This window comes from Malania oleifera, chromosome 2 (genome assembly GCF_029873635.1).
Source record: "Malania oleifera isolate guangnan ecotype guangnan chromosome 2, ASM2987363v1, whole genome shotgun sequence".
NCBI lineage: Eukaryota > Viridiplantae > Streptophyta > Magnoliopsida > Santalales > Ximeniaceae > Malania > Malania oleifera.
The window spans coordinates 17,576,758-17,718,822 of record NC_080418.1 but is presented as its reverse complement, the minus strand read 5'-3'; the positions used below and the strand labels follow the sequence as shown (position 1 = coordinate 17,718,822).

The following is a 142,065-nucleotide window of genomic DNA, read 5'->3' as shown; positions in this document are numbered from 1 at the left end:
CTGCTTAAATTGATCCATGACCAATTTGCACATTAAATGAATTGAATATATTTTGAACTTTTTTTATCCACCTTTAAATGAGTCGGTTGATGAATTTAAGATTTTATCTAATGAATATCCTTTTATCCGCTAACAACTAATGTTTAAATTTATTGATAATCACATATGTTCATGTTTATTAAGCATCAAATCAATTGGCATAAGCTCTATTGGTCGATGCCTAGTCTCACACTCTCAACTCTTGCACTAGTGGATGTGTCTCCAAGTCTACACTATGCCCACATTCAAATTCAAATACTCACTTTTCTTGTAATTAAAATAAAAGTTTCTAAATTTATGCTTTGAAAAATAAATAAAAAATTATAATTTTGTGATTAGTTATTAAATGTTTAATACATTACCAAATTATAATTTTAAAAATAACTTCAATTATTATGTTACAAAATAAAATGTTCATTGGATGAAAAAAAAAATTATATTATAAATGAGAATGACAGATTATTCGTCGTCCGCCATCCATCATGGATTATCCGATCTGAACCGTCATAAATTAAAAATTTATCATTTGTGGGTATTTTTAGGTCTATAATTTTATTTTTAAATTTTTTATATATTTATTTAATTGTTTAATTATCTATTTTGATGTTAGACACTTTACAATAATTTTAGAAGGTGATAAATATTTACCTATTTTACTTTAGGATGTACCTTTTGTTTAGTATTATAATATCATTATATTATATATATAGTGCTTGCTTATTTTGTTTTTTAGTCAATAGATTTAACTTATTCAAATTAGATTTTGTGAATGTAATTTTATCTAATTTTAATTGAATTTAGTTTCTTTTATAAATATTTTGTCTTATTTTTTAAATATAATGATATTTTTCTATAAAGAGATTTATCTTATTTGTACTTTTGTTAATTTTAAGTATAAATATTATTGTTACTCTTCATTTGAGAGGATGAAATTTCAAGCTTGGTTTTGGATTTATATGGATTTGGACAAATACATGGTATAATTATTCAATGTAATTTTATCTAATTTTGATTGAAGTTACCTATTTTAAAAAATATAAAGATATTTTATCATAAAATAATTTATCTTATTTAACAAAGCACTTATTACTTCTTCCAAATCAAGTGTTTCTTTTCCCCACGTAAGAGTGGTCACAAGATTTTTGTAGGTATGAGTTGAGAGTAAAGAATTTAACAGCATCAAAGTCTTATCATTCTCATCAAATTTCACATCAACTCTCATAAGATCACTTATAATTTGATTAAACGCACTGATGTGTTGATCTAGATTAGATCCTTCTATCATCTTAAGCCAATATAAACGCTGCTTAAGAAAAAGTTTGTTATTGAGAGATTTAAACATGTACCGACTTTCTAACTTTCGCCAGATAGCCGCTAGAGAAACCTCCTCCATCACCCGATAAAGAACTTCGTCGGCCAAACACAATCGTATTGTCTACGCTGTCTTTGCTTTCACATCTAGCCATGTTGCCTCATTCATTCATTCCGATTGAGTATCAAGCAAAGCCTTAGTCATTCCTTATTTCACAAAAATGTTTTTCACTCTCCTCTGCTATAAACCGAAGTTTCTGGTTCCATCAAATTTGACAACGTCAAAGGTGAGACACCTCTTAGTAAGGGAGATAAACTAATATCAATGTGTGGCAACATGAGTATTCTTGTGTGATAAATATAAACGGTACATAAATCATATCTGGTAAAATTGTCTGTATAATTTCTGTATAAAACGCAATTTTTCTTAACATAACATATCATACTATATCTCTGTAACATGTAAATCATCTTATATAATTGTACAATACTTGAAATAATACACAGGATTGATAGTTAGCTGATGTCAAGTTTTACCTCCACATGACTAGGTTGTGCGGCCCACAGGCGGGACCTAGCAATGGCTGAACGACCACGCTAAGTCAACATAAATCTGTAAGTACAATGGGCTTACCCCACTTGGTCCAGACTGCCAATGGGACAACTGAACTACCATGAAGTCACATCAACTGTCATCTCTCACACTTTATTTGAGATGTGTGGTAGCACTAATGTAAACATAATCTTGAACATAAAACTACGATTTTGTGCTTCGCGTGACTAAACTAAGTCATCTGGGTTCTGATAACATATAATACATTTCATAATGCTGATACATAGCTATTATGTATTTCATAGTAATATTTGACATGATAACATTTTCATGAATCCTGACATAACATACATAATTACAGCATTTATGCCAACATAAATCACAGCATTTGCGTCGGCATATCATAACATGTAAATCACGACATCTCCGCCGGCATATTGTAACATATAAATCACGGCATCTGCACCAACCATATCATAATGTACTGAATCGTGAAATTTTTGTACTGTTTAACATAATCTTTCAAAACCATAGTTCTTGTATTATTTTTAAGGTTTTTCTAAAAACTACTGTAACATGCTTATTCTAAGAAATCATAATATTCGAGTATAACATAATTTTCATAAAAATTATACTCATGCCACACAGATGTGAGTAACTTCCAAACACATAATCTAATATGAAAACATATTTTATGATAAAATGTATTAAATATACTTTTATGTTCAACAATAGCATTCCCAACACTATGCTATAGCATACATACTTTTCTGAAAATAAATGCTGACTTAATTTATCCTCTTACATGACTTACTGAGAAGCCCGCAAAATTAACCAAACCTACTCCTGTGGTGTTCTTAGTTCAACACCCTGAAATTATATTTTTCCCAACAAAATTTTAGTATTATTCCATCTAAAGCATTTTCCTCAGTCCAGAAACACCAAATACCTTATAAAGTTTAAAATAATTAACTTACCTAGATTTTGGGATGGTGTCCAAGTTGGCCTAACCAACAATCTACTCCAACATACTTGAAGAGACTCTTCCCAGGAGTAACATGGCGACTTCCAATCGTCAAACCAGCGAGAATCGAAGTTGGAAATGAAGAAAAAAGGTGTGGGGGATGAAATCTAGAGAGAGAGAGAGCCTTGCATGAAAATTTCCTCGCTGAAACTCGAATTGAGCTTATTTATAAAGTGTCGCCTCGTCGACGAGCTCGTCACCTCGTCAACGAGTCCAAGAAACTTACCCCTCATCGACGAATTTCAAATCCTGAAATCAGCCATCTCGGTAATTTCTCGTCGATGAGACACGTGTCTACGTCAACGATCCCAATAAGCATGTTCGTCAACGAACGCTGCTGAGTCCCCCTTTGAAATTTCCTTTTCTCTCCTTTCTCTTATTGTTAGCTTTACTGTGATCCTAATAGGAAAGGTGAATTGGTATTTTAAAATTGAAGCCCTATGTCAATATCCTAATAATAGTATTTTCACAACCCTAAAGTCAATATAGTGCAAGTAAAATAAATCAATTGCAATATGTAGCAGAAATTAAATAACACAATTTAATCAACTAAGCATGCACCAGAAAGCAATAAAAAGTAAGTGACACCCAGAAGTGTTATCAAGGTTCGGCAAATTGCCTACGTCCCCGTATTGGCTAACAAGCACAAGGATTACCACTATAATGCTCACTTAAGCGAGCGGAGCGGAACCTAAACAACCAGGTCAATTAGCACAGGATTGACCTCAACATTTACACACAATCCTTACCGGGTTGGATTACCACCCCCTCAGGCCACGCCTGGAATACTACAGTATTTTTCTCAATAAGACTGGTACAGTAATTATGCTTTCATGTAAAGCAGATATGTACCCAATATTCACAATCACATACACAAACAATATGGATATAGTGTAAGTTCAGTGATGCAAATAGTTGTGCAAACAACACTCAATAGGATATGATCAATGGAATGCTCAAGAGTGTTCAACACAAGCAATATCTTGAAATTTAAGCAAAGCAAATTTCAATAGCAAATCAAGATTCCAAAGATATCAATCAAATATTCAAACTAGCTCAAGAAAATTTTCTTCAATGACACAAGCATACAACTAGTTTGAAATATATTTTGGTTTGTTGAAAATATTTCTGCACAATAAAAATCAAAGTTATGGAAGTCTTGCAACAACTATGTAAAGACCCCAAAGCTTGCTAGTCTATCCCAACAATTATTTATAATATGAAATCAGTGGGATAAAACTAAGCCAAACTCCCCAAAAAGAATATCAATAATCACACAAGCAAATGAGAGTTTAGCACAATCTAGCAATCACTAGCACACTATATACGCTCTCACAATCTCAGAATGTATCAAGAGAATGGAAATTTGAGAGTATTTGGACAAGGAGTATTTGCAAAAGAGAGGCTCATTGGCTAATGAATTTGCTAATTCATTACCAATCCTCACAAATGAGCCTATATTTATAGGCAAGGTAAAAATTATAACCGTTTGGGACTTGTTGGGAATTCTTAGAAAAGTTTCAAAATGTTTAAACACCATTAACCCATATTAACCTGTATTTTCCTCAGATAAAATATTTTTAACCCAGCGAGATTCAGGTGGCTGAACTGTGGTTCGGTCGCCTGAACAAACACAATTATAAAAGCCCTTTAAATCAGTTCGACAGCCCAAGTCCTAGTTCGGTGGCCCGAACAAAAGTTAGAAATATTTCTTCGGATTTTTGGGTACCCGATCATAGGTTTGGTACCCCGAACTTAGATATTCGGTCGCCCGGGATTTAATTTGAACTAACTTTCTCGGTAGCCCAAGTTGGTGAGAGGTCCTTTTCAGGTGGTTCGGGCACCCATGAAAGGTATGCACAAAATGGTTCGGTCACCTGAGAGCCTAAGTCAACTGTTGACTTCTCAATAGTTCGGGCACCCAAGGAGTTTTGAACTCCTAGGGTTCAGTCGCCTGAGCTCTCTTAAATTCCCTAATAATATTCAATTAAGTGCATTTTTAACACTCCTAAGTTTTGTATGATATATGTGCATGAGTGTTGGGACGTAGAGTCATACTAGGGTCTTACTAAGCTAATCATATATCCTAGATGCATGATATGCAGGTAATTATTACAGACCATATCTCTAGTTACTATTACAAACCCATACTACATTAATTGAATTTACAATATGAATTAAAATCTTCAGGGTGTTCATGTCTTGCTTCAAGTGTCATTCCTTGAGATGCTCATCTAAGCCTGCACATACACTTGAAAACCATCAAATACCTAAGTATTTGTCTTTATCAAAATCGGGTGTGACTTATAAGGTCAACACTTATTCTTTAGTTGCTATAATTCTCTGGGTCTTTACAACACCGGTACTCTTTGTGAAAAAGAAAGATGGGTCGATTAGGATGTGTATCGGCTATAGGGAGATAAATAAAGTGACGATTCAGAATAAGTACCCGCTACCCCGTATTGATGATTTGTTTGACCAACTCCAGGGAACACCGGTTTTCTTTAAGATTGATTGTAACGACCTTAAATTTTATACCATTTTTAATATATATATATATATATATATATATATATATATATATATATATATATACACTGTAAATTACCTTACTCTGATACCCCTGTAATGACTGCTAGAAAATACCTATGCAGCGGAAAACACAAAACTGTACAATCATATACACAATACTAGAATTTAGTATATTTCTAAAATATACATACATAATTACACATCTTCCTAGCATTTTCTACCCAAAAACTCCTAAATGTTACTCAAAAATACAATCCCTTGATAACACTTACCCTACAGACAGGGTAGTGTAGACGACTTCTGTACCTGCGAGTCTGATCTGCTCGTCTAGTTGGATCACCTGAAAAATGTTAAATCACTAGGATGAGACAACTCTCAGTAAGAAAAAATATGCTATTACTAGTGTGTGGCAACTGAGTTTACATAAATAATTTGCTGATAAATAACTGAACTGAGATATCATATAAAATATAATACTATGTAACTCACACCTATGTGGCTTAAAATACATCTGTAATGTAATGACCCGGAAAATTTTAATTATTTAAAATAATAAGAAAGATAATAAGGAAAAAGGGAAACTATAAGAAAGGGGAAAAGAAATATTAAGGGGTAATTGGCAGGCGCTTGTCGATGGGTTGGATTTTCTCATCGACAAGCAATCTTCTGAGCCTCATCGCCGAGTATGCTTGTCTTGTCGACGAGGGTTTACCAAGAGAGGGTTTTGAATACCTGAATTTTGTCGATGAGCTCCCAATCTCATCCACGAGTGGTGTTCTCGGGCTCGTCGACGAGTCTACACGGCTTGTTGACGAGGCCACGTGGCAAGTTGCTTATAAATAGGGAGAAATAAGATTTTTAGCGAGGATTTTAATTTTTCCTTTTGTTTCTCTCTCTACCCACGGCTCCTCTACTTTCTCTCTTCGATTCCAGGCCAAATTTAGTTTGGTTCAACAATCGAAAGCTACCACGAGATTTCTGGGAAGATTCTCTGCAATATAGGTAGAGCGGATTTTCGATTTGAGAAGTTTGGGAAACATCCCAAAAATAGGGTAAGTGAGATAATTTAAGATTTTATTATTATTTTGAGGTATTTGGAGCGTAGAAAGTATTATATGGGTATTTTCTAAGATTTGAGGAATTTGAAATTTTTGGAATACAGGGTCTCGTTTTGTTGATTTTAGGCTGAATTCCAAGGAGCAGGTAAGGGGAAATACTTTATAATAGTATTTTTTATTAATTTTAAACTAACTATTTTGGGTAGAATTTCTACATATGCAGGTATAATTTTCTGAACCTTATTGGCATTGAAAATACTGTTTTAAAATATATATTATATTGGGAAAAATCGTGTGGTTTGAAACCCTTTTTGTTAATTAAATGATTGTGAACATTGTGAAATGATGAATCATTGAGACTACAAATATTATTTTGGCTATGATATCTGTTTGGTTGAATATACTGGTTGATTACGGATACTGATATTGTGTATACTGTGGTAGAACTGTAGATGTGTTGAATGATTGGTTTGCTATTGACTTGTATTATGGTTCATGTAAATTGCGATATAGCATTGGCAGTGGTATGAGGAGGTCGTTATATCGTACCTGGTATAACCGTCATATAATGTTGGCAGTGGTACGAGGAGGTCGTTATATGAGCGTTTATATTGGAAGGTAAACATTGGTAGTGGTATGAGGAGGTTGTTTACCTATTTACTATGAACGGGGTGTTTATCTTGTAACCTGTGTGGTTTGATTAGTTCTATGTGGACTAGTCCTGTGTGGACATATATGCTGTGTGATTGGTTAGTCCTGCGTGGACCATGTAATTTGTGTGTAAACATTGGTAGTGGTATGAGGAGTTGTTTACCTATTTACCATGAACAGGGTGTTTGTTTTGTAACCTGTGTAGTTTGGTTAGTCCTGTGTAGACCAGTCCTGTGAGGACATGTATGTTGTAATTAATAGTCTTGTGTGGACGTGTATGTTGTGTGGGCTAGAGTCCTGTGTGGACAATTACATTTTATGTGGTTATAGACTCTGTATGGGTATGATTGAAGACTTTGTGAATTTTCCTGTGTGGAACTTTGAGGAATGTTTAGCAATGGTTGTGAGTAACTCTAATTAAGTATTTTGGGTAAAGCAGATTACTCCACCCCGAGGGTTTGCTAAGGAAGGTGAGTACTTTGGTAATTATTTGTGGATACCAGAGTAGAGGGAAGCCACTTGTATGGGCGGGTAATCTTCCCTATTCTTGGAGACTTTACCTAGATACATAACCCAAGGGCTTATTGAGAAAAGTGAGTCCTTTGGTGTTAGCACTAGAGTAGAGGAAATCTACTTATATGAGTGGGTAGACTTCCCTATTCTCGGGAATCATCAGTAAAATATTTATGTATGTGGGCATGTGATTGGATGACAGAGACGTTGACCATGGTGTGATTATGAGCGTGTTATTTTGGCTCCAGGGCGGGGTAGTTTTGTGAGTGGTACCAGAATGGCTATGTTTTTAGTTTTTATGTTTAATATATTTTATTCAGGTTTTGTAATATGAAGAATGAGGTTGTAATTATTATGGATCTGCATGTGTAAATATAGAACTTTGGTATATTTTGTTGAGGTTATTTTATTATTTCCGCTGCGTGAATGGTATCAGAGACGCATGTTGGTCTCATAACACTCCGAGCCCCACGTGGGGGGTCCGGGGCGTTACATGTAATTTTCGAGTTTTTTTTTTAATTATATTGCTAGTATAATAATATATCTGTTGTGATCCTATATATCTGTATATATATATATATATATATATATATATATATATATAAATAATTGTGAAAACTTCCCTGAAAATCTGTATGTCATGATTTAACCCCTCATGACAGGGTTGTGCGCCCATACGCAGGACTTAAATCTGGTTGGCTCACCAAGATAAGTCAACTAATACCCTATCAATCATCAGGTCGACCTCCTCAACTCAGAATACTAGGGAACCTGCAATCCCTCTAGGTATGGTAACTAATCTCTCCCTTGTCAAACCGGTCACCTCAACCCAGATTTTTGGGGAGCCTACAATCCTTCCAAAGGCACGATTGACGGAAATCCACACACTATCTGAGATATGTGGTTGCACTCTGATCTGAAATAGCAACGGTACCGCGCTCTATTGACTGAATCTGACTGAAATAATTCATCAAGGTCTGATACTATATAATACTAATATATATATATATATATATATATAATTATCTTACTGTTTCATTATGATTCTAAAATACTCATAACATTGTAAATCTGATCTGTAAATACTATAATATCTGACTGAAATAATTAATCTAACTAAAATATCTGTATATCTGATTTGTATTATTTGACTAAATAAACTATAATATCTGAGTGTTATGGTTTTTGTAATTCTGAAAATCATGATATCCTGTAAATACTATAAAATATCTGTCCGTAAAATATCTATCTGTATAGTATCTGTCTGTAATATGTTTATTTGTAAAATATTCGTCTGTATAATATCTGTCTGTAAAATATTTTTCTATAAAATATCTGTTTATATAATATATGTCTGTATATACACTGTAATTTATAATTTTGTAAAATTTGGTAAAATATATTTCTGTGCCAAAAATACTATAAATCATGGTATTCTAAAAAATTGTATAAACTCTGTACTGAACAAATATCTACTCAGGCCACACAATTAATAAAACTCATGTTTTGAAATCTGTAAAACTGTATAATTTATGTCATGTATCTTAATAAACAAATACTATAATTTACTAATAAAATTTCTAAATTTACTAGCATAGCATTTTTCCCTTTCCTGGTAAACTAAGCTTGTCTGCTAACTTGCTAACTTATGCCCTTGACGTTCACAATTCCATAATCCTGAAAATTATACACATACATATTTTCCTGTTAATTAATTGAATTCCCAGAACAATTTTCATACTCATATTTCTTAAATTATAAACTACTTATTATTTACTTGGTCCCATAAGGAAAATACCTACTGAAAACCTAACTTGCCTGTTGTGTATACACCAACCCTAAATTATACAAAATCCCAATTCCTCAATTTAACCTCATAAATACATTCACATCTAGGCCTATACCTTCAATAATTAAATAATCAACCTAAAACACTCAAATAACACCCTTACCTCAATTTTGGGATGATGCCCCAAAACCCTAAATTGAAATTCTACTCTGCCTACATTGTAGAGAATCTTTCCAAGAACCCCGTGGTGGCTCTTGATTGTTGAAACGATGCTTATTGGAGTAGAAATTGTAGAGAGATGGGAGAGGGGTTGTGGGTTTTGAAAAGAGAGAGAGAGAGAGAGAGAGAGAGAGAGAGAGAGAGAGAGAGAGAGAGAGTTTGATTTGCTTTAAAAAAAATATAAAGCTCTCGGTTCTTTATACGTTTCAGCATTGGCTAGAAAACCATCGCCGATTTTCTATTAATCAGCTTAAAGATTTACCGTTTTACCTTTACCCAGCCGCAGTAACTTCCCAAAATTGTCACCAGTTTTTCTAGCTCCCTTAGAAAACCATCGCTGGTTTTCTCCTACCTTAGCAAAAAATCCATTTTTCCATTTTCTTTTATTATTATAATTTTCAGGTCACTACATTGATCTTAGATTTGAGTACCATTAAGTGAAGGTCAAGGCAGAAGATGTTCCGAAGACAGTGTTCCGAACTTGGTATGACTGTTATGAATTCCTAATTATGCCATTTGGACTGACGAATGCTTTTGTTGTTGACTCACTTCTAAAAATGAGTAGCACTAAAACTATCTCAAGTATAAAAGTTACGTCGTGTAATAATTAGCCCAAGTAGGCTAGATCGTCTCCACGGGGAATGCAGATTAGTTTTAAACTAGCATGAAACAGGAGATGAAAATAAGAAAACAAATTTTACTAAACATGGTTCAGAATCGAAATTTTGGGTTTTTGGAGAATTTGTAATGGAATTAAAATGATGCAAAACTTAAACTATGAACCTAATACACATAAAACCAACCAAACAACTCACCAATTAAACATTCAAATAACAAAACAAAGATAACTAAAATCAAACTTCAACAATGACTTAAGGAATGAACTGACTCTACACAATAGTGACTCAGACAAAATAGATAGATCCTACGATATCTAGACATAAACTGAACCTAACAATGACTCAACTAAATGAACATAGACTAAACTAGATAATAAATAAAGTTCAACTAAATAAATTAAAGTAAACCTAACAATAGATCTCAAAGGGAAATTAATAAATCATGGAAAACAACTGACATTAACCCACAACCCAAGTTATAAAACTTAGCCTCACATGCTTGCAATCCAAAATTTATGGGTCAAATTACTTCCACAGTAAATCTTTGTAATAATAAAATAAAAGACAACAACTCAACATAACAATAAACTAGATGTATACTAAAACTAAAAGAAAACTAATTAATCTAACCTAAAATCATTCCAATCACTAGACTAAATGTATACTAAATTAAAACAACAAATTAATTGAACCTTAAAAGCATTCAAAATAACAAAAATGAAAGACAAGACATTGATTAATCTAATAAACCACTCAAATAATAAAGTAAAGAAAAATATTCAATCCAACATTAAAACTAGTCAAACAATGTATTAAAACCACCATTAAAAATAATAAACAAGATAAGAGAGAGAGAGAGAGTGATAAACCCAACAATAACTTAAAATATGAATACTCAATTAATAAATAATCCAAACAATACTTTAAAATATTCATGGAAAATGACAATAAAACATAAATAATAACTCAACAAAACAACATTAAATAAACAAGAGGAGAGAGAGAGAGATGGAAGATGGCCGTAGGAGCTCCTCCAACACAGCAGCAGCAGCTGCTATCTCTGCTTCTTGTAGCCACACAACCCAAGAGAGCCCCCCTTAAAAGAAATTAATATTTCAACCCTACCCCACCTCATTTTCTTTTCTTTTCTTTTCCTTTCCTTTCTTGCCCTCCAGCCCTTTAGCCCTTCACGTGCCAACCCAAAGAGTTCTCCCCAATGCCTCTTAAGTTGTATGGCTGGGTCACATCAATGGACCCGACCCATATCTTTTTTTTTTTCTTCAATTTCTTGTTTTGTTTGCTCCATTTTAAGTTTATGTCCCCCAGCTAACAAGTCTGGTTTCGACCATACTAAAGCCCATATCTCTCAAAGATCAAAACACAAAAATTGTATCTCTTTCTTGTATTTTTCCATAATTTTGAATCGTCTCGATCGGAGCTCGGACAAGAAAGTTATGCTCAGATTACGGAGTAATGCCGAAACAGTCCATAAAATAGCGTATGGTAACTTCACATCCGATTTCGACCTTGATGCAGTTAGTATTTCTCAAAACACAAAACATGAAAATTGTAAAGCGTTTTCTTATCTTTTTACAACATCTTGAATCATCATAATTGGAGGTCGTATGAGAGAGTTACATATAAATTACGAAGTACCATTGATTTTTAGCTTCCAATAATCGCCTTGCAATAAAAAAATACCAAAAATTCATAATTTACTCAATAAAACCCAAATGTTATAAATATGACACAATTTTAATTTATTGAGATTAATTAGGTATTTAATTAAAAATATAATTCGTAATGCATGAATTAAAAAACCTAATTGTGCAATTTAAGCGCATAATCAGTTGTATTCATGGATCTTATGAATAGGGTATTCCATCAGTATCTGGATCAGTTTGTTGTGGTTTTTATCGACAACATTCTGGTATATTCAAGGAGCCTTGAGGACCATTTGAGGGTAGTTCTTTAGGTGCTATGAGAAACGAAGTTGTATGCCAAATTTAAGAAGTATGAATTCTGGTTGGAACATGTCACATACCTCGAGCATGTAATATCTAGGAGTGGTATTTCTGTGGATCCGAGTAAGATAAAGACAGTAATGCACTAGGCAAGACCGAAAAATGCCCATAAGATCAGGAGTTTCTTGGGATTAGCAAGATGCTATAGCCAATTCATAGAGGGATTTTCTAAGTTATCAGGCCCTCTGACAAAATTGACCATGAAGAATGTAAGTTATGAATGGACAGATGAATGTGAGCAGGGCTTTCAGGAATTAAAGCAGCGACTCATCATGACACCAGTGCTGACTATTCCATCAGGAAATGGTGATTTTATGATATATAGCGATGCATATCAGAAAGGGCTCGGATGCGTGCTGATGCAATAGGTGTACACTGGCAAAACATATCCATAGCTCGGCCCGTACGCTAGCAAATTATACACATAGCTCGGCCCGTACGCCGATTTTTCATTATAAAAATCTGTATCATTAACACATTCCCAGAAAACAGTATTTCATAACAAATTCTACTCATGCCACACTAAACTAGTTTTTCGTATATTTATCATACCATCATTTTCAACAGTATTTTCTCAAATATAAATCATATATAAATATATTTATTTCCTTGAAATCAAATGCTATAATATTATACATACTTTTCATAAAATACTAGCTTAGTTTATCCCCTTACCCGAATCTTGAAAAGCCCCTAAAACAAACAGCCCCAAATCCGTAAGGTTCCCCGTTCAACACCCTGAAAATGACATTTTCCAAAACTAAAGTTTAGTATTTCTACGCATACTACGTTTTCTACATTTGTCAGAAAGCCAAATATTAAGTAGAAAGCCTTACCCTAGATTTGGGATGGTTTCCAACTCAGCCCCACCGATGATCCGCTCCGGCAGACTAGCAGAGAACTTTCCCAGGAGCGTCGTGGTGGCTTCAGATCATCGAACCGACAGAAAATCATCTCAAGATCTTAGAGAGAAGGGAGGAGGGGCGTAGAGGAGAGAGAAGGAGGAATATTTGAGCAGGTTTTCGGCCAAAAATGAATTTTACCCCTACTTATACACTGATCTTTGTCGACGAGCCACGTCATCTCGTCGACGAGGTCATGAAGAAGACTCGTCGACGCACTCTCTCCTCATTGAAAAAATTCAAAATCCCTCAAATCCTTGCTCGGTATTTTCTCGTCGACGAATCCTGTTCTCGTCGACGAGCTCCTTTTATACCCTCGTTGATGAATCCCCTGTGTTCGTCGATGAGGAGCTGAAAAATTCCTTAGGTTATTACATTCTCCTCTCCTTATAAAAATTTCGTCCTCGAAATTTACTCTTCATGTAACTCATCATCCCTTAAAGGCAAAACGATCTACTTATTTTATTACTTACCCTCACTTATGGCTGAGGAATACCATGGTTACATTCCAAGTCCTGGGAGATTATACGTACAAAAGAAAATTCTCTCAAAACTAAAATACCACTTACTAATTAAACATTTACGTGTACCTACAAAAGAAATATTACCTAACTACTTAAGTTTCTTGAAATAGTTGTGGTTACTTCTGCATCATCTGCTCCTTGGACTCCCAAGAAGCCTCTTCGATCGCATGATTCCTCCATAAAACTTTTACCTGAAGAATCTCCTTGTTACGTAACTCCTGTACTTTCCTATCCAAAATTTGTACTGGTACCTCCTCATACACCAGGGAATTACTAAACTCTAATTCACCATAACTGATGATATGAGAAGGATCTGGGACGTATTTCCTCAACATAGCAATATGGAATACGTCGTGGATCCTGAACAATGCAGGTGGCAAAGCTAACCCGTAGGCTACCAACTCCACTTTCTCTAGAATCTCAAATGGACCAATAAACCTAAGACTAAGTTTACCCTTCTTCCCAAATCGCATAACCCCTTTCAACGAAGCTATTTTCAAAAATACATGATTACCCACATCAAATTCCAGATTCCTGCGGCGATTATCAGCATAATTCTTCTGTTGGCTCTGAGCTGCACTGAGTTTATCTCAGATAAGTTGAACTTTATCACACGTTTCTATACTAGCTCTAGCCCGATAACTCGCCGCTCACCCATCTCATCCCAAAACAAAGGTGAACGACATCTCCTACCATAAAGAGCCTCAAATGGTGTCATGCTAATGCTGGTCTGATAATTTTTATTATATGCAAACTCTACCAACGACATGAACTGAGTCCAACTACCCCCAAAATCTAATACGCACGCTCAAAGCATATCCTCTAATATCTGTATCGTCCTCTCAGTTTGCCCATCTGAATAAGGATGGAATGTCGTGATAAAATGCGGGTTTCGATCTGACACAATAGATACTGGAACCCCATGAGGACGAACTATCTCCTGAATGTAGATCTCTGCCAAACGATTGAGGGAGTAGCTAATCTTGATAGGCAAGAAGTGAGCGGTCTTAGTTAAATAATTAACAATCACCCAGATGACATTCTGGCTATGTAACGTCGTCGACAGGCCTGACATGAAGTCCATAGATATATGATCCCACTTCCATTTTGGGATAAATAACGGCTGCAACTGACCTGTCGGCCTCTAGTGCTCAGCTTTTACCTGCTAGCACGTCAGACACTGGGCTACATACTTGGCGATCTCTCTCTTCATACCACTCCACCAGTATGACTCTTGCAGATCTCTGTACATCTTCGTACTACCTGGATGAACTATATACAAAGATCTGTGAGCCTCCTCAAGAATGGTCCTCCAAATATCCATATCGGCAGGAACACATAATCTGGAATGGAACCGCAAAGCACTGTCATCTGCAATACTGAATTCCTCGCCTTGACCATTCTGCACTTTATCCATCACCTTTACTAATTCTGGGTCTTCTTTCTGAACAGCTTTAATTATTTCTTGCAGAGTAGGCTGCACCACTAAACTGGCAATGTGAGCCTGAGAACCACTTTCAACTAACTCAATGCCGAGTCTGTCCAGATCCATAATGATCGAATACTGGATTTCCATAGCCGCCAACGTTGATTCCTTGGACTTCCTACTCAACACATTAGCTTCCACGTTTGCTTTCCCTAGGTGATAACTGATGGTACAATCAAAATCCTTAATTAGCTCCAACCACCTTCTCTGCCTTATATTCAGTTCCTTTTGAGTAAAAAAGTACTTTAAACTTTTATGGTCGGAGAAGACCTCACACTGCTCACCATACATGTAATGCCTCCAAATCTTCAATGCATGTATTACTACAACTAATTCAAGATCATGAGTAGGGTAATATTTTCATATTCTTTCAATTTCCTAGAAGCCTACGCCACTACCCTGCCATGCTGCATCAATACATAGTCAAGTCCTTTCAAGGACGCATCACTGTAAATGACATATCCCTTACCCCCTGACGGAATGACCAATACTGGTGTTGTGACTAATCTTTGCTTCAGTTCTTGAAAACTCTGCTCACAACTGTCGTCCCACTCAAATCTGACGTTCTTCCTCGTCAGTTGTGTCAAAGGCCTTGACAAAGCTGAGAATCCCTCAATGAAACGGCGGTAATACCCAGCTAGCCCCAAGAAACTCCTGATCTCCTGGACATTTTTCGGTTTAGCCCAATTCACTACAACCTCAACCTTACTAGAATCCAAAGAAATACCGTCTTCAAATACAACATGCCCCAAGAACACGACCTTCTCAAGCCAGCATTCACATTTACTGAACTTGGCGTACAACTTCTTTTCCCGTAGCGTCTGCAAAACCTGCCTCAAGTGCGTCTCATGCTCCTCATGGCTCCTCAAATAGACCAGTACATCATCAATAAAAATAACAACGAACTGGTCTAGGTATTTGTGGAAGACTTTGTTCATCAAATCCATAAATATAGCAGGAGCATTCATCAGACCAAACGACATAACAAGGAACTCATAATGCCCGTACCTGGTCCTAAAGGCCGTCTTCGAGACGTCTTCTGCCTTCACTTTTACTTGATGATAACCATATCTGAGGTCAATCTTCGAATGCACCCATGTACCCTGGAGCTGGTCAAACAAATCGTCGATACGGGGTAAAGGATATTTGTTCTTGATTGTCACTTTATTAATCTCCCTATAATCTATACACATCCTCATAGACCCATCCTTCTTCTTCACAAATAATACTGGAGCTCCCCACGGAGATACACTAGGTCATATGAAACCCTTATCAAGTAAATCTTGTAACTAATCTTTCAGTTCCACCAACTCTGCTAGCGTCATTCGATATGGTGCTTTAGAGATCAGCGTTGTACCTGGAAGTAGATCTATAGGAAAATCTACCTCCCTATCAGGTGGCAAGCCTGGTAACTCATATGGGAAGACATCTGTAAATTCTTTTACTATAGGCGTGCTATCAAGTTTCATTTCATTCTTTGGAATCTCCTTTACAACAGTCACAAACCCCTAGCAACCACTCATCAGTAGTCTCCTCGTCTGAATAACTGAAACTAGCTGAGGCAGGGATTGCACTCGCGACCCTATGAACTTATATTCTGCTTCCTTCGGAGGTCTGAATCACTTCTCTTGCTCGGCAACCTATACTGGCAAAATTAGTTGCTAGCCAATCCATGCCAAATAAAACATCAAACCTATGCATATCCAGCACTATTAAATCGGCAGACAAAATTTTCCCTTGAATTTCAACTAAACAACCCCGAAGCGCCCTATTACACCTCACTATTAACCCAGTGAGTGTAGATACCAAAAGTTCAATGTCTAACAATTGCATTTCTGCCTCACATAGTCTAGTGCATCCCGAAGACACAAACGAGTGTGTGGAACCTGAATCAAACAATGCAATAACTTTAAAATAAAACATAATAACCATACCTATCACCATGTCACTTGCTATCAGCCTCACCCGGCGTCAGAGTAAACACCCTGGCTGGAGCCATATTCCTCTACTGGCCCCCACATGGCACCTGATATCCGCCTCGGTATAGTCTGGGAGCAGGAGCTGCATTTGGTGGTGTAGGGCAGTCTCGCACCATGTGCCCCAGTCTACCACAGCGATAGCATACCACCCCACCTGCTCGACACTCTCCCCAGTGTCTCCTACCACTCATCTGACAGACTGGAGGACCCTGCATTGCTTGAACCTCCTATAGTCTCCTGTCTTCGCCCAATGCCATGGTTTCCTCTTCTCCACTGACTCGGTCTATGACCCTAGTGATAACCTGTAGATGCAGATCTCTTCCTCTATCCTTGCTCCTATGTATCCCGCCGCTCACCAACCTCTGCCAAAATTGCCTTGTCAACTAATTCAGCAAAGTCCTGGATCTGCAGCACCACCACCTGCTTGAATATATTCCGCCTCAAGCCTCTCTCAAACTGTCTTGCCTTCTTTACTTCATCAGGGACAATATATGGGGCAAAACGAGAGAGCTCAATGAAACGCGCCGCATACTGCTGGACGAATAGCTGTCCCTACTTCAGACTCAAGAACTCTTCTACTTTAGCCTCCCTAACAGTAGCTAGAAAATATCTATCAAAGAACAATTTTTTAAACTGGTCCCATGTCATGGCTATCGGAGTCTCCCTTTGCTGCTCCAATTGTCTCACCGCAGTCCACCACCTCTCGGCCTCTCCTGTTAGTCTGTAGGTGGCGAAGAGGACCTTCTGTTCTTCCGTACGCTATAGTACCGCCAAAACTTTCTCAGTCTCCTGCATCCAGTTCTTAGCGACTGCAGGATCAACTTCTCTCGAAAAGGCCAGAGGATTCATCTTCATAAACTTCTCGATAGTGCACCCATGGCCAACTGATGGATCACCCTGCTCCCTCGAGCTCCTAGCGATCTCAACCATAACCTGCTGAGCCACGCTAAGTAATACCGCGTCAGAGTCGGTCCTAGCTGCACCTGATGGCCCTTCTCCATCACTGCCACTTGCATGGGCATTATTTCCTCCTAGATCCATCGTGAAAACAATAAATGCAACTTATAAATTCTATCTTTATGATTTACCCGCCTAACCTCACCACTTATCTTAACGTTCCCAACTTATCTCTAATTCCCAGTTCTACCTTCTAGGAACACAACCCGACAATAGCTTACTATGATTTTCCTAAAATCATCACCCCAGGAAAAGCACAGAAACTACCATGAAAGTCCTGCCTCTAGGTTGTAGAACAACCTTAAATTATTTTCTATACTCTGGTATCGTTTCCGCTGCATTCTAAAGTCTATGGAACCTAACAACCTAGACTCTGATACCAAACTGTGACGACCTGCTTAATTTCCATATATATTTTTTATAATAAAAACCAATATCACAGAACTCAGAAGATCATAATCCACCTGGACCCGTGGGTACCAGGGATACTTTAGAACACATAACGGAAGCCTAAGCAGCAGGAAACATACAATCATATACATCTCATTATACCATACATCATAATACCAGAGTTACTACAACCACTGTATTTATATACACACAGTACACAACCCAAAAGATATCTTAGGGTCATCCCACAAAGTACATCCGACCCTATCAACACACTTACCCTTCTAGAATGGCAAATCAACAGTACTAGATTAGTGGAACTTTACCTGCTCTCCTATTAGAGGCTCATGAAATGTTTATGAAATTCGGGGTGAGACACCTCTTAGTAAAGGAAATAAACTAATACTAGTGTGTGGCAACATGAGTATTTCTGTGGTATACATATAATCATAAACATAACCAGTGAAACTGTATATATATCATTTCTAGGAAAAACATATATAATCAAAACATGGCTGAACATAATGGTTTCCACAGCATAATTCATCTCATATAAATAATAATACAAAACAAACATCCTTGGTAGGTTAGCTGGCTATTGTCATGTATTACCCCTACATGACTGGGTTGTGTGGCTCGAAGGTAGGACCTAACAATGGTTGGCCGACCATTTCCAAGTCAAAAGTACAGTCTATAAGTCTGATGGGTCTGCTAGACCTGGTCCGTACACCAGGGGCGCTCACACACTTTTTAAAACCATTTCGACCATCCAATCTCACATTATTCCGTACAGCGGCGTTAACACATATATCATGATCATAATAACCATGGACACATAGCAACAGTACCGTGCAAGTACTAGCCTAGACCAAGCCAACCAGGTTCTGATATCATATAACATATACTGAAACTGTGATACATGGATATTTCATACCATTAATTATCAAATCAATCATATCATTTTGCACATATACGTATATCATGAAAATCATCGGCCCGTACGCCGATATTTTACATTTTACCATAACTCAGCCTGTACACCAGCAATCATATCCATAGCTCAGCCCGTATGCTGGCAAATGATATCCATAGCTCAGCTTGTACGTCGGCAAATCATATACATAGCACGGCCCGTACGCTGGTAAAACATATCCATAGCTCGGCTTGTACGTTGGCAAATCATACACATAACTCGGCTTGTACGTCAACAAACATATATAAAAGTCTTGGCCCGTACACTGGTTTTTCATTATAAAAATCCTTATCATTAACACATTACTAGAAAACAGTATTTCATAACAAATTCTACTCATGCCACACGAAACAAATTTTTCATATATTTATCATACCATCATTTTCAACAGTATTTTCCCAAATATAAATCATATGTAAATATATTTATTTCCCTGAAATCAAATGCTATAATATTATGCATACTTTTCATAAAATACTAGCTTAGTTTATCCCCTTACCTGAGTCTTGAAAAGCCCCTAAAACAAATAGCCCTGCACCCGCAGGGTTCCCCGTTCAACACCCTAAAAATGACATTTTTCAGAACTAAAGTTCAGTATTTCTATGCATACTACGCTTTCTACAACTGTCAGAAAGCCAAATACTAAGTTTAAAGCATTACCTTGGATTTGGGATAGTTTCCAACTCAGCCCCTGATGATCCGCTCCGGCAGACTTGCAGAGAACTTTCCCAGGAGCGTCGTGGTGACTTCAGATCATCAAACCGACAGAAAATTAGCCCGATATCTTAGCAAGAAGGGAAGAGGGGCATAGAGGAGAGAGAAGGAGGAATATTTGCGCAGCTTTTCGGCCAAAAATGAATTTTACCCCTACTTATACACTGACCTTTGTCAACGAGCCATGTTATCTCGTCGACGAGGTCATGAAGAAGACTTATTGACGAAGTCTCTCCTCGTCGACAAAATTCAGCATCCCTCAAATCCTTGCTTGGTATTTTCTCGTCGAAGAATCTTGTCCTCGTCGACGAGATGAAAAATTCCTCAGGTTATTACATTAGTTTTACTTCACAAAACACCAATATATTCCTATACAATACAAAATCTAAACTCAGATAAGTTTGGTAATACTAAAAATACCCAAATATTCAACTTACCTTGATTTTGGGATGGTACCCAAGTTGGTCTAACCAACTATCTACTCCAGCGTGTAGACTTGAAGAGAATCTTCCCAGGAGTAGCGTGGCGGCTTCCGATTGTCGAACCAGCGAAGAACGAAGCTGGAATTGTAGAGAGAAGGGGAGGGGGACAGGTTTTAGAGAGAGAAGAGGTTTCCTGCATGAATTTCTTGCTAAAAAATCCAAATTAAGCATATTTATAAACATGGATTCGTCGACGAGACACGTCACCTCATCGATGAGTCCATGAAGGGAGTTCATCGATGAACTCGTAACCCTCATCGATGAACTTCAGGCTCTACTAAACCCCTCTTGGTAAGTTCTCTTCGACGAGACACGTGTCCACGTCGACAATCCCAAGAAGAATGCTCGTTGATGAGCGCCCTGCGTTTGTCAACGAGACCCTGTGAATCCCTTTTTGAAAATTTTCTTTTCCTCTCTTTTATTTTATTATTTAATTACTATAATTCTTTGGATCTCTACATCTCAGATAGAGTGTGGATGGGAAAGGCGATTGGTGGCCTACGTAAAGTACTCCCTGATGCAGAAATTTCGGGGCTCCATCTGATGCAATAATTTTTGGTGACTCTGCCTTCGGGCATAGGGTAGGCACCATCGTACTACTGTATGTTTGACTTAGCTATAGTCGGCCGGCTATTTGCTAGGTCCAGCCTTCAGGTCGCACAACCCATCATGGGGGGAAACATGTCGCACGTGTATGTGATGGCGTGACGATGCTAGTCCTACAGATCAGGTTGTACCTTTTAGGCATATATGGGCACATTTACTATAGAAAGGGCTATATTGAGCCAACAGTATTTATTTTTAGATTTACAGAGCAATACAAATTTTAAAATTCCAATTAAATGTATTTCAATGTTAGTAGTATATATACACACGAATTCTCATGCTAGCCACACACTGATGATAATATAATTCATCTTACTAAGAGATGTCTCACCCTAGCATACAAATGTTGTTTCAGGTCCTCCGAGGGATTGAGCCTAGCATTCTGCCAAGCTGAATTTAGATAGTAGATAGTCCTTGCCAGAGCTAGTGAGATGTTAGACAGTGTCTGTTTCTTTTGGGAATTGTAATAGCAGATTATGTTTTTAGTTATACATGTATGTATGTTGGGAAATAGTTGGATACTCTAGTAACTTTTTAGAGGATGTAAATTTTTCACTGTGTACATTTATACGGATCAGTATGGAACATCCGTTTTTCCTTTGTTTAGGGCGGGTTGTATATGTATGGTATCGGAGAGATGTATGTTATGTATGTTTAGTGGCACTCTGAGCCCACCTAGAGGGTAGGGGCGCTACATGTTTGTTAGGTTTAACTTGTGGCTGAGGTAGAAAACCAGACTAGGAGAGAGATCCTCAGGTCAAACATTGAAACCAAGTACGCTGGTGTTCAAGGAGTTTTTTTAGCAGCATGACAAGTTGTATGCAAGGCTTGCAAGGAACTTCTTGGTAAAATTAGTGAGTATGGCTGTAACGACCTCAAATTCCTTAATATAATGTAATATAATAGATAGAAAAGTCAACCCGAACCTGTGGGTAACGGGGACACTTGTCAATCACAGCAAAAACCTAAGCAGCAACAAGTAAAAAATCTCAAACGTCCAACCATAAAACATAATACCAGAGTTTACTACAACATCATATAACTGTATTTATATACATCCTCATAAACTATCAAATAACTCTAGGATAATACAATAAAATAATCCTGATCCTAGTACAAAATCTTACCCTCATAGTGGGGTAACTTAATAAGCTCAACGACGGCCACGACCCGCCGGTCTCTCAGGGCCTCCTGAAAATCATTTAATGTTCGGGGGTGAGACACTTCTCAGTAAGGGAAATAAACTAAATATAGTTGTGTGACAACATGAACATTTAATGCAATTATACATATACAGTACATTTCATATATCTGAAAACATTCATCATATCGTACTGAATAATCATATATTTTCATATTTGCTGGTAAATCATAATGTACGTAAACATCTGTTATACTGATAATATTGAAAACATACCCAGGATGAATAGCTAAATAATGTCATGTATTATCTCCCATGACAGGTTGTGCAGCCTGAAGGCGGGACCCGACATGGCTGGCCGACCACTGCCGAGTCAAATATGTCTGTAAGTATGATGGACCCGCCACACCTTGGTCCGGACTTCCAGATGGACGTCTACAACTCTACACTGAAAGCCACATCGACTATCCATCTCCCACCCCCTCGTGGGGTGGTTAGCACTAATCTGATCATAAACATCTAATCTATAAGCTACGGTACTGAGCTCCTAAAACTGAATTAAACTAACATCTGAGTACTGATAGCATATAATACATTATAATATAGCATTTTTCATAATTAAGGCCTCGTGCCGAACATTTCATAATTATAGTCTCGTGCCGAACATTTCATACATATATACGGCCTCGCGCCGAAATCATACATAAATAAATCATTCTGAAAATAATCATTTTATTATGCATTTATCAGAATCATACTGTACGGTATACTTTCATAACTTCTCAAATCATACTGCATTTACATCATTATCATATCATAATATTTCTCCACGTAAATTAATATTCATTCCACACATTTTCTGTATAAAAACTATACATTGTATTCTGAAAATCATAATTTCTGGCACCTCATACATATATATACGTTTCATCACATTAGCAGTATTTTTCTCAAACGTACATTTATTCCATGATATTCAAATATCGTAAATACTTTTAGGAAATCAAGTTACTCATAAATAACAATAATTTGCATGAAAAGTAACTGCTTTAGTTTACTCCCTTACCTGACTACTGAGAAAGCCCCCAAAATATCCTAACCTAACACCCGTAGGATTTCTTGATAAAAACTCTGAAAATGAAAACTCACAGTACTAAACTTCAGTATTTCTACGTGTACATCATTTCCTATAACTACCGTAAAGTCAAATTTGACTTAAAAAGCCTTACCTCAACTTAGGGATGATTTCCAACTTGCTTTCACCAATGATCCGCTCTGGCAGATTTGGAGAGAACTTCGCCAGGAGCGTCGTGGTGGCTTCAGATTGTCAAATCGGCGTAAATTCGGCCCAAAATCGAAGAGAGAGAGAGAGAGAACCGAAGGGAGGAGAGAGAGAAGAGAGTTTATTTAACTGTGAAGTAAAAATATGGAATTTTCATATTTATAGAACTGGATTCATCGACAAGCCACGTCATTCGTCAATGAATCCTTTAATAATTTCGTCGACGAAATTCAGTTGGCTCAAAACCTCTCTCATTATTTCTTCATCGACGAAATTCAGTCTTCGTCCACGAATTCTCTTAAACCCTCGTTGACGAATCCCCTGTATTCGTCGATGAAGTCGTCTTCCTCCTTCTGTTATTGTTTTCGTTTTCCTTCCTCTTTATTATTTAAATTCCATTTTTATTCGGGTTGTCACAATGGCGTGTTTCTTGATTGACCAATCGCCAAGGGTATCACTATATGGGAAAGTTGCAGGAGAGGTGTGAATAGGTAATGCGGTTGATTACTTTGGTTTGAGAATGTTTGAAAGTTCAGCTGTGCACATTTCTAGTGAGGTGAGATCTAAGCTTGGTGAAATGTCTAGACGATACATCTTTCTGGGTTATAAGAAAGGTAGGTTCAAGCTGTGTAATCCAATGACAAACAAGGTAGTGATAAGTGGAGACATGGTTTTTGGTGAGAAAGTCATGTTGCAGTGTACTCAGGTAGATGAAGAGAAAGAGGTGCCAGAAAATTGCAACAGCAATGAGCATGTGATCCAAGTGGAGTTACAGACTCAAGGCAGAGATGACATTGTTCATATTGTAAGGAGATATAGCTCGATAGACTAGCAGGATCATAATGGGGCCAGATGCACTATTAGGCCACCACTCAAGTATGAATTTGATGATCCGATGTCTTATGCATTCATCACTACTAGCAAGGTTCCTACTATTTTTCAAGATGCGGCGCACTGTAAAGGGAAAAATAGATGGATAAGTGTTATGGTGGAAGAGATAAAATTACTACATAAGAATCATATGTGGGAGTTGGTGGAGCTTCCAGAAGGGAAGAGGGACGATAGGATGCAAGTGGGTAATTTTTCTATTGTTTTATGTTGATTACATGTTAGTTGCTGGAAAGACTTTGACTGAGGTTAATCAGTTGGAAACTCTGTTGAGAAAATAATTTGACATGAAAGTTTTGGGTACGACCAAGAAGATTCTTAGGTTAGAGATTCGCAAGGACAGAGCTGTAGAGAGATTGAGGTTATCTTTAGGTGGCTTTATGGATAGAATTGTAGGAAGATTGTGGTTGTCTCAAGGTAGTTTTGTGCAGAAGGTATTAGAGAGGTTTAGCATGCTTAAACCGGTCACTAGTTCGCTATTGGCGAATAAATTTTATTTGTCTACTAATCAATGCCCAAGGATGGACGGAGATGTTCAGGATATGTCAAAGGTCCCTTATGCCAGTGTAGTGAGGTGTTTCAGCAGGCAGCAGAGTGAGTCATCAGTTGTGAGGTTTGTGGATGCATACTATGCAAAGGACTTGGATGACAGGTGGTCCATAATAGGGTATGTGTTTACTGTTATGGGAATACCTATTTGTTGGAATTCTAGGGTACATTCTCTAGTTGTGCTATCTACAATTGAGTCGGGATTTTTGGCAGTAGTTGAAGCTGTCACGGACAAGTTCAAGCTTAGCTTGGACTTGGTTATTGTCTCCAGGTTTTAGATGGGAGGCAGTCCCAACCTATACAGTTTTTTGTCCCAAGTGGAGTAGTGAGTTATGTTTTTGATTTTCTCCTAAGGGGTGTATATTTGACAAGGTGGAAAATTGTTGTAATATGTGGCTTATATGTTGAGTGAAACACATGTACAATGAGAAAACAACAGTTGTGATTTATAGGAGCAAACTGTCGACGATTTTGTTTGGATGTGAAGAAACAGTCGACTGTTATGTAGTGTTTTATCAACTATTTGCTCTCGATATTAAACCGTCGACAGTATGTCTAAAACCGTCGGCTGTTTGGCTTCATATCTTAGTGTTGGTTTTCAAAATTTGAATTTGGGGAGTTGTATGAGTTGAGTTTCAGGGGAAAAACCTTTGAGAGAGTTATATATACATGACACATGTTGTAACTTTGGGATGTTTATGTTTTTGGACACAAGATAGTAAAAATTCATTATCGATTGCTTCTGTGAATGTATGCATTGTCGAACTACATAATTTTTTGTATTATTATTTTATTGCTTTCATTATACTATGTGTGATCATGATTCTGTATATTTGTTGATTATTACGTTGTTGTATGATGATTTGTTTCCGCTTCGTCCAATTTTCCATATTACCTATTTCAACTAACTTTTAGAGGGGCCAATACCACATACTTGATTGACAAAAAAAGGAGTCATACTTGGTGAGTACAGATCAAAATTGAGTTTTTTCCCATTTTATTTTTTTTTTAAAAGTATATTAAATAATGTCTTTTTTAGGAAAATAATTCTTGGAATGACTCTGACGTAATCTAGTAGCAAGATTTATCACGTGTCATTTGGGAAATTATTTTATCAAAAAAGACATTATTTAATATATTTCTTTATAAAAAAATAAAAATGGGCAAAAATTCCTTTGGAGCGTATAATTAAATAAAATTTGCATGGGGATTGTGCAAGGTGCAGATGGGGCAACCTGAAATAAGTGCTCGGTTTTGCTATTTTGCTAGTGTGCTCCGGAAGGCGAGCTAGAATAAAAGTACCATCCCTGACACTTCCTGTCCTCTCACTCCTTTCCCATGCTTCCCGTCCATTTCCCAAACCAATTACACTCGCTGCTCCCCTCCTCGCCTCTGTATCCTCCTCTTTAATGCTTTGGCCTCATTCATTACCACTCTGTTTCCAATTTACTAAATTATTCCCTTTTCTATTGTATATATATATTGCTTATTTTTTATGTTTAATTATCTCAAAATTGAAAACCAAAAAAATATATATATATATATATAGTAAATTAAGAATAAAACTTACATTTTTACATTATTTTTTAAATTTTTATTAAATATTAATCATGTTTAATTAAAATGATTTCCTTTTTAAATCAAATAATTTATTTGAAAAAAATCAAATAAAAAATGAAACTTTTATTTTATTTTTCATACTGTCCCGTTCATTTTCTGATTGTGGGAAGAGTAATTTTTTCCCATGATGCTGATAGTACAGATAATGATGATGATGATATTGAACATTTTTTTTCTGAATTAATGGAATGAAAATTTTGTGCCAAGTTTGATTTCGTTTGTGTTCATGAATGTTGTTCTTTTTTTTTAATTTCTTTACATGCTTGGCTTTTTTTGTAAGAAAAAAATATAATTAATTGTGTTACTGTAATTTTCAGGTACTCAGTGCCCTTTTACTGTATCCTCCTCTTTAATGCTTTGGCCTCGTTCATTATTAAAATATTATTTTTTAATAGGATGAACCTGCCTGTCTTTCTTTCCTTCCCAAGAAAAGCCAGCATCTGGCGCACTGCTAGATGCATCCAATCCTCTATGTTCATGCTCAAGTCTCCATATATTTACACAGGACAATGCATTGATTTCAATTCCATATATTCAGTTGCCCTGTCTTTCTTTCCTTCCCAAGAAAAGCTAGCAGTGGTTGCGACGGTGTGACCATTCAAACCGCTCCAAGCCCAACCTCCTTTCCTACCCTTTAATAACTCAAGATAATAATAAATTATTTTTGTTTTGGGATGCCTGACGTATAGGGATGGCAGATAAAACCTGCTCATCGGGAAACGCCAAAGTTCATGAAAACACTTTTTAAAAGAGTTTTTTCCTATTTTATTATAAAAAATAAATAAAATATTAAATAATACTCTGAATAGGAAAAATTTTCCCAAATTAATGCTTACGTAATCTCGCAACTTAATGCTGCGAGATTTAAATTGATGAGCCCTTAGAAAATTGATGCGTGGCACGAAGGCGAGCAAATCTCGCAGCTTGGAGCTACGAGATTCAAAGAGAACAGCCAATGAAAAAGAGACACGTGACAGGGGCGGGATCAAATCTCGCAGCTACAAGCTGCGAGATTTAAAGGCAGCGGTAGCGGGGCTCTGGAGGCAGAAACAAGGGACACCCATTATTATAATAATAGAAAGGAAATTGAAGTAGAATAAAAATAATGAGAATCTTTGTGTGTTCATTGTACAACAGCAACTAATAAATAAGAGTGACCGAGTTTGGCAGCGCAGCAAATAAGACAACTCGCCTTACTATAAGATCCCATTGAATTGAATTTATTTACCAGAGAAGAGAAAACTCAGCTTTGTTTATCTTCTCCCTAGGTCTAACGAATCGTTTCAGAGATTTTTTACTGACACTCTTGCAGGCTAATAAATAGATTATGGTTCATGGCACAAGGGCCTTTTACCAATTTATTCTACTAAATGCTCTTCTTGCATATAAAGGCCAAAGATTATTGGATTGGACTCTATACTTACATTATATTTTAGACAATTAATTAAAATTTAAAATTATAAATCATCATAATTTTACAAAGAGTGACTTTGCATTATCCTAACTTTTCCAGAAAATAAAAATATTAATTCATGAAAAAAAAATATCAAATTAGATTTAATAATTTATTAAAAAATATCAAATAATAATAATAATAATAATAATTTACTCATATAAAAGTGTGTTATTCCATCAAATTATATGGGATAAAATAAAAATAAATGTTCTCGATTTATGATAAGCTCAATTAATAGTGGGTGTGAAGTGACTGATGGACCACAGAGCAAGGCATTTATCAGTCATCATTAATATTAGAAGTGAGATTTTTTTAACTTTATGAGAATTTATGATAAATAGGTTATGAGGTTATGTTTTTATGCCAAAAAAGGAAAAAACTGATTCTTAGTTCTCTAGGTCCAACTACAGATTCCATGCTTCATATATCAATTCAATGGGATCTTACAGCAAGGTTTAGGTTTCGGTGCGTCTCTTAGCGAGTCGTCTTATTTGCTGCACTGCCAGACTTGGTCACTCTTATTTATTAGTTGCTGTTGTACAATGAACACACACAGGGTGGTGACACGTGACAGTGAGTAAATCTCGCAGGTTAGTCCTTGCGAGATTTACGGCTATAATTACTCTCATTTTTTACAAATTTAAATTTCCTTTTAATAAATTTAATCATAACTTTCCCTTATAAATATAATGTAAAGTTAAATTTACTTTTTTACAAATTTTAAATATATAATTTTTAAAAAAAGATTTACATAAAAGAAATTATTGATTATAAATAAGTATTTTGACATAAAAATTTGGATAAAATCCAAAAAAAAATTTCAAAATATGATTCTAACCCCTAAAATTACAAAAAAATACTAAAAAATTTCTTATAATTTAATTTTATTGACGAAATGAATAATTTGTTAGTTAACTATTAAATGCATGTGGAATAACAAAATTTGTCCTTAATAAAATGATATTTTAAAATGACATTAATTTAGTAAATAAAAAAATATATATGATTAATATAATGATTAAAGTCAAATAAGTGGATTAGAGACCGAACAAAAATTTTGAATTGACTGTTTTGATGCTTTGGGCCAACTAATTATATAAGTATGACAAACTAATTTGTATTATTTCAAACTTTTATAAAAATATAATTGGAAAAAATAAATTTCTCAATAAGTTATAAAAATGCATAGTAATTATAATGCTACAAAATGTTTATTGGATGTAATATTTAAAATTAACAATTAAACATTTTGTAAGACAAATTTAAATTTATTATTTAAATTTAAATTTAAATTTGTAAAAAGGGAAAGTTATAATTAAATTTAAATTATAACTTTAAAAAAATTAAATTTAATTAAATTTTAAATTTATAAGGGAAAGTTATATTTTAACAATTAAACAATTGTTATATTTTAAATTTAAGTTTTATAAAATTTATAAACTTAAATTTATATTTTAAATTATAATTAAATTTAAATAAAACACATTGTTAATTTTAACTGAAAAATGATTAAAATTATACGAAAATTATCTTAGGATACTATCATATGGGTAGGTAGATTATTCTTATTTAATTTATTATTTTGAGATAAGGTATAAAATTGTTTTATTAAAAAGTTATTTATTAAAACTCGATTATAGTTAAATACAATAAATAGTCTTAAACACCTATGACACTAGTTTCCACGCACACTTAAATGTCTAATTTGTTTTCATAGTCTTGGAAAATTATACGAAAATTATCTTACAAAAAATGCAAATGCAAGCTATTTTTTTTTAATACACAAGTAATCTTACTTTGACTGCCTACGACACTAAATACACCACGAAAAGTAAAATCCATTAACCAAAAACCATACAAATTTTAGTGATACGAATTTTGTAGTAAAAGACAATTCAATTTAAGGAATTAACTTAACTAGACATGCAAATTTTAGCGATACGAATTATGTGTCATTTTTTATATTTTGCAGTATTTAATTCTTTAAAGATACAAATTATTAAATGATATATACAAAAGAATAAAAAAAATAATCAATTATATACAAATGAAATCAAAACAATCATTGATATACATACAAATAAAATGCAATTAAAATAATGCTAAACTACTCCGTGCCGCAGCGAGGTCGTCTTCGGGCTCGTGGTGGCTGCCGTCTGCGTCTACCCTCTCCCTGCTGGTCAGCATCATCAGGTGTCCTGTCCCATCGTGTTGGATGTGGATCCTCTCCCCCAAGAGGTGCTGCATAATCATCATCAGCCATGCGGAGCGCACGCAGTGAGAAATGATACGATGTCTCGGGACGAGAATGAGGCGGCATAGGGGGTGCATCGACCTCCACCCCATTGAAAAGATCGTCCAATAAAAATGACATCGATGGCGTAGTAGCAGAGTCGGATGGGGCATCAGTCGGTCTGCTCGACGGTCCGGCAATATCAGCTGCAGTGGAAAGCGCATAAGGCGCTGACGGGCCGAACAAGTACTCGGCCTGTACGACTGGTGAGGAGGACATGGGAGTCCCTGGACGACTAGAGGAGGCATGTCGTCCTCCTCGTACTGGAGCTGGTCGACCTCCTCGTGCTGGTACATCAAGTCGACCTCCTCGTTCTAGGATCCGTCGACCATCCTCGTGGATGAGGTCCAGTGTAGCACTCATCAATCGGTGGATCGCAGGATCCGACGAGATCTGCTTTGCCTCAATGACTATGTCAGCCTGCAGGATATGAACATATATATTATTAACGCATTCAAATCGGAAAGTATATATCATAAAATGAGTTGTGGCATTAGTCTTCTTACGAGGCTCAAATATACAGCTGCGGTCCTATCGACGAAGCGGCGTGTGATAGACCTATACCAAGTGAAGTATGGGTCATCTAGACGCATCGGAATGTGCTCCGCCACTCCTCGTACGATGTAGTCTCGTCAATGCTCCCACGCAGTGACGAATATCGCATGCGTACTCGACCAGTCTTTGACCCCTCGACCGCGCCCATCCATGTCGTGGAGATCGTCCCCAACAATATCTACCCCCGAAGTTATAAATGGGGCGGGAATGACCTGTCGAAACCCGCACTGTCGCATGACTCGATCGGGGAGATACCACTCAATAATATGAAAGCATATGAGTGGCACTCGAGCTACCCACAGGTCCCTCCTGTCTGCATAAGCAGGCGGCATGTCGGCTAAAATCTCTTCTGTGTAGGGCATCCATAAAAACTGCAGTTAGACAAAACAAAAAGATAAGCAGACTATACACGATTGAAAGAAAGAAAGAATATCATGTGCTATACTTTAACTGATTTATACCTCATGCTCTTGGTGCATGTCCAACTCGAACCTGTACCAGGGCAATGTGTGAAGCGCAACCATCGATGCCCTCAAGTCGTCCCTCCATCTGTATAAGATGAAATGTAAGTTCCCAAATACAAGACTACTACGTATTACGAATTAGTATTCGTAATAGTTATTGAGTGAATGAGAAGGGATAGATAAAATTTGTACTAACCGGTATGCGAGTGGGAGAGGATCAACCGGACGACCATCCTGACCCCTCTCAATCTGCAGGAAACCTCGCCGCGTAGGCGCGAATGAAGGAAATCTCTCCCAAGCCCAAACCTGGAGTAAGCGAAGGGGGCCCGCAATCTGTGTCTTTGAGTGGTGCGCTGCGCGATACATCTCCCTGTACAACCACGCCAAAGTGGCGGACCCCCAACTGTACGAGTGACACGCTCCGAAGTCCTCAAGGAGTGGAAGGAACATCAGATGTGCATAACTGCCGGAAACATCAGAGAAGATCACCCCACAAATCAAACGCAACAAGTGGGCTCGTGCGTGGCATGCTATCATCTGAAAATCTGCATGTGCCAGGAGGTCACGAAATGCATCCCCCTCGAGGAACTGCGTACAGATGCGTGCACCAACCAACTCGCTATCAGGCGGAACGACACGTAACAAACGCTCGCACATAGTACGCAGGGCGAGTCGAGTCTGACGGTCTGTAGGTCCCTCCACTGGTCCGGCAGTGCGACCAATGACGGCTCACCCATCAATCGGCAACCCGAACAAAACAGCTATGTCCTGTAATGTGATGGTGGCCTCGCCATGAGGTAGGTGGAACGTGTGCGTCTCGGGTCTCCATCGCTCCACCAATGCTGTGACAAGATGCCAATCAAGTTGGATATGAGCAATCCGATAAATGCCATAAAACCCCGCATCGGGTATCAGTTGGACAATGCGGGGGTCTGCCTCTAACCAACGCTCTGCAAACTGCGTGCCCCCTCGACAAAGCAGGGGCTCCGCATACCCATCAGCCCACGCTCGGCTGGCCCTGTGATGATCGCCCATCGTCAAGACGCTCGGATCGGACGGCCCTAGATCAATCTTGGAAAATGCATCGTTGCATCAGAATAGGTATATACATAAAAAAAAAAGGGTGTGAAAGAGTCTCAAACTGCATACGACATCAACGCGACGGTCCAGCTGCATCGACCAAGTGGGTCCTTCTCAGACACCTTGTGCGATTATGTCCCTCTTGATGAAATATACTGCACGTGCTCCTCTTCCTACCTTCCCTAGCGTCCATCTCATTGTGTATACGGGAGCTCCTTGGACGACCTTTATGTCGAGCATAAGCTGGATTTGCCTGTATAATCGGCAACAACGATGCTGGCCAGTACGCCTCGTGCATAATCGGCTGAAAATTAGCCGCATATGTCGCATAATGTTCGGCGGTGCTCCAACAAGGCTCAACGTACTGCATGGCGTTCAGTCGTGTCTTCGCACATGCAGCGAGAAGGTGGGAGCATGGAAAGTGCAAGGCTTGCCACTTCCCACACAAGCAGACGTGCAAATCCTAAATGCGCAGGGTTTGCACGTTGTGTTCCTTTATGAGGTCCCAACTGCGCAGTCGTGATGCTAAAAGTACCTCTAGACCGATTGAACGTCGTCACGCGATGTCCGGTCGCCTTCAACTTCCTTCTTTCCATCGCAAGCAATATATGAGGAGTTAATACATTTCCTCTTGATATTGCATTACGAGCAGCCTCCCGTCGGCTGTTGAAATAATGTACAACGCGATAAAATGTCAGTTGCACAAGGGCAGTGATTGGAAGGCTACGAGCGCCCTTAAGGACGGCGTTGAAACATTCGACGAGGTTTGTCGTCATGTTCCCATACCTTCTACCACCGTTGTGGCACTGATTTCACATATGAGGAGCGATTTGATCAAAGAACGTCTTCGCGGGTTCCCCACCCTCATCGAAGATCTTCTCCATCCACATGTTAAACTTTTTGACCTGATGCTCCCTTCCCGCTCGCTCAGCTATTTGCTTCAGATTGACACTGTGCACTTTCGTGCTGAAGTTGCTTATAAAGTGTCGAAGGCAGAATCGGTGGTGCGCACACGATGGCTGCCAATTGGGATTGTGAGACACTGCAGCGATGATCCCTGGATGCCTATCTGATATAAGGCAAATGTCATCCCTATCGGTAATGGAACGAAGACAACACAGAAACCAATTCCATGTGTCCAAATTTTCCTTTTGCACAATAGCGAATGCAAGGGGAAATATTTGCCTATTTGCATCCGGGCACGTCACAATAAGGAGTTTTCCATTGTACTTACCGTACAAGTGTGTTCCATCTATATATATCATAGGAGGACAGTGGGGAAAACCCTGAATAGATGCTGCGAACGCCCAAAAGACTGATACAAATGTTACGGTCTGATCGCTGCCTAGTATAGGGTTCCACCTCCACTTGACGACAGTACCAGGATTATAAGTGCACATTGCTTCCATCCACCTAGGCAAAGTCTGATAAGACTTTTCCCAATCACCGAATACTTGGGCAATTGCCTTCTATTTTCCTAACCAAATCTTTTTATATGAGATGGAATAGCCGAAACGACGATCTATGAATTCTTTCAATGTAGCGATTGAGGTCAACGGATCACCCCTTATCATATTCACAATCTCCCTAGCAATAAGGGACGACGTGATTTGGCTATGGTCTTGCGAGAGGAGTTCATTCAAGCATGCGTGCGGACCACCATATTGAGTGATTTCGAAGAATCGATGTTTTTGACGATACATCGCACGTAGTCTCCAACTGCATTCAGAGTTCTTACACCTAACAACCCATAATAGTGGGGTCGACTGTAGGATGTGGAAGTCATGGTGCGTTCGAGCGTGGTATATTCGCACAGCAGCTATCAATTGATCTTTCGACCCGAATAGCATCCCTTTACTCAGTTCTGATGATTCATCCCAACGAGTTACCCGTATAGGAAGCTCGTCACCATGGGACAAATCTGCAGCATCTACGTCAATTACATCATACATAGGAGGTTCGTCCATGAAATCTGCCGTATACATCGCATCGTTCGATTGACCGGGGGGGTGGGTCGACATCATCGGGGAATTCGTTCGTCCCTTCACCAATTTCCTCCTCGTACGTGTCATCTTGTAAATGAACATCGTTCGTGATGTTCATCCCCACGTCTAGCGCTTTGTTCGCTATTGCGAACAACGATCCTGGTTGTTCTGCTGAAACATCTTCACAAACACCATGATAATTCGTATGAATAGTAGTTCCTTCGTACGTCTACGGCTCGAATGACGATCGTGGACATTTGTTCATATCCACAACAGGCATCCCACCAACATCTGCATCTTCTTCCTCCGCTTCAACCACGTGCTCAATAGACGTTCCCGGCTGCCCATCTGTGGCGACACCCATCTGAGGAATGTTTTCGACATATAGTTGCACAGTCAAATATGTTCCCTACGCAGTGTGCATCCAACACCATGCGCAAACCGTAATTGCTAGTTACGGGAATACCTCATAGAAGATTGTATCATGATGCCCCTTAATCGGGTATCTTACGGTTATTGTATCATGATGCCCCTTAATCGGGTATCTTACGGTTACCCGCAATGCATATTGATATGGATCAATATGCAAGTACTTGTATATCTTCGTATGCAATTTAGTTAATTTACACCTATGACCAATTCTAATAGGTTGAACTGGCAGAATACTATAACTAACACCGGTTTGTCTGGTTATAATGTTACCCCCCATGTACAACAATACCGGAACCGGAATACTGCTTGAACTTCCTGCCATCTAGATTGACGCCCTGGAAATATAAAAGACCTACGCAAAACAATAATTTTATGTATAAGTGATATGCTAAGTGAATAGTAAACAAAAATTATTTTCACTACGTTCATGTGCATGCAATATTCTCTAAATGTTTCACTTGTCACTTTGAAAATATTCTTGCATGCAATTCTGACTTTTCTACGAAAAGTCATATCGAAATTTCGGCAGCATGCTGAGTGTAATTTGAACATTTACCCATTTTTACAATGACCCTTAAACGTTTGCAGACAATATAATAATATAGTTTAAGCATGCGAGAACCTATGATATTTACCAGCATGCAATTCACATCACTGCATCAGCCATGCAGGAGACATTTAAATTCGCGCTTAGAAAAAAGAAGACTTTTAGATATAACATATAATATCTTTGAAACTTTTTTGTAAGCAAGCCTTCAATTAATGCGTGTGTCACAAATATTTATTTAATATTTCATAAAAATTAATTAACATTTTATATTTATATTATATAATAAAATTAATTACATATATATATATATATATATATGTATGCATATACATATCTCAAATATAGATTGCAAAGCTCCAAAACATCATGTGCCATTGAGTGTATACTAAATAATTAACTTATAATTCCTTCAACTTATATGCATGCCACTATCATATTCACATTGCTGCCAAACATTAATAAAAAATTGTTTTTAATATATCATTTATCTCCAATGAACTCATCTTGTCACTCATTTAGAAAGTTATTTTTTATACATAAGAAGAAAATGAGATTCATTTTTCTATTTTTTCTTAAACAAAATTTGGGACACATCAGTTATGATTCAAGTTTAAGTTATGTTGAATTTTATCTAAATTTTAACAAATTTATATATAAAGTTTCAAATTTGTGTCATCAAATACAATATAATTTAAAAATTTTGATAAGTCAATATAGAGAAGTGATGCGAAAAGCTTGATGAAGATGACACTACAATGATAGATCTAAATAATTATCTCACAAAGGGAACTAGTTAACCACATACCTTTTGTCATTTATATAGTTTGTATTATCAAATTCCTCCTATCTTATTACTCACAATCTCTCTCTACTTTATTTTATTTTGTTTAGCTTCCTTCAAAAATTCGATTGTTTCAAATATGTATTTGTATTTATCATGTTTATTTACTTACTAGCTAATTAAGATATTAAGGACAAACATTTTAAAAGTAATTATTTACTCAAGATAAATAAGGGATGTTATGTACACATCCCGTGTTTCATTGATTAGTTTGGTGAAATATTTTTTTGTGTATGTAATTTTTAGTGTTTGATATTATGAGCTCGTGGTGCCGTATTGATATTTAAAATTTAAGTAACTTCATTTAAGCGAATTGTCTTATTTAATGTAACCAATCCTTTTATATTTCAACATAATGTATGATGATCTTGAAATATATAGCCCTTTTATTTGCATTTATGCATGTCAAAAAAATAAATTTCTTTTTCGATTTGAAAAATTTTGATCTCCTTGAAAATAAAAAGTAGTATCCACAAATGTTGGACATAGTTTGGTTAACTGAACAATGCCCTCGAACTGTTAACCGAACCAATATTTCGATTCTCTACAAGATGTGAATTAAAATCGATTCGCTTAAAATGGTAATTGAAATTCGGTTGATAGATTTTAAAATTATTTTCCATGGTTAATTGAACCGAACTATTAAGTATAATTTGAAAATTTAAAGACACTACAAGTAGTAGTTTTTCTTTGATATTAATGAATATGTAAATTTAAAATATTCAAGATAAAATTTGAAGCATAAATATTAGATCAATATACTTTTTTCAATTTAAAATATTCAAGATTACATTATTAAAAATTTACATGATATTATACATACTATGCATTATATATATATATATATATATTTATAGTATATCAGTTTGGTTTGGGTAATTGTGATTATTGAATGGGCCAAATAAAAACCAAACTGATAAATGAAAAAAATTAAAATTTTGTGAAATGAACCAAAGAAATGGTTAACCAATTTTTCGATTTGGTTTGATTTGATGTTGCGGTTCGAAAAATATTAAAAAGTAATACTCTGAATAGGAAAAAACGTTTCCCAAAATTAATGATTACGTAATCTCGCAAAACTTAATGCTGCGGATTCAAATTGATGAGCCCTTGAAAAATTTGTGCGTGGACGCAGGGCGAGCAAAATTCTCGCAGCTTGGAGCTACGAGATTAAAAAAGAGAACAGCCAACGAAAAAGAGGGGAAACGTGATAGGGGAGGGATCAAATTCGCAGCGCAAGCTGCGAGATTTAAAGCAGCGGTAGCGGGGGCATTGGAGGCAGAGAACGCAGAAGAAAACAAGGGGAACACGACCAATTATTATACTAATAGAAAGGAAATTGAAGTAGCATAAAATAAATGAGAATCTTTGTGTGTTCATTGTACAACAGCAAAACTAAATAAATAAGAGTGACCGAGTTTGGGCGCAGCAAATAAGACAACTCGCCCTTAGTGTAAGAGTAAGTTCCCATGAATTGAATTTATTTTACCAGAGAAGAGAAAATCAGCTTTGTTTATCTTCTCCTAGGTCTAACGGAAATCGTTTCAGAGATTTTTTTACTGACACTCTTGCAGGGGCTAATAAAAATAGATTATGGTTCATGGCACAAGGGCCTTTTACAATTTATTCTACTAAATGCTCTCTTGCTATAAAAGGCCAAGGATAGTGGATTGGACTTCTTATACTTACATTTATATTTTAGGACCAATTAATTAAAAAATTTAAAATTATAAATTATCATTAAATTTTACAAAGAGTGGACTTTGATTATCCTAAACTTTTTCCAAAAAATAAAAATGGTTAACGTCATGAAAAAAAAATATCCAAATTAGATTTAATATTTATTAAAAAATATCAAAAAAAATAATAATAATAATAATAATAATTACTCATTATAAAAAGTGTGTTATTCCATCAAATTATATGGGATTAAAAATAAAAATAAATGTTCTTCGCAAAATAATTTATGAGAAGCCATCAAATTATAGTAGGGGTGATGCTGTGAAGTTGGACTGACGGGCCACAGAGCAGGGCATTATCAAGCCCATCATTAATATTCGAAGTGAGATTTTTAAACTTTATGAGAATTTCTGATATAAAATAGGTTATGAGGTTATGTTTATGCCAAAAAAGTAAAAAAAACTGCTTCTTAGTTCTCTGGGTCCAACTACAGATTCCATGTTCCATATGTCAATCAATGGGATCTTTAACAACAAGGTTCAGGCTTCGGTGCGTCTCTTAGCGAGTCGTCTTATTGCTTTTTGAACTTGCCGACGGTCACTTTTATTTAAGTAGTTGCTTCGGGGGACAAAGGACAAACAGGGGGGGGACCGGGACAGGGGAGAGGAAAAGCGCGCAGGGGAGGTCCGGCGATGAGGGACGGACGCAGAAGGAAAGCGCGGGGGTGACAAAGGGAAAGGGGCGGGGGAAGAAGGGAAGGCAGAAGGGGCCCGGAGAAATAAGAGAACGGGGGAAGGAAAAAGGGACGGGGGGTGACAAAATTCTTAAATATATAATTTTAAAAAAAAAAGATTTACATAAAAAAAATTTATTGATTATAACTTAAGTATTTTGACATAACAAAAAAATTTGGATACAATCCAAAAACAAAAATTTAAAATATGATTCTAACCCTGACATTACAAAAAAAAATACTAAAAAAAAAAATTTCGTATAATAAATTTTATGACGAAATGAATAACGTGTAGTTAACTATTAAATGCAGTGGAATAAAACAAAAAAAGTTGTCCTAATAAAATGATATTTTAAATGACATTAATTAGTAAATAAAAAAATATACTATGAGTAATATTAATGATTAAAAAGCAAAGAAGGTGGATTAGTTAGATTAGAGACCGAACAAAATTTTGAATTGACTGTTTGAGGCTTTGGGCCAAATAATTATATAAGTATGACAAACTAATTTGTATTATTCACAACTGTTTATAAAAATATTAATTGGAAAAACTAAATTTCTCAAAAAGAGTATAAAAAAGCATAGTAATTAAAATTGCTACAAAAATGTTTATGGATGTAATATTAAAATTAACAATAAAAAACATTTTGTTAAGGCCAATTAAATTATTATTTAAAATTAAATTTAATTTGTAAAAAGGGAAAAAAAAGTTATAATTAAATTTAAAATTCTAAACTTTAAAAAAAATTTAAATTAATTAAATTTTAACTTTATAAGGGAAAGTTTAATTTAACAATTAAACACAATTGTTATAGTTTAAATTTAAGTTTTATAAATTTATAAACTTTAAAATTTATATTTTAAATTATAATTAAATTTTAAAAATAAAAAAACCACATTGTAATTTTAACTGAGAAATGATTTAAAAATTATCGAAAAATTATCTTAGGTACTATTTCATATGGGTAGGTAGGATTATTGCTATAATTTATTTTTGAGATAAGGTTATAAAAATGTTTTATTAAAAACGTTAATTATTAAAACTCGATTATAGTTAAATACACATAAATCGTTCTTAAAACTAGACACTAGTTTCACGCACACTTAAATGTTAATTTGTTTTCATATGTCTTGGAGAATTATACGAAAAAATTATCTTACAAAAAATGCAAAGTGCAAGCTATTTTTTTTTAATACACAAGGAAAAGTAATCTTACTTTGACTGCCTACGACAAACTTAAAAGACACCCACGAAAAGTAAAAATCCATTAACCAAAAAATACCATAACAAATTTTAGTGATAGAACTTGTAGTAAATAAGACAATTTCCAATTTAAGGAATAACTTAAACTAGACATGCAAATTTTATCGATACGAATTATTTTGTCATTTTTAGTTTTGCAGTTTTTAATTTTTAAAGATACAAAATTATTAAATGAATAATACAAAAGAATAAAAAAAAAATAAGACAATTATATACAAAGAAATTCAAAAAACAATCATTGATATTACATATTGATATACATAACAAAGAAAATGCAATGAATAATGCTAAAACGACTCCGTTGCGCAGCGAGGGTCGATTTCGGGCTCCGTGGTAGGCTGCCGTCTGCGTCTACCTCTCCCTGCTGGTCAGCATCACTCAGGTGTTCGTCCAATCGTGTTGGATGTGGATCCTCGCCCCCAAGCGGTGCCTGAAATTCACATCAGCCATCGAGCGGCCGCAGTGAGAAATGAACGAGTCTCGGGGACGAGGGAATTGTAAAGGCGGAATAGGGTGTGCATCGATTCACCCCATTGAAAAAGATCGTCAATAAAAATGACACGATGGCGTAGAGGCAGAGTCGGATGGGCATCAGTCGGTCTGCTCGACGGTCGGAATATAGCTGAGGGGAGGAAAAAGCGCATAAGGCGCGACGGGCCGAAACAAGTACTCGGCCTGTACGACTGGTGAGGAGGTACATGGGAGTCCCTGGACGACTAATGGAGGGCATGTCGTCCTCTCGTACGGGAAGGTGGTCGAACCTCCTCGTGCTGGACATCAAGTCGACCTCCTCGTTCTAGAATCCGTCGACAACCTCGTGGATGAGGGTCCAGTGTAGGTGTAGCATCATCAATCGGTGGGATCGCAGGATCCGAACGAAGATCTGCTTGCCTCAATTGGACTATGTCAGCCTGGAGGATATGAACATATATATTATTAACGCATTCAAATCGGAAAGTATTATCATAAAATGAGTTGTGGCATTAGGTCTCTTACGAGGCTCAAATATATAACAGCTGCGTTCCTATCGACGAAGCGGCGGTGTGATAGAACCATATACAAGGTGAAGTATGGGTCATCTAGACGATCGAAACTGTGCTCCGCCACTCTCGTACGAATGTAAGTTCTCGTCACTGCTCCCACGCAGTGACGAATATCGCATGGCAGTACTTCGAACCAGTCTTGACCCCTCGGACCGCGCCATCCAGTCGTGGGAGATCGTCCCCAAAACACGATTACCCCGAAGTTATAAATGGGGCGGAATGATCCTGTAGAAACCCGCCCTGTCGCATGACTCGATCGGGGATGGGATACCACTCCATTAATATGAAAGCATATGAGGTGCACTCGAGCCTACCCAAGGTCCCTCCTGTTGGCATAAGCAGGCGCCACTGCGGCTAAAATCGTCTGTCTGTTGTAGGCATCCATTAAAAAACTGCAGTTAGACAAAACAAACAAAAAAAAGTAAGCAGGGACTATACACGATTGAAAGAAAAAGAAAGATATCATGGCTAAACTTTAACTGGATTTATACCTCAATGGCTCTTGGTGCATGTTCAACTCGAAACCTGTACCAGGGCAATGTGTGAAAGCGCAACCATCGATTGCCCTCAAGTGTCCCTCATTGTATTAAGATGAAATGTAGTTCCCCAAATACAAGAACTACTACGTATTACGAATTAGTATTCGTAATTAGTATGAGTGAATGGAGAGGGGGGGGATAGATAAAATTTGTTACTAACCCGTATGCGGTGGGGAGAGGAGGAGGATCAACCGGGGACGACCATCCTGGACCCCTCTCAATATGCAGGAAACCTCGCCGGGTAGGCGAGAATGAAGGAAATCCTCTCACAAGCCCAAACTGGAGTAAGCGGAAGGCGGGCCCGGCAATCTGGTCTTTTGAGTGGTGGGTGCGCGATACATCTCCCTGTACAACCACGCCAAAGTGAGCGGACCCCCAATTGTAGAGTGAAACGATCCGAATCCTCAAGGAGTGGAAGGAACATCAGATGGCATAAATGCCGGAACCAATCAGAGGAAAGATCCCCCACAAATCAAACGCAACAAGTGGGGGCTCTGAGTGGCATGCATCATATGAAAAACTGCCATGTGCCAGGAGGTCACGAAATGCATTCACACCCTCGAGGAACTGCGTAAGATGCGGTGGCACCAAACAAACCGCTATCAGGCGGAACGACACGTAAAACAAACGCTCGCACATAGACGGCAGGGGCGAGGTCGAGTCTGACGGGTCTGTAGGTCCCTTCCACTGGTCCGGGCAGTGCGACCAATTGACGGCTTCACCCATCAATTGCAAAAGCCCGAACAAAACAGCTATGTCGTAAATGTGATGGTGCGCCTCGCCATGGAGGTAGGGGAAACGTGTGCGTCTCGGGTCTCCAACGCTCCACAATGCTGTGGACAAAGATGCCAAATCAAGTTGGGATATGGGGAGGAATCCGATAATAAATGCCATTAAAACCCCGCATCGGGTATCAGTGGGGACAAAGGGGGGTCTGACTCTAACCAACGCTCTTGCAAACTGCGTGCCCCCTCGACAAAGCAGGGGCTCCGCATTTACCCATCAGCCCACGCCTCGGCTGTGGCCCTGTGATGATCGCCCATCGTCAAGACGCTCGGATGGACGGGCCTAGCTCAATCTTGGAAAATTGCTCGGTTGCACAGCATAGGTATTATACATAAAAAAAAAAGGGTGTTGAAATAGAGTCTCCAACTGAATACGACCTTCAACGCGACGGTCCAGTGCATCGACCAAGTGGGTCCTCTCAGACACTTGTGCGGATTCTGTCCTTGATGAAATATACTGACGTGCTCCTCTTCATACCTTCCCTAGCGTCCATCTCAAATTGGTATAGGGGCTCCTTGGACGACCTTATGGTCGAGATAAGGATGGGATTTGCCTGTATAATCGGCAAAAACGATGCTGGCCAGTACGCCTCGTGCATAATCGGCTGAAAAAATAGCCGCATATGTCGCATAATGTTCGGCGGTGCTTCCAACAAGGCTCAACGTAATTGCATGGCGTTCAGGTTCGTTGTCTTGCACATGCGCGAGAGGGGGGAGCATGGAAAGTGCAAGGGCTTGCCACTTCCCCACAAGCAGACGTGCAAAATTCCTTAAATGGCAGGGGATTGCACGTTTGTGTTCCTTTTATGAGGCCCAACACTGCGCAGTGTGATGCTAAAAGTACCTCTAGACCGATTGAACGTCGTCACGCGATGTCCGGTCGCCTTCAACTTCCTTCTTTCCATCGCAAGCAAATATGAGGAGTTAATACATTTCCTCATGATATTGCATTACGAGCAACCTCCCTTCGGCTGTTGAAATAATGTACAACGCGATAAAATGTCAGTTGCACAAAGACAGTGATTGGGAGGCTACGAGCGCCCTTAAGGACGGCGTTGAAACATTCGACGAGGTTTGTCGTCATGTTCCCATACCTTCTACCACCGTCATGGCACTGAGTCCACATATGAGGAGCGATTTGATCAAAGAACGTCTTTGCGGGTTCCCCACCCTCATTGAAGATCTTCTCCATCCACATGTTAAACTTTCTGACCTGATGCTCCCTTCCCGCTCGCTCAGCTATTTGCTTCAGATTGACACTGTGCACTTTCGTGCTGAAGTTGCTTATAAAGTGTCGAAGGCAGAATCGGTGGTGCGCACACGATGGCTGCCAATTGGGATTGTGAGACACTGCAGCGATGATCCCTGGATGCCTATCTGATATAAGGCAAATGTCATCCCTATCGGTAATGGAACGAAGACAACACAGAAACCAATTCCATGTGTCCAAATTTTCCTTTTGCACAATAGCGAATGCAAGGGGAAATATTTGCCTATTTGCATCCGGGCACGTCACAATAAGGAGTTTTCCATTGTACTTACCGTACAAGTGTGTTCCATCTATATATATCATAGGAGGACAGTGGGGAAAACCCTGAATAGATGCCTGCGAACGCCCAAAAGACTGATACAAATGTTACGGTCTGATCGCTGCCTAGTATAGGGTTCCACCTCCACTTGACGACAGTACCAGGATTATAAGTGCACATTGCTTCCATCCACCTAGGCAAAGTCTGATAAGACTTTTCCCAATCACCGAATACTTGGGCAATTGCCTTCTATTTTCCTAACCAAATCTTTTTATATGAGATGGAATAGCCGAAACGACGATCTATGAATTCTTTCAATGTAGCGATTGAGGTCAACGGATCACCCCTTATCATATTCACAATCTCCCTAGCAATAAGGGACGACGTGATTTAACTATGGTCTTGCGAGATGAGTTCATTCAAGCATGTGTGCGGACCACCATATTGAGTGATTTCGAAGAATCGATGTTTCTGAAGATACATCGCACGCAGTCTCCAACTGCATTCAGAGTTCTTACACCTAACAACCCATAATAGTGGGGTCGACTGCAGGACGTGGAAGTCATGGTGCGTTTGAGCGTGTTATATTCACACAGCAGCTATCAATTGATCTTTCGACCCGAATAGCATCCCTTTACTCAGTTCTGATGATTCATCCCAACGAGTTACCCGTATAGGAAGCTCGTCACCATGGGACAAATCTGCAGCATCTACGTCAATTACAGCATACATAGGAGGTTCGTCCATGAAATCTGCCGTATACGTGGCATCGTTCGATTGACGGGGGGTGGGTCGACATCATCGGGGAACTCGTTCGTCCCTTCAGCAATTTCCTCCTCATACGTGTCATCTTGTAAATGAACATCGTTCGTGATGTTCATCCCCACGTCCAGCGCGTTGTTCGCTATTGCGAACAACGATCCTGGTTGTTCTGCTGAAACATCTTCACAAACACCATGATAATTCGTATGAATAGTAGTTCCTTCGTACGTCTGCGGCTCGAATGACGATTGTGGACATTCGTTCATATCCACAACAGGCATCCCACCAACATCTACATCTTCTTCCTCCGCTTCAACCACGTGCTCAATAGACGTTCCCGGCTGCCCATCTGCGGCGACACCCATCTGAGGAATGAGTTCGACATACAGTTGCACGGTCAAATATGTCGTCCCCACGCAGTGTGCATCCAACACCATGCGCAAACCGTAATTGCTAGTTACGGGAATACCTCATAGAAGATTGTATCATGATGCCCCTTAATCGGGTATCTTACGGTTATTGTATCATGATGCCCCTTAATCGGGTATCTTGCGGTTACCCGCAATGCATATTGATTTGGATCAATATGCAAGTACTTGTATATTTTCGTATGCAATTTAGTTAATTTACACCTATGATCAATTCTAATAGGTTGAACAGGCGGAATACAATAACTAACACCGATTTGTCTGGTTATAATGTTACCCTCCATGTACAACAATACCGGAACCAGAATACTGCTTGAACTTCCTGCCATTTAGATTGACACCCGGGAAATATAAAAGACCTACGCAAAACAATAATTTTATGTATAAGTGATATGCTAAGTGAATAGTAAACAAAAACTATTTTCACTATGTTCATGTGCATGCAATATTCTTTAAATGTTTCACTTGTCACTTTGAAAATATTCTTGCATGCAATTCTGACTTTTCTACGAAAAGTCGTATTGAAATTTCGGCAGCATGCTAAGTGTAATTTAAACATTTACCCATTTTTACAATAACCCTTAAACGTTTGCAGACAATATAATAATATAGTTTAAGCATGCGAGAACCTATGATATCTACCAACATGCAATTCACATCACTACATCAGCTATGCAGGAGGCATTTAAATTCGCGCTTAGAAAAAAGAAGACTTTTAGATATAACATATAATATCTTTGAAACTTTTTTGTAAGCAAGCCTTCAATTAATGTGTGTGTCACAAATATTTATTTAATATTTCATAAAAATTAATTAACATTTTATATTTATATTATATAATAAAATTAATTACATATATATATATATGTATGCATATACATATCTCAAATATAGATTGCAAAGCTCCAAAACATCATGTGCCATTGAGTGTATACTAAATAATTAACTTATAATTCCTTCAACTTATATGCATGCCACTATCATATTCACATTGCTGCCAAACATTAATAAAAAATTGTTTTTAATATATCATTTATCTCCAATGAACTCATCTTGTCACTAATTTAGAAAGTTATTTTTTATACATAAGAAAGAAAATGAGATTCATTTTTCTATTTTTTCTTAAACAAAATTTGGGACACATCAGTTATGATTCAAGTTTAGGTTATGTTGAATTTTATCTAAATTTTAACAAATTTATATATAAAGTTTCAAATTTGTGTCATCAAATACAATATAATTTAAAAATTTTGATAAGTCAATATAGAGAAGTGATGCGAAAAGCTTGATGAAGATGACACTACAATGATAGATCTAAATAATTATCTCACAAAGGGAACTAGTTAACCACATACCTTTTGTCATTTATATAGTTTGTATTATCAAATTCCTCCTATCTTATTACTCACAATCTCTCTCTACTTTATTTTATTTTGTTTAGCTTCCTTCAAAAATTCGATTGTTTCAAATATGTATTTGTATTTATCATGTTTATTTACTTACTAGCTAATTAAGATATTAAGGACAAACATTTTAAAAGTAATTATTTACTCGAGATAAATAAGGGATGTTATGTACACATCCCGTGTTTCATTGATTAGTTTGGTGAAATATTTTTTTGTGTATGTAATTTTTAGTGTTTGATATTATGAGCTCGTGGTACTGTATTGATATTTAAAATTTAAGTAACTTCATTTAAGCGAATTGTCTTATTTAATGTAACCAATCTTTTTATATTTCAACATAATGTATGATGATCTTGAAATATATAGCCCTTTTATTTGCATTTATGCATGTCAAAAAAATAAATTTCTTTTTCGATTTGAAAAATTTTGATCTCCTTGAAAATAAAAAGTAGTATCCACAAATGTTGGACATAGTTTGGTTAACTGAACAATGCCCTCGAACTGTTAACCGAACCAATATTTCGATTCTCTACAAGATGTGAATTAAAATCGATTCGCTTAAAATGGTAATTGAAATTCGGTTGATAGATTTTAAAATTATTTTCCATGGTTAATTGAACCGAACTATTAAGTATAATTTGAAAATTTAAAGACACTACAAGTAGTATTTTTTCTTTGATATTAATGAATATGTAAATTTAAAATATTCAAGATAAAATTTGAAGCATAAATATTAGATCAATATACTTTTTTCAATTTAAAATATTCAAGATTAAATTATTAAAAATTTACATGATATTATACATAATATGCATTATATATATATATATATATATTTATAGTATATCAGTTTGGTTTGGTTAATTGTGATTATTGAATGGGCCAAATAAAAACCAAACTGATAAATGAAAAAAATTAAAATTTTGTGAAATTGAACCAAAGAAATGGTTAACCAATTTTTCGATTTGGTTTGATTTGATGTTGCGGTTCGATTTTTTATTATGAAACATAGAATCTTAAGTAATATCAATTAAGCAAATAATAAATAAATTTTCTAAACTGAAATATTCAAAACTACTCAAGTGACACAATTGAAATTAAACATTTAATTTCTAAAGATAGTAATAATAAACTTGGAAATGGAAACAAAAATTATTTTCAAGAACTAAACAAGCCCTAAGTGTACAGCAATACCAAGTTCTACAAATCATTATGCACACGGAGTATATACACATACTAATAGAGACACAAACGTTAATAAAATTATTAATTAAAAAAACTAACCTTCCTCTACATGCAGCAACGAACTCAAATAGTCGGAACGCAAATATGATACGAAACCAACTCAAAACATAAAATAAATCTCAGTAAGTTAAATAATATATTCACGTTTTTTTCTAAATAAAAAATAACATACCCCATCTTCGGCCCTTAAATAGCCTTACCTCGCTTTCGCCCGAACGATCACCTGCCACCTCGAACGGTAACCTACCAACGGTCCTCTGCAAGCTCAGCTCGAACGGTCTGCAACCTTTTCTCCTCTGCGATACTGTCTTCTGAGAGAGTTCGGGAAGGATTTGAGCAGATGAAGCAAATCTCGCAGGACTATCCTGTGAGATTTACCACGTGTCACCACGCGGATGGATTTCAGGCGCAAATCTTGCAGCTTAGTCCTGCGAGATTTCCGCCATGCATCACGTTCCAGTTCGATGCCTCATTAAATCTCGCAGTCACCCGTCACGTTTCAGTTCGATGCCTCATTAAATCTCGCAACTTGGAACTGCGAGATTTCCTCAAGCGTCGCCACGTGTCACCTGCCCGCTGTTTCTCTCCTTGCCACGCGTTGAAGGCAGAGTGGCCATCAGTTTAAATCTCACAGCATGAAACTGCGAGATTACGTGAGCATTATTTTGGGAAAATTTTTTCCAATTAGAGTGTTATTTTATATTTTATTTCTTTTTTTATAATAAAACGGAAAAAAACTCCTTTTTAAAACTTCACTAAGAGTTTTTTCTCGATTTAATTTAAAAAAATATATATATTAAATAATATTATTTTTAGGAGAATAATTCCCAAAGTGACACGTGACAAATCTCACTACTCCAAGTATCGAAATTACGTCAGAGTCATTATGAGAATTATTTTTTCAAAAAATGTATTATTTAATATATTTAAAAAAAAAAAAAGATAAATCGGAAAAAAAACGCGATCAAAATTAGCTACTTTAAGCTGTCCTTGTTCACCCTTTGCTCAAGTCTTCTCCAGGCTGAGAAAGCTTCCGTCACTGTGATTGATGGGCCTGTGGCTCTAAAACTCCGTACGCTGTTGATCGTTTGGATTTTGTAATATGGATAACGGTTCAAACTTCAAACCCATCCGAAACAAGAGGTGCACTTTTCGTCTTGAAATGGCAAGTAACATGCGCATTATGGCGGCAAAAACACTGATTCTAAGAAGTAGTTTTGAGTTCAAGAAATCTTTGCAACCTCTTTCAATTCCATGGACTGCGTTATCTTCCCTCGTTTATTCGTCACCTCAAGGTAAGTTTCTCTTCTACAGTTCTACTATGCGCCCATCTTAATTACATTTATATTACGTATGAATGATATGATTCTGTTTCAGCTCTCATCGCCATTTCCCAACTCAGAGTATAGGAATTAGATTCGGATTGTACAAGCAGAGGTGCTTTGATTCTACATCTTGGGCTCTTGGGGTGTCTCGGATTGGGGCTGGCAATGTGTTCGACGAAAGTTTTCTGAAGGAAAATGGTAATGGGTCTCTGTCCGGTGCCTTCGATCATGATTCAGCTCCCCTGTTAAAGTCTCTCAATGGAAATGATAATGGGTCTTTGTTGGGTGGTTTCGATGAGTCGGTTTCAGCAAGATTTCGAGCAGTCGATGCTGAAATTACACCTGAAACCATTGATTTTTTTGTTAGCGACGCTGAGGGGGATCCTGACTGTCCTTCTGAAGGGTTCTCTTCAATCGAGCAAGCGCTTAATGCATTACTGCTAGGAAAGGTTGGAATTGCTAGAAAGTTCTCTTGGAATTCTTTGATACGGTCGTGCTCTATAATTAGTCTGATGCATGGCAGCATGTGTGTTGCTTCTGCCAGTTTTATATGTAATGAATGCAATTTGCTTTAGTGTAAATTTTTGCGAAATCTTAAGCATGACCAGTTAATGTCCATCTTTTGCAAATTCTTCTAGTTTGTGATAGTTGTAGATGATGAAAATGGAGACACAGAAGGAAACCTTGTCATGGCAGCATCCTTTGCCAGTCCTCAGGCGATGGCTTTTTTGGTCAAGCATGGTTCTGGGATTGTTTCTGTGGGAATGAAAGAGGAGGATCTTGAAAGGCTGAATCTCCCTCTAATGTCACCGGAGAATGAAGATGAAGACTCTTCTGCCCCCTCTTTCACCATCACTGTGGTATTTCTCGCTATAATCACCCGATTTATCACATATCGTATATTGCAATAAGATATAATATATCATTTCTTTAGGATGCAAAAGCTTGCACATCTACTGGTGTATCAGCTGCGGACAGGGCAAAGACTGTCCTTGCTCTGTCTTCTCCTTGGTCTAAGCCAGAAGATTTTAGAAGGCCAGGCCATGTTTTTCCTCTCAAGTATCGAAATGGTGGGGTACTAAGGAGAGCTGGTCATACCGAGGCTTCCGTAGATTTGGTCGCGCTGGCTGGCTTGCATCCAGTTTCTGTTCTTTCAGCTGTTGTTGATGCAGATGATGGTTCTATGGCTTCTTTGCCCGATTTAAGAAAGTTGTCCTTGGAGCACGGCATTCTAGTTATTTCAATCACCGACTTGATAAGGTGAGCAATATAATTTTACTCTGTTTACTATAAGGGAGCTTAAGGGTGTAATTGTGTATTGAGAAGACATTTCTTTGGAATACGCACCAGGTATCCATGCGTCCGTTTTACGGTCCACGTGACTAATCCTGCGCCCCTTGAAGTTGACTTCACAACTCCAAAGGGAGGGTAAATTCAGGAGTTCAAGGACGGAAATGAGTCCGGAAGGGTTTGAACACTTGACCTCATGAAAGGCACTTTCATTGTCCGCACTACCACCTGAACCACATGTTGGGGGTATTGAGAAGACATTTCTTGGTAGGATGGGATCAGGTGTTCCTTAGAATTGTGTTCTCTTTCCTTTCGCATTTATTACTATTATTATTATTAGTCTGAAACATTCTTCTGCCTTGGCCTTGTCTAGGTCTGTTTTTTTTTTCATATTTCTCGTAATATTCACTTCTCCCAGAATATGAATGCGAGAATGGTTTTTAGTCAAGTCATTTTCATTTGCTTATAGGAACAAATGTCATTTTCATTCTGCTCGCAGGTATAGGAGAAAGAGGGAAAAATTAGTTGAAAGAAGTGTAGTATCACGCCTGCCAACCAAATGGTGTCTTTTCCAAGCTTATTGCTACCGATCAAAGTTAGATGGAACTGAACATTTTGCCATTGTAAAGGTAAATGTGTGCTTTTTATTGAAAAAGGGCTCTACTGATTTGACTGGGGAGCACTTGATGCTTCAATCTTCTGTTAAGCTACTTCTATTTGCATCAGGGCAGCATTGGAAATGGACAAGATGTTCTAGTAAGGGTCCATTCTGAGTGTCTAACTGGGGATGTATTTGGTTCTGCTCGGTGTGACTGTGGCAACCAGTTGGATTTGGCAATGCTGTTAATTGAACAAGCTGGAAGAGGAGTTGTTGTTTACCTCAGAGGTCATGAAGGAAGAGGGATTGGCCTGGGTCACAAACTTCGGGCATATAATTTGCAGGATCAAGGTCATGACACTGTTGAAGCCAACATCGAACTTGGACTAGCTGTTGATGCACGTGAGTATGGGATTGCTGCTCAGGTGAGTTGCTAATTATTTTCTATGTTTTTTGTACGTAATGCTAATATGTGAAGTCCATTTGAGAAAAGTTACTTTCAAGTGTTAAAATTTTACACTTACCTCTTGTTTTGTTTGCGGAATGGAATGGCGAGGAAATGAAATGGAGTGAAAGTTTGAATTAAAAAAATTGAGTGATAAATTTAATTCTATTCTGCCCGAGTCCATTTGTTTAATATTTTCCAAACATGTAGTAAATATGACTATAGGTAAATATTTTACTTTGCATGCAGCCATGCAAAGATTATTGGTATCATGCCATGGTGTTTTTGTGATTTTGTCGTCATTTATTTCATTATCACAATATCTTACTTCTTCAATTGGATGCTGACAGATTCTGAGAGACATCGGAGTTCGAACTATGCACCTGATGACTAACAATCCAGCCAAGCTCACTGGTCTGAAAGGCTATGGCTTAGCTGTTGTTGGACGAGTTCCTGTATTGGCACCCATTACAGATGAAAACAAGAGATACTTGGAAACAAAACGTACCAAGATGGGTCATGTGTATGGGTCTGATATACGAGGACCGTTAGATGGATTTATCAACCCAAATACAAAAAATATACATTCACAAGAGGAAGAGCAATAGAATGAATGATGCACCTGGCTGCTGTATATTTTTTCAAGGTTTTTTTCTATTTCAGAATGTCCAAGAATCAGGCAGTGTTTTAACATTTGTGCAATGATCCTTAAGGCAACAGAAGCCATTGTGATTTGAATGACACACAATTACACATCATCTAAGTTTCCTCATTTGCATTTCTGCATTATGTTGACAGGTTTGAAGAACAAAGATGGCTCTTTTATCTTTGGTACACCTGGTGAGGTAAGGATCCGTGTTCACTTAAAATATTACCATTACAGAATATTACTGTTCCAGTGTTTGGTACACTGAGTTGTTGAGATGAAATGAATTGGAATAAAAAATCATGTCTAATATACATAATTATAAAGACTAATTTTATTTTTATCTATTTTATTATTGCATAACAAACAAATCATAAGATTTTACATGAGACAATTTGCTAGTAGTATTTAAAGATATTATTTGCATTCAGCACAAATAAGAAAAAATCCAATATCGAACTACCTCTAATCAAGCCAAGCTTGAGGAATAACTTGGTGTTTCTAGTTTTCGAGCGTTGGGGTTTGAAAAACATGAACCCTATATTTGAAGAGGTGTTCTATTTGGATTTGTATTAGATTTAGAAAAAAATGTAATAAAAAATTATATTAAAATTTATTCAAATCTATCCAAATCCAAATTTAAGGTCCAAAATCTATGCTCCCAAACGCAACATTTAAGAAATTGCGGAACTTAATTTTTATTTATTTATCAAGGAAAATAATACAAAAATCAAACATTTGATAAATTTCAAATTTTGCAAATCATTGACTTTTTACTTTTTAATATTTAATTCTAATATGATAAATTTCCATTCCAAATAATGATTGCCAAAAAATGTAAGTATAAAAAAACCAAGCACCTATTCTCATAACGTTCTTGAGGTTAAGATGCGAACATCACATGACACTTTAAAGATCTTATAGAGAGTAGGGGTGGCAAATGGATCAGAATCCGGTGGGTGATTTTAAATTGGGTTTGGGTTTAGCATAAGGTGACCTGTTTATAAATGGATCAACTCGAACCCGATCCATTTAATAAACGGGTTAGACAGGTTTGGGTTGGGTATCCGACGGGTGAGCTGTTCAATTTGATATATATTACATTAAAAAATATTAATTAAAGAGGTGTACTGTTTTCTACATTTTATGTTTTTTTGTTAAGATATTAATAAAAAAATAAAAATTGTTGGTTTTTTTTTTATAAAAAATTATGTCACTTTATATGAAATGTTTTTAAAAATATAAAATAAATAAATTATATTTTTAAATGGGTTCTTAACGAGTACCTATTTAAATAAATTATATTTTCTCATACTTCTGAATTAAAAATTTTTAAGAACAATTCAAAGCTTTCTCCCTAAATTCGCTATAACCCATTTAATTTTTTTAAGTAATCAAATGGGACTAAGCATTATACTATGTGAGTAATGTTTAAGGAAATAAATGCAATGGTTTTGACTTTTGTCAATAGTCAACTGTTGTTTAGGGGCCATGTTTTATGAAATAAGAAAAATGAATTGTTTTAATGACAAAGTAATTAAAACCCCTATTGTAGGACTATTCAATTGATGCAATTATCTAAATTAAAGTGATTAAAAGATTGTTTCATATTAAAAATAAATATATTATTAATTTAAAATGAAAGACACTATTAACACTCAAAAAATGCCACTCACACTCTTTCTTATTTTCCTCTCATAAACGAGATGACGAAATTGACCCCTCCCATTTGTTGCCTTTTACAAAGTGAAAATTAAGGGGTAAATGCCATTTAATAATTTAAATGTGGAGTGCGTATAATTCATTTCTTAGTTTTCTACACTAAAAATTAAGGACATTAAGGACACGGGTGCATACAAACAACAATAACAACCATAATAATAATAATAATAATAACTCTCTAAGAAAATGATCCAAAAATGTACAAACTTGATTGAATTGAAGCAATATATTTAAAATTTCAAAAAAGTAAAATTGATAATTTAGAATATTTTAATTTAAGTTAATAGTTATTAATTAATAATCAACACAAATTCAAAAATATAACTAATTGTCAAAACTTTAAAATTATTTAAAAAATTTTAAAAATGTTTAGCTGTCTAAAATATGTTATAATTCACCTCCTACTTTAATAATTTCTTCTCAAAATAATATCAAGCACAGACCATTGATTACGATAGGCTCATTCATCTCTCCCTCTGCTGAATCTATATGTTTATGAAAAGGATGAATACATGGTGTTGTGATATTGAAACTCCATGTTGTTCATTAGAATGAGTAAAATAAAATTGATTTGACTTGTTTTAGAAAAATATTAGGTAATATAAGTTCATAAATTATACATTTGTTAGTATTACGTGAGCTCTTATCATCGTATACCACGGTTGCCTGTAATCACAGTCTACCATTGAATATGCTAAATGCCAAACCGGTGACATTCTCCTGCTCTGTAGTGGCGGTGTCGGAAAACTATTTCCATAATGAAAATTAATGATTCCGTAATGTGAAAAGGCACACATAAGCACCGGCGCCTCGGCGAGTAATAACGGTTGTTTGGCATAAAGAAACAGCCTGAGACTGAGAGTGAGAGAGAGAGAGAGAGGGGGCGGGACAGAGAGAGATTCTCAGACGAAAGACAACGATAAACAGGCCGCCGGCAGGTCAACGCTAATTAAGGAAAACTAATATGGGATTAGAATGGTGTGGGGAAGAACAAAAACATAGCACGGGCTAGGTACGAGAGTTTTTTCCCTTTTTATAATTAAAAATAAATAAAATATAAAAGAATACTCTGAAGAGGAAATTTTTTCCCAAAATAATACTCACGTAATCTCGCAGCTTCATGCTGCGAGATTTAAACTGGTGTGGCGATGGGTGAAGAAATCTCGCAGGTGCAACCTGCGAGATTTGAGAAGCGATCGAACGGAGAGGCGACGCGTGGCTGCGAGGTTACGAGTGATCGTGACACGTGGTGAATCGAGCAGGTTGGACCTACGAGATTTGAGAAGAGATCGAGCGGATAGGCGACGCGTGGCTGCGAGATTCCGAGGGATCGTGACACGTGGTAAATCTCGCAGGTCCAACCTGTGAGATTTGTTTTGCGCGCTGAATTCCTCCCTGAGCCTTCTCAGAACACAATCGTGCAGAGGAGAAGAGAAGAAAAGTTGCAGATGAAGCTTCGAGCTTGCAGACGACCGTTGCGTTGGCAGGTGACTGTTCGAGGTGCAGGTGACTGTTCGGGCTCGGGCGAAGGCGAGGCGAGGCTATTTAAGAGGGATCGTGATGGGGTATGTTATTTAATATTTAGAAAAATAACGTGAATATTTCATTTAAGAGATTTACATGAGATAATTGTTTATGTTTTGAGTTGGTTTGATATCACACGCCGCGTTCCGAGTATTTGGGTTCTGGCTCTGCATCTAGAGGAAGGTTAGTTTTTTTAATTAATAATGTCATTATAGTTTAGAATTACGTATTATGTTGTTTAATTTCAAATGATAGATGTAACCAATAGTATATTTACGTATCTACATGATTTCGGACATATCTAAATTGAAGTGATTACGTAATTATGTACATGCATACATGTTAATAGAAATAGGTGGTGATAAAATTGTGTCTAGTTCCAAAATTGTATTAGAAGGTGGTGTGGAAAAGAGTAGAAAAAAAGCAGCGTTGGGGGAGTGTGTTGTTTTTTGTCTTTAAATGGATAAATTTGAAGGTAATAAGGTTTTTGCTCATTGAAAGGCAGCCTGTTTGGGTGTTGCAATGAAGAAGGTATTTGAAGATAAGAGAGAAAATTTTGATGAGTCAACGACTACTGTACTAAGGAGAGGTTTTAAAGGGGACTTTAGTATTGTGAAAGTTCCTAAGTTGAGATGATTGCAGTAGGTTCAAATGAGATTAGAAAAGCTAAAATGAGGTTTCAGATTTAGAAAGTGATGACAATAGTGATTTTGATTGTGCTGGGGGGTTATTGTTGGATAGATTTCCAAAAAAATATGGGTAGGTTTCTGGCTCCTATGATGAAATAGGGGATTTATCTTATGCTGATCCATGCCTGTTGGAAGGTCTAGAGGGAGCTTCAATTTTTGATAATGATGGGTTGTTGAATAAGTTTCAGCATAGGGATGGAATTTTCTCATTCTAGTGGAGGAGATTTTCGAGGAGGATTTAGAAGCTCAAATTCTTGAGGATAAAATGGATTTAAAGTTGAGTGATATTGGAGGAAATAAAGTGTGTCTGATGGTGGTAAAAGTTGAAAGGTGAAAGGTCAAAGAGGGTTAGCAAATTTGAAGAGCTCAGTAAATTCTGATGGTAAGGTTTTGAAAAGGGGGTTTCTCAGTTGATTTTGTTTAGTTCTTTTTTGGGATCTTGTGTTTTTTTGTTTTTTTTGTTTTTTTTTTTCTCTCTTTTTATAGTGGACTTCTTGTCCCTGCACATTGTAGCTTCTCTTCTTTCTAAACATAAATTCTTTTTTTTTTATGAAAAAAATAGTTTGGAAAACTGAATCAAACCAATTCGTACATATATATATTTATATAGTTGTGTAGTTACGTACATATTGAGACCAAATTGTTCATATTACAAAATTATGTACATAGATTTCTAAATAATAGTGTTAATTATGTAGTTATGTATGTGGTTAGATTTCTAAATAATAATGTTAATTATGTAGTTATGTACGTAATTTAATTTCTAATGATATGTACCTACTACTATAATTACATACCTACATATTTTTGACGTATCTAAATCGAACCAATTATATAATTACGTACATGCAAGCATGTTAGATGGTTTGGATAATTGAACCAAACTATTAATTATGCTTATCTAAATCAAACCAATTAGATAATTACGTACATATTCAGATTTAATTGTTCAGAATTAAAAAATTAGGTACATATATTTTCAAATTATAATGTTAATTACGTGATTATGTAGTTTAATTGATTAATGATAGCTCGGTGTAGCCAATATTATAATTATATACCTACATAATTATGGACATATCTAAACCATACCAATTATGTAATTACGTACATGCATGTTGCATGCATATGAACCAAACCAATTGTGTACATTTATAATTGCGTAATTATGAATATAGTTGTACTGAATTGTCCATAATTATAAAATTATGTACAGAGATTTCCGAATAACGGTATTAATTACGTAATTATAGTTTACTTTCAATTGATAGGTGTAGTTAAAAATAAAATTACATATCTACATAATTTTAAGCATATCTAAGCTGAACCAAATATGTAATGTATGTTCATGCATGCTTATTAGTTTTTTTTTTTTGAAAAATCGTACCAAATAAAATTACATGCATACACATAATTGTGTAATTATGCATATATTATATTTTAATGGTCCATAATTATAAAATCATGCACCGGAGATTTTAATATTATAATGTTAATTATTTAATTATGTAATTTAATTACAAATAATAGGTATAACCAATACTAGAATTAAAAATCAACATAATTACAGGCATATCTAAACTGAATGAATTATGCAATTATGAATATGCATGCATATTAATTAGTTTGAAAATCGAACCAAGTCAAACTACGTTAATAATTCTTTATGTAATTATATAAATGTTCGAATTGAACAATCCATAATTATGTTATGCACGTAGAGATTTTAATTATTATACTAGTTACTTGCTCGTAGTATAGTTTTAAATGTGATACATTAAATAAAATACTATTATAAATGATTAAGTTGAAAATTTAAATGGGCTGATGGTTTAAGTGGGTAGACCCATTTTATCCATTTAATTTTTAGGTCTAAATGGGTCACCCATTTATGACCCATATAATTACATGAGTGTACCCTAACCCATTTAGAGAATATAATGTGCACATTAATGTATTGAAAATAATTTTTTTTCACTATTCACTTAGCATACGACTTATACATAAAATTATTGTTTTGCGTAGGTCTTTTATATTTACCGGGCGTCAATCTAGATGGTAGGAAGTTCAAGCAGTATTTCGGTTCCAGTATTGTTGTACATGGGGGGTAACATTATAACCGGCCAAACCAGTGTTAGTTATAGTATTCCGCCAGTTCAACCTATTAGAATTGGTCATAGGTGTAAATTAACTAAATTGCATTCGAAGATATACAAGTATTTGCAAATTAATCCAAATCAAAATGCATTGCGGCTAACCGCAAGATACCCGATTAAGGGGCATCATGATACAATCTTCTATGAGGTTGTTCCCGTAACTAGTGATTACGGTTTGCGCATGGTGTTGGATGCACACTGCGTAGGGACGGCATATTTGACTGTGCAACTGTATGTTGAACTCATTCCTCAGATGGGTGTTGCCGCATATGGGCAGCCGGGAACGTCTATTGAGCACGTGGTTGAAGCGGAGGAAGAAGATGTAGATGTTGGTGGGATGCCTGTTGTGGATATGAACGAATGTCCACGATCGTCATTCGAGGCACAGACGTATAAAGGAACTACTATCCATACGAATTTTCATGGTGTTTGCGAAGATGTTTCAGCAGAACAACCAGGATCGTTGTTCGCAATAGCGAACAACGCGCTGGACGAGGGGATGAACATCACGAACGATGTTCATTTACAAGATGACACGTACGAGGAGGAAATTGGTGAAAGGACGAACGAGTTCCCCGATGATGTTGACCCACCCCCCCGTCAATCGAACGATGGAACGGATACGGCAGATTTCATGGACGAACCTCCTATGTATGGTGTAATTGACGTAGAGGCTGCAGATTTATCCTATGGTGACGAGCTTCCTATACGAGTAACTCGTTGGGATGAATCATCAGAACTGAGTCAAGGGATGCTATTCAGGTCGAAAGATCAATTGATAGCTACTGTGCGAATATACCACGCTCGAACGCACCATGACTTCTACGTCCTGTAGTCGACCTCATTATTATGGGTTGTTAGGTGTAAGAACTCTGAATGCAGTTGGAGACTGCGTGCGATGTATCGTCAGAAACATCGACATACTTGAATGAACTCCTCTCGCAAGACCATAGCCAAATCACGTCGACCCTTATTGCTAGTGAGGTTGTGAATATGATAAGGGGTGATGCGTCGACCTCAATCGCTACATTGAAAGAATTCATAGATCGTCGTTATGGCTATTCCATCTCATATAAGAAAATTTGGTTAGGCAAACAGAAGGCAATTGCCCAAGTATTCGGCGATTGGGAGAAGTCTTATCAGACGTTGCCTAGGTGGATGGAAGCAATGTGCACTTATAATCCTGGTACTGTCGTAAAGTGGAGGTGGAACCCTATACCCGGCAGTGATCAGACCGTAACATTTGTATCAATCTTTTGGGCGTTCGCAACATCTATTCAGGGTTTTCCCCACTGTCCTCCTGTGATCTGTATAGATGGGACACACTTGTACGGTAAGTACAAGGGAAAACTCCTTATTGCGACGTGCCCGGATGCAAATAGACAAATATTCCCCCTTGCATTCGCTATTGTGTAAGAGGAAAGTTTGGACACATGGAATTGGTTTCTGTGTTGTCTTCGTTCCATTACCGATAGAGATGATATTTGCCTTATATCAGATAGGCATCCAGGGATCATCGCTGCAGTGTCTCACAATCCCGATTGGCAGCCACCGCTTGCGCACCACCGATTCTGCCTTCGACACGTTGTAAGCAACTTCAGCACGAAAGTGCACAATGTCAATCTAAAGCGAATGGCTGAGCGCGTGGGAAGGGAGCATCAGGTCAGAAAGTTTAACATGTGGATGGAGAAGATCTTCGATAAGGGTGGGGAACCTGCAAAGACGTTCTTCGATCAAATCGCTCCTCATATGTGGACTCAGTGCCACGACGGGGGCAGAAGGTATGGGAACATGACGACAAACCTCGTCGAATGTTTCAATGCCGTCCTTAAGGACGCTCGTAGCCTCCCAATCACTGCCCTTGTGCAATTGACATTTTATCGCGTTGCACATTATTTCAATAGCCGATGTGAGGCTGCTCGTAATGCAATATCAGGAGGAAATGCATTAACTCCTCATACATTGTTTGCGATGGAAAGAAGGAAGTTGAAGGCGACCGGACATCGCGTGACGACGTTCAACCGGTCTAGAGGTACTTTTAGCATCACGACTACGCATTTGGGACCTTATAAAGGAAATAACGTGCAAACGCTTCGCATTCAGGATTTGCACGGCTGCTCGTGTGGGAAGTGGCAAGCCTTACACTTTCCATGATCCCACCTTCTCGCTGCATGTGCGGAGACACGACTCAACGCCATGCAGTACGTTGAGCCTTGTTGGACCACCGCCGAACATTATGCGACATATGCGGCTGATTTTCAACCAATTATGCACGAGGCGTACTGGCCAGCATCATCTTTGCCAACTATACAGGCAAATCCAGCTTATGCTCGACATAAAGGTCATCCAAGGAGCTCCCGTATACACAATGAGATGGATGCTAGGGAAGGTAGGAAAAGGAGCACGTGCAGTATATGTCATCAAGAAGGGCATAATCGCACAAGGTGTCCGAGAAGGACCCACTCGGGCGATGCAGCGGGACCGTTGCGTTGATTTCGTATGCAGTTTTATACTATTTCACACCGTTTCTTTTTTATTTATATTTATTCTGATGCAACGATGCATTTCCAAGATTGATCAAGGGCCGTCCGATCCGAGCGTCTTGACGATGGGCGATCATCACAGGGCCAGCCGAGCGTGGGCTGAGGGGCATGCGGAGCCCCTGTGCTGCCGAGGGGGCACGCAGTTTGCCAAGCGTTGGTTAGAGGCAGACCCCCGCATTGTCCAGCTGATACGCGATGCGGGGTTTTATGGAATTTATCAAATTGCTCATATCCAGCTTGATTGACATCTTGTCACATCATTGGTGGAGCGATGGAGACCTGAGACGCACACGTTCCACCTACCTCATGGTGAGGCCACCGTCACATTACAGGACGTAGCTGTTTTGTTCGAGTTGCCGATTGATGGGTGAGCTGTCATTGGTCGCACTGCCGGACCAGTGGAGGGACCTACAGACTGTCAGGGTCGACTCGCCTTGCGTACTATGTGCGAGCGTTTGTTAGGCGTTGTTCTGCCTGACAGCGAGTTGGTTGGTGCACGTATCCGTATGCAGTTCCTTGAGGGGGATGCGTTTCGTGAGCTCCCGGTACATGCAGATGTTCAGACAATAGCATGCCACGCACGAGCCCACTTGTTGCGTTTGATTTGTGGGGTGATCTTCTCGGATGTTTCCGGCAGTTATGTGCATCTTATGTTCCTTCCACTTCTTGAGGACTTCGGAGCGTGTCACTCGTACAGTTGGGGGGTCCGCCACTTTGGCGTGGTTGTACAAGGAGATGTGTCGCGCCACGCACCACTCGAAGACACAGATTGCGGGCCCCCCTCGCTTACTCCAGGTTTGGGCTTGGGAGAGATTTTATTCATTCGCGCCTACGCGGCGAGGTTTCCTGCAGATTGAGAGGGGTCAGGACGGTCGTCCGGTTGATCCTCTCCCGCTCGCATATCGGTTAGTACCTATTTTATCTATCTCTATATATTCACTCAATAACTATTACGAATACTAATTCGTAATATGTAGTAGTCTTGCATTTGGGAACTTAGATTTCATCTTATACAGATGGAGGGACGACTTGAGGGCATCGATGGTTGCGCTTCACACATTGTCCTGGTACAGGTTTGAGTTGGACATGCACCGGGAGCATGAGGTATAAATCAGTTAAAGTATAGCACATGAAAGCATTTCTTTCAGTTGTGTATAGTCCGCATAACTTTTTGTTTTGTCTAACTGCAGTTTATATGGATGCCCTACACGGATGAGATTTTAGCCGACATGCCACCTGCCTATGTAGACGGGAGGGACCTGTGGGTAGCGCGAGTGCCACTCATATGCTTTCATATTATTGAGTGGTATCTCCCCGATCGAGTCATGCGACAGTTTGGGTTTCGACAGGTCATTTCTGCCCCATTTATGACTTCGGGGGTAGATATTGTTGGGGACGATCTCCACGGCATGGATGGACGCGGTCGAGGGGTCACAGACTGGTCGAGTACGCACGCGATATTCGTTACTGCGTGGGAGCATCGGCGAGACTACATCGTACAAGGAGTGGTGGAGCACAGTCCGATGCGTCTAGATGACCCATACTTCACTTGGTATAGGTCTATCACACGCCGCTTCGTCGACAGGACAGCAGCTGTATATTTGAGCCTCGTAAGAAGATTAATGCCACAACTTATTTTATTATATATACGTTTCGATTTGAATGCGTTAATAAAATATGTTCATATCCTGCAGGCTGACATTGTCATTGAGGCAAAGCAGATCTCGTCGGATCCTGCGATCCATCGATTGATGAGTGCTGCACTGGACCTCGTCCACGAGGACGGTCGACGGATCCCAGAACGAGGAGGTCGACCTGATATACCAGCACGAGGAGGTCGACCAGCTCCAGTAAGAGGAGGACGACATGCCTCCTCTAGTCGTCCAGGGACTCCCATGTCCTCCCCACTAGTCGTACAGGCCGAGTACTTGTTTGGCCCGTCAACGCCCCATGCGCCTTCCATTGCAGCTCATATTGCCGGACCATCGAGCAGATCGACTGATGCCCCCTCTGACTCTGCTGCTACCCCATCCATGTCATTTTTATTGGACGATATTTTCGATGGGGTGGAGGTCGATGCACCCCCTAGGCCGCCTCATTCTCGTCCCGAGACATCGTATCATTTCTCACCGCGTGCGCTCCGCATGGCTGATGATGATGATGCAGCACCTCTTTGGGGAGAGGATTCACATCCAGCACGACAGGCCAGGACACCTAATGATGCTAATGAGCAGGGAGAGGGTAGACGCAGACGGCAGCCACCACGACCCCGGAGACGACCTCGCTGCGGCACGGAGTAGTTTAGCATTACTTTAATTGCATTTTATTTGTATGTATATCATTGATTGTTTTGATTTCATTTGTATATAATTGATTATTTTTTTTATTCTTTTGTATATATCATTTAATAATTCGTATCTCTAAAGAATTCAATACTGCAAAATCTAAAAAATGACACATAATTCGTATCGTCTAAATTTGCATGTCTAGTTAAGTTAATTCCTTAAATTCAATTTCATAAACACAAAACTGAAATCGAACCAAAATATTTGATTTACTAATTTTTTTAATTTAACCAAATCGAATGGTGTAAAAAATTAATTGGTATAGTTAGGTTCGGTGTAGTTCGATCGGTTTCATGGCTTTCGATTGATTTCGTTATTCCCCTAAGAGCGTGAGTCGACTATGTTGTCCAAGCTAAATTTGTCCATCATGGCCCAAAGTTCAATTTTATGCTAATTGTATTTCTTTCCTTTCTTGATCCATGAGCCCCATTGGGCTTGAACGAATCGATAAGTGATAACCCATCCCTTATCTTAATGATGATGAGCATTGAGAGTGTTTGAGCAAAGTTTATGATGATGGTGTTCATCTAATATGTTTAAATTTTTATAATTGAGATTTTAATGATTAGATATTAAATTAAAGTTTCAAATTAAAGGTTATGTAGACACTTTATTTTGTCTGGGGCTTATATAAAAAAAATTGGGAAAATTTTATTTTTATTTCTATAAAGTGAGAAAATATAAAAAAAAAAATTATAAAATACAAGAAAATTGTATCTTTTTTACGTTGAAAATAAATAAACAAAACAAAAATACATAAAATGAAATAAAGAAAGAAAGACCGGATATTCTAATTCCATCCTTGCCACCTGCACACAAAAATGAATTTCAGTTAGAAAATCATAACTGAAAATGAATTAGTTAATTAAGATTGATTGAATAATTTAAATTGACTAATCAACTTAATTAACAAATTAGTTTTAAATTTGATTGATTAATTTAAATTTAATTAGTAAATCAAATTTAAGTTAGGAATAAGGAACATACCTATAAATATAGGCCTTCTGAGGGTAAAAAGGATGAGTTTTTTTTTTTTTTTTTTCAATTTTATCTTTATTTTAAAATAATATATTAAATAATATCATATTTGAGAAAATATTTCCCCAAAATGACTCTAGTAATCTCGCTAATCCATCCAGTATTTGCATGGCCTTTGCATGAAGTGTTCCCCTCCCTTCTCGGCGTGTTTTTCCTCCTCTGCAACGACCAAAGACGACGAGGACTGCCGCTACCAAAGCAAAAAAACGAGCACCAGACCCAGATGGGTCACTCCACAGCAGATCGCTAACTATTGACTCAGGGTCGAAGCCGAGCCCAAATTCTGAAGCATTCAGATCTGCGCATGCCCACTTTACATTTTCTTTTGATTCAAGTAATTTAAATTTACTGAATTATTTGTTAATTAAGAACTGTATTTTTTAATTTTAAGTTTACACACAAAATATTATTTAAAAATTAATTAATTAATTTTAAAAAAGATTTTGTTGTTATAAAAGATGCAGAAAATAAATAGAAAAATAAACAAATAGAGATGAGATAAAAATTTACGTGGTTCGGCTATGCCCGCTCCATGGACGGATGTGATAAGAAACTTCACTATCAGGAGAGGAATTATAATATGATATGGAATCGACCTTATACAAGATATTAGAATCGGCCTTGTATAAGAGGTAAATATATATATATATATATATATATTCAAAAGTAGATTATATAACATATATCTTATATTCTTGTGGTGTACAAAAATATGTCTTTGAAAACATGAAAAAAAAAATTAAAATTTTGAAGGACAATAGTTGATATGTTCATGAAAATAAGTTTTTAAAAACTCTTTACGAGATATGAATTTTGCATATTTTGCATCTCACGCTTGGATACAGATAATAAGTAGACAAGCCCTTAGCATTCACAATTTTTTTCTTAAAATAATATATATATAGTTCTTTTAAAGCATGAATTAATATATGTGTTTTGAAAAACTAATTTTAAATTTTTTCATTTGAAAATTCCCCTTCATTACAAGCGCAAATTAACATTTATTACCTTAAAAAAATGCTTATGCATTAATAATTAATTAATTTAGTTATATTAATAATATTTATATCAAAAATAAAAATGATATCCTTGGTACTCCAAAAACAACATTACTAATGTTCATTACTTTTCTCACACAATAAAATGACAAATTTGCACTCTCCTTTTGTTCTTTAGACTTGCTAAATGAAAAAATTAAGAGGTAAAAATAAAAATCAAATGGCAAAATTATTATTTAATAAATTAGAAAAAATTGCATGGGAAATCCTCGTAAAAATCATAATTTTTAGATAATTTATTTCTTTAGATAAAATTTAATTAAATTTTAATTTTTAAAGTTATAATTTAAATTTAATTATAACTTTCCCTTTTTACAAATTTAAATTTAAATTTAAATAATAAATTTAAATACTACGAAATTTTGTAGTATTTTTTGTAAATTCAGGGATTAGAATCATATTTTGAAATATTTTTTTGAATTTTATCCAAATTTTTATGACAAAAGACTTATTTATAATCAATAATTTCTTTTATGTAAAATTTTTGTTTAAATTTATATATTTACAATTTAAAACATAAAATTTAAGTTAAATCTCGCAGCATGAAGCTGCGAGATTTTGCCTGCATGCTGCCACACGTCCGCTCCTCATTGGCCCTGAGTTTAAATCTTATTCGTCTGTCTTTAAATCTTGCAGCATGAAGTTGCGAGATTTTGCCTGCACGCTGCCACACGTACGCCCCTCATTGGCCCTGAGTTTAAATCTTGTTCGTCTGTCTTTAAATCTCGCAGCATGAAGCTGCGAGATTTCGTCTGCACGCTACCACGCGTCCACTCTTCATTGACTATCAGTTTAAATCTCTCAGCTTCATGCTGCGAGATTACGTGAGCATTAGTTTGGGAAAAAATTTTCTATTCAGAGTATTATTTTATATTTTATTTCTTGTTAATCATAAAACGGGAAAAAACTCCTAGGAACGGACATGGGTATCTTTAATTGTTTGATCGGTTCATGGGAAAAATACCCATCTGCAACAATTCAATCAAAATGAAAGAAAAACCTATCACTGTGCTGGATTTTCGAGCATTGCCGGTTCCGGAGTTTTGGTGAATTAGGATTCCTGTAACATACCGACGAAGATGATGGTATCCAGAGGGCTGTTTGTTTGGTTCCCGCCTCACATTCATCCGTTCACTCCGGAGTCGCCATTTTCGTGCGTCCAGTCGAGTACCCATAGAACGCAGGCGGAGGATGAGGAGGAGGTTGAGGATGTCGAGGAGACGGAGCCGCCTTCGCCGTGCCGTTCTTGAGGTTGTTTGCGTGCGCAGAAAGGCTTGATTGGGTTCTCATGGCTGTTGGGTCGTTCGCTGCTGCGTCCCATGGAACCGCGCTCATCGTCTTCTTACATTTATTTGGCAAGGTTTTTCGCTTAGTCAGCTTCAATCGTTCAGGGAGGTGACAAACGCTCTTTCACGAGTTGACTCAAGTGGTTCTTGATAACGATCCCCGTAGTTCACCGTTCCTCGTGTTCTTGACTACGTTTCTGAATTCTAATGCATTCGATCCTGCTTCTTGTCTTGCATTAATGGGTAAATTATTAAACTATTTATGTTTCATATCCGTCACCAAATTTTAGTTTCTCACAATGAGTTTCAAACTTCTAAAATAATTTTAATTTCATCCCACCGTTAGTCTCAATTGGGAATTTTGAACGGAATTCGAAACTATTGCACACGGTCCACAAACACTCCTCCAAAATCTTAGTATTTTATTAGACACAGCAGTTTGGGACGAAGATGAAACTTTTTAGTTTGGGGGCAAGCATGAAACTTAATCTTGGGGCTGTTGGAGGAATTTAGTTGGATACTGTTGCTATCAGCGTGGAATTCTGTCCAAAATCCCCAATTGAAGCTAATGGTTGGACGAAACTAGAACACTTTCGAGAGTTGGGAACCAGTGCAGCTAGGATATTGTACCTCAGTTGGGGAATCTTCCTGCGACCAATGGTTGGGATAGCTCGCTAAAAACGGTTGATGGTAAGGCAAATTGGAGTTTGGGACTGGTATATGAACAAACAGTGGTAGTCTGGGGGCTATTGATGCAATTTACCCTGTATTAGTTTGTTGCACGATGATTTCTCTTTCCAGTTCTTGAATTTCAGTTAGTCCAGAGCAAATTGTTCCTCAGTTTTCACTCTGTAAAATCAGAACTTGTATGAATGTGTTAATATTGTGTTAAATGGTTAATTGAAGCATCTTCTTATACATTCTGCAGCATGCTTTATACATTATTTGTTTAGTCTTTGGTGTTTTTGTTGCTGGTTGTATAGGTGAGTATTAATCTTTTATTGTTCATTGCTGCTATTTTATGTTCCCATCCTGTAGATGAAGCTTCTTTGCTGCATTCAGTTAAATTTTCCATTATGTAATAGATGTTTATGTAATAGAGGTTTCTGACTGGCAAAAGGTACACTGCTGTCATTAGGTCTATGTTCAAGTATTACTTAACCAGGATATGAGTTTCTTTGACACATATGGGAATAATGGGGACATTGTGAGCCAAGGTTTGAGCAGTGTGTTACTAATTCAGTCTGCTCTCAGTGAAAAGGTATATTTCAGATGACATATGCTGCCATTTTTGTTTTTGTTTCATTTTTTTTTGCCCCCATTTTTTTTCGTAAGCAACAGTAAGTAATGACGTACGTTGTGACAGGTTGGAAATTGTATTCATAACCTGGCAACATTTTTTGGTGGTCTTGTCATTGGATTTGTCAACTGTTGGCAGATTGCATTCACAACATTAGCCACTGGCCGATTCATAGTTGCTGCAGGAGGATTATCTATCATATTTCTTCACAAACTTTCCGAAGATGTTCAAGATGCCTATGCTGAAGCAGCAAGTATTGCTCAGCAGGTTCTGTATTTGTTTTTCTACTTTTACTAACTTATTTGTCTAGAAGGACTTTTCTTCCCTAAACTTAGGCAAAAACTTGGCAGCCAAGAACCCTGCTTATTTGCCTCTTAATCATCTCAAAGTTGAAACTAACTGGTTGATAGATGTTATTTTCCTCTCACACACCCTAGTGCTACAATACTCACTAACAGATCTACCTCTTGGTCATATTTGAAAACTTCTCATAGTCAAAAACACAAGTTTGATTTTTATCTTTTGAGAAGCTTTCACAGATCATCCAATCTGGCCTTGGCTGTTCTATGAAACATCACATTTGCAGCAATTCATGGCTCCATGCTATTTCTCAACACTAGAAATATGTCATTTTCTTTCATCCAATCTTCATAATACACACAACCTTAACTAGAAAGAGGCCTCGGATGACACAATATTGATAGAAGCTTTTTTTCATTCATTGATTTTGCACTTTTTATACTAAGGACAAGGCCTTAGCATTTGGAGATGGATGAGACTGCAGCAAATCGCATTAATATGCACGTACACAACATTTTCAAATCAAAGCTCTCTCTTTAGAGGCCATCAAGACCACCCTTGATACCCTACAATCAGCCCACATAAATATTGAAATTGAATAACATGGCAACAATGCGAAATCAGGCAGCACAAACATGCACAAAGTATAACTTCAGAACTTCAAAAGTCCAGAACTTCAAAAGAAAGCTGTGACCATATGGCTGAAGTTACAATATAATTCGAGGAATTAGTCGACCAGCAGAAGAGGGCATACCACAACAAGCACTGCAGGCACTTAAGAAACAACCTGGTGCCCCAGCAGCCACATGCATTAGGCAGCAACTAGAAGCGAGTCCTCGCATGAACAGGGAATAGTCATTGAATAACAATCGAAACAGCCTCTCTGCATAAAAGCAGGGGTAAGGCTGCACTAATTATGATGACCCTGCCTATACCCTCACAAAGTGGGGAGCCTTGTGGCTTGGGGATACACTCTTTTATAAATAAAATAAAAAATAAAAATTATATAATAAATAATAACATAACAACTCTAAACTTGCCTCTATTTTTGTGCCTTTAGTTGGCTTAGTAATTCCTGCAATTGCAGTGGCTTCTTTATATCTTCATGTTAAAAAAACCAGCAATTGGTACAAGATTGCAAGCAATCAATTTTGAACACACAACATCAAAAACAGCATCATCATGCCATAACTAGCCATTGAACACCAGAACAGCAACAACAGCATACTAGAAACAGAGTGTAACTGACTTTACATCAGTAAACCACCATGAAAATGTGCTGCATCCTACGATGTTCCTAAATGATTTTTAAACCAACCAGGAAATCAGATTTGAGAGTTGATAAGGGGAAGGTAAGGAAAAAAAATACAAAAGATAGTGTGTCTGAAAAAAGAAAAAAAGAAAAAAGTTAGAGATGGATGAGGGAAGAGGAGAAGATGAAGACAAGATTATACATTACTAATAAAAAACCTTAGAGAGACAAAAACGTCCCATTTACACCACATAGTTAAAATATCCTGTCTCTTCTATTGTTTTAAAAAGCGAAGAACCCCTAAGAGACAAGGCATAAGCATTGAGGCATAAGCCTTTTAAGTATTTATTTTTAGAAAAAAATTGTAAATATATTGCACTAGTTTTTAAACAATTAAGAAAATTACAAATAAAATGTTAAAAAAAAAGTTCAAATATAATTCATAAACTACTTATTGGCCATTTCAAAAAGTACCAACCTAAGTTCATTAAGTAAATCATGGCAAGAGATAGCTACAACATTACAAAGTTCAAATTAGTTTCAGATCTAATATGCAGATTTGCAAAGGTTGAGGTTCAAATGTTCTAGAAATCATCTCATAGTGCGAGTTCCTTTCATATAAGCATGTAGTTAGAATTTTCTAGCTAAATTTAACTTGAGATTCACACACCCAAAATGTATAAGCCTTAACTAGAAAGGTGCAAAAGGCATGCCTTTGGTAGAATTGCATAAGCTTCAGTGCATAATGCATTGTACTTTCTGGGATTTGTTATTTTAGATTGAGTCTTAAGGCATTTCAGGCATGCACCTTCTTGAGGCGAGCCTCAAGGCAAGTTGATTGAGCCTTTGAAAACATTGATCTTTTCTAATAGCAAGAAGCTGCAAAAGACCAGACAGAAGCCAAGACTAAACCTAATCGTAAAAGAAGTACTTAAATTCCTCCTCTCTAAAGAGATACGAGCATCCCTTTCCATCAAAATTTCCATAAAATTGCAATGATGTGACAAGTGCACAAGACTAAACCATTACCACTCGTTTGAGAACCACCTGTAAAAGTGATTTGTGATAATTTTTTCACAAATTCTAAGCTAACCTATTTATCCCCAAAAGCAAACAAATAACCCAGCTAGATCCCCCAAGAGAGAGAGCAATGCATAAATAGAGGTGAGGCAAATTATAAGCTCTTAAAACACAAAAACAAACATCTAGAGATAACGCCTTCGAAGGCATTTTACTCTGCTATAGGTTGTAGGTGTCAACTCTATTAAGAACAACCAACCAAGCAAACACCTTTATCTTAGAGGATACTGTTAAGATTTGATTAAAAATGAATAACCTAACTTGAAGATAGGTCTCTCCCTTTATTTATATTACAAATTTAAATACATTGTAATGACAATAATATCCTCACTAACTCTCATTGATTAACATACTAACACACTCAATAATAATAATAGTAAAAGACATATATAACCTTTAACACTCCCCCTCAAGCTGGATCATAAATTTCATAAGCATCTAGCTTGTTACAAATGAATCTAACACGAGCACCCCCTAACACTTTTGTAAACAAATCAGCAAACTGCATGTCCGACTCACATAAGCAGTTGTAATGAGCTTCTGCACAAGTTTCTCCCGAACAAAATGGAAATCAACTTCAATGTGCTTCATCCACTCATGAAAGACCAGGTTGGAGGCAATATAAAGAGCAAATTGATTATCACACATCAACTTCATAGGTTGAGAATGTGGAAAACCCAATTCTTCCAACATGTTCTTCAACTAGACAAGTTCACAAGTAGTGTGAGCCATAGCTCTATATTCTAATTCAGCACTTGGCCTTGCCACCATAGTTTGTTTCTTACTTTTCCAAGAAATCAGATTACTTCCAACCAAGATACAGTAGCCGGTTGAAGGTTCACAAGTGGCTGAATATTTATTCCATAAGGGCTTACTCGATCCAATCGTACCATGTAATCCTTTAAAAGGCCACTACAGTTTGTTTCTTACTTTTCCAAGAAATCAAGTCACCACCAACCAAGATATAGTAGCTGGTGGTGGATCTCCGATCAGAAGGTGATCCAACTCAATCTGCATCTATATATTCGTGGATATAAGTGTGAGTCTGATCACGATATAAAAGACCTTTCCTAGGTGCACCTTTGAGATATCTCAAGATGCGAATTACTGCGTCCCAATGGCTTGTCCTCAGAGAGTCTAGAAACTGACTCACAACACTTATTGCAAAAGATATATCCGTTCGAGTAACTTTGAGATAATTCAACTTTCTAAAATGTCTCTGGTATTGTCCAGGATTAGGTAGCAAATCACCCATATCCGACATTAACTTCTTGTTAGGATCCATGGGTGTATCAGCCGGTTTAGATCCCAACAAGCAAGTTTCCTTTAACAGATCAAGAACATACTTCCTTTGTGACACAACAGTTTCGATACGAGATCTTGATACTTCTATACTCAAGAAGTATTTCGATGGTCCCAAATCTTTGGTCTGAAACTTAGTCCGTGGAAAAAGTTTGAGAATATGAATACCTTTATCATCATCATCTATAATAGCAATATCATCCACATAAACAACAATATGGATCCTACTCGATGAAGTATGACAATAAAACATGGAATGATCCACAGCACACCGTCGAAGACCAAACTCAAATACTATGACACTGAAATGATCAAATCATTCTTTGGGAGATTGTTTAAACCATATAAAGTTATTGAGCTGACACATTAAGCTTGACTCCCTTTGAGCAACAAACCCAGGTGGTTGCTCCATATAAACCTCCTCCTTAAGGTCACCATGCAAGAAGACATTTTTTACATCTAACTGATGCAAAGGTCGGTGACAAGTAGTAGCCAAGGAGATGAACAGATGTACTTATGTAAGTTTGGCAACTGGAGAAAAAGTATCGGAATAATCCAGACCATACACTTGAGTGTATCCCTTAGCAACAAGACAAGCCTTTAGACGAGCCACAGAACCATTAGGGTTGACTTTCATAGTGTAAACCTAGTGACAACCAACCACGGACTTGTCAAAAGGAAGAGGTACCAAGTCCTAAGTGCCATTGTCATGTAAAGCATTCATCTCTTCAACCATAGCACCCCTCCACCTCAAATGAGCTAAGGCTTACGAAATAGATTTAGGAAGGATAATAGATGATAGAGCAATGACAAAACAATAATAGGAGGGTGATAAGGAGTCATAAGAAACATAGTTGGAAATGAGGTGTTGAGTACATGTGCGTTTACCTTTTTGAATAGTGACAGGAGGATTAACATCATGGGAAGTATGATCATCAGACGAGGAAACCAAAGGCATGGTAGTAGAATCTAGAGGGGACTCTCTTCCTTAGAACCTTCGTCGTGAATACACCTGCAAATTAGGATGATGAAGGCGATGAGAAGGACTCGAACTACATGGAGACTCAGATGGTTGGTTGGGAAAGGACAGCAATGTAAAATCTGGAAGATTAGGAAGAAGAGACTCATTGAGCTCAACAACGCTTAGTGATTGGGTGTAATAAGGTGTAGAATCAAAGAGGGTAACATCAGTTGAAATAAAGAAGCGATGCAGCATAGGACTATAACAGCATTGTCCCTTTTGAGTATACGAGTAGCCTAAAAAGACATATTTTATAGCATGAGGATCCAACTTATCCACCCTAGGAGTTAGTTAATGAACAAAGGGCGCACACCCAAATATACGAGGAGGAAGATAAAATAAAGGTGAATTAGGAAAGAGAATGGAGTACGAAATTTTACCACTAAGAACAGAGGATGACATTTGGTTGATCAGATAACAAGCAGTAAATACAGCATCAGTCCAAAACATTTTAGGCACATGCATTTGATAAAATAAAGTGCGAGTGATTTCAAGAAGATATTTATTTTTTCACTCTACAACCCAATTTTGTTGAGGAGTGTGGGCACAAGATGATTGATGAATAATACCAAACTGAGTCATATAAGTAGTGAATTGTGCACTGAAAAACTATTTAGCACTATCACTTTAAAGCGTTCAAACTGGCAAACCAAATTGAGTCTTTATTGTAGAACAAAAGGCACAAAATACATGAAATAACTCATTAACAATCTTTTATTAAATATAACCAAGTCATTCTAAGGTTACAAAGTACCTGAAACCCAACTTGGACATGACCTTACTAGGACTCCATACATTTGAATGAGCTAACATAAAAGGACTTGCACCCCCCGTTTATTGACCTGAGAAGAGAAAGAAACACGATGGTGCTTTCCCAACTGACAAGACTCACAATCGAGACTAGATATAGAACTCAAACTAGGAACAAGACATTTTTTACTTTTCCAATGAAGGATGACCCAAGCGACAATGGATTTGGAAAGGTGTGGCAACAATAGTGTAGGCGGTAGAAGGAGATAGCAGCTCAAAGTGATAGAGTCCACCAGCTTCATGCCCTTTGCCAATCGTATTCCTCGTCTTCAAATCCTAAATAACCACAGAATCAAGGAAGAATGTCACTCAACAATTCATGGATTTAGTAATTTTTCTAACAGAGATAAGATTGAAAATAAATTTGGGAATATATAAAACCAAAGGAAGAGAAATAGAAGAAGTGGGATTTACAGTCCCAATTCCCTTGATTGCAGTAGTGGATCCATCAACAAGAGTAACACATGGTAAATTTGCAGGATATTGAAGAGTAGAGAAAAATCTAGGTATACCAGTGATATGATTAGCGGCAGCGGAGTCTATGACCCAAGGACTAGGACGAGAAGTACTGGATGACAGGCATATTGTGCGCTTACTTGATTGGGCAAGAGATGCAATGGGAAGAGAAGCTTGTTATGACGCTTGATACTGTTGGAACTTGGAATACTCTTCCTTTGACATAGAGATAGTACGTTGTCCCCCACTTGATCCCAGAGGTGAGGAGTCGCTGGTGGTTGCATTGAATTCCCCCAATTGTGTGAAGCCAGTGGTGGCTGCATTGACAACACGTGAAGGTCTGTCGTGAAGATCCCAACACTGCTAAATATTATGATTATTCCGTCCACAATGAGTGCATTTGCGAGGAGTACCTTTGCCTCGTCCGTCTCTACCACTATGACTACTCAAACCACCGTGATAACTTTTGCATTTGTATGGTAGAGAACTAGAATCACTCTGTGTAGCAAAGGCTGTCCTCTTAGAGCTAGATGCAAGAACAGGAGAATGCATGCTAAAGGAAGCACGAAGGACACGAGAATAAACATCCGCAAATGATGGCAACTTGGCACTACTGAGTATTTGGGACCGAGCTGCCTCAAATTCAGGTCTTAAGCCTGCTATAACATGAAGAATTGTCATTTGCTCCCTCTGCTTCTGCATCTTATGAACGTCGGCAGTTATAGGTTGCACGACGTTAAGCGCCTCATGAATACGCTTCATCTCTCCAAAATAATCTGCAATGCTCCCATCTTCTTGTTGTAATTGAAAGTCTGAAGGTACTCTTGTCATAAATCATACATACCTGTAATGTTACTGGAGTAAAGAGCTTGACATAACCCCAAATCTCCTTGCACGTATCTAGATGCATACACATCCGTGCAAGCTGTGGCTCCATTGAATTCCATAAAAGGAAAACAATCAAGACATCTTCCTGAACCCACACGTTTTTCTCTTCTCATCAGAAGACTCAGATTGGAGCAAGTGGTTAGATTTTCCTAATCCTGCTAAATAAATTTGAACAGCTTTAGACCATTGAGCATAGTTCTTTCCATCCAACTTTTTGGTCATTATTTGCGGCAGCGAGGTAGGAAACAAATTTTTGGGATTCATATATTCCATCCCAACACTCACAAATCAGCAATCACACCAAGAAGAACAATCAAAACTAATCAAGACAATCACAAACTATGTGAAGCATTGACACAACGACGGACAAGTTGAACAACTCACCAATGGATATAGTGCTGCCACAACACTCACAGACAGCAACCACACCAAAAACATGAAGAATAATCAATATTCGGGACAATCACAAACCATGTGACGCACTGACACAACCACGGACATGGTGAACAACTCACCGATGGATGTAACACTGCCACAGCCTCACAACTGAACATACGAATGCTACTACGGTTCCAAAAAACTCACAAGGAAGCCTTCACAAACCCTGAACAGAAATTAACAGAATACTGCGAGTGTATGGTTGAAAAAGGTTGAATTTTTGAGCAAACAACTGGCCTAACAGCTTGATAATATAGTCTAAAGAAGGAATCGGAGCATGGCAGAAGAGAAAAAAAAGAAAAAAGTGGCCAGAACTGATCTCATGTGCCGGCGCGTGGGGTCGGACCCGCCGGCATTTGGCTGGCGCGTGGGTGGCCCTTTGCCAATGGGGTTTTTTGGGGTGGGTCGTTGAGGGGTGGGGGGTGGGGATCTGATTATGAGTATATGGTTGGTTTTGTGGTTTAGTATGGGATGGAGGTGGATTAGGGAAGAACAGCTGTGGGAATGGTGTTTCCGGCGACAGCTGAGGGAAATAGGGTTTAGATAGGATCATGCTCTGATACCATGTTAATATTTGATTAAAAATGAATGACCTAACTTGTAGATAGGTCTCTCCCTCTATTTATAATACAAATTTAAATACATTCTAATGACAATAATACCCTTACTAAGTCTCACTAATTAACATACTAACACACTCAATAGTAATAATACTAAAAGACATATATAACCTCTGACAGGTTCTTTAGCTCTCCCAAAAAATAAAATGATGAAGGGGAAAGGAATTAAATGATTTGGTCAAATGTTCAAAGAAATATTTGAAGAATAAAAATCTACGAAATACAAAACCAAACTCGGAATATCCCTCTCACATGAGAGATGTTAGCCCTACAACAAAACAACAAAGAAGATAGTTCGTGGAGCTCCCTATCATTTAGAGGTGTCCAAAAGTGGAAATCCCAAGAAGTAGGCCCATGCCCATTAAAATTAAGGAAGAATAACATTATTATGTGGTACAAATGAGGAAATGAATTGGAAAGCACATAATTTCCCACCTGAGTGTTTTTTGTAAAGAGGATTTAAGACCCATTTGCCACAACAGGTTTTTTATAAGGAATAGTAAATATAAATATGAGCTATACTTTAACAAGTACTCTCCATAGAACATCTTAAACCCCAATTAATATCCCACCTATTAGAATGTGAACTAAAATTTCTTTTTATGGCATTTTTTCCAAAGGGAGTTCTCCTCAAAAGGAAAAGGTGGCAACCGTTTAGACACCAAATTTCCAAGACCCAAACTACCTTCCAACTTAGATCAATCTACATACAATCTTCCATCTAACAAAATTATCCCTCTTCTCTACTACCCTTGACTGAAGGAAATCTCTAATTACTTTCTCAATTTTCCCAGCTACTTGGCTACCCTAACTGGAACCCTAAAAATGGAGAAAGAATAAAGAGGGATACTAAAGAGACAAGCTGGGATGAGGGTGGTATCACCACCTAGTGAAAATAAAACACCTTTTCACCCATCCAAACATTTAGATACCCTCTCCACAATTGGATCCCTAAACCCAAAACCTAGCATTATCCCTTAAAGGAACCCTTAAATATGACAAAGGCCACTCAAGAATGCTACACTCGACTAAGGAAGCCTCTCCAAAGACTTAACACCACTAAGATTAATAAAAGCAACCTTACTCTTGCCAAATTTATTTTTAAACTTGAAACCTTATAAAAAATTTGTAGGATTGTGAGTACTGTTGAGATTCTGATTAAATGAATGACCTAACTTGAAGATAGGTCTCTCCCTTCATTCATAATGCAAATTAAATACATTCTAATGACAATAATACCCTTACTAACTCTTACTAATTAACATACTAACACACTTAATAATAATACTAAAAGACATAAATAACCTCTAAAAATCCTCCTCATATGCACCTAGCTTGTTACAATTAAATTTAACACGAGCACCCCCCAAAGCTTTGGTAAACAAATCAACAAGCTGCATATTAGACTTCACGTAAGTGGTAGTAATAAGCTTGTGCCCAAGTTTCTCCCAAACAAAGTGGCAATCAACTTCAATGTGCTTCTTCCGCTTATGAAAGACTGGGTTGGAAGCAATACGAAGAGCAAGTTGATTATCACACATCAACTTCATAGGCTAAGAATGTGAAAAACCCAATTCTTCTAACACGTTCTTCAACCAGACAAGTTCACAAGTAGTGTGAACCATAGCTCTATATGATGATTCAGCAGTTGGCCTGACCACCATAGTTTGTTTCTTACTCTTCCAAGAAACCAAATTACCACCAACCAAGATACATTACCCAATTGTGGATCTCCGTTCGGAAGGCGACTTAGCCCAATTTGCATTTGTATATCCATGGGTATAAGTGTGATCCTGATGTCGATATAAAATACCTCTCCTAGGTGCACTTTTGAGATATCTCAAGATGCGAATTACTGCATCCCAGTGACTTGTCCTCGGAGAATCTAGAAATTGACGCACAAAACTTGTTGCAAAAGATATATCCAACCGAGTGACTGTGATATAATTCAACTTTCCAACAAGTCTCCAGTATTGTACAGGATTAGGTAGCAAATCACCCATATCTGGCACTAACTTGCTGTTAGGATCCATGGGTGTATCAACCGGTTTAGATCCTAACAATCTAGTTTCATCCAACAATTCAAGAACATACTTCCTTTATGACAAAACAGTTCCCACACGAGATCTAGATACTTCTATACCCAAGCAGTGTTTTAACGGTCCCAAATCTTTGGTTTGAAACTTAGTTTGTAGAAAAAAGTTCTAAATACCTTTATCATCATTACCTGTAATAATAATATCATCCACATAAACAACAAGAAGGATCCTACCCGATGAAGTATGACGATAAAATACAAAAATGATCCACTGCACACCGTCAAAGACAAAACTCAAGTACTACAGCACTAAAATGACCAAACCATGCTTTGAGAGACTGTTTTAAACCATATAGCACCTTCTTGAGTTGACACACTAAGCCTGACTCCTGAGCAACAAACCCAGGTGGTTGTTCCATATAGACCTCCTCCTTAAGGTCACCATGCAATAAGGCATTCTTCATATCTAACTAATGCCAAGGTCTTAAATTTCGTTTTCGAATCAAATTTTGAAGCTCCAAAAGTACGGAAATTTCGATAAAAATTTCAATTTCAATTTGAAAAAACAACGAAAATCAGTAGTAAAACATGGAATTCTTTGTGAAACTTTAAAAGCGGTTAACAAACATAATAATGTAAGTTTTAGAACTAATATATTTCAAGTTAAATACATCTATGTTGTGTATAAGGTGGAAAAGTAAGTTGTAGTATAGTGTGTATCAAACATATTTATAAGATAATGTAATTAAACATATTGACTTTGTACAAATAAAATTCATAAGTCATTTAAATATTATTTATTATACAAATAATGTTAATTTAAACATGAATGGTTAATAAAATGTTGTTGTAAGTTTATTTTGTCATATAATTTCAAAAGCACTTGTAATAATTTTGTTTTGATAAAAATAAATAAAATAAATTAAGAGAGAAATTTCACTTCACTCTTAAATCTCGCATTTGAATTTTGAGGAAATTTCATTGTATAGTTAAAACTTCTACAAGTTTCGCTAAAATTTCGATATTTCGATAAATTTTAGGTGATTCATTGAGATTTTGATGGAAATTATGCAAGACGGAAATTGATTGCCATTTCAATTTTGAGGGTGATGAAAACCAAAAATTTCGACGAAAATTTCTACAATTTCGTGGAAATGTAAGACCATGGCTGATGCAGCAGCCACTGACAAGCAGTAGGCAAGGAGATGAACTGACGTACTAATATAAGTTCGGAAATGAGAGAAAAAGTGTCAGAATAATCCGAACCATACACTTTAGATGCCCCTTAGCAACAAGACAAACCTTTAGACGAGCCACAAAACCATTAGGGTTGACTTTCATAGTATATAATTAGCAACTACCAACCATAGACTTGTTAGGAGGAAGAGATACCAAGTCCCAAGTGCCATTGTCCTGTAAAGCATTCATCTCTTCAACCATAGCATTCCTCCACCTAGGGCTAAGGCTTTCGAAACAGATTTAGGAAGGGCAGTAGATGATAGAGCATACAATAATAACAAGAGTGATAGATGCAAAACATAATATGAAGGGATGTGAGTACAGTGCAGTCATTCCAAACACAAGGAGATTGACTAGGCGTGATCATCAGACACGGAACCAACGTGGTATATCTGGGGACTCTATCCTTGTGAATACACCTACAAATTAGGATAATCAAGACGATAAGAAGGACTCAAACTACATGGAGACTCAAATGGTTGGTTGGGCAAGGATAGCAAAGTAGAATTTGGAAGATTAGGCAGAGGAAGAGACTCATTGAGCTCAAAAGCACTGAGGGACTGGGTGTAGTAAGGTGTAGACTTAAAGAAGGTAACATCGGTAGAAACAAAGAAGCGATGCAGCATAGAACTATAACAACGATATCCCTTTTGAGTATATGTGTAGCCTAGAAAGACAATTTATAACACGAGGATCCAACTTATCCACCCCAGGAGTTAATTGATTAACAAAGGACACACACCTAAATATACAAGTAGGGATATAAATCATACATAAGTATAATGTTACTAGAGCTTAGAAGCTTGGCATCCCAAGTCTCCTTACACGTATCTAAATGCATACACATCCGTGCAATTTGTGGCTCCATCAAATTTCACAGAAGGGAAACAACCAAGGAATCTTCTTGAATCCACACTTATTTTCTCTTCTTATCAGAAGGATTAGATCAGAGCAAGTGGTCAGATTTTCCTAATACTACTAAATAAACCCGAATAGATTTAGGCCATTGAACATAATTCTTTCCATCCAAATTTTGAGTTGTTATATGTGGCAGTGATGAAGGAAACATATTTTTGGGATTCATATACTCCATCCCAACACTCACAAACTTGCAGCCACACCAATGTCAAATAAGAAGAACAATCAAAACTAATTGGAACAATCACAAACTATGTGAAGCACGGACACAACAACGGACAAAGTGAACAACTTACCAACTGAGATAGCCCTGCCACAGCCTCACAATCTTAACTTGTGAACACTGCCACTATTCCAAGAAACTCACAAAGAAGCCTTTACAAGCACGGAACAAAAACTAACGGATTACCACGAGTGCGTGGTCGAAAAAGGTCGGATGTTTGGACAATGTCCAATAGTTTGATAATATTGTCTAGAGAGGGAATCAGAACATGGCAGAGGAAAAAAAAGAAGAAGAAAAGATGGTAAAAAACACTCTCACGTGCTGGCACGTGGGGGCACGTCAGATTGTTTCCGACAATGGGGTTTTGTGGGGGTAGGTTTCGGAGGGTTCTAAGGGAAAAAAAAGAGTCTATCTATTTGCCTACCTTTGGTAGATTTCTTCAGTGCAATCCATAGAAATTCCACGAATCCCTTGGAGGATAAGTCAAACAACTCAGCAGTAGTGTGGAATTAGTTTCTCATCTAAGTTTGAAAAGCATAAAGAGTGTAGACTAGATACAAAGCTTGGTTATGGTTTTACAATCTAAGATCCATGGATCACAGATGGTATCTTCCCATGGCTTTTCACCTTTTACAGTCCTTTAGAACGAACCTTTGATCTCAAGATTTCAAGTCCCATGCTTACATATCTCTATATCTTATAATTGAATATTACTAGTACTACCCACCTACAAAGATTTTTCACATGTTGATGTACAATAGAATGTCATTCGTTGGGCATTTGAGAATGATTTGAACCATATGAAGGGAAACTCTTGTTTACAGACACAAGCACAAGAAAGAACATGGGAATTTCCCATTTTTTGTGTCGAAAAATAGAAAGATGAGTAATGCCTCCTAGAATCATTTGTCCCCCCCATTTGTTGCCTTATATCCTGTTCTTGACTCACTTATGCTATGCCTTCTATCTAGTCTAGCTCTACTAAGCAAATAATTGCTCACTGCCTTGACTTTGCAATTACCATGTTGTATTGTCTTCAAACTGTGGATGAGACACAACCTATTTACCAACAACATTCCTTTTCACATAACCTCTATCCATAGTCCTATATATCAACCTACTCAAAGTATCAATAACTAGAACCAAAAAAAGGGGGGAGATAAAGGATCCCCTTGCCTAACCCCTGTCAAAGTTCTAAGTCAAACACTCTTTAGGTTCCCATTGACAATGATTGAGTAGAAAGAATTTGAAAAGCACACCCTCATCCAACCTCGCGACTTGTTCCATGAAACCATTTTTAGTAAAGATCTTATCCAAGAAATTCTAGCTGATTTCTATTATAAGCCCTCTCAAAATCCAATTCAATTAGTTGCTTCTTATTCCTCCTATGAACATCCTTAATTACTTCATTAGCCACCAAAGTATAATCCACAAATTATCACCACCAAAGTAGAATCCACAAACTATCTTCTCTTAGTGAAAGCATTTGGGGCTTGAGAAATAGCATACTCAACCTATTTGCAAGTACTTTTGCAGCAATTTATGCCCACTTGTAACTAGAACAATAAGTCAAAAATCAAAAATTTTTGAAGCCTGATCATTCTTAGGCACTAAAGTTTATGACGTTAGAACTAAAGCTTTTTCCTTTGACTCTATTTAAATCGAATTCACAAAAGACCTTCAACACATCAGCCTTAACCACATCCTAACAATCATGAAGAAAGGACATGGTAAAACCATCTAGACCTAGAACCTTATCCCTATGCATCCCAAACACTTCATTTCTATCTTTTTCCTCAAAATGCCTTTTCCAACCAACACGTCTAACGACTAGAAATAGGGCTCCACTCCAACCTCTTGAGCCTCAATCATTGGCCTACTTTCAATGTCCTTGGTAAATAAATTGGAGAAAAAATCAGTAATCTCATTTTTGCAATCAATCGAGGATCAGAAGAGATTGCTCCTTCTCCTAACTCTGATTTCATCAATAATATTTCCTCAATGAACACTTGTTCCTTCATTGCCAGGTGGCTAAGGGGCTTTGGGTTATGTTGTTTTCAGTTTTTGGTGAGGTTGCGGTTTTCCCATGGACAGTTGAAGCCTTTTTAAAAGTATGTTAAAGGGTCTTTGAGAGAAGAAAGGAAGGGACATTTCTTTGGAGATGTGTCATCTTTGCCATCCTTTGGACTCTTTAGACAGAATGGAATGCAAGGATTTTTAATGACAAAGCAACCCCACCATGTATCCTACGGGATAGAGTGGTTTTCCTTGAATTCTTTTGGGCTCACTCTTTTAGTTTTCTTTGGTGATTACTATTTTCAGATCTTGAGAGGAATCGGATAGGAGCACTATTATTATGGCACATGTTTTTGATTCTAGTCTAGCTTTGTTTCACAAGTTGAATTTGCATGCTTTAGACTTAAGTTCATTGTGATGTATGTATGGATTTTAGATCTAGTTCTAGAGCGTGCTTTAGAAAATTGTAAACTGGACATAGGATAGGATTTTAGTAGACTTATTTGGCTTAGATTTGTATTGTTTTAGTTTAGATTGCTTAGGGTTGGTTGTGTGGGTTTTTGGTCTTTTGGTCTTTGTGAAATAAGTTTGCATAAAAAAAAAAACATGAAACTTTTGATTCTTACACAAAGCTTGTGTGTAACACAAATTATCTTTGTACACAGTCGGTCCCAAGCCTGGATAAAGGAGTAGAGTTGCGTTAGGTAGCTGACAACTAGCGTAAAACTTGTTATATCTTTGTAACATGAATCCTTAACAAATATTCACTAGGGCATTCTCTACAAATGACGCTTTGCACTTTTACCACTCAAGTGCAGCGATAAATGGACAAGGGTGGATTATACCGAGTCAATCTAGATGGGAGACTTCTTAGCTTATAAAATTAGGATTAGATTAGCACTTTGCAATATAGGAACAATTATGAGCAAAAGCATGGAGATAATGGATACAGTGATTAGAAGGAAAAAATTAACTTAATTTGCCTTCAAAAGACAAAATGGTTAGGGCAGAAAGCTAGAGAAATTGAGAAATAATAATTTAAACTTTGGTATACTGGAAAAGAGAAACATAAAATGGGGGTGGGAATCATTGTAGACAAAGACCTAAAAGATAATGTAGTAGATGTTAAAAGTATAGAGGATAAGATCATAAAAATCAAAATAGCTCTAGGCGTAGAGATAGTAAATGTTATTAGTGTGTATGCTTCCCAAATAGGCTTAGTAGAAAACCTTAAAAGACAATTTTAGGGAGATATGGATAGTATTATTCAAGGGATACCAATGTCTGAAAAGACATTTATAGGAGTTGATTTGAATAGACACATTGAAAAGAGTGATATAAGTTATGAGAGGATACCTAGAGGCCATGGATATAGAGATAAAAATGAGGTCGGTGATACAATTTTAGATTTTTCCATGCCCTACAATTTGGTTATATTGATTACCTGCTTTATAAAAAGAGAAGAACATTTAATAACTTTCAAGAGTGGGCAAATAAAAGCCAAATAGGAATATCCAAAAGGAGATCCCTTGGTGTATGTTGTTTGCAGATGATATTGTCTTAATTGATGAGAGTAGGAGTTGTGTGGAATCTAAGTTAGAACTTTGGAGAACTAGTTTAGAGTGTAAAGGTTTTAGGATAAGTAGGAATAAGACAAAATATATGAAATGTAATTTTAGTTATGTAAGGGGAGTATTGGAGAGAGGATTGAACTTGATAATCAAGAAATCAATAGCACTGGTAGATTTCAATATCTTGGGTTTACTATGTAAGCGGAAAAGGGAAATTGAAGAGGATGTGTTGTGAAATAATGAAACGTGCGGAAACGATCGTGCGGTGCAGAAATCACGATGAATAATATGGAAACACACAGATAATGAAAGCAATCAACACACGACAATTTAATGTGGTTCGGCAGAATGCCTACGTCCACAGGAGCAAGCGGCGGCTGAATTTCACTATCTATAAAAACCAGGGTTACAACATTACATTTATACTAACCCTAAACGTACAAAAGTATTCAAGAATCCCTTAAATACCCCTGTATCAATCTGTAGAAGATTTGCCTCCGTATCCCCAACCTATTGATCTTCCTAGTTCAAATTTCAAAAAACTACATAGAACAAAATCATCGATGGTTTCATCAAACCGTCAATGGTTTTCCTTCATTGGAAGAAACCATCGATGTACCTACATCAAACTTTCGATGGTTTTCTTCCTAATTGGGTACTGGAAGAAACCGTCGATGTACTATGCAAACCGTCGACGGTTATTCTTTAGACCAGCTTCCTAGTTTTCCTCAGTTTGCTTTCTTTGTACATGTGTTCGACTCGATATGAGTCACATACTACAACAATCTCTACCTTTGTGAATATTCACCCCTTCGGAGAAAAGAAAACATTACTCGGAGCTCCACCTGGGACAATAGGTTGGGATGCCTCAAATTTAGCAACTGGAGACGTTAATCAAGTCCAAGCAGTGCTTGAACTTGTCTGTGGTAACAAGCTTTGTCAACATGTCTGCTGCATTCTCAGAAGTGTGAACTTTTCCAAGCAGTAGTTCATCGGAAGAGACCAATTCCCTGTTCCTGTGGAACCTGACATCTATGTGCTTGGTTCTTGCATGATACACCTGGTTCTTTGCCAAATAAATGACACTCTGACCATCACAATGCAACTAAACTCCACCTTGCTAAATACCCAGCTACTTGACCAATTCTGTAAACCACAAAGCTTCCTTGGCAGCCTCAGCCACTGCCATATACTCTTGACTCAGTAGTAGCTAGTGCAGCAAGAGATTGAACCGTGGACTTCCAACAAATAGCTCCCCCCACAAGAGTGAATACATACCCTGTGGTAGATCTCCTGTCATCCAAGTCCCCTGCATGGTCTGCATCCACATATCCCACAACTGAAGGATCACCCTGTTGTCTGCCAAGCATGATGCCATAGTTTGTAGTATCCCTCAAGTATCTAAAAATTCATTTGACTGCATCCCAATGCTGTCGTCCTAGATTTGATAGAAACTTGCTCACCATTTTGAAAGCTTGTGCCAAGTCCAGTCTTGTACAAACCATTGCATACATCAAGCACCCCACTGCACTGGCATATGAGACCTTTGACATGTAGTGAATTTCATCATCTGTCTTCGGGCACTGGGCTATAGACAATCTAAAATGATTTGCCAAAGGTGTACTCACAGGTTTTGCATTATCCATGCTGAGGCTCTCCAACACCTTAACCACAATCTCTTAGAAGCTCTGTCCCTGCGAATCTCCATCCCAAGAATCTTCTTGGCCGTACCCAAATCTTTCATGTCAAATTCTTTGCTCAACAGAGTTTTTAACTTGTTGACCTCGCTTATGCTCTTCGTAGCAATCAACATATCATCAACATAAAGCAATAGAAAAATGAATGAACCATCATCAAAACTCTTCACATAAACAAAGCAATCATACTGACATCTCCTGTAGCCAATCCAAATCATGTAGGAGTCAAATCGCTTGTACCACTGCCTCGGAAATTGCTTAAGCCTATAAAGTGATTTCCTCAATTTGTAGACCAAGTGTTCCTGTCCAGGTTGACTGAACCCTTCTGGCTGTACCATGTAAATTAGCTCCTCCAAATCACTATCAAGAAACGCTATCTTTACATCCATATGCTCCATATGCATATCAAAATGTGCTACCAGACCCAACACTGCCCTGATGGAAGCGCGTCTGACTACAGGGGAGAAGATCTCATCATAATCAACCCCTTTCCTCTGTGAATAACCATTTGCTACTAGACGAACCTTGATTTTTTCTCCTCCTTTTTCTGATACTGCTTTTTTCTTCCTACACCCATTTGCATCCTATCGCTCTCATTCCCTCTGGAAGCTCCACCAACTCCCATGTTTGGTTCTTTTTGCTGGGACTCCATCTCCTCCACTATAGCACCCATCCATCTACTTTTCTCTTGGCCGTGCACTGCCTCTTGAAAAGTAGTAGGATCCCTGCTATTAGCAATGAGTGCATAAGAAATCAGATAATCAAACCCATACTTGGTGGGTGGCCTGATAGTTCGTCTGGGCTTGTCTATGACTCTACTGTAGTGATGCTATTGATCGTTTGAGCTAGGAATCCTTGCATTTTGAACATTATACCTTGAGTCTCTAGCTCCACCTGCACCATATGCTCATTGCTATTGTAATTTTCTGGCACCTGTTTCTCTTCTTCCCGAGTACGCTGCAACATGACTTTCTCATAAAAACTCACATCTCTATTGATCACCACCTTGTTTGCCTTCGGATTCCGAAGCTTGAAATCTTTCACCCTTTTCTGATACCCCAAAAAGATACACTGTGTAAACTTCACATCAAGCTTCGATCTCTCCTCACTAGAAATATGCACGTAAGCTGGACATCCAAACACTCTCAAAGCAGAGTAGTCCACTGCGCTGCTTGTACACACCTCCTCTGCTACTTTCCTATCTAGTGTTGCCCTTAGTTACTTGTTAATCAAGAAACATGCCATATTCACCTCCTTTGCCCAGAAGTTCTTTGCAAGCCTTGCATTCAACGTGAGACATCGAGCTCTTTCAGCTATTGTTCTGTTTATCCTTTCTACCACGCCATTCTGTTGTGGTGTTTTGTGTACTATGAAGTGTCTCTTAATGTCATGCTGCTCGTACAACTCCATGAACTTTGAATCTGTGTATTCACTACCATTGTCAGACCTGAGGCATTTGATCTTCCTCCCGGTCTGGTTTTTCACTTTAACTTTCCACAACTTAAATTTGGCAAACGTCTTTGACTTGTGCCCCATGAAGTACACCCAGACCTTTTGTGAGTAGTCATCGATAAAACTCACGAAATACATATGTCTTCCCCGTGATGCTACCCTTACTGGCCCCCAAACATCTGTATGAACATAGTCTAGAATTCTCTCTGTCTTGTGTGTGGCTATCTTGAACTGCACCCTATTCTGTTTCCTAAGAACACAATACTTGCAGAAATTCAGCTTGCATGTTTTGGCACCCTTCAAAGATTTCTCTTATGAAGCTCCATCATCCCACGCTCACCCATATGACCTAACCGCATATGCCACAAGACTGTACTATCTGACTTAGATTCTATAGCTGCAGCTCCACCTACACTATAGTACCTAGCAGTGTATAGATATTTCCTGCTAATTTCTGCCCCTTTATCACTGTTAAGACACCTGTACTCACCTTCATTACTCCACTTGCAGACTTGTAATTAAACCCATTACAATCTAAAGTGCCCAATGAAATCAGATTCTTCCTTAAATCCGGTTTATGCCTAACATTGCACAATGTTCTAACAACACCATCAAACATTTTAATTCTGATATTCCCTATTCCAACTATTTTGCATGATGCATCATTACCCATTAGAACAGAATCAGAATTTACTAACCTTTAGGTGTCAAACCAATCTTTATTGGGTGTCATGTGATAGGAGCATGCTGAATCCAGGATCCAAGAATCCGTAAGACGATCTGAACCGGTTGAAACGGAAAGCATATCCTTGTCACCGCTCTCTGAGTCTCATTCTTCCACTACATTCGCAGATTTTGATGAACCCTCTTTATTCTATGCATTCCCTTTCTTTTTCTCTGGAAAATCTAGTTTTATGTGCCCCTTTTTCCTGCACTTAAAACACCGTATGCCCTTCTTCTTCATGGAATTGGGCCAAGATTTATTGTTACTCGGTCTGCTCCGGGACTTGCTTCTTCCACGTTCCTGGTTACCCCTCACCACAAGCCCTTCACCTTGTAGATTCTCATCGCTGGCTTTCTTCCTCTAATAAAAACCTAAAAGAGCCATTGTGATCTCCTCCAACTTGAGAGTTTCCTTTCCCCACATCAGAGTTGTAACCAAATTTTCATATGTAGGAAAAGCAGGTAGGGAATTCAGCAGTATCAACGCCTTGTCTTCGTATTCGCACTTCACATCAACTCGCTTCAAATCACTGATGATCTGGTTGAACACGTTGATGTGTTGGTTCAGATTCGAACCCTCTGACATCTTAAGCTCATACAATTTCTGTTTAGGATAAAGCTTGTTCGTCAACAACTTGGACATATACTGACTTTCCAATTTCAACAAAACTGCCGTCGGTGATTCCTCATCCATGACGTGATACATCACATCATCAGCCAGACAAAGCCTGATAGTCGCCACAACCTTCGCTTCCAGTTCCTTCCAACTGATGTCGTCCATGCCTTTCGGCTGCCTTCCATATGACGCCTTCACTATGCCCTGCTGCACTAACAAATCCTTGACCCTTCTCTGCCATAATCCGAAATTCTTGGATCCATTGAACTTGACCATGTCGAACTTCGTAGAAGAAATCCCAGCCATTGGAATGTATAGTTCTGATACCACTTGTTGTGAAATAATGAAACGTGTGGAAACGATCATGTGGTGCAGCAATCACGATGAGTAATACAGAAACATACACAAATAATGAAAGCAATAAACACATGACAATTTAACATGGTTCGGCAGAATGCCTACGTCTATGGGAAGAAGTGAAGGCTGAATTTCACTATCTATCAAAACCAGGGTTACAACATTGTATTTATACTAACCCTAAATGTACAGAAGTATTAGAGAATCCCTCAAATACCCTTGTATCAATCCAAGGAGGATTTGCCTCTGTATCCCCGACCTATTGATCTTCCTAGTTCAAATTTCAAAAAACAACGCCGAACAAAATCGTCGACGGTTTTCCTTCACTGGAAGAGACTGTTAATGTACCTACATCAAACCATCGATGGTTTTATTCCTAATTGGCTACTAGAAGAAACCGTCGATATAACCGTTAATGTAATATGCAAACCGTTAACGGTTATTCTTCAGACCAGCTTCCTTGTTTTCCTCAGCCTGCCTTCTTTGTACATGTGTTCCACTCGATATGAGCCACATACTACAATAGGATGAAATGCATATAGTTAAAGCAGGTTGGAGTGTGTCAAACGTGTTGTGTGATTGTAAAGATTGTAGAATACCCTTAAAATTAAAAGGAAAGTTCTATTAAACAGTTATAAGGCTAGTCATGCTTTAATGATCAGAATGTTGGGTAATTAAGAAAAAATATGTACAAAAAGTAAAAGTTGTTGACATGTGAGTGTTAAAGTGGATGAGTGGTATAACATTAAAAGATAAATTAAGGAAAAAACATATATACAACAAACTAGGCATAGCACTAGTTGAAGACAAGATGAGGCAGGGGTGACTTAGATGGTTTGGGTATTTGAACTGCGTGCCTAGTAGCGCACTTGTGAGGAGGAGTGAGTTATTGTTTTTGGTATTAAAAGGGGTAAGGGTAGACCTAAAATAACCTGGAAGGAGGTAATGAGGAATGATTTAATCGCTCTTAAGTTAGAGGAGGCAAATGCTCTTGATCTGGTAAATTGGTGAAAAAGTACTCATGTAGCCGGCCCCACCTAGTGGGATTCAAGGCTTCTTATTGTTGTTGTTGTTTACTTATCCTCCACCCCCTGTAAATTTTTCTCTCTTGTTAATGGAGTTCTTTTTCTATCCAAAAAAAGAAAAATTGCTATGAGTCAGTCTATGAAAAAGTTTAGAATTACAATCATCCTTTTTAACTCATTTAAATTTATTCTTTTAACTCCAACTCATCATTTCCTTCAAAATCACCTTCTCCAGCTCATTTTTTGATGAAACTGCTTCACCAACTGCATTAAAATTCCCTCTTTTCTATCCAACAAATCAATCTTGTCTAAGATTTCAGTTTCCTAATCCTATTCTCTCCAAGAAATTCCACATTCCACATTCTCAAAACTCCTTTTAAATGATTGAGTTTTCTCATGATCTTAAAACTCTCCCAGCCTCTTACAGGCTCCTTATCCCAATAACTTCTAATCAAAGAATGAAAGGACTTATGATCTAACCACATATTTCAAACCTAAAGGGGGTACCTTGCTTGACTCTAATAAAATAGGGTAGCAATCCCCTGCTGGTCTAGATAAAGAGATTTGGGAAAGATTAGGAGAATCATCCTCCCACTTGCTATTAAACAAGAAGCTATCTAGACGAGACAGCATTATCATAGGAATATCCCTCAACCCACAGTCCCTAGGGAGTTTATCAAACTTCTGCATCCTAGAGGTAAACCCACTTCCTCCAGTCCTTCTTTCTTATCCCCTAGAATTTATACTACACTAAAATCACGCCCAGAAATCTATCTAGGAGATCAAAAACCAAACACTGCTTATAACTTTTCCCAAAAAGCAGATTGAGGAGCAGGCCTAGGAGGATCATAGACTGAAGAAAACTATCCTTGATTCCTAGCACTAATTTCCAACAACATAGAAAAAGAAAAGAAACCTATTAGACTATCAACTCTTGAAAAGATTGAGAGACCCACATAATAAGCTTACCCCCAGCAGCTCCTTGAGAAGGAAAGAACTCCCAATTCCTACACCAACCCTCCCAAACACTCCTAATCAACCTCTTGTCTATTTTCTAGTTTAGTTTCTTGTAGGAAAACAATTTTAGGTGATTTTCTAGTCAAAACTTCCTTAATCAAGCTCCTTATCCACTAGACTGCTCATGTTCCAAATAATTATCTTCATAACTTAACTAATTTGCCCCTCTTATCTCTACCCCCCAGCTAGCATATTTAAATCTTTTTGGACTTTTTTTTTGTTTCATACATTTAGGGGATACAACAACCCTAAGTTCTCTCCCTGGAGGACTGACTAACCTAAACCCATTCCCTCTCAACAACCCTAAGTTCTTTCCCTGGAGGACTGACTAACCTAAACCCATTCCCTATAAAAGGCCTGTGGGGTCACGATTATCTCTCGTACCCCCCACAGGACTAATAGCTAAGACTTATCCTCCCATTTGAACCTGCTGGAGAAAGAACAATGTAAAAATAAATGAGAGGCAGATTCATAACTATCACTACAAGGAACACAGGCGTCGGGATAAAGCCTTATAAGGGTGTCTTACTTTGAGACAAATTGTTGGTGTTAACTCTATTAAAAACAACTAACCAAAGAAATATTTGGCCTTCCAAATGCTATGATATAAAGAAAAAGACAAGTTCTTCTAGATCAAAAACTCTAAGAGAGATCCCCCAAAGATTCCAACAATCCATCCTCCCTATTGGAAGGATAACAACCCTTCAACCTCCCCAACAATTATGCAAGTTCCAACACCTCTCTATCATTTAGGGCTCCATGAAATGGAAATCCCAAGAAAAATTCTTCTCATTTTTTTTTTTTTTTAAAGAAGAAGAAACAACCCCATATGTAATGAAGAAAGTAGATACAAATGAGGGATGTCACAAAAAGATCTGAATCCCCCACCCATGAATTCCTGGCAGAATTACGAAACTTTGCTTGCATCTTCTTTTCATATGAGTTTGGGCTGAAAGGTTTCATATAGGTCCAACATTCAGAATAATTGTCATCATGTGTCAGAGGCGGTGTTAAATTGTTTATTGTTCTTGTCTTGAACAAGTGGTGATCAATGGAAAAGCACTAAAGCATTAGCAAGAGTATTCATAAAAGGCCTCTTTTGCAATGCTCACTTTGCGACAAATGTCTTGAATGGATGAAGTATGTGAACTTGGATCTCTGTGTTTTTATATTTATTTATTTTTAAAAAAAATTGCAACAGGAAAGAAAGATGATGAAACAAGGGCGAACAAGGGCACACTAGGCAAATATTGAGTCGCTTACTAATTGTATGATGTTGTAAACCTGAGATATCTGAATCTGTTACCCAAAGAATAAGAGTTGGGACCAAAAATAAAAGAGAGAAGAGAAAGTGAGAAAGAAAATAGTCAGACAGATGGAAATGATCCACACAGACCAGCTGCACTGATATTTATATTCTAGTTCTGACAAAATGCCCCTGCATACGACAATGACAATAGTGCCCTTGACCCTGTGCCTATGACTGTTTTACATTAATCTGATGACTCATAACCATATAAGATTTACATGTCGGGACCAAGAATGTACCAAGAAAATGTCAAAGAATTGAGAAAGGGTTCTACTTAAAATAATATATTTCTTGTTAGGCTGCATTCTTGGAAAGAAAGTTTGATTTGGTTAATGGATACAATTTCTCTATTTGTCCAGGAAGTGTCTCACATTAAGAATTTATATGCATTCACAAATGAGACACTGGCTGAGTATTCTTACGCAACTTCTCTCCAAGCAACACTTCGATACAATATATTGATGTGTCTTTTGCAAGGGCTTGGTCTTGGGTTAACTTATGGCCTTGCAATATGTTCCTGCGCTCTGCAGCTTTGGGTGGGAAATTTCCTAGTTATGAATGGAAAAGCCCATGGTGGCGAAATCCTCGCAGCCATGTTTGGTATGATGTCAAGTGGCCTGTAAGTATCATCTCCACCCCTAATACTTATCCCTGTTCGTTATTCTTGATTTTCTTTATAAATATTTTATGTCTTGCTCTCTCTTTCCCCTACTCCCCTCTAGTTTAGTACAAAAGGTGTGGCTTTTGTGCCTTTTTAGTTGAGGCTTATGCATTTTGGGTGTGTGAATCTCAAGTTACATTTGGCTAGAAAATTTTAACTTCATGTATGTATAAAAGGAATGTCATAATATGAGGTGATTTCCAAAACTCTTGAACCTCAACCTTTACAAAATAATTGAGAGTTGTATCTTAGATCTTGAAAATAATTTGAACTTTGTAATGTTATAGCTATCTCTTTTGATGATTTATGTAATGAATTCAAGTAGCAATATTAGAATGCCCAACAAGGAGTTTGCAAATTATATTTGATTTTTTTAACATTATATTTATGTTTTATTTATTTTTCTTTATTTGTAAAATATATGTAATTTATTTACATATTTTTATCTAAAAATAAAATTCTCGAAAGGCTTATGCCCCAACGCCTTAAGGTGTATACCTCAGCCTCATAAGGGTTAGAATGCCTTGCCTTATGCTTGCACCTTTTAAAACATTGATATTTTGTAGTGGGCTGAATCAGGCAGCGACAATTTTTATTCTTTTGAGCAATGGTGAATTGCTGCCTACCAACTTTATGAAATGATAAATGGTTCAATCTGTGCTGTTAATCCTGACGGAAATACTTTATTTTCTGTGCAGGGAAACGTTGAGTTTTGGAATGTTCTTGTTAGCTATCTTTCTTGTCCTTAAATTCCCATTTTAAGTGGTTTCTACTTCACTGTGACTGGTAGAAAAATTGTGGCACTGGTCGGCAGGAATGGATCAGGAAAAAGTAGCATAATTCCTCTTGTGGGAAGCTTCTATGATCCCTAATGGATATCACATCAGCTGACAATCCCTTTTTTTACTTCGGTTGATTTTGCCTAGTTTTACTGCAGCCCCTTGAAGGACCATCTCTTTTGGCGAATTTAGTGTTTTTTATTTTGGGTTCCAGGAGAAGTACTTTTAGATGGAGAAAATATTATATACATCAAACTGGATTGGTTAAGAAGATAAATTAGACTTGTGAGCCAGGAACCTGCCTTGCGTAGTTTGAACGTCAGAGAACATTTCTTATGGGCAGTTGAATGCTACTTCTGATCAGCTTGAAGAAGCTGCCAAAATAGCACATGCACATGCATTTATTAGTTCTCTTGAGAAATGATATGAGACACAGGTAAAGGTGTTGGACATCAATTACGGCCACATTTTTGTGCTGTCACGTCTTTCCTCAACTTACATATAATTCTGTGCATTGTAGGCGGGTAGGGCTGGTTTAGAATTGACAAAAGAGCAGAAAATAAAACCCTGTGTTGCTAGAGCAGTGCTTTCAGATCCATTTGTTCTCCTCTTTGATGAAGTTACTGATGGACTTGATTTTGACGCAGAAAGGGCTGTGCAGGAGTCTTTGGATATCCTTGTGTTGGGACGATCAACTGTAATAATAGCTCGGCAGCTCTGCCTGATACAAAATGCTAATTATATTGCTGTGATGGAGAAGGGCCAAATTGTTGAAATCAGTACACAAGATGAATTGTTTAGCTTATATGGCCCATGTGCTGAGCTTCTTGGATGTGAAGAAGCAGTGGAACTTCCAAAAGGTGAATTATTGGCACAAACTAATGCAGTTATGCTTGTAGCAAGCATGGTGAAGCATTTTATGTTCACAGCCTATTTTAATTTAACAGTACGTAGTGTTAGTTAATTCTGAATTCATTTCCAGGTGCCATTCAGAAAGTTCAAGGAGACTAAGGCTTTATCAATTGAGAAGGATTCATCTGCATGCAATAGCTTCCATGAACATGTATCCTTGAGATGGGTTGATCATACTCTTTGCAGAGAGGACATGGCATCCATGTATTTCAGCGTATAGATAGCACCTATAACTCTTGGGAATCACCAAAAGTCCAGAGCCCACCTTCCAAGCAAATGTTGGAGAGTGGATTGCCACTGGATGTTTTAGAGAAGGCACTCGTTGAAAGCATGTGACAGTTTTGAATTGAGATTACCCGAGTTACCCAAAATTGTTGTTAGTTCTGTAGATCAACAGGCCTCAAATATGTCAGACCCTGAATCCCCCATTTTGCCACTTTTGATCTCTGATCCTATAAGTGAATGCTCCCAATCAAATTTTTAGTGGACGTATGAGTCAATTAGATGAAATGCCATCAGAGCTGGGGAGGTCAAATGAAAAACAATGGCAGAAACCTCCATCCTTTTGGAGGCTTGCAGTGTTGAGCCTGGTGGAGTGGCTTTAAGCAGTTTTAGGAAGCATTGGTGCTGCAATTTTTGGTTCTTTTAATCCTGTTCTTGCTTATGTTGTTGCAGTTATGGTGACAGCATATTATTGACGGGATGAAGATAATCACCTGTAGCATGAAGTGATCATGGGTATTGAGTCAGTGGTTGCCAATTTTTCGCAGCACTTTTGTTTTGGTATAATGGGGGAGAAAATGACTGGGAGAAAATGACTGAACGGATTAGGAGAATGATGTTCTCAGGTTAATGTTTTCTTCATTGTTCTATTATTTTGTTTTAGATTTCTAGTTGTACCTGAATCTTTTGACTTTTCTTCACCTTTATGCTGTTGGAATGTGGTGGTCCTTGTTAGTTAATTTATGTTGATTTTCTCAGCAATGCTGCACACTGAAATTGGATGGTTTGATGAAGAGTAGAACAGTGCCAAGAGCGTATCCATGCATTTGGCAAATGATGCTACATTTGTGCATGCTGCTTTCAGTAATCGGCTTTCTATTTTCATTCAGGACAGTGCATCTGTTATTGCTGCTGTTCTTATTGGTATGTTGCTGGAATGGTGATTAGAAATTGTGGCTTTGAGAACTCTTCCCATTCTCACTTTTTATGCCATTGCTCAGTTGGGCTTTTATTCTTTTATGTGCTTTTCAGTGACAGTTTGCTGTGATTTATTTTAATTTAGATTGCTGTCTAGCATTCACATGTTTTGTTTCTTCTCCCACTCTCTCTCTCTCTCAGACACACACACACACACACACACACACACACACATGCACATATGCACGCGTGCACATGACCTTTTTTGTTTGAATTGACATTATGAACAAAAAACAGGCATTTTTTTTTTCTTTTTCATGTATTGAATGTTGTAAATGAGAACAATGTCATCATTTTTGTGATTATTATTGGTACTAATATCTCAATTGTGTTTCCAGTGGAGGGAATATTACTAAATATATCATTTAATTTTTTGTTTATGCTGTCCTGGGCATATTGTCAACTTCTTTTACATCAAAGCTATAGTCACTTGGAACACATGCATTTTGGGTCATGGTATGGGTATGGGAATGGGGTATGCTACTTAAGAGGTACACGATTTTTGTGGAGTGTAGATTGGTTTGTACACCAGCTTTAACCACTTAGTTGGGTCCATTAGATGGAATGTAGAATATAGTAAACACCACTACTATTCTTAATTAAATTATATAAAACATAAATGAGCAAAAACAATAAATTAATAAATTAATTTATTACTTCTAATGCAAATTAATGTGTTAATTGTTTAATAATAGTGTTATATTACTAAGACAATATTTGTTGGATTCTATATATAAATAAGTCAATCCAAATATATGTGGTGTATATACACATGCATATAATTATGAGCTGTGCTCAAGTAATGTACAGTATTACAAAATTTCAGTTTCTAGGGGTGAATGTAAAGACATGTTTCCATGCAAAAAGGGGTGGTGGTGGTAATCAATTCCTTGCTCACTCAAACAGCTCTCACTGTGTGTGTGTGCACATGTGTGTATTTGTGTGTGTTGGATTCCATCCACCATCTCTCTCTGTTCTGCGGTCCAGGGTTCAAACATGGCTTGAACTTGAACTTCAACAAATGTTGCAATTTTTCTCACTATTTGTTTTGAAATTTCTAAATTGTTTTTTTTTCCTTGATTTTTATTTGGAAATGTCTGACTAATATGGGTTGTCACGTTTGGCATTTTGGATCCTGATCACTATCAATATGGGATGGCATCGACCTATGAATTGGTGTGTGGAGTGCTAAATGACATAATATTGAACTTCCCAAAACAGCCCAGAAACATGCAAACGAGATCATATGACCAGACATCAACTGTTGTTATTTTCATTTCAGTCCAATTTTGATAGAGGGCTGTGCACATGCAAGTTGTCACCTTCACTTCAGTTCCTAATGCAATTTTCGCAGAAGTTGTGGCTTGCTGGGTTTTCAAGGGCCAGGCGAGAAATGCACAGGAAGGATGCTGTTAGAAACATATACACTGTTGTCGCATTTTGCGCTGGCAGCAATGTAATGTGTTGGGGTCCGCCTCATTTATTAATAAAGGAGGCAAAAATACTTGCTGCAGCTGGGCATGCCAATTTCAAATTTGGCTGGCTGCAATTCGGTGGCCTCACACGGAAGATGGCTTCTTTGTGGAGAAAGGGTATCCAAAACCTGATGATGAAGATGAAAGGGAAGATGGCTGCAATTTGTCAAAAGTGGCTGCCGTTTGGTGCAGCAACTCCACCCACCTTTTGACAAAGAAGAAAAAGATGCTGATTTTTGGAGGGAATCTCTTATAGAAGGGGTACTTCCCCTCTGTTGTGATGTACACAAAAACACAGAGAGAGTGAGAGTGAAGATATATTAATTGTGAGTGCACTGTAAGTGTGCATTAAACTGAGTGATTTCAGTGTATTGTAATTCTCCTCCTCCTTGACTGTATATCCATATATATATATATATATAGTAAAATTACTCCTTGCCCGTGGACGTAGGCAAAATTGGCCGAACCATGTAAATATTGTGTGTTATTTTTGGGTGTGGTATTTGATCTTGGGCTGGATTCATATCCCAAAAATTGGTATAAGAGCTACTGGTTTACCTCCTTGTTGGCAGGTTTTATTTATTTTTATTAATACGCTTTGACAACAGGTTTTATTTTTGTGTATCAATACCGTCTTAATGGCAAGTTTTATTGATGTGTTTTGATATCGCCTTCATGGCTGGATTTATTTCTAACCTTTGAGATTATACAGTAGCAACATTGTTTATTGTAGTTGTCCACGTACAGTATCAGAGCATATTAAATGGATGATAGTACAAGTCTTGGGAGCAGTTCCATGATTAGACTTATAGAGACAAATTATTCCATCTGGAAGACAATGATGGAAGATTTGTTGTACTGTAGAGATCTGTTTAATCCCATTGAATGCAAAGGGATCATACCAAGCGGAAAAACTGAGTCTGATTGGAAGAAGCTCAACGGAAAAACTGTCAGTGTTATAACACAGTGGGTTGAGATGAGGGCAATTCGTGATACAGTCAAAGAAATGGATGCCTACAAACTTTGGCAACATCTGGGAGAGATGTATGAGCCAAAGAATGCCCAGAACAAAGCCTTCATGATAAGAAGACTTGTGAATTTAAAATTATATGATGGACAAAATGTTTCAGATCACTTGGATAAATTTAATGAAATTCTTGATAATGTGGCAAGCGTGGAACTAACTATTGCAGATGAAATTCAAGCGTTGATTTTGCTAAGTTCATTACTAGATAGCTGGGAGACACTGGTGGTAGCTCTCAGTAATTCAGCACCAAACGGAAAGGTAACCTTGAGCATGGTGAAGGATAGCATCACAAGAGAAGGCAAGAAAAGAGTTGAGTAAGGCTTGCCCACTCACTCTCAAGAACAAGTGATGGTTACTAAGAGGGGCAGAAGCAAATATTCCCAAGGAGACAAGAACACAGGCAAGTCCAGAAGCAAGTCAGAGGCAGATCCAAATAAAGGGGTAACTTCACTTGTTATTATTGTAATAAGCCTGGACATATAAAGGACTGTTGGAAATGGAAGGCAAAACAAACCAGCGAAGACAAGAAAGAGGAGGACAAAAGTAGTTCAACTGTTACTTCTGATGAAGGTAAAACTTATGTGGTATGTGAGGAAGGACGCGAATTGCCAAGACACAACATGGACGATTAAATCTGCAAAATCATTCCATGCGACAGCACGAAGAGACTTCTTCTCATCTTACAAGTGTGGTGATTATGGCTTTGTTAAGATGGGAAATGAAGTCAAATGCAAAGTTACTGGTAAAGGAGATGTGTTGATAGAAACAAATGTTGGTTGCAAGCTACTACTGAAGGATGTTTGGCATGTACGAGACATTCGCCTTAACCTGATCTCCACAGGTCAACTTGATGACATGGGTTATGAAAGCTATTTTGGAAATGGAGTCTGGAAGCTCAAGAAAGGGAATTTGATAGTGGTCAAAGGAAAGAAGGATGCTACAGAACATGAAGTCACCACTGAGTTATGGCATAACTAACTTGGCCACATGAGTGAGAAGGGACTCCAGATTCTTGCAAGGAAAAAGCTCCTTCCAAATTTCTCAGGTAATTCTTTAAAGAATTGTACTCATTGTTTAGCTAGTAAACAACATAGAGTTGCATTTTGAAAAAACCCCCCATTTAGGAGAAAGCATATTCTAGATTTGGTTCATACTAATGTGTGTTTTATAAATGATAAAAGTATTGGTGGATTATTGTATTTTGTTACATTCATTGATGATCACTCTAGAAAAGTGTGGGCTTATCCTTTGAAAAGTAAAGATCAGGTGTTAGATATTTTCAAGAAGTTTTAGGCCAATGTTGAAAGACAAAGTGGAAGAAAACTCAAATGTGTTCGTTCAGACAACGGTGGTGAATGCAGTGGACCATTTGAAGAGCATTGTAGAGTCCATGGTGTCAGGCTTGAGAAGTCAGTTCCAAAGACTCCTCAACACAACCGCGTTGCAGAAAGAATGAATAGAACCATCTGCAACAAAATTATCTGCATGCTCTCTCATTCAAGGCTGCCAAAATCCTTCTGGGGCAAGGCGTTAATGACAGCAGTTAACCTCATCAACCTTTCTCCTTTAGTTCCTTTAGGAGGTGACATTCCTGAAAGGATTTGGACTAGGAAAGATGTATCCTATAAACACTTAAAAAGCTGTTTGGTTGTAAAGCTTTTGTCCATATTCCTCAAGATGAAAGGACCAAACTTGATGCAAAGACAAAAGAGTGCGTCTTTGTCGGTTATGGTATTGATGAGTTCGGCTATAGACTATGGGATCCAAAGAACAGGAAAGTCATTCGAAGCAGAGATGTGGTGTTCTTTGAAGATCAAGCTATTGACGATTGTGAGAAAGTCGATAATCCAAAGCATGTCCTTAAGAATCCAATCGAGTTGATTCCAGATTCACCGCCACAACCACAAGAAGAGCATGACGATAACAGGGAAGTTGATCCAAATAAGAAGATATACCAGGGAGCATCAACCTTCTAGTAGATACTCACCAGATGAGTATGTGTTGCTAACTGACGGGGGAGAACTAGAATGTTATGAGGATGTCATGTCACATGAGCACAAGATTGAGTGGTTGAAGGCCATGCAAGAAGAGATTAAATCCTTGCATGAGAACCACACTTATGATTTGGTAGAACTACCAAAAGGAATGAAAGCACTCAACAACAAATGGGTGTTTAGATTGAAAAATGAAGAAGGAAACTCACAGCCAAGGTACAAGGCGCGACTAGTTGTGAAAGGTTTTGGTCAAAGAAGAAGCATTGACTATGAAGAGATTTTCTCGCCCGTAGTGAAGATGTCATCCATTCGAGTTGTTCTTGGATTGACTGTCAGCTTGAACTTGGAGATTGAGCAACTTGATGTAAAAACTGCATTTCTCCATGGTGATTTGAAAGAAGAAATCTATGTGAAACAACCTGAAAGATTCGAGGTCAAAGGAAAAGAACAGTTGGTGTGCAAACTGAGAAAGAGTTTGTATGGTCTCAAGCAGGCACCGAGATAGTGGTGCAAGAAGTTCGATTCCTTCATGATGGAGCATGGGTATAGCAGGTTCACAAGTGATCACTGTGTTTTTATTAAGGGATTTTCTAGCAATGATTTCATTATTCTCATGCTTTATGTGGATGATATGCTGATTGTTGGTCTTGATACTAAGAAGATAGAAAAATTAAAGAAAGAACTAAGCAAATCCTTTGCAATGAAGGATTTGAGTCCAACAAAACAAATTCTCGGAATGAAGATCTTTCGAGATAGGAAAAATAAAAGGTTGTGGTTATCTCAAGAAAGGTATATTGAGAAGGTATTAGAAAGATTTAACATGAGCAAATCAAAACTAGTCAATTGCCCACTTGCAGGACACTTCAAGCTTACTTCCAAGCAATATCCTACAAGTGAAAATGACAAAGAAGAAATGAAGAAAGTGCCTTACTTTTCAGCCGTGAGCAGCTTGATGTACACCATGGTATGCACAAGATCCGATATTGCTCATGCAGTTGGAGTAGTCAGTCAATTCCTTTCTAATCCTGGCAAAGAACATTGGGAAGCCGTCAAGTGGATTCTCAGGTATCTTAGAGGTACTTCTTATTTATGTTTATGTTTTGGCCATGGCAAACCTATGTTGGAAGGTTATACAGATGCAGACATGGCCGGTGACGTTGATTCCAGAAAGTCGACTGATATCTGATGACATTTTCAGGGGGAGCCAGTGTCGTGGCAATCAAGGCTACAAAAATGTGTTGCTTTGTCTACTACTGAGGTAGAGTATATTGCCATCACTGAAGCAAACAAATAGCTTTTATGGATGAAAAACTTTCTAGAGGAACCTGGCCTCAAATAAGAGAAGTATGTTCTCTATTGTGATAGTCAAAGTGCTATTCATCTCAGCAAGAATCCAAGTTTTCATTCAAAGTCAAAGCTTATTGATGTTTGATACCACTAGATTCGTGAAGCGTTGGAGTCAAAGTAGGAAAGTATAGAGAAGATCCATACTGATGACAATGCATCAGGCATGATGACTAAGACAACGTCCAAGTCGAAGCTCAAAGCTTGTAGAACCGCAACAGGTTTAGTGGAACTCTCCGCATGAGTCGGGTGGGGGTGATTTGTTGGGACCCGTCTCATTTATTAATAAAGGAGGCAAGAATACTTGCTGCAATTGGGTATGCTAATGTCAAAATTGGTTGACTTCAATTCGGTGGCCTCACATGGAAGATGGCTTCTTTGTGGAGAAAGGGTATCTAAAACCTAATGATGAAGATGAAAGAGAAGATGGCTGCAATTTGTCAAAAGTGGCTGCAGTTTGGTGCAACAACACCACCCACCTTTTGACAAAGATGAAAAAGATGCTGATTTTTGGAGGGAATCTCCTCCTATAAAAGAGGTACTTCCCTTCTGTTGTGATGTACACAAAAACACAGAGAGAGTGAGAGTGAAGATATATTAATTGTGAGTGCGCTGTGAGTGTGCATTAAGGTGAGTGAGTTGAGTGTATTTTAATCCTCTTCCTCCTTCACTGTATACCCATATATATATATATATATAGTGAAGTTACTCCTCTCTCATGGATGCAGGCAAAATTGGCCAAACCACGTAAATATTGTGTTATTTTTGTGTGTGGTATTTGATCTTGGGCGGGATTCATATCCCAACAGTAATAGGGCTCTATAAACTGCAGCTGGGAAAATTTATAAGCAGAGCTTCCTCCACGGAACATCCATTGGCTTTGGCTTTGGCTTTGGCCTTTCACTGTGTCTTCTTTTTGCATCTAATGCTCTGCTGCTTTGAATCCTGCTTTCTGTGTGAAAAATGGTCGGGCTCTCAAGATGTACATGGTCTTCTCTTTTGCAACTTTTTCTTCGATGGATCCTTTTGGCTTGGCTCCTTACATACTGAAACAGCGAAAATCTCTTATTTGAGTTTTTGAAATTATTGATTGTGTTCCAAAGATTGAATCCGATGCTGCCACTGCATTTAATGTGTATGGAAGCACTGATTTTAGGAGTGTTGATTTCTGTTATCCAACTCTTCCCGAATTGATGGTATTGGGCAATTTCACCCTAAAAGTCTATGAAGGACAGACTGTGGCAGTGGTTGGAGTTTAAGGGTCTGGGAAGAGCACGATAATTGCTTTGATTGAGAGATTTTATGATCCATTTGCTGGTAAAATTTTGTTGGACGGAAGGGATCTTATATTGCTCAATTTGAGACGGTTCAGACCATCTGGGTATTGTTCAGCAGGAACACCGACAACCATTAGAGAAAATATCATATATTCAAAGCATAATGTGACTGAAGCTGAGACAAAAGTCAGCTAGAATAGCCAATGCACACCTTTTTATAAGCAGCTTGCCTCATGGTTATGACACACATGTTGGCACGAGCGTGGTGGATCTAACACCAGGGCAAAAGCAGAGGATTGCAGTTGCCTGGTTGGGGCTGAAGAATGTGCCAATTCTATTGCTGGATGAGGCGAGCTCTGCAGTTGAATCTGAGAATCCGTGTGGTACAGGAAGCTCTTGACACACTGATTATGGGGAACAAAACTACTTTTTAATTGCATATAGAGCAGCAAAGAGGCATGTTGACAACATTGTGGTTCTTAATGGGGGTGAAATTGTGGTGCCAGGAACCCATGATATGCTTGTAGAATGAATGGCTTGTATGTTCGGTTAATGCAACCTCACTTTTTGAAGGCCTTGCGGCAACACCAACTTGTATAGGGGGTGATTGATATTAGGGGTAGGTCATTGGTAATGATCCTACTGTGCATTTATTATTTACTGGAAACATCTTACTGTGCCAGAGTTTGCCGAGGTATTTCTGTCTGGGTGTCTTACATGGGGGACTAATTAAAGAAAATACCAGCTTATTTGAGCTTTGTTCTGGTGGTATTAAACAATTTTGAAATGCAGATTTGGCAACATGGAGTGCTCACTGGGGAAATTCTTTCAGAGGCATGCATCAGTTCTGTCACCTTATACTTGTTTGTTTCTAGTTGATAAAATATTTAAGAATATTTTTTTTTTGGTTTAAATCCTTTTGGCTAGCTAATTTTTTTTTCCCTTTTTTCTTGACAGGGTGGTCCAACAAGGCTTGGGATAGTTACATTGTAGTTCGAGCTGTACATTTTTCCTCGAATTATGAAAATTGTAGGAAAGGCTAAGAAAATGATGATGAAACTGCTTTCACATTTTAACGTTTTGCTTGATGCACTGCTTACATCTTCATTGAGATGTGATTCTTGTGTGCACTAGCCGGTTTGCTCGTCTGATGCGGTTTTAAGCTCAACATGGCTCTCATTTTCCCCTTTGATTTATGGTTAATGTTTCCATAGAGATGCATATTCTTTTTGTAGTCAGTCCCCATACTTGAATGTGCGAGTGGGGGAGAGGGCGTGAGCCTGTATGCACCTGGATGCATCTTGCAAAATAATAGATGTAGTTTGTATGTGTCCTCAATAGTATTGCAATTTGAACAGCTGATTACGAATTCTAACTGGTCATGTGATGCTGATGATCAGAGTCTGACTCAGAAAAAAACTAGTAAGGACTGGCATTATTTATGAGTTGCTCCTTTTGAATATGGCCCAACTCCTAGGACATGCAGTCTGGTGGGGAAACACCTTCAGAAGGGGTGGTGTTTCTGGTGTGTTAGTCAATGGGAATGTAATGTGCTTGAAATATAATTTTTTGTGTGCTGTATGGTGGGGAATGAGAGTGGGACTGAAGAGGTTTTCTTCTTTTCGTTTAGAAATGGAATTTGTCTTCCTAACCTTCACAGCCAGGGGAAGATTAAGATAAAAGCGAAGTCGCCACATCATCTTTTAGGAAATGGAGAAATGAATAAAACCCTAATGGCAATCTATGAGAAATGAGGTGGGTGTGAGAGTTTGGTTATGAATAAAGAAGGTGTTAGGCACTTTAGAACATCCGATCTTTAAATAGTTGCCATCATCGATTGAATGTTGTCCTAAAAGGAAAAGAAAATTGAAGGGTATCAAAAGGAGGGGAAAAAAAGATACCTTTCTATGCTCAAACTTAACACCAATAATAGTGTGATTTCAGGAGGGAAGGGATGGCTCTCTCTCTCTCTCTCTCTCTGCCTTTAACTTCTCTCCTTCCTAACATTCTCTCACTTTCTTTGATCTTCTTTCTCTTCCCTTCCTTCTCTTTCCTCCTTTCTATATTTCTCTGTTTTTCGTTGTTAGCCTCTCTTTTCTCATCTCTCCTGCATACCTGCATTAATTTTTCTTTTTTTATTCTTGTTTCTTCTTGGCTTCATCGTACCTTGGACTTGGTTAAGAGGTTCCTTCTGCATGGAGAGGCTGTGAGCTGTGTTTACAGAGTAATCATAAAGGAACGAGGAGGTGCACACCAAGTTAGCATTTTCTCCTAGCTACCAGGTTCCTCATTACCAGGTTATTATTGAACATCTATTTTGTTAAGTTTGAAGTATGGGTTCATTTTTTTCAGCAAGACATTTCTACTGCTGCTTGTATAGGAGTTGGTTGGGTTTTTTAATCTCTAGATCTTTCAGTTGGTTTTCAAGGGATCAAAGTCGATAGTTTGTAAGAAATCATCTGCTAATGCGGTCCATGCCTAGTTAGTTTATTGTTCTGTTGAAGCTTGTTTGACTCACTTTACGGTATTCCAATTTGAATCGCGTCTCTCTGAAAAAAATTGTATCAGCTTGGATAGTTCTCAGAATGGCACAACAGATCCTTGGGAAAACTTACATGGAACAAAGAAGGTATATAACTTCTGCTCTTATCCTCCAGGTATTCTTGGCTAACTAGTACGACCCCTGTAGGAAAATTGCATGATTCTTTGTGGTACAATGCGTTGCTTTGTTGTTTTCTGCCGTGGGGTCTGCATCTGTTGATGAAAGAGATATGGCTTGAGAGCAAGAGGTGATGAGATTTAGAGGTTAGCAATTGGTGCATAGAGGTTGATGCACTGATGGGACAGTATAGCTGATTTGACACTTACTAGCAGCCTCGAGTCAGTCCTGGCAACACTTACGGCTGGCTGGCGTAGTCTAGCGCAGATGCACCATGGTTGCCTTGGCTCCTCCCCCGGTAGCTGCCTTGTGCAAGCAGAGGACTCTTCAATTCCACACCTTCGCAACTAGGAAGTCATCTGATGAGCCAGCAGTGGAAGATACCCATTTTATTTAACAAATCAAGTTAGGTTGTCCAAGTCCATCCCAGGCCTGAGTGCTAACTTGATTGCGGATGTAGAAGGGGGTTGTTTTATAAAGATTTTTCTTCCCCATGCAAAAGCATTTTATTTTACCCTAAGGAGAGGGGGCCAAGCTGGTGATCAGAGCAAGAGCTGCAATGGCGTTGTTGTTGGTATGTTTATTTTTACTGTTTTAATTTTTTAGGAATTAAGATAAGCAAGTGGGATGAGGAAATATTCTTGTGCCACAAAAATGAAAAAAATTATGAAATGATTTTCATTCAAGATGTCTTTTCAGAAGAAATGATGGACGCATCTCTTTTCAATATTTATCACTACTAAATAAATACAGTTCTTTGGAAAATAGAAGAAATCAACACTTGTAAGATGTCTTATGAAAGCTTGATATGTTGGTTAAATGCCTTTTCTCAAAATAAATTTCTCTTTTATTCTAAAATTATGTTGCATTAACAATAATTTTTTTTTTAAAAATAATTCCTCCTAAAATACAAATACGTGTGTTCTCTAAGCAAAAAATTGACAGTGGAAATGAATTTTTAAATTTTAATTTTATTTGTTTTTTATTTTTATAAAGGAAGTAGCTGTGCTTGCTGCAAAGTATGCAAGGTTGGATAACCATTTTAAAAAAAAATTAATGTAATATATTTTAGTGGCAAAATTTGTTGCCATTAAAAAGTACCATTGTATTTCTCAAGCAATTTCTTTTAAGGGTCCATTTGGATCAAAAAAGTTTTTGAAAAAAGAAAAAGAAAAAGAAACGAGGAGGATATGTTTCCTTCTATGTTAATTCAATTAAAAATGAAAGTTTGTTTTAATATTATTAAAAATTTTAAAAAATACAAATATTATTGATGTATAAAATTAAATTTTAGTTTATGGATTTAATATATTTTTTATTTTATTTCTCATTTTTCTTTCTAACAAAATATAAAAATATGGATTACTTAATATTTTTCATTCATTTTCTTAATATGTTACGAGTTCTAAATGGACTAATAGTATAAGGAAACAATATTTTTAGAAGGAAATTTGGTCAAATGCCCTTTTTGTCCAGATAAATTCATCTATTACTAAAATATAAAATTAAAATTATATTTTCTAAGCTCAATTTTTTTAAACTAAGGGGTCGTTTTGTACCACTATAAAAAATTAGAGAAAGGAAAATCAAAAACAAAAACCAAAAATTAGAAAAATAAATTAAAAATTGAAAACCAAAAACTTGTTTAGTTAATATTTATAAAAATATTACAAATTAAAAACTTAATTGAAAATGCTCAATTTCATCTCTAAATAAAATAATATTATAAAAATATGATTAAAATAATAAAATTGCAAATAATACACATTAAAAAAATTGCTATAAGTAAAAATAAAATTGTTATAATTATTTTACTTTAATTGTTAAATTTTATTGGACATGACAATCGAAAATAGTAAAAGTATTTTGTAATTAGTTTTATTACTATTTTTTTTGAAATTTACGTATATTTTTATTTTAATTATATTTGAATTCATATGATCATTTAGTTTTGATTTTAATTTAAAAGTGTATAAAATAAATAATTTATGAAAAAAATTATTTTTGGATATTAAAATATTTGGCAGTAGGATGTCAAAACAACTGAAAGCAATAAAATCTGGTTTTCAGTTTTTGGCAAACAACTAAAAAGCGGCAACATAAATAGAAAATTGATAATATAAAAGTCAATTTGGTATCGTTTTTGTATTCTATTTTCTATTTCTGTTTCTATTTCTACTTTTTTACGTTGAAAAAATAGATTATATAAACTCGTTTGTTTCTATTGTTAGTTTTTTGTTTCAGTTGTCAGTTTTCAATTGTTTTCCAAACAACTAAAAATCAAATTTTATGATTTTCAGTTGTTTTGGTAACCTATTGCTAAAAATTTAATATCCATAAATAATTTTTTTTATATTAAATTATTCATTTTATACAATTTAAAATTAAAATCAAAATTAAATTATCATATGAATTTAAATATAATTAAAAGAGAAATATACATAAATTTTAAAAAATAATAATAAAACCAATTACAAAATACTTTTACTATTATTCAATTGTCATGTCCAATTAAATTTTTATTGTAAAGTAAAATTTTAAAGTTGAACAATTAAGTAAATTAATTATATTAAAATTTATTTTTATTGTAGTAATTTTTTAATGTGTAGTGTCTGTAATTTTATTATTTTAATCATATTTTTATAATATTTTGATTTAAAGATGAAAATGAGCATTTTTTAATTAAGTTTTTACTTTGTATTAGTTTTATAAATGTTAATAAGACAAGTTGCTAGTTTCTAATTTTTAGTTTTTATTTCTAGTTTTCGATTTTCATTTTTAATTTTTATTTCTTTAATTTTTGACAGTGATACCAAACAACTCCTAAATAAACATATTTTTATAATATATTTCTTCATTGTGGAGAAAGAGAAACAAAAAATAAAAAATAAAAAATAACAACGTTACAAAACAAACCCTAAAATAACTTGTATTTTCTAAACAAAATGTCCTCCTTTATTACTAGAGAAATCTTTTAAACAAGATGATTGCATCCTTTCATAAAGATTGCAAGAAAAATATTTTTTTAAAAAGGAAAAATGCATCTCCTTGAGTGAAAATATTTGCTGCCACTAAAAATTAAAACCATATTTTCAAAACATCAACTCATCCAAGAATATATATATGTTTCAAGAATTAGTTGAAGCATTTCAAAAAAAAAAAAAATTGATGACAAATGCTAAAATATATATATTTTTTGTTAAAACAATTTCATTTCTTTTATTGGAAACTTATACAAAATCTAAAAATTAAAATTATTTTTTAACTAAAATTTCCCTACATGTTCGTGACTAGTCATTTTCAAAAAAATAAAAAATATCATTTAGTGACAATATTTTTCCGCCACAAAAAATTATACCCCTGTGTATTCTCTCCAACAAAAGATGGGTAAGATAATTAGTGACCCATTTATATAAAATATTTGACTCATTTATGATCCTACCCATATATATATATGGATCAACCCGTTTATTATTTACCATTAAAACATGTGAAACTAATTGCCAGATAAAAGGTCAATTAAACTCATAATTTCATTCATTATCGTTGCATTATCTTCCCACCATCCTTAATGATTATTCTATTGTTCGGTTGAAAAATATTCGAAATTGTAGCAATAATTACAAAATTAAGTAATTATTCTAAATTGAATTAATTTTGAATTTATGTACGTGCATATTAATTGACTTGAATAACTGAACCAAACTAATTATATACATACATAATTATATAATGACACACATATTCGAGTCAAATTGTTCATAATTACAAAATTATTTACATAAATCTCCAAATTATAGAATTAATTACCTAATTGCATTGTTTAGTTTAAAATAATAGGTGTAATTAATACTATAATTATATAACTATATAATTACGAACATATCTAAACTAAACTAATTATGTAATTATGTAAATTGCACTTCGAACCAAACTGATTATGTACATACAAAATTGCGCAATTATGTACATAATTAAATTGAAATGTCCATAATTTAAAAATTATGTACATAGATATCCAAATTATGAATTAAATTATATAATAATGCAATTTAATTTCAAATGATAGATGTAACCACTACTATAATTATATATGTACATAATTAACTAGGAATAAAGCTAATTAAACTGAATCAATTACATAATTAGGTACATGTGTGCATATTAATTGGTTTGGATAAATAAACTAAGCCAATTACATACAAACATAATTGTATAATTATGTACATATTCAAATCGAATTATCCGTGATCATAAAATCATATACGTACAAAGATTTTCATATTATAGTTAATTATGTAATTATATATAGTTCAGTTTCAAATAATAAGTGTAGCCAATAATATAATTACATATATACATAACTACAGATTTATTTAAATTTAATCGAACCAATTATATAATTATGTACATGCATGCATATTATTGGTTTGGATAATCAAGCCAAACAAATTATGTACATACATAATTAAATAGCACTGTACATAATTGAACTGAATCTTCCATAATCACAAAATATATGTACATAAATTTCTGAGTTATAGTATTAATCATATATTTATGTAATTTGTATTTTAATTTCAAGCAATTTGTATAGTCAACAATATAATTGCATACATAATTACAAACATATTTAAATAGAACCAGTTATACATATGCATATTTCTTGGTTTGAATAGTCGAACCAAACCAATTATGTCAATACCCGAGTACGTAATTACATATAAATTCGAAATGAACACTCCATAATTACATAATTATATACATAGATTTATAAATTATAGTTTTAATTACATAAATAACTACCTATATATATAGTTTAGTTTCAAAGTGGATGTAGAGACCTAAGAAATAATATTAATAAAATAATTATAGAAAAGAGAAATTTGGTTTGGTAAAGACCAAACAATCGACGATTTTGTGGGAGCTCAGAAAACCGTTGACGATTTCGAGTTATTGCGGCCGGGTAAATGGTAAAACGGTTAATAATGGTTTGGTTAAAAACCAAACCGTCGACGGTTTCATAGACCCCCAAGAAAATTGTTGACGGTTTTGCTCTAGGATAGAACACTATATATCTGCAAGTCATTTTTAAATTCTCTCTCTCTCTCTCTCTCTCTCTCTCTCTCTCTCTCTCTCTCTCTCTCTCTCTCCTCATTTTCTCACTCCAAAAACTCCAAATTGACGATTAGACTTCGTATCCAAGGTCTAGTGGCAACCCTCGTCAATATAATCGGGGCAGATTTTGGTTTTGAGAATCTCAGACATCACTCCAAAATCAGGGTAAGGGAGTTATTTATAAGATTAATTAGTTATTTGATTTGTGTGGACTTGAGAATGTTAGGATGTTAGGCATTCTAGGGTTGAACTGATAAAGTTAGGATTTGTGGAATATAGGGTTTCGTGCGACCATTGTAGGCGTTGATTTGGGATCCCTACGAGTGTTCCCTCAGGAAATTAGGTAAGGGGAATAAGTTATGCTAGTTAATTTTTAGAAATTTTACCGATTAAAGTATAGTATAAATTATGAGATATCAATATATGGTTTTCTAGGTATTACAAGATATGAAATTATGGGCAGGGAATTTTATGATTTTTCAAATAATATGCATATTCGGGAAAATTCAGAAATTTGGGTTGCATGAAAAACCCTATAGATGATATATCATTTTCATACAACAAGAAATATAATTTTCCCATACAGTAATAAAATACAGTTTTCTCATACAAAATATGGTATTATGAGCATTACTCAAATTGTGTGGCATGAGAAATACTAAAATTAATACAGAAATTTATATAGCTTTTACAGAGCCAGAATATTATAGGTTTTACAGAACCATGATATTATAACTTTTACAAAACCATGATAATATAGTTATTACAAAACCATGATATTATAGCTATTACAGAACCATGGTATTACAGTTTTCATAGAATCATGGTATTTCAGTTATCACATAATCATGATAGTTCAGTTTATACAGAATTATGGTAAAACAGTAATATATAGAAATAGTATTATATGGTATCACAACCCTGATGGACCATAACAGAACACAGAGCATGGTATCGTAGTTTATACAGTATAGATAGTGCAACCACACATCTCAGATAGAGTGTGGTGATGGTAGTCAATTGTGCCTCAGTGAAGAGTAGAGTAGCTCCTTGGCAGTACGGACCAGGTTGAGTAGGCCAATCGTACTACAGATGAGTTATAGTTTGACTTAACCTGATAGACCAACCATGGTTGAGCCCAGCCCACAGGCCGCACAACTCGATTATATGGGGTTAATTCATGATTACAATTATCTATCTAGGGAAGTTTTCGCAGTTATATATATACATACTTACATAGATTTACAGAAACAGAAACTATGTAGTACAACTAGAAGAATGTTCAAATAGAAAGTGTGTATTTTAAATGGTGTGGGTGTGAGTTGTACTACGCATTTGTATTAAATTGCTATTTCAGTTACAGATTAAATTAACAGTTATGTTATTTGTGTAAAACTCATCTACTACACACTAGTATAACTTATTCCGTCTTACTGAGAGGTGTCTCACCCTAGGAATCTTAAACATTTCAGGTAATCTAGGTAGCCACACGGAGCGAGCTCCGAGATAGTGGAGGTGTAGTTTCATGAATACAGGGTATGTGTTTATTTTTGGATTTGGGGTTATGTTTGAAAATCCCTGAGATTTCTGATGGATTTTTGGGAAGTTTGTATGTATATTTTAGAAACTCTAGCACTCTGGTATTGTATATTAAGTTTGATGTGTTATGTTTTCTACTGCATAGATAGGACGTGAATATGGACAGGAGTATCCTCGGTACCCCCACTTTAGGTCTGGGTACTTTGTTTACAATTAGTGGTATCAGAATTTATTAAATAAAAAAAAAATATAACCAAAATTTTCGAGGCGTTACATTGTGGTATCAGAGCCTAGGTTATTAGGTTCCATAGACTTTAGTGTACATTGGAAAACAATACCAAAGTATAAGAATGGATTTAGATGAAGGGTAGGAAAAAGAATGGATCAGGTGTACAGTAGGATATCGTTATGGAAGTTAGAGTGGAATTTAGGATTCTATCTTGCGGCTTGGAAATGGGGAATTTTATAGTGGTTTTTATGTTTTTCCTAGGGTGACGATTTCAGGAAAGTTATAGTAAACTATCGTTGATTCTTGTTTCTGAGTAGTTAAGTGGAATCTTAAATTGGGGATATCTTAAGGTTCTTAGTTAAATAGTAGTACTATCATATTAAGGTGTTGAAATTCTAAGATTATTTTTGTTATATTTTCAGGATGGACCCTAGAAATAGAAATACTTATGCCGGAGGTGATAATGATGCGGGGCCCTTTAGTTTGAGCGACAACAATTCTGATGCAGTTCTGCGCTGTGTTGCTCAGTAGGTTATGATTGAGATAACACAGAATTTTAAAGAACAGGACTGCCTGCCAGCTGATCAGGGTTGTTTGATCAGATAGCTTATCCAGATGAATCCTCCAACCTTTTCAGGAGGCACATATCCGATTAATGCAGAAAATTGGTTGTAGGAGATTGAGAAAATCTTGACAATATTACATTGCATTGATGAACAGAAGGTGTTGTATGCCTCTTTTAAGTTGATAGGGGAGGCAAAACAGTGGTCGTCAGCAGTGAAGTTTTTGGAGAAGTAGAGGCCAGCACCAGTAGCACTGTCTTGGGGGAGGTTTAAGGAGATATTTTACGACTGCTACTTTCCCGCATCAGTTAGAGATGCTAAGATGAAGAAATTCCTGAATCTGACTTAGGGACAAATGACAGTGCCATTGTATACTGTTAAATTTGTGGAGTTGTCCCATTTTGCTCCTTTCATGATCCCAAATGAGTTCAAGAAGGCACAGAGATTTGAGAGGGGACTGAGACAGGAGATGTATGAGCAGGTGGCGATTTTGAAGATATGAAATTTTTCTGAGTTGGTGGATAAAGCCACCGTAGCTGAGACTAGCCGACATAGAGGCATAGAGGGGCAGAGTCAGAGGAAGAGGTCTACGCCTACTGGGTTTTAGGCGGGTTGTAGCTAGGGTCCGAGAAGGTGAAACTGTGGGGGATAGAGACAGGAGATAGGAAGATGGGTGTATCAGAGGTCTCAAACCTGCCCGATTTGATTCAAATGTAATAGGAGGCATGTGGAGGAATGCCGTGTGGGAGAGAATGTTTGCTATCGTTGTGGGAGACTCGGACATATTGCGAGAGACTACTGAACGCAGCTAGTTAATCCACCCACTCCTAAACAAATCCAGGGAACCAATCAAGCACCCCGAGGAAATTAGCAGAGGAACACCGCCCCGACACGGGTCTATTCTTTGACATCGGGAGACACTAAGGTGGCAGGCAATGTGGTGACAGGTACCATTTCTATATTGTCGTATAAAGTTATTGTTGTATTTAATTTAGGAGCGACTCACTCTTTCATAGTTAGGGAATTTATTAAATTATAGGGTATAGAAACTCAATCTTTAGATATCAGTTTATCAGTAGCTATGCTGACTGGGACCATGGTGTTGTGTAGGAAGGTACTTGAAGATTGTTCACTTAGTATTCAAGGGAGGTCTTTGCCAATGAACTTGGTAGTTCTAGATATGCATGGTTTCGAGGTACTGGGAATGGACTGGCTAGCTGCCAACTATGCCAGTATTGATTGTCATAAGAAAAAAGTGGTATTCAGACCTCTAGGAGAGTAGGAGTACCAATTTGTGGGGACATGTGTGCGTTCCCCATTATAGATTTTGTCAGTTGTTCAGGCAAGGAGATTGCTTTTGGAAGGATGCCAGGGGTACCTAGCTTGTGTAAAAGAAGCGCCATAAGGAGAATCCAGATTAGAAGATATTTAGATAGTGAAAGATTTTCCTGACATGTTTTCGGAGGATCTGCCAAGATTGCCTCCTGATCGTGAGGTTGAGTTTACTATCGGCCTATCTCCGGGAACGACGTCGATTTCTAAAGCACCGTACAAAATGACTCCAGTAGAATTGAAAGAGTTGAAAGAACAGATACAACAATTACTAGACAAAGGGTTTATTGGACCCAGTGTGTCGCCCTGGGGAGCGCCAGTATTGTTCTTGAAAAAGAAGGATGGGTCGATGAGAATGTGCATCGACTACAGAGAAATTAATAAAGTAACCATCAAGAATAAATACCTGCTTCCCTACATAAATGATTTGTTTAATCAACTACAGGGGACACAAATTTTCTCGAAGATTGATCTGCGATATGGGTACCATCAAGTAAATGTTAGGGCGGAAGATATTTCAAAGACAACATTTTTACTAGTTATGGCCATTATGAATTTCTTGTTATGCCGTTTGGACTAACGAATGCTCCTGTCGTATTCATGGACTTGATGAATAGAGTCTTTCATCAGTACCTGGATTATTTTGTTGTAATTTTTATTGATGATATTCTAGTGTATACAAAGAGCCTTGAAGAGCACGAGAAACATTTGAGGATAGTTTTATGGATATTGAGAGAAAGAAGGCTGAATGTCAAATTCAAAAAATGTGAATTTTGGTTGAAGCAAGTCACTTTCCTCGGGCATGTGGTATCCAGGGGTGGCATTTTTATAGATCCGAACAAGATTGAGGCAGTAGTGGACTGGGCACAATCGAAAAATGTGCAGGAAATTAGGAGTTTCTTGGGATTGACAGGGTACTATTGTGGGTTTGTAGAGGGATTCTCTAAACTATCACGCCCTTTGACCTGATTGACTAGGAATAATGCTAGATATGAATGGACAAAAGGAGTATAAGAAGAGTTTTTAGGAATTAAAGCAACGACTCATCACTGCACCAGTTCTGACGATTCCTTTGGGAGAAGAGGGTTTTGTAATTTACAGTGACGTGTCACACAAAGGGCTCGGGTGTGTTTTGATGCAACGAGGGAGAGTTGTAGCATATGCTTGGTTTATGCGCTGAAGATTTGGAGACATTATTTATATAGGGGTAGGTGTAAAGTCTTCACAGACCACAAAAGCTTTGAATATTTCTTCACGCAAAAGGAGCTGAACATGAGGCAGAGGAGGTGGCTAGAGTTAATTAAAGATTATGATTGTACCATCAGTTACCACCCAGGAAAAACAAATGTGGTAATTGATGCATTGAGTCAGAAATCAGGAAGTGCCTCAGTATTAGTAGTGGTGGGGAAGCATTAGATCAGAATGGATTTGGAAAGGCTTGGGGTGGAGTTTGTAGAGGGTAAACATTAGGCATTCATTGCTAATCTGGTTATACAACCCACGTTACAAGAAAAAATTAAAGCTGCTCAGATGAAAGATGCTGAATTATTAAAGATCATGGATAAAGTGCGGAATGGTCAAGGAGCAAAGTTTAATATCTCAGACGATGGAGCTTTGAGATTCTGTCCAAGACTCTATATGCCTACTGATGCTGAGATTAAAAGAATTATCCTAAAGGAAGCACATTGATCCCTTTATACAGTGCACCTTGGAAGCACTAAAATGTACAGGGATTTACGAAAGTCTTTTTGGTGGAGTAAAATAAAGAAAGAAATCGCTGAATTTGTAGAGTAGTGTTTGACATGTCAGTAGATGAAAGCTGCTGAGTATCAGAGATAGATGAGATCATTGCAGCCACTTCATATCCCCGAGTGGAAGTGAGAACACATTTCAATAGATTTTGTTACAGGATTACCGCTGACATTACATGGACAGGTTGCTATTTGGGTAGTTGTTAACTGATTGGTGAAGACTACCCATTTTCTTCCTATCAGAGTTAACTACTTTATGAGTAGGTTGGAAGAAATATATATATGTCCATTGTCTCTGACCGAGACCCTCGGTTCACGTCACAATTCTAGAGGAGTTTGTAGAAGGCTATAGGGTCTCAATTGACATTTAGTACGACCTTTCATCCTCAGACTGATGGAAAGACATAGAGGACTATATAGATACTGGAGGATATGTTGTGAGCTTGTGCGTTGGACTTCGGAGGTAGTTGGATAAAGTTTTTGTCATTAATTGAATTTGCATATAATAACAACTACCATACTAGCATTGGGATGTCACCATATGAAGCATTGTATGGTAGGAGGTGCCAATCTCTATTATATTGGGATGAAATTGGTGAAAGATAGATTTTGGGACCCGAGTTAGTCTAGGTAGCCACACGGAACAAGCTCCGAGATAGTGGAGGCGTGGTTTCAGGAATATAGGGTGTGTGTTTATTTTGGGGTATGAGGTTTGAAAAGCAAGGTATAGTCCCAAGAGGGGGGGGGGGGTGAATTGGATTTTAAAACTTTCTTTTAATTCCCTTTTAGAGTTCTTAACTTCTTTTAGGTCTTTTTAATGAATTCTTAACTTCTTATTGATTTTTCAAACTTTCAGCAAAAAGCTTATTTCTCAATTCAATCTTCAATCATACAATCATTCAACCATCCAAGTAATCAGTCATCCAAGTAATCATGCAACCAAACCAATCAATCAAAATTTGAAAGTAAACAACCAAACCAAAAATTTATACATACAACACTTTGGTAATATAAGAACTTATTATGATTTGTTTGTTTATGTAAGCCCTGTATATATGAAATTTGTATTTGCTGATATAAAGCCCTATATTGATGGATTTGCTTCTTCAATAAGATGTGTAATATAACATTCAATCAACACAAATATCCACACACTTTCAAACATTCATAATTCAAATAAACTCTCAGTTTATTTATCTTTGGGATGTTAACCAAGTAACGTACTCCCGTATGGTTTTTGCAAGATATGGTGTAACCAGCGTACTTCCTTTCGATTTCGCAACCCAAATCAAAATTGGACTTTAAGTTTACCTGATTTTCAAATATGCGTAGTATGAATGATTTATATATTTAAAGCATTCACGCAGTTGTATATATACTGAAAACAAAGAGAAAAGGGAAAGAGAGAGTGAAACCAGGATTTTTATGAGGTTTGACTTATACCTAGCCTATGTCCTCGCCTTTGGCAAACTACCAAAGGATTCACTAAACCTATTCCTTTAACGAGCGGAACAAACCTTTACAACACTCCTTAGTTAAGGCTAGAGCCCGCCTTCTCCAAACGATGTCCCCTCGTTCGGTCACTCCTTTTAGTTAAAGCCTGCCTCTCTAAGCAATATCCCCTTGCTTAGCCAACGATCCAAACAATCCTTGGAATGTCAAAGAACTACAAGAAACAAGATATAATCTGCGTACAAATATACTGTAACAACCCGAGTCATTTTTAAATAATTTAAGATAATAAAGAAGATAGAAAGGGAAGGAAGAACAAATTCGAAAAGGGTAGCAGCAAACATTCGTCGACGAATAGACTAGTCTCGTCGACGAGGAAATACCGAGGGGGGGGGGTTTCACGAATTGAAATTCGTCAACGAGTTCACTATTTCGTCACCAAATTTTGTACAAGACTCGTCGACGTGTCTCGTCGACAAATCCCTGTGTATAAAAAGTGGAATTCTTTCATTCCAACGTGAAAATTTTGCATGTTCCCCTTCTCTTTCTAGAAATTTCGGCCCTTCCACCTTCTCTCTTCGATTCCGGGCCAGATTTGCCTCGGTTCGACAATTTGAGGCCACCACGACACTCTTGGAAGAGTTCTCTACAAATCTGCTGGAGTGGATCGTTAGTGGGACTAGTTAGGAATTCATCCCAGATTTAAGGTAAGACTTTTTTTATGTAAAATTTGGCTTTACCCTAATCGTAGGAAATATTATGTGCGAAGAAATATTGAAGTTTAGTTTTGGGAGATGTGGTTTTCAGGGCGTTGAATGGGGAATCCTGCGGGTGCAGGACTGGTTATTTTAAGAGGCTTTTCAGAAATTATATAAAGGGAAATATTTTATAATAGATTTTTAGTAATTATTAATGTTAGCTTTGGTGCAATCCAAAGAGGGGGGTGGGGGTGAATTGGTATTTAAAAAATTTTATCCCTTAGGTCAATCCTTTAACAACAGTATTACACAAGCCTAAGGTCAATCTAGTGCATGTAAAATGAATCAATGTAAATATACAATGGAATTTAAACTACAATAAACGATTAACCAAGCATACACAATAAAGCAGTAAATGAGACGACACCCAGAAATGTTATCGAGGTTCAGCCAAATTGCCTACGTCCCCGCCTTGGCCAACAAGCACAAGGATTACCACTATAGGCTCACTTAACGGGTGGAGCAGCACCTAAACAACCAGGTCAATTAGCACAGGGCTGACCTCAACCTTTACAACCAGGTCAATTAAGGGGCTGATCTCAACCAACAAGCCTTACCAGGATGGAGCACCTAGCTTTCCTAACCGAGTTTAAGCCAGTCTGAGACTATTCCAGGACTAGTCTCCCTCTTCAAGCACGTGCCTGTAAATACAATAGATGTGTATATAATTTTGCATACAAGGAAATGCTTCTTACACTAAGTTGATTATGTACCAAGCACAATGTAATTAATACACTACCAAGAGATAGGATTTGATAAGCTCGGTGTAGTCTAAGTGTTTACTCTCAAATAATTATGCAAATATTTCAATCAGTGCATGAGAGTGCAAATAATGCTATCTTTGTATCACACAATATTTTCAATCATAATGCTCAAGCAAAGATGATAACAATACTTCAGATATCTCAAATGATATTTCTCAATATATAAGGCTCAAGAGATATTCAGATTTAAATTATAAAATAATTTGATATTTGTCTTCAAGAAGATAAAATCAATCAAAGGATATTTCAACAAAGATTTTTTTGCGTATGCATAAATATCTCAATAAAATTTTTCTCAAAGTAAATCACACGAGATATTTGAAATCGATTTGCAAAAATTTATTTCATAAACAAAAAGCAATACGAACTCTTAAGTATTGCAATGATGATGCAAAACTCACAAGCTCTACAAAGTTTTCCTATGGAAGACTTATTAATGAAATCTCCTAGAAAAACTTCAAGCTTACTCTCGGATAAAAATATATATATCAATCAACTAGAATAAACGAGAGTGTAAGCTTAACTAGATACTCACAATAGCACTCTTACTTAACAAGATTTGCAATGAGGAAGAGTAAGAATGAAGAAATAAGGCTTGAATGTGAGAAACAGAGCTTTTGAGAATCAGATGATTTTTGCTAATTGTTTTTCTAATCTTGTTACTAATTATTCCAAATGAAGGGATATATATGGACAACCCCTAAAATATAACCGTTAAGGACACATATGGAATTATTAGGAAAGTTTTAATACAATTTAATGATTTTAACCCCACTTAAAAAGTTAACCACGGTAAAAATATTGGGCCAACACGAGAGGTCCAGTCGACCAGGCAAGAAATGAACTATAAGTTCGGTCGACCGGACTCGGAGGTCCAAGGGCGATTTTTTAGCTTTATCAAGGTTCGGTTGATCAGACTGATTTTGAACTGAACGGGTCGGTCGACCAGGAGAGGCAAATTTCCTAACTTGCACAGTTGAGGTCGACCAGGTATATTTGAACTAGGTGATTTGGTCGACCAGACTGTTGGGAATTCTCCCGAGGACCCTCGATCGACCAAGTTGTTGGAGTTCATTTTTGTCTCAATCGACCAAATGGTCAATTTGTTGACCTCAGGGGGTTTTGGTTGATCGAGGGTATTTGAACTGTAATGATTCAGTCGACCAGGACATGGTCAACCATTGACTTGGTCTTGGGTTCGGTCAATTGGGCTATAAATGAACTATCTGGTTTGGCCAACCAGGCTGAAGTCAAATTGTTGACCTAGGCCGAATTCGGTTGAACGGGGCAAAATGAACTGCCTTGGCCGGTCGACCGAAAGTGCATAATGTGTGCATTTCGGTCCTTTTTCCCTATGCAATCACCCGAATCAAAAAATCAATCATATGTATGCATGAGTGAGTGTCCTAGGGTCTCTTCTAAGCCTTTTTCAAAATATTGAAAAAGTCCGGTGTCGGTCGACTGAAGGGTGTTCCCTAAAGTCCATCTATGGTCTTGAGCTTATCAATCCTACCATGCAGGTAAGACATTAATTATTACAGACCATATTCTCCTAATTACTATTACAGACCCAAATAATAATGAAATACAATAAACATGATCTTCAGGGTCTTCAGGTCTTCACTTTATATGCCATGTGTGTGCACCATATGATACGTTCAATTGGTCCTACACAGAAACTCATCAAACCATTAAATACTAGAGTTTTTGTCATAATCAAAACTGGGTATGACCCATAGGGTCAATAACTAAAATGACTAATTTTGGGTAAAAATCCTACATATACAAGTATAATTTTTCTAAACCAAACTGATGTTGAAAATACTGTTTTTATTACATAAGTATTAAATAGGGAAAAATTTTGTGGTTGAGACCATTTTGATTATTAAATGATTGTTGAGCTTAGTGGAATGAGGAATTGTTAAGATTGTGAATGTTATTTGAATGAAATTCTTGTTTGGTTGAATACATTGATTGGATTGTGAACATTGTTGGTTGAAAATACTGGATGTTGTGTATACTGTGGTAGAATTGTGGATGTGTGGCATGATTGGTTTGTGATTGACTTATGTTGTGGTTCATGTAAATTGCGATATAGAGTTGGTAGTGGTATGAGGAGGTCGTTATATCGTACCTGGTGTAACCGTCATATAACGTTGGAAGTGGTATGAGGAGGTTGTTACATGGACGATTATATTGGGAGGTAAACATTGGCAGTAGTACGAGGAGGTTGTTTACCTATTTACTATGAACGGAGTGCTGTTTTGTGGCTTGTGTGATTTGATTAGTCATGTGCGGACCAGTCCTGTGTGGACACTGATGCTGTGTGATTTGATTAGTTCTGTGTGGACCAGTCCTATGTAGACACTGATGCTGTGTGGTTTGATTAGTCCTATGTGGACCAGTCCTGTATAGACATTGATCCTGTGTGATTTGATCTTGTGTGGATTGATTATGATATGGGTGTATGTGTGAAATTTTGTGAAGCGATTGTGTTGGCTATGTACGACTATTAGTTAATCAAGTATTTAGGGTAAAGTAGATTACTCCACCCGAGGGTTTGCTGAGAAAGGTGAGTACACTGGTAATTAATTGTGGGTGCCAGAGTAGAGGGAAGCCACTTGTATGAGCGGGTGATCTTCCCCATTCTCAGTGTCTTTACTTGAATACACAACCCAAGGGCTTACTAAGAAAGGTGAGTGCCCTGGTGTTAGCACTAGAGCAGAGGGAACCTACTTGTATGAGCGAGTGGATTTCCCTATTCTCAGAAACTAACATTAAAATACTGATTGGTTATGGGTATGCGATTGGATGATAAGGATGTTGATCCTGTGCAATTATGGGCATGTTATCTAGCTTCTTGTGAACTGTGTGTACACCTGAGATGGATTTTTTAAATTGTATTATAAACACTTCAGCCACATACTATTATAAACTATTTCTTCCTTACTGAGAGGTGTCTCACCTCGCCAATTGTTAAAACTTTTTAGGTTATCCAGGTGATCGAGCTTAGATAGCTCCAGGGCGGGGTAGTTTTGTGAGTTAAATGTAGCAGATCGGATATGTATTTAGTTTATGTTCAATATATATTTCTTTTAGGTTTGTAATATGGTAAATATGGATGTACGGTACAAGTTTGTTGATGTTCAAATATAGAACTCTGGTATTTTATGTTCAAGGTTTCTTTATTATTATCTACTACGCGAATGGTATCAGAGACGCGTGTCGTCTTCACAACACTCTGGGCCCTAGTGGCGGGTCCGAGGTGTTGCATATACTCTCACAAAGAGCAAGTTAGTACAATTTCAGCACTATATACTTCAATGTAGAAATATCAATATGAAATAGAATGAAGCTTAAGTGTAGAAATCACCAATATCCTTCTTAGATGAGGATTAGCAGTAGAAATTCAAAGGAGGAAGGATCAACACTTCAGAATATCTCAGCAAAAGAGATTTGTAATGAGTAAGCAAGAGAGCTTTGTAAGAACAAGAGTGCGTTCGGCTTCTTAATCAGATTTTTCAATTCTTAGATGAGTTTTGATTTGGAAAACCATGTATTTATAGGCAATCATACTTGTTTCCATGTTGCTAAAGTTTCCTTGGAGTGTTTGCCAAGATTTTAAAAAGTTTGGAGCCCAAGCAACGGATATTTAAAAATTAAAACTTTTAAAATTTCTGCCCGTTAACAGTGTTCAGATGACTGAAGTCTCGGGTTTAGTCGTCTGAGGTGGTTCTGCCTCTTTAAAAAAAATTTTGTAAAAATCTTCAGATGACTAAACTTAAACTTCAGTCGTTTGAAGAAATTCTTCAGACGTCTGAAGTTACACTTTGGTCATTTGAAGTGGTTCTGTCTGCTGTTTAGTCATTTGAAGTTTCCCTCGTGAACAGTGTTCAGTTGGCTGACAGCTTTGATCCTGTTTTAGTAATATAGTCATAACTTTTTCTATACAACTCCAAATTAGGTGTTATTGGTGTAAAAGGAAAGCTAAGAGAAAATCATACAACTTTCATGTTGAACACATTTTAAAATAAAGAGTTTTTGATAGAGAAAAATGCACCTCAATGAGAATATATGAAAAATGATAGCATTTGGAAAAACCTCTTTTTGGTGCTTTTCATTCCAAAAATAATTTTAACCTTTTTTAAATGTATTTTGACCTTATAAAAATATTTTTCAAGTATTTTAAAAGGTATTTAGGTCCAAGAAGTTAACTTAAAAAGATTCATAATATTTCAAAAAAAGATTCATAATATTTCAAACGATATTTAAATATTAAAGTACTTACATAAAGACTTCTAAGATTTTTCACTTCTTGAGTTTTCATGCTTTGTCTTTCTTTGAACTCTTTCTCTTTGCTTTTCTTTTACTCTTTTGACTTCTAACTTTTCTTTGGCTTATCATCCATGTCCTTATTTTTTTCAAACTTTAAAATATCATTTTTAAATCCATGCTTTGACTCTTATAAGTTTCATTTGATCATTGTGAGCACTTTAACCTTACTTTCTCATATATGAACCCTGAAATAACATTACTCACACAAATACGTTAAATTTCACTTGTTTGTTAGCATCAAAACAAGATAACAAGATTTTAAACCTTGTAAGACCAACAAGGTTATGTTCAAAAATCCCTGAGATTTCTAATGGATTTTCGGAAAGTTTGTATGTATATTTTAGAGTTTCTAGCGCTCTGGTATTGTATATTAAGTTTGACGTGTTATGTTTTCCGCTGCATAGATAGGACGTGAATATGGACAGGAGTATCCCCGGTACCCCCACTTTGGGTCCGAGTTGACTTTGTTTACAATTAGTGGTATCAGAATTTATTAAATAAAAAAAAATATTGCTAGAATTTTCGGGGCGTTACAGTGAAGGTGCCAATACCATAATTATGTACATATTTTTAAACCTATCTGTCAGCAATTGTATAATTATGTTATTATAAATATAGATATCAGAATTATAGCATTAGTTATGTTAGAGGTGCCGTCAATATTATTATTATTATTATTATTATTATTATTATTATTATTATTATTGTTTACAATATACAAATTACGCATGTACTTGAACCGAGCCAACGACAACCCATTATGCATATGCATACTAATTGGTTTGGATAACCAAACCAAGTCAATTATGTAGGTGAATGATTCCATAATTACATAAATATTTGAATCTAGCTATGACGTAATGGCGTGCATAGATATCCAAATTATAGTATTAATTACGTATTGTAGCATAGTTTTAAAATGTTGTGCATCAAATCGTTTAACATTATAATTAATGAGGTTGAAAATAAAATGGGTTGATGGGTTAAGCTGGCTATATCTGTTTTTACGTATTCATTTTTATGCATAAAATGGGTCATCCATTTATGATCCATATATATATATATATACATTCGTAATGGGTATTTATAACTTCATCTTATGGCATCATCAAGGAATTTATAACTTCATCTTATGGCATCATCAATCTAGAAAGTAGAAGAAGACAATGAAGAATAATTCTCTACCAATTTTCTCCACATTGTCCAAAAACCATATAACACGCCGTGGAAAGGACGTGATACAATTTTTTAAGGTCATACTTCTTCCGAATGTGAAATTTAGTTAGGAACTTCTTTTTAATGTGAAATTTAGTAAAGGTGCATTTAGGAATATGAATTTTGAATTTTGAATTTTGAATTTAAATTTATGTAAAGTTGACCAAAATTTAATGAAATTTTATAGTATATGTTATCTAAATTTATATAAACCTAAATATAAGGCATCAAGGACTGCCTCCCTAGTAACTTTTCGAACTTTCTATTATGGTGCTCAACTTGCCATACAGAGAATAGCAAAAGGAGACAATTCAGACAATGCAGAGAAAAAAATTAGGGTTTCTAAGGCTAAACTCGTATTTGTTTGGTAAACAAAAATAGAATAAAATTGATTCATATAATTTTACAAAATTGACATAATTTTTATTTGATTTCACTTTCAATCCATTCCATTCTAACACACCTAAAGTAGGATTATATTTTTTGAAAATCTATGCTCCAAATTACGGAGTTTTGCATGTGAAAATCTGTGCTCTAAATTACTTTTGCGTTAAATAAGATTTAAATCAATCGGTTTAGGACGTAGGATTTGGATGAATTTTTAGATAAATTTTAATATAATTTTATATCATATTTTATTTAAACCTAATACAAATTCAAATTCAAAACCTTTCCAAAATCCAAACATGGAATAAGAATTTTTAAACATTCCTAGGACGTGGATTAGAGTGAGAGAGCTCTTTTTCATTTTATACACAATTCTCCCATACAGCTGTTTACTCTTTTTTGCAGCCCTAGACAAAGTACAAAGGCCCTTTTTAATAAGAATAAGCGCTTTTCAACTGAGCGTGAGGCTTAGATGAAATGTTACTTGTAAGGGAATCCTTCCATCTCCATTCATTGTTCGGCAAACCTGTATTTGGACGTTCTTAAATTTAAATTTAAATAAAATATATTAAATTTTCAATAAACCCATGCAAAAATTCGAATTGAAACTCAAATCTCTGCTCCCAACACCATCCATGACTTCCCCTGCCACTGCATTTAATTAAACAAAGAATAGATCTGTTAAGCACCATCATCAATCACACCGGAGCTAGATTTGCTGCTGTCAGAAATGGTAAAACTAGAACAGAGCATGTACAAGGAAACTAAAAATTAATAGTTGAGCAGAAATGTTATTGAGTTCCCAAAATCAAAATAGCAGCTTGTGGCACTAAAATTTCTTTTTACAAGAGAAACAAAAAATTCCTAGCATCACTGCAGCCTTTGACGCTTGCTGTTTGGGAGTTGAATGTTTAAATTAGCACCGGTGGTCAACAAAGGCATGCTGCTCAGGCATGATCCAGGATGACCTCCGGCAAAATTCAGCATAGGATTTGAATGCATTTGAGACGACCCACAAGCCATCTCCAGGAATGGCACAGGGGAATTCATCAATCTGGGAGCGAAGTTGCAAGGATTCGCAGTAGCTTTCGCGCCGAGGAACCCCGAGTCGCACCGCTTGATCGAAATGGGAGGAACCTTCAATGGCTGTGGAGGGGGAGGGTTCCTCCACTGGGGCAGAGGCCCTGCAAAGAAAAGTGTCTCAAGGAGTGGCCCTGCCTCCATCACGGCCTGCAGAAGTTTTCCCTTCTGCGGGAGAGCTTTCCCCTTAACAAGATTGTCCATGACCAATGAGGCGTGATCGATCTTCGGGGTCGCCAAAGGAATTAGCCCGGCGGTCGGTATTGATGCGTTGTACTGGTGATCTAGCACAAGGGGCTGGTTGACATGTGCATTGATGTTGTTTGAATCAGCCATGTTGATGTTTGAGAAGTCGGGAGTCGATCCCGACACCGATACCGGGTCGAAGAAGGACTCGACCGGGGAGGATCCATGGGAGGGGTGGTTGTACGTGTCTGAAAGGCTATTGGATTCTGTTATGCTGGAGTTGGTTTTGTTGGGGAGGACGAGGGGGGTCTCTGGCTCAATGTGAGGAAGGTTGGTGAAGACATCAGTTGGGCTCGAGGGCAAGACCTTGGTTAGCAGTTTCTGCAGTTGATCTTTAGCTTCATCCCTTTCTTGGTTAGCAGCCTTGAGGAGTTGGATTAAATGCTTCACCGTCTCTTTGTTCTTTCTCACTTCCTCGTTGGCTTCCATTCTGGCAGACTCCAATTCAAGTGTTGTGTACAGCAGTTGATGCTTGAGTTCTTCAATGCCCTGCCAGTTCCAAAGTGGGTCAGTTAATTTACAGAGCAAACAAACACAAGACCCAGAGCATAAAAACAGAGGATCTCCATTCCCATTGGAAAACTAAAAAAGTATGGAATTCTGCATAAACTTCCAATGGATCAACAAATATTTCAAAGTTAGGAGGAACAGTGGCATCCCATTACGGTCGTCCCATGTAGATCCCAAGACATTTTAGTCAACCCATGACATTTTTCTTTCCCCAGAAAAAAAAAAACAGAGTGAGAACGAGAAAAAGTTGCCCTTCTCCATTCCTTCCCCTGAACCAAAATGACCGGAAAAATGAAAATTGCCTTCAACGGCCAGAAAAAACCACCATGGCATGTTCAGCTTGTTAGTGATAACAATTATTATCACTAACACAGCAAATGGCTCGACAGAGACAAACATATGCACATACACATATGCGTGTATGCATGAACACATGGATCAGCAGAGACTCCCTCAGAAGGAAGATAAACAGAGTTGTTCATTAAATTCAATTTCTTTTTCTGGGTTGTTCATATGATATTGAACGCAGAAAACATACTGAAAGATGAATGAAAAGAAAAAGAAGAAGATGGATTGTAATCGTAAAACAAGCAAATGATGCGGGAAACATAGAGCATGAACTGTGGCAGAACAGAGTCTAAGAGAACAAGAAATCAGGGAGAGACCACCTCTTGATGAGTCCACAGAGAAGCCATGTCCTCTTCCATATCTCTTTTCTGGGTGTGTGAAAGAGCTTAATCTAAGGATTAGGGATGCGTTAAGAGAAATTTATAGACGAGGGAAGTCTGCAGAGAAAGAGATGGCTTCCCACAAAGTTCCAGAATGACCTGTCCGCATCAAAGAAAAGAAAAGAGAAAAAAAAAACAAAAATTATGGAAAGCCAAAAATTTCCCTATTTAGAAGACATGAAATTAAATTTCTCAAGACCATTACAGAAAGCTTGAAGGATGCTTTTACAGTGTCATTAATTTATAGGGACTAAAATTTCTCCAACACGCAATACCCAAACTAGCCTTACCATTTTCAACCCTCTAATCTTATATTTTTATTTCATTTTCTCCAAACTTTAGGTCATAGTAAACAACGAGAAGAAAAATTTGATGACCCTTTTATTAATTTTAAACTCGTTTTCTTGTCCACCCATAATTACTTAATAAAACTTAAAATTAGTAGAAAAATCCTTATCCCCATTCCCCTAAAAAAAAAAAAAATTATGAGAATTTATTCTACATTTATTATTTAATAATTTCATCTTTCACACCAACAAGAAGGTTGCTCAATGTCCATAAATACTTAAACGTTGGTTACAAGAAAGTTATGGAAAGCCTCCCCTCCTCATTGGCCTTTGTCTCACTTGAATTTTTCTTCCCTCCAAAAATTAAATTCGCATTGGATTTGGATAATACGTAATATAAAATTGTATTGAAAGTTGTTCCAATTCACTCAAATTCAAATTCAATGTCTAAAATTCATGCTCCCAAAAACAGCATTATGGTTTCTTATACACGGTTTGAAAGTGCAGATATTACATTCTAAATTTTAAAAAAAGTTACATAAACCTTCTTGTGATTTAATCAGAAACACAAAGAATCGACCTATGATTTTTTTGTGGTTACTGAACCCATGTCATTTTCAAGGGATTCTTGAAATTTCAAGAGATGCCCATGAAATTTTTAAAACTTGAGGAAAGGTCAATGTATTTTTTTTTTTTTTGTTATTACATAGGAACTCCAACCACCAACGAGCCTTTCAGACCATCTTGTGCGGCACCAAACTTATGGATCAGTGTCCTTGGCCTCCTGGTCAATGTATTTTTATCAATAGAGGTCAGTGTCTTTTAATCAAAACTCAGGGGAAGTCAATATTTTTTTACCCTATTTTTTAGCATGTTCCATCAACGACTAAAAAGAAAGATGACAAATGTTTATTTCTTCTTCTTTTTATTATTATTATTATTATCATTATTTAATAAAAAACACAAAGAGTCATCCTATGATTTTTTTGTGGTTACTGAACCCATGCCATTTTCAAGATTATGAAAAGTTATAATGCCATTTATTTATTTTTAATGAAAATTAATATGTTAAATACAAGTGCTTTTAATTTTATGAACAAAAATATCCTTAAATAATATTACTTTTTTTTTTAAATAAAAAAATATTCAAAAGAATCATGCATAACAATCTTGTGTAAATTATATATCAATTTTTTAAAAATATTTGAGACTATCGGCTGCTATTCTTGATATTGACATTATTGGATACCCTAATAATCCCACTTCGAATTAATTATGTAAAAATACTTCAGTACTTTCACTCATTTTAGTTAACATAACTTTTCATAATTTTGAAAATCATAATAAAATCACAAGCTGTCTTAATTTTTAGCTAAACCATAGGAAAGATTTATATAAGTTTTCTTAAATTTTAATTTATGTAGATGACTTAGATAATATGCAACACAAAAGTATTCCAAATATAACCATACAATCCCTTAGCATTGATAAAATTGGCTCTCTATTTTTTTATGATAACCGAATGTCATTCCCCTTTAATAAATTGTCTAAATTCAAGCAAATATTCATAAAAAAATTAAAATAACAAAAAACAACAAATAAAACTAAAAAGTTAATTTCCTATGCAATGCAAGTTTCTATACTTTATTAGTTTAGTTTTATTGAGAAGATTCTAAATTGTCATTCTAATTACATTAATTACTTTGGGAGAGTTATTTTTTTTTTATTTATACTGTTTAAAAATACACAAAAGACTTGTGCTAATCACAAAGACTTCTTTAGATTGTCACATATATTTTATTGGATTGCAGCATTTATTCATTTTACTTATTTTAGGAACTCAATTTTTTTTTTGAGATTTTCATGGGGCCACTAGGGCTGGTAATAACTCATAATTACAAGTCTTCAAAACTAGGCATGTCTAGATACATTTTGAATTTTGTTAAAAAGGAAAATGTCACATTTTTCTAGTTTCCCATACAAAAAATTTCAATTTCCTAAAAACATATGAATATTTTGTTTTGAAAATTCCCTATGCAAATATTTAAAAAAATATAAAAAACTAATATAACATTTTTTATAATTATTTATAACAATATATATATATATATATATATATATATATATTACAACGAAACAAACAAGCCGGCCCAATTTTTCATATATATATATATATATATATATATATATATATATATTGAGGAGGTATTTGATAAAGTTAAATGTTTATTGGTAAATATCGAATTAAAACTTTATTTTGTAAACCTATTTTATTTGAATAATTGATTAATGAATCTAAAAATTGAATTATTTTAACTTTTAGCAATCTAATATATGAAACATTTTTTTTTTTTTTTTTTTTTTTTTTCAATTTCAAATTTCTCAACTGTAAAGAGAATATATATTTATCAAATTAACATGCCGTTTATAAATTAAAGGTTTTATTTAATATATTTTGTCATTAGTTTAATTAATAATTATAGATCAAACTAATATAATGTATTGTAAATTTTACTTTAACCACTTGGGTGTTAGATTTTTTTTTTTTTGACCTGGGATAAATTAAATTAAAGAAGAAACCTCTAAATTTTTTTCTCACCTATGTCTGATTTGGTAAGATCAATTTACCAAATGGTTTGATATCTCACCAATTCAATTATTTAGCGATCAATTCAAACATGATTTCTATTTCTTTTTTAAAGACATTTAGATTGATAAAACACCCCTAAAAGAAAAGAAAAGAAAAACTCTTTTAGTAGCATAATTTTCATAGTTATTTATGAAAAAAATTAGGCTATAGTATTCTCTTTTTTTTTTTTTTTCCTAAAAATTGAAAATAGGACGTTAAATTTTGTTTAGGATAATGAAAATAGAATATTACTGTTACTTACTTAGTTAACCCTATTATAATTAACATTTTATGTCCATGCTTATCTTATTTGGTGACTTTCATGTGCATAAATTCACCACACAATCATTGAATTATAGTAACTTATAATTTTATGTCTTGAGTTGTACTCAATTAATTTTCTTTGAGTTTCAAATTAGAAATTGTCAATCTCCCTATCATTGAATTGCAATAAGTTATAATTGTTGGTAATAAGTTGTAATTATGTGTTTTGAGTTGTGCTCTATTAATTTTCCTAAAGTTTCAAAATTAGAAATGAACAATCTCTTAAGTATGTAACTCAATTCTAATTTCTCACATTTTTTTTTCTTCCATAGGATTTAATGGTTCATATGATTTGAATTTCACAGAAATTAATATCTCATTCAATGTTATTAGTTTCTATAGATAGACACATGTCAAAATGACCATTATGTCTTTTGAGTAAATAGTAAAAATTAAAGATATTTTAACCCCCAAAACCCTTGTGTCATGCATATTATGCTAAGTTTGTTTTGTTTTGTTTTATTTTGTTTTGTTTTTTTTTTGCATATCTTTTTGTAGTTTTGTATTTTTTTAAGTGACCTGAGGACGCGCTACATTGGACACTATGGTGTAACACCAAACCTGATGGATATTTAGCAGACCCCACCACCAATATCAGGTTAAAATCTTGAGTGTGGTCTTAGGGGCAACAGACTCGATCCCTCGACCATGTGGTAGACAAGACCCTCACCTTACTCCGTGTCTTTTGTTATCCTACATGTACAATGTCCTTTACTTAATTGTTTCTTTCTAACTATATTCCTCATTCATAGTTATAATAAATTTGACTAAGGACCTCGAGTCTATGTCTATGCATATAGTTGAGGATCTAAAGATGAGGGTCTCTATTTTGTACAAGGTTGTCCTATATAACGGAAGACGCTAATTGAATAAAAAGAAAAGAAAAAACCTAAATTTTAATTGACTGAGTCTAATGACCCTAGGATGATTAGGTGCCTTTCATGTGACAACTAGGTATATAGGGGATTAAGATCTTACATTTGCATAATTGTACTTTTGAACCAATTTGATTGTGTCGATTATTATTACCTGTTCCTTGAATTTAGACATAGTTAGAAGACCAATTAACTAGTAATGATTAATTATGTGATCTAACTATGCCTAGGATAAGACAACCTAGTGGCGATTCTGTCTATTCATATATTTCACTCATTTCTCAATTTGATTAATTTCATTTGATTCTAACTAAACATTTTGATCAAGTCCGGCAGAAAATACGCCTCTAATATATGTGGGTGGTCGTCCAACAGGTCATAACATACTCTTAAATATTATTAAGAAGTTTAAGGATAACGTTATTGCCCAATATTTTTCTTTCACATTATTCCAAAACATTGCTAGCCTTGCAAATAATCATTTAAGTACATCTTCAAATGATGGATAGTGGATAAATATGTAATGTAGCACAAAAATTTTGATTAAAAATTTTAAAATACCAACTCTCTCTATTATCTTTATAACTTTCATTCTTCGCTAATCGATCTCAATATTATGAGTTATCATATTTACATAATTTACAAATAATGGACAAAGGTAATTTAATGAAAATATATAATTTTAAAAATTAAAATATCAATTCCTCACTTTTCTGTATGTGTCATTTTTCCTGAAAAAACTTATAGTATGTGGATTTGTCAACATTGTATGTGTATGATTATTTTTAAGTAGAACATATTTTTTATTCCTTGGGTATTTCGATGGTTAAAGTTTGGAACTTTCTACTTGAAATCTGGGATGTATGAAAACGGAGTTATGATGGGAGATGAGTTATCTTTCATTGAACCCAACGATGGCTTTCAATTGACCTAAAAGAAGAAGAAGAATGTATTTTAGTACTCCTTAAGCATAATGTAGTCTTCATATATGGTTGTCCTTTGGTGAATAAAAATTGGTTAATAATTTTACCATTGCTATCTTTTCACGTTTTTATTTTTGAATTTCATTTGTAATGTTCTTTAAGATTGAGATTAGGATCAAGCTCAAGTTCTGAATTTAATTTTGTATAAATTTGAAGAAAATTCAATATAATTATGTATTTATTTGTTCAAATTCATACAAATCTAAATGTAAAGTTCGATATTCAAGCTCCCAAACACTGGATAAGGGGCCATTTACTACCAAATACTCCAATGTCTAATTAATCTGCTTAATTAGTTGATTGGTCAATGCATATCCTCTATTCAGAGATCATATAGATGAAACAAACACCCCCTAATAAAGAGAAAAAACACACATTGGGTAGGACAATTCTCGCTTTAATGTAATTTACCAATAGGGATGTAGTTAATTTTTTTTTTTTTCAAAATTGAGAAAAAGAACATTGTATTTTTTTTAGGATAATGGGAAACAATGCCATTATTTAAATAATTTAATCATATATAATTAACATCTTATGTCCATTCTTATTTTATTTGGTCACTTACATGTAGATAAATTAACCATGTTATCATTGAATTGCAATAAATTATAATTGCATATGTTGAGTTGTGCTCTATTAATTTAGTTAGTGTTTCAGATTAGAAACAGCCAATCCCACAAATTTAAGTATATATCTGATTACTTTTCTCACATAAGTTTTTTTTACCCATAGGATTAATGGTCCAAATGGTTTGAATTTCTCAAAAATTTATTATCTCATCAATAAGATAATTATTCTATAGACACTACACACATTACATTATGTTTTTTTTTTTTTAATGTATATTGTAACTAATGCCATGTTATGTAGAAGTGTCATTTAATGTAATATCATTATTATTATTATTATTATTATTATACGTTTCTTGTAGCCATTTAAATACTAATTTTGAATTTTGTAGAATAATTAAAAATTATAAGACTGTATCTTACGAGACACTTTAATGGTCAAAGTTTGTGTTTGCATTAGATTTTTTGAGATTGAATTTTGAAAGAGATTGAGAGGGGTATGAGATGTATGTCAAATGAGTTATCGTATGGTTTAGACTTAGTTGACCTCAAATCGACCAAAATCATAATATTAGTGATAATTTAAAATGATAGAATTTTAAAATAAAATAGTGGTAAAGATATATTTATTTTGTTAATATTATGAACATGAAAATTAGATGAGCATTGAGAAAGAAGATTTAAGAACCTTTATTAACATGTAGTATTATTAGGTTATGGTGTATGTTAGGATTGTTCTTGGATTGGGTTTGGTGGGGTTGGGCTCAAATTTCAAGCTAGACTAATTATGTTGATTTGAGAAAAAACACACAAACCAAAGTCCAATTGTGTTGGATGTGGTTTGCATCAATTTGAGATTTGGGTGGATCGGATTCCATTGATGGTTTAGTTTATTTTTTTTTTAAGAAGCAAATAAATAGGAAAATATAAATGAAATTGAGATTTTACAAAATATTTCCAAGTGAATATTTCCAAGTGACTAAAGTCTCAAATACCTCAAGGCATGGAGATTGAGTTGGGAAATGCTTCTATAAAGAAATTGTTGAAAATTTTACTTGTGAGTTTGTTCCACATTGAAAAAACTAACTAGATGATGGGTGTTTATATAAATGTTTGGGCCAAAAAATCAATACGCTTAAACTTTTGGGTCAAGTTGATACTCACCTATGTGTGTCAAACCCCATCAAGATTCCCCCGATGCTAACAAGTGGTTTAAGAGCCGATGACTTATAATTTTGGGTGAGAGACATTGTAAAGTTGAGGTGTGAAGTTAATTCTCATGACGTACTAATAATTGGAGGACCAAGTGTGTGACTGAGGCAAAAAAAGATCATCTAAGCCCTGAAAAATGAACCCAATAAATAGGTTTAAGAGATGGGAGGTAAGATTAATTTAAAGACATGAGTAATGCAATCTGGTGCACGTAAGGTGCGGGGGTAAGGTCCACATGAGAAGCTATTAGAGAATTAAGCTTGGTTTGATGAGGAAGACGATTTCTATTTAAGGAGTGGTCAGAACTCAAAAAGTGAGGGAGGGATTGTTGAGAATTTTACTTGTGGGCTTTTTCCATATTGGAAAAACTAAGTCGATGATGGGTGTTTACATATATGATTAGACCCAAAACTTAATAGACTTAAACTTTTGGGTCAAGTTGGTGCTCACCCATGTGTTCAGAGACTCCGTGGACGTAGATACATTGTCAAACCATGTAAATTCATATTCTTCTTCTCCCTTTTTGATTTTCTCTATTTTTTTTTTTTTTTGTGTGTATGTGTGCACATAAGCTTAGGGTGTGATTTCACAAAAATTGGTATTAGAGCACCAGGTTCATACTAGGTTTGTAGGGTTTGCATCTCGATCGTAGCAACTTTGAGTGGGGTGAAGATTGGATTGAAAACGTTTGATGGTAAAGGGAACTTAAGCCTATGGAAGATGCCAGTAATTGATATGTTAGTACAATACAATATTTACAAGGTTTTGACTGGAGAGAATCGAAGAAGATGGACAAAGATGATTGAATGAAGTTAGAATAGATCAGCTTCAGTATTATCTGTTCTTGTTTAACATATTTTGTTGTATTTGATGTGATAGAAGAGAAAACTTCCAAGAGTTTATCGACGAAGTTGAAGCGCTTGTATACATCGAAGAGCAATGCTTGCGAATTGCTTTTGAAGAAGTCATTGTTATTTCTTCATATACCCGAGATTGGGGATCTGAATTAGCATATGAATAAGTTTAATTAGATTCATAGCGATTTTCTCAAAGTGGATGTGAGGATTGAAGATGAAGATTGTTGTAAAAAGGGCCTCTTCCAACAATGCGCAGCGGAATGAACATTGTATAAAGGTTGACACATACATACTTGCAACAAACAAAATGGTGATAAATAGAAAACATTCCACAACCATAGCAAGATAAAGAGAATAAAGATAAGCGCAACGACAATAGGAATTACGTGGTTCGGTAAAGCCTATATCCACGGGAGCAATTGACAAAAGATTCACTATGAAAATCAAAGTCTCACAATACAATGATCTTCTCTCCTTCTCTCACATTCTCTTACTCTGTTATATGTTGAAATATGCCTAGAATGACGTATATAGCCACCCTTCGGAGGTTTCCTTCCGAATACCCAACCACTCAAACGTTCAAATTCAAAATTTAAATTCTTTCTTACAGCCTAGTGACCACTTGTCGATGAGAACAAGGCACTCATCGACAAGTCAGAGAAGGCCACTCGTCGATGATTTTGTCCACTTGTCAACGAGTCTTTGAACTCTAAGATTTCCTGGTTCTCGGTATCTCCTCGTCGATGAGCTTGCACCAAGACCACATTCATATGTTTTTCCATTTGTTTATAAACTTTCGAAGTATAAGAGCCACACCATAAACAACAATCTCCACCTTGATGGTTATACGCCCCTTAGGAGAACCCGAAAAACATATCTGATTGCTCCACCTTGAACTTTGAACGTTCAATTGAGACCGTCTCCCTTCTAGCACTTGGAGACATGCACCAAGTCCCAGCTAGCAACGCCGCTTGAACTTACCGATGGCAGCTTCAACTTCTACCATCAACCCCGATACAGTTGTAGATACAATACCCGAAGACTTTACTCTAGGCTTCCAATAAGACCATCCCACAATAGTAAACATAAAAGCTGCTGCAAGCCTTATATTACCAAAGCCCCCTGCATAGTCTTCAACAAAACTAACAACTGACGGTCCACTTTGTTGCATACTGAAGCACCTCATTGTACAATCATGGAGGACCTTTGATATATCCCGAACATCACAGCCCATCCTTGGGTACCGAGCTGTAAACATTCCGTATAGATTCTCCATAGAACTCCCTTGAGACAGCAAACAAAAGTCTCCCTGTAGCTTTATTCACAAAGCCACCCTGAGATAACACCAATCTCCTTGTAGCCTTGTCTACAAAATCACCCCGAGATAACACCAATCTCCCTGTAGTTTTGTTTAAGCAAATCAGATGTCACTCACATGTCTGGTTATTCTTTAGTCACTCACATGCCTGGTTGTTCTTTCACAGTGCTACCGGTTTATGTAGATGATATTTTGATTATTGGTAACAATCTTACTTGTGCTGATAATTTGAAGCATGTTCTTGATGCTAAATTTGGTTTGAAAGATTTGGGATCACTACGATATTTTCTAGGTCTTGAAGTAGCAAGAACTGATGAAGGAATTAGTTTAAATTAGAGAAAATATGCACTGGAAATTCTGAATGATACAGGTTTTATTGGAAGCAAACTTGTTAAATTTCCTATGGAACAAAAGTTGCAACTGTCCAAGTATGAAGGTAAACCACTTGCTGATCCTGCAAAATATAGAAGGTTAATTGGCAGATTGTTATACTTAACTCTAACCATACCAGACATTACCTCTACTATGCATAGGTTAAGCCAATTTGTATCTCAACCCAGGGAACCTCATTAGCTTGCAACCAACAGAGTACTTCAGTATATTAAAGGTTCATCAGGCAAAGGAATTTTATTCCCAAGTAATTCAGAGCTGCATATTAAGTCTTTTTGTGATGCAGATTGGGCTGGTTGCCCAGACACACGAAGATCTTTGACTGGTTATGCTGTTTACTTAGGTGAGTCATTGATATCTTGGAAATCAAAGAAACAAGGAGTGGTTTCAAGATCTTCAGCTGAAGCTGAGTACAGAGTTATGACAAGTGCAACTTGTGAGATTACATGGGTATTACAATTGCTTAAGGATTTAAAAATTGAACATCCAAAGCTAGCCATGTTATTTTGTGATAATCAAGCAGCTTTATATATAACTGCAAATCCTGTATTTCACGAAAGAAAAAAACATACTGAAGTGGATTGTCATTTAGTAAGAAACAAGATTGTGGAAGGTATAATAAAAACTCTTCATGTTGCAACAAATTCTTAGGTAGCTAATATTTTTACCAAGGTTTTAGGCTTCTCTTCTTTTTCAAGACTATCAGAAAGGCTGTATCTGAAGGATATTTTTACTCTTAAGACAAAGTAAGTCAAGTTCTTCAATGCAAGTTACAAAGATTTACAGATTGTGACTTGAGGGGAGTGTTAATCTTAGCAGCAGAGAAGTAACAGCAATAGCAGATTAATAGGCTGGTTTTTTGTTAGCTGTAACAGCAAGCAGTTAAGTTGTTTGCTTAATTTGATTATTATAGTTTTTTCAGATGTTAGTTATCAGATTTCTGTTGTAATTTGCTGTATATATATATATATCTTTGTAAGTTCTCAAGGATATGAGAATAATAATCAAGCAATTCACTGCAATGCAGGAAAAAAAAATGCTTTCATAAATTTTACATTTTTCCTTCTTAATTTGGTAAAAAAAGTTGCTAATCTATTGCCAAAAAGACCAAAAAAAAAAAAAAGAAACAAAACAAAACAAAAAACAAAAAAACAAAACATTACAAGTTATCATATATTTAACTCATTTATAGATAATAGACATAAGTAATTTAATAAAAATGTAACTAAAAACGTCATTTGAACTCTTTGTTTAACCTAGATCTAATTTGAACTTTCAGTTGACCTAGAAAATAATAATAAAGAACTTCCTAGGCTTATTGTAGTTTCCATGGTTGTGCTCTTGGGAAAAAAAAAATTGCTTAATAATTAATTTTACTATTGTACGCGATCTTTGAAGTTTTTACTTTTTAAAATTTCATTTGTATTCTTTGCGATTATTGGGTTAGTTTGTTTTAACTTGTAACCATGATATTTTTCCGCCAAAAGTGAGGGTATATTAATAAATAAATGGAGGTGCCACCCTCTTTTAGTAAAAAAAAAAAAAAGAGTTTGGATTTAAATTTTTATTAATTTGGAAACAACTCAATATAATTATGTAGTCATTATGTAAAAATTCACACAAATCTAAATTCAAAACCTAAAATTTAAACTCGGATAAGCAACAAAATTATATATGAAAATTAATGAAATACCATAAATGAAAACGAAAACCAAAAACAAAAAGGTTGAAACAAAAAAAATCGGTAACCTAATTTTGTTATTAAGTATTCTAAAACTAAATTTTAAAACATGATTAATAAAATATTTAGTTTATATTTATCCTTGAACCACAATAGTAAAAATTTTTAAAAAAATACAGATTTTAAAATATTACTATAAAATGGGAATTACTAAAATTATTTTACTTAACTAGTATATTTCAAAACTCTGCTTTTAGGGTCGTAAGAACATTTCACTATACATGAAATTGAAAAATAATATAAAAAAATTAAAATGAATTCTAGTATTTTTCAAATTTTTAATAATTTTATGAACTTTTTATAATAAGGAATATTATAAAGTTCATAGCAAAAAAACAATCTTAGGATGTTTTTTCAAATTTATAAATATCTAAATTAGTCCTATAATTATGCTAATTATCCAAGCCTTTTGAAGGGGATAACTAAGTGAGTGGCTTGCATATACTATTATTTATTTATTTATTATTACATAGGAACTCTAGCTACCAACAAGTCCTTCGGACCCCCTGGTGCGGCACTAAACTTACGGATTAAGGTCCTCCTCCTAGGTCTCACTGACCACGTAAAGTTCGGAATGCGAACACGGCTTCCGTGCATCAATTGGACCTTCAGCCAACCTGACGCCCGTGACACATCTCTATATCATTTGTGTGTGTTTTCTAGACTTTGTTAATTTATTAAATATTTTAAAATAAAAATTATAATATGTTATTTGACATAATACGAAAAATGCATGTGAAAACATAAAAATAAATCATTTTCCCACACAATTACATAAAACATGTTTTAATTAAATATCTATTATTATGATAGCTTATTAAACCCTTAAATTTACTATATATTTTTTAATTTCTCAATCATTAATTTATTTTATCTTCAAGCGAAATATTGTTACACCCATAGATAGACAAGCTTATAATATATATATATATAAACACACATATTAATTATTTCACGTGCATTATATATTATATTAAATTTTATTTTATTTTATACAATATTAGTCGACTTGGCACATATGAATAGTTGAACTCAAAAAAGATTATTTATGAGTTTTTATTACATTTTTTTACACTCAAAAAGTACAAAACATAGCAATAAAACCTTAAACTTGTTCCGACAACATAGAGTAGGAATTTCTCGATCTCAATGAATGACTTACGTGTATTAATAATTAACCTTCACATTATACCTTTAATTAATTGATCACACACACACACACACACAGATATATATATATATATATGTGCGTACTAACGTGGGGAGTGACGTTGTCATATTCTAAAATTACATTATTTTATTTCAGAATTTAGTAATCGAAGTTGAATTGAAGTAGCATAGATTGGGATGATATTTAATTTCTAAAACTAATAAAAAAAAGAACCTTTACATATATAAAATCTTTGGGGTTCTCTTCAATCGGAGAAGCAGACAAATTAAAGCTGCCTTTTGATTTAAAAAAAAAATAAAAATAAAAATAACCTTTTGTACGTATATAGACGACAAGTCTCCTTAGTTAGAAAACACTAAATAGGGTTTCTTTTTGTACAATGTATGTAGCAATGGATAGCGGCTTGCCTATACTAATTTAACAGCAATCCCTAAAATACTATGCATTGTTTAAACTTCAACATTCAGCCTACAATGATACTCATGTGCATGCATGCACATAAAAATTATATATAATCGTGTATGCTTGTCATCCCTAATCACTTTTTAATTTGACGGCGAATTTATATATATCCATTTTGCAATTGTAAAAAAGAAATGTTTGTAACATTGTTCATCACTCAGGAACTTACGGTAACTTTTTTTTTTCGTCAATTGGAAGTTCTAACTAGATCTAGTTGCACAATGGAAATTGTAGTGTATCTTCCAACCCTTATCTATTTTCATCCCTAATAAGATTTGAACTCAAGACCTTTAATATAAAAGTCTCCCACGCTTAACTATTGGGATGCATGAAACAGTTGGAACACACAAGGCTTTAAAGTCAAATAGGAAGATGGGTGCAAACCAAAAGAAGGAGAAATTATCCAGAGGACTTGCCCCTCCACATGTCTGTGTACCTATTTCCTAAATTATACATATGAAAAATAGACCCCGTGAAGGGGCAGGTCGCTTATATAATTTCTCTAAAAAAATAAAAAAAGTTTAGGAATTAAACTGTTATCTGAATGCAGTGACTTAGCTATCCTCAAACTAATATGACTGTTCTTCACCACAACTTGATTCCTACACAAGTAGGCCCATCTTTCAAATCTTAGCGCCACTGCTTTTATCTTTAGCTGCCTCATTTGGATACACATACAAGCTCAAAGAAAATAGCTTGTGGTCAATCAAAAGCTCTACTACTAGTACATAGGTTTGGAAGAACATCCTTAAAGTCAGGCTCTTGTTGCCTATCGCAACATAAAATACCTCATTGGCAAAGGAGATTCTACACGTGTCTACTTCAGCAAGTGGCACCAAAAGAATCCTTGATGGATCACTTTAAACACAACTTCTCCTCTGAGCTTGGCCACCATAGGAATGCCAAAGTTAATGACATGATTTGTCAAGGCAAGTGGATATGATGGAGCAGAGCATCAGGCAATGTCTAGCAAATGCGGAGAAACATAAGTGGAGAGCAAAACACTTCAAAAGAAGATTCAATCACGTTGACACAAAATCCCTTTTGGGAAACTCTTTATACAAATAGCATGGGACTCCATTCAATGGCTTAATCCCATACTCTCTTAGTCAAAAATCATTTGGACAAGTACAATATCCCAAAGCAAGCTTTCATAGTTTGCCTAGCTATTCAAAATAAGTTAGTTATAACTCTTGACAAACTAAGATCATAGGATGAAACAACCAACAACAAAAGTTGCAAAATGTGGATTCTTACTAGAAACTTAATTAAAGCAACCTCTATTTCTCCTACATTGCCACAAAACCAATCATCACGAAGGTTACAATAGCCTAACTTCACTCTCAAATTGGGATAGTACTATTATGACTAAAAAAATTGAGAAACTCTTTACAAACTTGCTTGGAGTTCAAGAATATATCATACATGAATGGCAAGAAACAAGCTAGTTTCTGAAGGAGCTGAGACAAACTCTAACTCTATATTACAACTGGTCATTCAAGATGTAAAAGAAAAAAAAAATTGGAATTAAAAATTTTAATTTTCTATAAATAGGAAAGCTTCATAAATCAAGCAGTAAGGTATATTTAATATTAATTATTGGATACAAATTCAATATAAAATATTAATGTTTAATATTTAAAAATATTATTTTAACAACTATAAATATATATTTTAATA

General features: G+C 36.3%; 2 protein-coding genes and 1 pseudogene across 2 annotated transcripts; 2 read left to right on the top strand and 1 right to left on the bottom strand.

The window, feature by feature from the left end:
* Window positions 1-48,938: 48,938 nt before the first annotated feature.
* On the top strand, window positions 48,939-52,315 carry LOC131149643 (monofunctional riboflavin biosynthesis protein RIBA 3, chloroplastic). Its single transcript, XM_058100272.1, has 7 exons — window positions 48,939-49,194; window positions 49,277-49,673; window positions 49,863-50,084; window positions 50,159-50,484; window positions 51,014-51,143; window positions 51,241-51,537; window positions 51,908-52,315. The coding sequence occupies exons 1-7, from the start codon at window positions 49,154-49,156 to the stop codon at window positions 52,163-52,165; spliced, it is 1,671 nt and encodes a 556-aa protein (XP_057956255.1). The 5' UTR covers window positions 48,939-49,153; the 3' UTR covers window positions 52,166-52,315.
* A 2,274-nt stretch (window positions 52,316-54,589) lies between these two features.
* LOC131149641 (ABC transporter B family member 20-like) lies at window positions 54,590-103,501 on the top strand (annotated as a pseudogene).
* Window positions 103,502-125,769: 22,268 nt separating this feature from the next.
* Window positions 125,770-127,590, bottom strand: LOC131148789 (uncharacterized). The gene is made up of 2 exons (XM_058098707.1): window positions 127,508-127,590; window positions 125,770-126,818 (listed from the first exon to the last, which is right to left on the bottom strand). Exons 1-2 carry the CDS (start codon window positions 127,544-127,546, stop codon window positions 125,874-125,876), a joined length of 984 nt encoding a protein of 327 aa, XP_057954690.1. The 5' UTR covers window positions 127,547-127,590; the 3' UTR covers window positions 125,770-125,873.
* Window positions 127,591-142,065: the final 14,475 nt, after the last annotated feature.

Coding starts and splice junctions, on each gene's coding strand:
- LOC131149643 (XM_058100272.1), top strand. CDS start 49,154: ATGGACTGCGTTATCTTCCCTCGTTTATTCGTCACCTCAAG. Junction 49,195..49,276: donor CGTTTATTCGTCACCTCAAG/GTAAGTTTCTCT, acceptor ATTCTGTTTCAG/CTCTCATCGCCATTTCCCAA. Junction 51,144..51,240: donor AACATTTTGCCATTGTAAAG/GTAAATGTGTGC, acceptor TATTTGCATCAG/GGCAGCATTGGAAATGGACA.
- LOC131148789 (XM_058098707.1), bottom strand. CDS start 127,546: ATGGAAGAGGACATGGCTTCTCTGTGGACTCATCAAGAG. Junction 126,819..127,507: donor CTCTGTGGACTCATCAAGAG/GTGGTCTCTCCC, acceptor TGGAACTGGCAG/GGCATTGAAGAACTCAAGCA.